A 144,179-nucleotide genomic window follows, 5' to 3' on the forward strand; every position below is an offset into this window, starting at 1 on the left:
ATCAGTTGTGTTTGCTAGGGACGGGGGAAAAATTCATCACTCTGGCCCCCGAGGACTGGAGTTGCCCATCCCATTGTTACTTAAAGAATTTAAACCAAAAAGAAATGCAGATGTCCGCAGAATATTGCGTCACAATTAAATTCAGATTGTTCAAAAAGTTGTTGAAGAAGCGATGACCATGGTGTCACAATATGGACACTGAAATCAAAAGGCAGGCATTAAGTCAGTCTAATCAACACTGTTCTTGTTTTCAGATGGTTTATGACAAGAAGAAATGAACAATGAGTCTAGAAGGTAGACACAAAACGGTCTCTAGACTGCTAGGACAAAAAGTCAAGTCTGATCAATAGAGAATAGTCAAAATTACTTAACAGGTAAAAGAGAAATTAACCAGGATTCAGAGGGGAAAGAGATGGGCCTTCAACAGAACCCTGAGGTGCTCCAGAATCTCCATCATGATATTACATTAAGCAAATAATGATCATTCTGCACAATTCCCCCCATTTAGACAGGCCCACTGGCTTGAGATGGACCAGCCCATTTGGCATTTACCCAAACTGTTAGGTTCTGACACATACCTATCAAATAATTTCATGACCTAATGTCTTAATATGTGTTCATTATTAGCCTGTCTGCAAGTCTGTCTCTGATTTGGCCAATATCTTGCCAAAAATGTCAATGATGCTGTGAAGCATTGCTGAATTCTAGAGACTATTTGTACCCATGCTTAATCATTGAAATGTTTTACTGAAAATAAACTTCACAGCAAGGTTATTATAGTTTTGTGATTTTCTATGAGTTTTATTTCTATTAGTTTTAAAAAATATATTAGAAATTCAGTTTCAGTTAGTTTTCAGACTTGGATTTATGAGTTTTTTATTTAGTTTGAGTTTAATAAAATAATTTCTATTTTGTTATTTATTATTTATTTTCAGTTTTAGTGTTAGGGACAGAAAATAACCTTATGTGTGGGAGGTTAGGAGCCATTCATGTGTTGTAGGCCTATAGTTTGTGTTTTCTGGGGATGTCACTTCTAGCCACTGGGGATCAATAATACATAAGGTCAAGGCATAGGTTTGATTATGTGTAAATTATGAATCAATCTTAATATGACGTGGAATTAAAATGATAATCGTCGGTTCCCCACTCAGATTCAAACATTTCTGTTGCGCAGTTCAAAGCTATTGCTAGCTCTGGTTGATGTTGGTCATGGGTATTCTCTTGCCTGTTCTGTAACAGCTTGATAGCCTTGACTATGTTTGCCACGTGATCTTCTCTTCTCGTATGTCCTATGCGTCCATTTGCAAAGCAATCAACCCATTTACTCTAGCAACGACAGGAGTTTTACATTTGGGATCAAGTGATTGGTTGAATTTTCTGAAGGCTGGTTCATCGCACAGTCTCGCGGACTTGCCAGACTGGATGAATAACTTAACCAGTGCTGCCTCTCTTTTTTTTTTACTCAATTAAATTAGGTTGCCATATTTCTGCTCTTTTCATGCAAACCGCTAAAGTTGGTTGTCCTAGCAATGCCGTTGACGTGCATCTACTAATAACTGGTGGCTGTCTCACCTTGTCTTTATCCTGAAATTGTTTGTATGATTCTTTGTGGGTGCTCTTCAGGTGAACTTTGAGGTTGGTTGGGTTTTCCAATTGATCTCTGTTCCACACATGCTGCTGACACTACAATACATTTGCTTTCGTCTTTTCCTGCAATGAACTCAAAACAATCTCATACAGGGATTTACCTTTTGCTACCGCCATTGTTCAGGCTCACAGTCAGCGATCGCCCTAGGATTTCTTCCCTGTTAGCTACTGATAGCTGGTGATAGTGATGCACAAGCTAGGCCTATTTGAAACATCGCCATATATTGGCAGCATTTATCAGCCAGATTCAGAAGCTTGAAAACCCCATCAGAAAAAAACTTGAAGACCCCATTTGAGAAGGAAAACAATTACAGCTAAACATAATTGATGATGGTTTGTACTTTATTTTTTATTTGTCTTGCAGTTAAAGATAAGTTTCACTAAAGTTTAAGTTTTTCAAATGTTTTTCTTAATTATTTTATTTCAGTTTACTAAATTGTTTTTCCAATTGTTGTTTTTATTTTAGTTTCAGTTTTCGTTTACTTTAACAACCTTGCTTCACAGGTTTTTCAAATATTAAACATAGAAAGTAAAACATGTGAGTTGGTTATTGCACTATAGATATAGTAGTTTATGTAACATAACAGTTTATGATACATTCGTTTCATAGTTATGCTAGGAAGATGTGAACTAGCTAGCTGGTGTGCTAGTAGTAGCCACTGTGCAATAACTTCACATCCCCTGAGACCTGAAGTGGTGTTGCTTCCAGTCTACCACAACCGTGGGTTGAGTGTACGAAACATTAGGAACACCTTCCTAATATTGAGTTGCACCCCCTTTTCCCCTCAAAAGAGCCTCAATTCATCGCAGCATGGACTACAAGGTGTCAAAAGAGTTCCACAAGGATGCTGACACATGTTGACTCCAATGCTTCCCACAGTTATGTCAAGTTGGCTGGATGTCATTTGGGTGGTGGACCATTCTTGATACACATGGATAACTGTCATGTGTGAAAACCCCAGCAGCGTTGCAGTTTTTGACACACTCAAACCGGTGCGCCTGGCACCTACTACCATACCCTGTTCAAAGGCACTTAAATATTTTGTCTTGCCCATTCACCCACTGAATGGCACACAAACAATCCATGTCTCAATTGTCTCAACGATTACAAATCGTTCTTTAACCTGTCTTCTCCCCTTTGTCTACACTGACAGAAGTGGAATTAACAGGTGACATCAATATGGGATCATAGCTTTCACCTGGAGACACCTGGTCAGTCTATGTTATGGAAAGAGGTTGTGTTCCTAATGTTTTATACAGTCACTGTAGATTTGAGAGTACAAATTGTAGTGTGGGCTTGGTCAAACAGAAAAGAACTCCAATACAGTTTCCTAAATATATAGTCTAATTTTCATGTAGAACACATAATTTGTATCAACAAAACAGAAACATTTCTATCAGTTTATTCACCGTGAGAATAGTTTTGACCCTGCTCTTTCCAAAGAGGGGATGTGCAAGTTCTGTGCCTAAATTATTAAAGCCACATGGCTTACAGAGCACGTTGGGTGTTTTCAAACTACAATGGCATGGCCACAGCTTCTGTCCCTCAGATAGCTCTACCCTGTGACTCTGATTGTTTTGCTATGAGGCCATTGAATATATATATATATATATCACATTGAGTACAATTCATTTTTCCCGATCTGTAACTCCTCACCTTAGATGCAGATTGAAGCAATCCTCCAGTGCAGTTTCAGCCCTTTCCTCAAACATACTATACTGTGGTGACCAAAGACAGCAAACCAAATAAATCAAGATCATTTAGTTTAACATAGTAATATCCATCTTTGTTTTTATTTGACAGTAATTTGTGTGATAAAAGTAAGGCATATTGATAGAGATACTAGCACAAAATAATTCCTTTTAGATCAGAGAAAACATCTTGAACATGTTATTCCCCTCATTATCTAAAGAAAACCACACAAACATGCTACTCTGTATGAAGAGATGATAGTGCCTTGTAGATGAATTATATTATCATTTGTGTTGTTTAGGGCTCAGATACTCATATGTTGACAAAGTAATATAGACATGGCTTAAAATTATGCAATAAGGCCCGAGGGGGTGCAGTATATGGCCAATATAACACGGCTAAGGGCTGTTTTTATGCATGATGCAAAGCGGAGTGCCTGGACACAGCCCCCATGGTATATTGGCCATATACCACCAACCCTTGAGGCGCCTTATTGCTATTATAAACTGGTTCTCAATGTAATTAGAGCAGTAAAGATGTATGTTTTGTCATACCCGTGGTATACTGTCCGATATGCTATAGCTGTCAGCCAATCAGCATTCAGGGCACAAACCACCCAGTTTATAATGTTGAATATGGAGTCCTTATTACTTAGTTTAAGGGGGTGCAATGAATTGTGTTCTTTTCATCCCCTTTAAAAGGGTTTAAGTTATTGCCAATGGCTAGTTTGTAATACGCAGGCCATAGACGTCAAACCACCACTTCATAATCATTCATTTATTGCATTTACAGTACCAGTCAAAACTGGTACTGTATATAGCCCCTTTCCAGATGCTCCAAGCGCTGTAAGGAGGGTGTGTGTGTGGGGGGGGACTCACCTCATCCATCACCAATGTGAAGCACCCATAAAAGTAGTAAAATCACTCAGAAAATAAAAGTTACAAACTACAGTGAATGCATGGAAAGTGGAATGGGTTAAACATTATGATACTAAATGTAAATACTTCATAGGGTTGTGGAACTATGGACTGAGTTGAGATGACCTGTGATACCAACATTTCTGTTGCACATCACAACAGGTAAAGATGTGACGAGCGTATCTATGCTAGGCATTCATGAGCACATCTTCACAGCAATAATATGTCTTAACATGCCTTTGTGGTGGGTTGATTGCAGTGTGTTCCAAAATAACAGAGACAGGAATAACAAAACACAATGTCAGTTGAGTTGTTGTCATATCACAGGAGGTTGGTGGCACCTTTAATTGGGGAAAACAGGCTTGTGGTAATGGCTGGAATGGAATATTCCGTTCTCGCCGTTCCAGCCCTTTCTATGAGACGGCATCCCCTCGGCAGCCTCTACTGTGTGATATGAATGTAAATTGCAGCAGCTGAAAATGAGTGAAAGGTGCTTTTTTTAATATATATTTTTTTACATATAAAAATATGTTTTTATATGCATTTCTAGTTATGCAAACTTGAGGGATTTCTTTTGACAAACATTAGGCTTTTATATTTACACACTTCATAAACATTATCTGATTTGGTCAATATAGAACACGTATCAAGACACAAAGATTAATTTAGATTCTCAGAGGCATAGATCATGACTATCACAGTTATTATGTGTGGTTTATTTGAAAATGTAAAGCAGATTTTATTTACACTATTTTAGTAGGGGGCATACATAAAAGAAAAACATTACAAAGAATAGATTAACAGGTAAAACAGTCTTTGGTAAGTATCATGCCTTATAAATGTTAGCCTATGTTCCTCCTCATTAGTATAGCTGGGGATCAGAACTCAACTGAGAAAGAGAGAAAGTACTTGGCAATGTCAGTCTTAGTGTAAAGATCAAAATTGGACTGAATATAACATTGGGAGCTAAGGCTAATTATTCATTTTTAAGTAAGAAAAAGTCAATTGTAGTGAACACAAACATAGAAGTTCTTGTGCTCCTCCCAGTAGTGTAGCTCTTCAGCAAAGCTCCAGACACAGGCCAGGTCTTTGCAAGTCTTGACCGTGTGGACTGCACATGGACCTGGCAACTGCCCAAACAGGAGCTCAGCTGTACCCACTACGGTGAGTTTCTTCTGACCCTGGATCAGCTGCTGGATGTGGGCCTTGTTCAGAGGCTCGGGCGAGGCACTGTAGGAGACCATGACATTCAGCTTCTCGTCTGTCGCTGGCACCTGAAAGCGATTTTTTCCTGTGGGGCACTGGATGTCTTTTTTGTTGGAGAACAGGCCCGAAGGGGAACTGAATATACGGACAGACCAGCACACCCAGTCATACTTTCTTTTCAGCTTCTCCAAAATGGTGTCTGCCAGCTGCTGGTTGCTCAGGTCAGAGTGGTCCCTAACCAACCTCCGGGAATCCAGTTCAGACTGCTTGGGGAAGCTGGTGATGCAGTCCTCAATGACAGCATTCATTTTCACCTGTACATCCTTCATCTTTTCACCCCAGTCTTGAAGAAGCTTCTCTTCGTCATCGCAGTCCTTTAGAGCGGTGTAGCCCATCAGAGCGATGAGGCCTATGCAAAAGAGTTTCTTCAACCTGGCACAGAAGTCTTCCATAGCGCGTCGACTTTTCTCTTCATAGTTAAGAGTAATTTCCAACACTGACTCTCCAGAGAAGTTGTCTCCCGTCACGGCACTATAGAGGGTGTGTAGGTTTTTGTCGCCACCTGTTTTGACAAAATGCTCCATGAAAAGCTTCTTCTTGACCTCACGAAACTTGGGTTTGGCATTGAGGATGTCCATGTACTTGCGGAACTGGTTGGAGATGTTCTCCTCTACAGAAAAGTAGGCAGCGTCCGCTCCGCTCTTCTTGATCTCCTCGTTAATACGCTGCATCTCCTCTGAAACCACCTCCAGGCGTTCACGAACTTTCTGGAACTGCTCCTTCATGAACGCAGCTTCCTTGCTCTCCACATTGTCCAGGGCCAATTTCACGATGGGAGCAGCGATGGCAAAAACAGGGAAGAGGTCACCTGCGATACTGGCCACCACCTCAGCTCCCTGTTCAAACACTTCCATTACAGTCTCTACCACGTTCTTCTTCTCTGCTACGATCTTCTGTAGCTGGCCGGCCATCTTTGCTGGTATTGTTATTATTCAGTGCACAACAAATAACAGTATAACATCTGAAAAAAAGAGCATAAGGACATGGTCAAAAGGATGTTTGAACTCTTTTATTTACATTAGACATGATAAAGTCTATGGTCTACAGAATGACTCGACTAAACTGACACTTAATAATAGCAGAGTTTACCAAAGTCAGTCCTGGGGCAGCACTGAGTTTGTGAAACGCTGGTCTATAGAATGACTCTTGACAAAGACAGAAACCTTTCTACTGACACTTAACTAAAGCATTATTGAAGATCCATTTAAAATATAGACAACCAATCATCCCCCAGTTCAATCCCTTAGTTAAAATGGAGGAAAGGTTCAACAGCAATACCAAAGTCTTAACAATTAGGCCCAAATAGTTGATTACCTACCTCCCTATAGAATATTAGTATTTGAACTTACGTAGAGCTGTTCAGGTATTGTTGGACTGTGGCCTGCTTCCTTGCTCAAACTCTCAACTAGAGTGAATCCCTGCTGGCCTCACAGTGAGAACTGATAAAGAAAGAGAGAGAGGGAGCAGTGTAAATTGCAGTACACAAGCAAAGCCTGCTGGGATTACAGCTGGACAATCAAAGTGAGCAATGAGGCAACAATGCAAAGAGAATTCACCAGTGAGGGAAGACACGTAGGGGTAGATACTCTATGGAGTTTGAAATGTGTACTTCAAGGCAGTGTTTTAATGGTTTTATGGTATAGAAATGTTTTAAGTATTTACCATTTACTGTCTGCATTATACACTCAATTCAAGTGTGTTGTATATCACATCAACAAAGTGCCAAATGAGGAAAAATCAACCAACCAATGAAGATCTGAAATACGGTTTGAAGTATGCACAGCAAGCAGGAAGCCAATTAGTAACTTCAAACACTCTGATGCACTAGAGCAGACTGTGACTGAAGGGGTGGTGGATTGTAAGTGTACATTTGAAGAAATCACATGCAGTATCTAGTATTGGAATAACATAATACAAGCAGGAATTAAGACTAATTTCAGCCTGGAGGCCATTGTAGATTAAATACTATCATTGTTTGTTACAGAAGTAGTGACGGAACATTTATTATAACGCATTTAAAAAAAAAGTAATATACAGTATAACGTGTACACCTCTGCTGCAATAAATCATTGCAAATTGTATTTGACAACTGGCATGAAATTACTTTCAGGTCAAAGTACAATGTTATAAGCTCACAGTTTATAAATAAAAACCTAATCCATTCTCCTTTGGCCCTTCAACTACCACCACCATCCCCACCACGGTTGCTCGCTCAGCCAGTCCAGTCAATGCCACGGAGAGTGTGGGAGTGATAAACTGTCTGTTGGAGATTAAACTTGCTGAGCAGGAGTGCATTTTCCACAAAAATGCAAGTAACCACAGCAACTAGACAACGGAAACTATTCTGTCAGCGTCTCAGTCTGCCTTTCTCTGCTGCTGAGGTCTGGCCCAAGGGTGTTTACACTGCAAAAGATCAGGGAAGATGTCACCCTCATTTCTCAACCTGATCTATCACCTACATCTACAGCTGTCAAGGGAGGCACAGTCTTTATGGCCGTAGAGAACAGTGACTACTAAAACAGATTGGTCTAAGAAAATCCAAGAACTCTAGAACAATCTCAATACAGCCAAAGCTGACAACTCTCACGCATTTGACCCTCTTCTCACACCACACCTCATATCTTGCATTGAAAAGTACAGATTTTATTTTTTTAATTAGTTAGTGCGTTAACATTTCAACTGTGCTCCAAATTGTTTTGAAATTGGAGAATCTGCGCCACTGAGGTATAATAAGAACTGAAGAATATGTCCAAGATGTCCGACCGTTGTTTTCAAGATAAACCTACTCAAGTTCATATACGTCGATTCATGGACCGTTAATATCCAGGTGGCATCCCGTTTATACGGACAAACATCACATGCGCACAGGGAGCAGTGTCGACGTCATACAAACCCATGGCAGACATTGGATGAATTTAAAAATGTTCATATCTTCGGGTGAGTAAAAAAAAAATTGGCTTCAGCAACAATTATTTGAATAATTTAATGGATGTTTTGTGCACAATGGTGATGACTAAAGTGTCTTATTAGGAATTTTCAAATCTAACTTCTCTATGTATTCGACCCCGAGTGGTACAGCTGTCTAAGGCACTGCATCGCAGTGTTTGAGGCATCACTACAGACCCTGGTTCGATAGCGGCGGTATCACAACCGGCCGTGATAGAGTCCCATAGGGCGACACACAATTGGCCCAGCGCCATCCGGATTAGGGGAGGGTTTAGCCGGGGTAGGCCGTCATTGTAAATAAGAATTTGTTCTTAACTGACTTGCCTGGTTAAATAAAATACAAAAAAAACAAAAAAATGTGTCAGTGTATGGAAAATTGTCTTTCTGGGCTGGGCATCAGCTAAACTACAGTACCGAAGCAAAACTGTAGGAGCAGTAGAAACCATGCTTCTAGACCCGAACCCTGGCCCCTTGATCTGCGTCTGCAATTTAACATCACAAGCGGAACCTCTACCATTGAGGGGATTCATCTCGCCTGGGTGCGCAGGTAGCCGTGTTTTGCATGGGCTGAAAGTTGATTGCATTTGGAATCAGGATGCCTTCCGGGCTTGAGACAGGTTCAAAGCCCAGGGTTAAGTCGGCTCAAAATTAATTAAGCACGTGTAGTAATTAGCAGGGTCCTGCGTTTTCCCATGCAAAAGTGATTGCTTTTGATAACAAAAAGGCTTTATCTGCCTTCCCAATGAAAAATATTTGAGAATTTTCTGACATTTATTTGATGGAAAAGAGATTTCTAGATGATGCACCATGCTGTCTTGTCGACAAAACGACAGAGCGCCACAGATTATTATTTGATTTGAGAATGGCGCTCCTTCTTCCCCACTTTCGCCCGATGGCGTGACGGCTCAGCATAATCGAATCCGTCCATTGTCTTGCCATAGCACTGTGAGCTGCGGCACAATGAAGCATTTGATCGGTCTTGTTATGTAAAGGATCAAGGGGACTGGATGCGCATTTTAAAGAAATGCTCCTCAAGATGAGAGCGGAGTTGAAAGGAGAGAGAGAAAGTTCTCAGCTGATTTTATAAAACTGTAAAAAGAGCAGCACGGTAGCACTGTTTTATGTACAATGTTGCCAATAAAATGAGGCTTTGTTTGGGCTCCCGAGTGGTGCAGCAGTCTAACGCACTGCATCCCAGTGCTAGAGGCGTCACTACAGACTCTGGTGCGATTCCAGGCTGTATCACAACCGGACGTGATTGGGAGTGCCATAGGGCGGCCCACAATTGACCCAGCATCGTCCGGGTTAGGCCGGGGTAGGTCGTAATTGTAAATAAGAATTTGTTCTTAACTGACATGCCTAGTTAAATTTAAAAAATATAAATAATAATAAAATGTTGCTGTTATTCCCGTCCCTATAGAGAGAAACAGTAATGCTGTATTTTTGTGGGCACTCCGCCATGGTTAGTTGGACAAAGCCTATGGAAAAGATAAATGAAGTTTTTGTAGGGTTTTTGTAGAAATGCCAAAAATAAGGTCTGTGGTAAACAAAGACTGAGGAGACCTTATACGTTTTGTTCTATGAGATAATGTTCCTCAGCTAACGTCACTTTTTGAGAATTTTTAACAAATGAATTCATAAAAAGGTAATGTTAACTGACTGCTATTATCTCATAAGACAAAACGTATAAGATCTCATCTCATAAGCCTGTGTTAACCTCAGACCTTATTTGGGGCGTTTATTCAAAACCAAAAAAAAAATCCCCCATAGCTGAACGAACTAGAGGTAACTAATTTACGGGTTTTAGGACTATAAACTGGCAAGCTCTATTGCAGAATGCAGCCTTTTGACAGCACACACTAAAGTAGATTTAATTCGCACTTGCAAGAGTCCCCTTGTTTTAGCAGGGAAGTTTGGTAGGGTGACCTTTTTGGTCAGATTGTGAACTCAAAAGTTTGATTTAAGAAGAGGGGGGGGGGACAATAAATATACCAATTATTTGATTAGGGAGGGTGTAGGGGCAGATTTATGTAATCTTGTCTTCAGGAGATTTTATCTATTTAATTTAGCCTGATCAGTGGAATAATTGTCATTCTTAACAATGGGGTAAAATATAGAGTAATTAGTGTGCTTGTCAACAATGACACTTATTCCCCATGGCTATGAGGATTCCCCATGGCTATGAGGATTCCCCATGGCTATGAGGATGTGCAAGTATAAATACTGGTATAAATACTGGTGTGCAAAAGAGCAGAAAAAAAATAAATAAATATGGGGATGAGGTAGGTAGTTGGTTGGATGGGCTATTTACAGATGGGCTGTGTACAGCTGCAGCGACCGGAAAGTTGCTCTGACAAGCCGATGCTTGTAGTTAGTGAGGGAGATAAGTCTACAACATCAGTGATTTTTGAAATTTGTTTCAGTCATTGGCAGCAGAGAACTGGAAGGAAAGAAGGCCACAGAGGTGTTGGCTTTGGGGATGACCAGTGAAATATACCTGCTGGGGCGTGTGCTACGGGTGAGTGTTGCTATGGTGACCAGTGAGCTAAGATAAAGCAGCGCTTTACCTAGCAAAGACTTATAGATGACCTGGAGCCTGTGGGTTTGGCAACGAATATGTAGCGAGGACCAACCAACGAGAGCATACAGGTCGCAATGGTGGGTAGTATATGGTGACAAATGGACTTTGGAAAAGAGAAAAGATATGGACTTTGGTGACAAAACAGATGGCACTGTGATAGCAAATTGGATGCAGTCTGAGTAGAGTGTTGGAGGCTATTTTGTAAATGACATCGCCGAAGTCAAGGATCGGCAGGATAGTCAGTTTTACGAGGGTATGTTTGGCAGCATGAGAGAAGGAGGCTTTGTTGCGAAATAGGAAGCCGCTTCTAGATTTAACTTTGGATTGGAGATGCTTAATGCAAGTCTTCAAGGAGAGGTAACAGTCTAGCCAGACACCTAGGTATTTATAGTTGTCCACATATTTTAAGTCAGAACCGTCCAGAGTAGTGATACTAGGCGGGCGGGCAGCGATCGGTTGAAGTGCATGCATTTAGTTTTACTAGCGTTTAAGAGCAGTTGGAGGCCACGGAATGAGTGTTGTATGGCATTGAAGCTCTTTTGCAGGTTTGTTAACACAGTGTCCAAAGAAGGGCCAGATGTTTACAAAATGGTGTCATCTGCATAGAGTTGGATCAGAGAATCACCCACAGCAAGAGTGACATCATTGATATATACAGAGAAAAGAGTCGCCCGAGAATTAAACCCTGTGGCATAGAGACTGCCAGAGGTCCGGACAACAGTTAGGTCACCTAACAGTACGAACTATGAAGATAAATGGGGGTCAATCAATTCACATATGGTGTCCAGGGCACAGCTGGGAGCTGAGGGGGGTCTATAACAAGCGGCAACAGTGAGAGACTTATTTCTGGAGAGATGGATTTTTAAAAGTAGTAGCTCAAACTGTTTGGGCATAGATCTGGATAGTAGGACAGAACTCTGCAGGCTAACTCCGCCCCCTTTAGCAGTTCTATCTTGACGGAAAATGTTGTAATTGGGGTTGGAAATTTCAGAATTTTTGGTGGCCTTCCTAAACCACGATTCAGACAAGGCTAGGACATCAGGGTTGGCGGAGTGATCTAAAGCAGTGAACAAAGCAAACTTGAGGAGGCTTCGGATGTTAACATGCATGAACCCAAGGCGTTTCAGAAATTTCAGAGTGAAAACTAAAAATACAACTTCGTAACATTAAACATTCTTGAAAATGCAAGTGTCTTACACTCTTCAAATGATTCGAATATTGGTAATCAAACTACGTTTTCCAATTTAAAATAGCTATTAGAGAACAAATCCCATGCTTTTGTTTGAGAAGAGCAATCAAGAACAGAAACATTTTCCACCATGACAGTTTTTACACATTCACATCTGAAGGTAAAATTATGACTTACATTCTGATATCTTGCTCTTATTTCTCTTCCTGAGTGTCCCATTGATCAAATGAAGTGCCGTTTTCTTTGATAAAATCCATTTTTATAGCCTAAATCGAAACATTTTGTAAACCGATTGTGCCGTGAATTCCATCTCTATCAATTTTTTACGGAGCATTCGGCGTGATTCGCCCCTGTAAACAATCGTTTATCTAGTCATAGTGCGTTTCAGTGCATTCCTCTGAATGTTTGCAACACAGCCAAACATCATTGGTTTTTTTGCGGGGAGAATTGACCGAAGTGAGCGGATTTGAAGACAACGATAAATGACTACCTTACGCACCAATAATTTTAGCGAAGCTTCATTGATTGACTATATTTCTGCCAAATGACCACTGATCTTATTGAAATCTAGCTGGGTAGATAGCCAATGAGCTGAGGTCAACGCCAGTATGTAATGGTTTGTGGTTTGACCACAATTCCTAGTTTGTAATCGCACGCGCAGGCAACTCCATTCTCGCCTTGACGATCAGAGGAGTTGCTGTAAGGCTTTTTACGCGCAGATGTATTTCGGAAAGTTGTAGTTTCAACGATTTCATTGAAGATATCATGGCGAATAAATCATGTAAAGCGAAGTCAAACTCTAAAGTGAAAGTGAAAAAGTGAAAGTGAGACTGATTTTTTGTTTGAGGAATCTTGGAGTGTTATGATTCAAACGAACTGAGGAGCTGTTTATGCAAAGACAGGACGTACTTCTGGACGGGTAAGTGCTAATGGCGTTTTATGAAATATAAAAATATATATTATATATAAAAAATAAAAATTTGCAATGAAATGTGTAGTTTGTTTGTGTGTGTAATATATATATATATATATATATATACACACAACAATGGAACACCTTAGTGACAGTTGAATGGAACACCTTAGTGACTGTTGAATGGAACACCTTAGTGACTGTTCCCTCTGCTCTATACAATACATATCTGTTTATTTTATGTGATGATAAAAGGCTCATACAATACAAATATTTTTTTAATGTTTTCTTTCACAGTGATAGCGACTCCAACTGGGGGCCCCCGGTGCCAAGCTGCCCGCTCTACCTGTGCCCCCAGTGGTGTTCATATGCCACAGTTCATTACTGCAGGCATGACTGTGCCTCAGGGCCAAAAGGGCACAGCATGGAGGCATCGTTGTGTTCTGTGTCGCATGAAATGCACCACTTGTTCAGTTTGCCTCTGCTTTACATCAGAAAGAGACTGCTATGGGACATGGCACAGGCAGCAAAATATTATGACGAGGACTTCCAAGGGGTGTACAGTTTTTTAAATCTTTTTTTCCCCCTAATATTTTTTTAAACATTTTTTTTTGTGTGTGTGTGTGTTAGAATTTGGAATGTTTTATATGTTGTATAGTTGTTTGCACTGCTGTACATAGTTATAGGTCATTTCACCAATTCGGCCACTTGGGTACATTTGGGCAACTTGTGTGGGACACCTGGGTGACTTCATGCTAAATGTCATGTAGCTCACCCATTCCTGAAGTTATCAGTCTGAAACTTTGCACACCTACAGTTGCCCTCTTGTGTTATCCATCAAAATTTTCTCCAGCATCCTATCTGACTGTGTGGCTATTCTAGTACATGTGAAAGATGATACTACAACAATAAAAAACAGAAAACGTATGCTCTTTCTTTCTCTTTTCTTCCACCAGATCTACTGTGTTATATTATCCTACATTCAATTAACATTTCCACAAACTTCAGAATGTTTCCATTCAAATGATACCAAGAATATGCATATCCTTGTCTCTGGGGCTGAGCTACAGGCAGTTAGATTTGGATATGTCTTCAGGCGGAAATTGAGAACAAAGGGATGCAGCCATAACAGGTTTGTTAACTATCTGCGGTCTCCGCATGTCTGGGGGGTGGGGCAAGGGAGCTAACCGAGGCATGTAGAGCGGAACTTGGGGCTCTGCAGTAAAACAAAACAATAAGAGCTACCCTAAACAACAGTATACAAGGCATATTTACATTGACATAGCTAGTAAGATTATGGCAATGATCGTCAGCTAGTAGGGTTAAACCACCTTAATATTGATATCTATTAGATTTTTCTTAAAGGTTGGTTGATTGAGAAATTAATTGTTATAACAAGAACATTCTCAAACACCCAACACTTGGGAAACATAGATCAGGAGTTGCCAACCCTCCTAGAGTGCCAGCAGGATTTTCTTCCAGCCCTATTTGAAAGAGTTCACCCAAATGACAAAATCCAAAATGGTTGTGTCTTCAACTAGACTGCAATCTATGATTTGGTTTCACACTGCCTTCAACCATTAATATTAGAATTTCTTGTGCAGAGCATTTGTGTTGTGGTAACACTCCCATCACGTGTCACATACAACTTTCCACCTGGGAACAGGTATCAATCCCTGCTTCCAACCTTCCCACTGTTTTTCCCAATGTGCCTGTCTCCCCATCTAATTTCATTACAGTCTGAATAAAGTGTCAAACTACCCCAAAAATCTAAAAGTAACAAATCGTTGAATTTTGAGTGTTCATTTAATGTTCAAAGATTCAAAATATGTAGAATTGCAAGAAATGGGCTTTAAAACTGTACCATTTTCATGGGGGAGGACCCCCAGACACCACGGCTAGGGCTTGTGTTAGGGGGCAATGAAATTCACATAGCAAAATGTCTTCAAAGGTTGGCAGCCCTGTCAATGTAATTGATTAGAATGTATAATCCAGCATACTAAATATAAACAGATGGTCTGATACTATTAGATCAGCAGCTATCGTAAAACAGATGGGGCAAATGGCTTTGAAAAAGACGCAGCTCTCATTGATACAACATTTGCATTAGAAGCCAGTTCAATGATGGAAGCGGAATGTCATGCATTAGGATAGAAAAAACATCCATCTACTTTGATGTAGCCATCCACATTGCCATGCTAAAAAAAAACGAGACATTTCAGCTCTCCATTAAAACCTTAACTCCCAGGGGTTGTCTCATTGTCTGAGTGTATATGAAGTATCTCTACTTCACTAAAGCAGACAAATTATCCAGGGTAAAGTGATGGTGCATTTTCAGATGTGCAAGAATTAGGCTTAGACACTAGCCAACACATAGGTTGAATCAAAGTCGTTTACACATCATTTCAATTAAATTACATTGAACCAACGTGGAATAGACGTTGAATTTACGGCTGTGCCCAGTGGGTACAGACTCAAAAGTGCTATAGCTTTAGTTCTACAAGGGAGGCATATCTCAGGCCAAATAATTCACCAAATAACAAGAAGGCCAGTCAACCTTAAAATGTACATTAACTGATGTCCACTGAGGAGCAGTTAGGCCTACTGAAGTAATAATTGTCAACATCATAACTGATCCATTTGTATATTAATATCTGGCCATCAAGATAGACATTTTATAGTGTCTTCTTTTCATGGTTCGAGTCCTAAATTAAATACAAATCATTGAAAGCTGCAAGAATAAATGGCAACATTTGAGTGGCCCAAACAATCAGTAAGCTACAGTATCTTTTGTCGATTGAGGACTAGTTGAGGGAGGCGGCCAAATCATCCTGTGAAGCTTGCCCACATAAACACTGACCAGACATGACTGGCTGCATTTAACAAATGGACATAGCTCTTTGCAAGCCGAGAAGAGAAAATCATATTACACTTGTTGTTGTTAAAAGCTGTTCATGTGGCCTCTTAATGGGAAATGCATCGATTAGCTCGTTCAACAAGGGCTCTAATTGCTTTATTTCAGTACCTTGTTTAACTCCCTATATAGTCTGCATACCTCGTGGATTAATATGATAAGGCCTTGCAACAATATGTCAATTGATTAAATTCAGCACTGTTGCCACCGCAGTAGTACTTGTATCGTGACTATAATTATGGCCAGGAGAAACACTTCCTGGAAAAGGCCTGCACATTATGTCACCGATTCAAGGCTACCAACGCCCAACCACTGTTTTGACAGAAGTTGTGCACATAGTTACATTGTGTGTTTTGCGCAACTTGCAGTAAAACATAGGCTATTATTTAAATGCGCACATTACATGATAAAGTAATGTTTTCAAAGATATCGTAGGATCTCAAAAAGTCATGACCAATTTGACCAGTCTCGTCGTTAAAGAACTGCGCAACTAATGAAAACACCCGCGATAACTTTTGGAAAATATAGACAGAACTGTGTAAGCCTATTGAAGCAACTTTTAAATGGTCGTATGCAATTACGTTTGGCTAAAAACTCACCTTTTCATTCGCTTTAGTTTGAGGAAGAAAAGCAAATGATTTATCCGATCTGTTTTTCTCTTCCTATTGGTCTCATATTACAGTTAAAGTGACACACCCATCGACACAAGCTACACTTGGGTGGTGGTTAGACAAGTTGTTGAACAAATGCTAGCATATTTTCCTGGTCAACATAGAAACTATAATAAATTACACTCCTTTGACAAATAACTGACACAAGTATTTTACCAAGACTATTATAACATTTGCTGAGGATAATTGTGTTTATATTGTGTGAGCTGATGATTGTTTAGGGAGTAATGTAAATAAATTGTCCTATATTATCAGTATCAATGTTTATGACTACATGTACCTCTGCTTAAACGTTTTAACATACAGTACCCTCATGTTTTTTACATTTCTTCAGCTGCAGATAGAAATAGAACATAAACGTCCTAATTTACTATTGCATCAAATTCCTAATGTACTCTTGCATAATGATGACCAGCGATAACAATGTCCTTTATATTGTGGTTTATTATGAATAAAGAAGACCATAAACATGAGAAATTATAAGGATATCAAATGTGTGAATATAGACAGAGATGTAATGTTGTAAGGATATAGATTTGGACAGTGTGATGCATCTATCAACAGCATTTTCCAACGGAGCTTGAGTAAGTCCTCAGTACATTGATGAGGAGAAATGGTTGTTTGCTGAAAGCTTACATAACACATTATTACGCTGGCTGGTGTGCTAATTTACAGTATGGTCATCATGAAATACTGGAATGCAGGTAAAATAAGGTATCTTACTATTCTATTTGGTAGGAGGAAGTACTAAATTCTCATATGTTGGCATTGTTGTTGAGTAGATAGCCACAGCCTGGCATAAAATGTCTCATATATGTCCATTAATACACATATACAAATCCTGATAGTTTTAAACCAGGTGTGCCAAACTCATTTTGCCCAGGGGGCCGCATTCAGACTTCAAAGAGATAGAGGCGCCGTACTAAAAATTGGTTATATTTATTTGCCGTGAAATTTTGCATAAGACAGTCCACTATCCATTGTTTCCCCCCCAAAATCTGGCCGCTGCAGGCCATGTGTTTGACACCCCTGGTTTAAATGATCACAAACTACACAAAAATCTATAAGGCCAATAAACAAATAAAAATGTTGCAGTCTGTAACAAGAGATTACATTTCACACAACCACTAGCTAAAGCATCAGCTAGGTGTGCGATATCAATAAAAACACCTCTAAACTCAGTTATAAACATTCATGAATTGTATTTGTAGTTTTCCCCATTATAACTACTCTTTTTTCCATTGCACTGTGTAACAAAAGGCTACTCAGGATGAACACATAGGTAAGCTTTTTTGTGTTTTCCATAGTAATAACAATCCTCTTGGAAGTTGTTGGACTCCACCACTTCCTTATAGTGGCTGACAGCATGCACCAAGCAGTTGGGGAGACTTCTGCTGAGGACCTGAGCCACATTCATCATGTTCCCCTTCAGTTTCTGCCCCTCAATCTCTTGCTGGATCTGACCCTTGTTGATAGGCTTAGGCTGAACACTGAAAGAGATCACCACTTTGATGTTGTTCTTGGTCAACACATCAAAGTAATTAGCTCCTCCTCTACTTCCATGGTACTTCTTTCCAGCTAGCCAGTTGAAAAAGAAAATGCGCTCCTTGTCATTGAAGACCCTGATAGACCAGCTCACCCAGTCAAATTTCTTAATAAGGGTGTCTAATAGGGATTTGGTGAAGTCAAGGTCAACACTGCCAGGTTTCTCCTGAAGATGATGTTCCATGTCCAGTTTGGCCTGATCAGCGAAGTTTTCAGTGCAATCGTCCACCGCTGCTTTCATGCGGGTCTCAACATCTTCCATACGCTCCTGCCACTTCTTCACCATCTCATCCCCCACAACCCCTTCCTTGAGGCTGGCGTAACCCATGACAGCAATGATGCCCACCACAAAGAGCTTCTTAAGCCTGGCGCAGAAATCTTCTACCGCCCTTCTACTCCTTTGTTCTGTGGAAACCACTGTCTCCAGCATGGGGTCACCTGAGGTATTGTCCCCGGTAACAGCATTATAGAGCGCGTCCAGGTTCAAGTCCGCGTCCGTGTTCTCATAATGGCTGAGGAACTTCTCCATCTTCTTCTCTTTGAACTTGGGCTTGGCGTTTACAAAGTCCTGGAACTTTTCGTACTGGCTGAGCATTTGTGCCTCACGGTCAAAGTTCTGCTTATTCAAGGAGGTCCTCTGCAGCTCCAGAGCGATTTGTTCGATCTCAGCCTGGATGCCTTCCAGTTTCTGGTTGACCATGCTGAACTGCTCAGTCAGGTAGCGGGCATCCTGCCCTTCAGGGTTGCTGAGGATCTCAGAGGAGGCTACGAACACAGCCTCAAGGACGGGATGGAGCTGGCCCACAGTGGCTGCCAGGACTGCGGAGGCCTGTCCCATGATCTCCACTCCCTTCTCGATCTTGCCTCTGTTCTGCACGAGCCATTCTGTCACACTGGTCATTTTGAGGGGTCTATCACAAAGTAACAATAGCCAACAAGGTCTTCAAAGATTCTCCAACTATGTTGATGTCTGAAAGAGAAACAAGAGGAACAAACCATAAAGCTCTTGTGGAGGTTTGTTGAGGTGAAATAATACATTTGTTAAGGCAGCAATATCCGATTTTGTGTATTTTTTTCTTCTTCTAAGGATTAGCTAGCTATTAGTTTGAAAAAGTTTGTGTTGGAGAAGACTCGATCATCATCATCATCTCCAGTGGTGTAAAGTACTTAAGTAAAAATACTTGATTGTACTACTTAAGTCATTTTGGGGGGTATTCGTACTCTACTATTTATATTTTTGACAACTTTTACTTTTGCTGTACTACATTCCTAAATAACATAATGTACTTTTTACTCCATACATTTTCCCTGACACCCAAAAGTATTCGTTATATTTTGAATGCAAGACAGGAAATTGGTCATAGAACATCCCTGGTCATCCCTACTGCCTCTGATCTGGCGGACTCACTAAACACACATGCTGCATTTGTAAATTATGTCTGATAAAAACAATTTAAATGGTGCCGTCTGGCTTGCTTAATACTAGGAATTTGAAATGATTTATACTTGAACTTTTGATACTTAAGTATATTTTAGCAATTACATTTACTTTTGATACTTATGTATTTTTTTTAAACCAAATACTGGGTGACTTTTACTCAAGTTGTATTTTACTGGGTGACTTTCACTTTTACTTGAGTTATTTTCTATTAAGGTATCTTTACTTTTACTCAAGTATGAAAATTGGGTACTTTTTCCACCACTGATCGTATCCAACACAGAAAACATGAGCAGCGTCTAACACAGATTACACCAGACAGTTGGAGTCAAATAGAACAAGCTACTCTCAGCAATAAAACAGATGGAGAACATGTTGGGACATGCAAGAGTCTAGTTTCATGCCACACCCAGAGTCTCAGGTATATGACAGGACTCGATCACAGCTTCGGTGGCACTGACTCACTTCAAAACATGATTTAAAATAAACATACTGAATGTTTATGGCAACTCAGAGCAAACATAAAAAGCAGTGTGTGTACTCTCGCTTTATGACGTGGAGAGTTGCGCAACATTGCAGGGCTGGCTTTTTGGAGTTGAATTGACAAGCCTAACAATAGCCAAGACCCATATCAAACACAGATGTCCACAACCTGGGAAAAAAGGGGATTTTTCTTTGTGAACATGTGATTTTCAATGTAAAATACACAAAAGAGATGAGCTCACACATATGTCATTCCCCTGAGACAATATCCACTACAGAAAAAAGGCACACCCAGAAGGAAAAAAATTCCCCACTGCACTTGTTCTGTAATGAAAAACACTTTTCTCCCACACACTAAAATATAAGTTAATTGAAATGCAATTGGGTCATTGAATTCACAGCATCTCCAAGTACAATGTAGCATCAGTCATTTACATTTTTATGAAAAACACGAAATACAGATTCATATGTACACCCATAGACCATGGGCTTACCAGTAATTGCTGGATGGCAAGATGAAAAGTGTCATTTTACATGCTTTCCCAAGGTCTACCACTGTACTAATTACGTCAGTCCTATTAAATAAGCTAACATCACCAGTTATTGCTATCCCATTTTAAAATTACACAATGTCCAAAAAATGGTGTTTAAGAGAATATTAAATAATCGGAATGTTGATGTCATTTGTAGAATTCACTTGTGACTCATCACCACATTGAACTGAAAGCATTTTAATAAAAAATAATAGTGAAGAAAAATACTTACTGAGAAATTGTCCTGGTTTAGGATATGTCAAGTCTTCACTTGTAAAACAAAAATAGTTGACTGTGAGAATGCTAATCCAAGGGTACAATTAAGAGGAAGAAAAAGGCGAGCCCCAAACTATTTTTGTAACCAACAGGAGGTATTTTGCCTTCTTTTCAATATCACTCAACTTCTCGCAAATCCTTTGAACATAGGAGTGCTGAATAAAATCTTATTTCTACCGATTATTTTCCATTCTACTGGGGGAAGAAACAAGCCTAAAGAACTCTTATTGAGACCACATCCTTGAGTGATGAGATACCAGCAAGACCACATCCGTTAACAATGGTATCCCAGCATCTCAAATTGCACTTGAATTTCACCTGTTTTCCTTGTCAGCGCACAAACAAAGTGGATCTTTCAAAACCAGTTCCTCACTTTTTCATGTCTCAGAGGTAGCCTATACTTCTCAAACAAGATCAGTTTGTCAAATGATAGAAAATCTGGGTCAATAAAAGATGACACCCTTGATGCTAATTCAAACTGCCCAGATAGTTAAACAAAATGGAGCACGATAAAGAAAAGAGGAAGAAACTCACCTCTGATAGTCCAATAAAGTATACAGGGGGGTGCAGTCCAGTTATCCAACAGTCCAACTGTGCCTCTGAGCACCAGCCTCCTAGTGTTGGGATGTATATGTAGTCTCTCTCTCTCTCTCTTCTCTGTCTCTCTCTCTGTCTCTCTCCCTCGTCACTCCCCCGTTGGAACTCCTCCATCCCCTCTCTGCATTCCAACAGGAACCCACTCTGAGGGATGAGGGGCAGGCACTGAGACAGATAACATCCTGTAAACATAGCCCATGCAAGGACACCACTGCCATTCACACAGGGTGTGAAGGATTGTGTGTGTGTCTGTGCATGTGTATGTCCAAGCATTCAAGTGAGCAAGAGAGCCACAAACAAAACCCTGCTTGTTGTGTCTCCATTGAGGTTGCTATGGCCACTGCTTCTTGCCTCTTTTAACAGTGTGCCTGCTAAATGCCACTGAGTTCTGTAAAGTAAGCATGATGTTTTACAGATAAGCAATTGCAGTTCCCTAAACAGAGGCAGTTCTCAGTATTTTCAAAATAGCGCACATAAGGGACATCAGAGCTAAAACATGTGTAATTGTGAACTCTTTTAACCTTGAAAATGCATTATCACTGAAGGCAAGCTATTGGACATTTGGATTGAGGCGTAGTAATTTGGAATACACCCTGTATAAGTTGGAATACACCCTGGAGCTGCAGTGCTCTCAGAGTCACTCCGTCACAGTGCTGAGCAGAGCAGTGAAAGGACCTTTGTGTCTCTGCATCCACACCATGGGAGACAGAGCTCACCCACTGTCTTTGTGCTTCAGCTCTGACCGTAACACAGACCGTCTGATATGACCAATCAGTCCAGTTAACACTGGAGAGAAGAAAGAGGCAGAGATAGAAGAAGAGGAGAAGGGGTTATGTGTCGTGAAGTCAGGACGGTCAGTCATATTGAAGAGGATTTGGTACCCCCCAGTGTTTTTTGGGTCTCCCTGTATCGTCCCGCTGTCAGATGTCGCACTATGCTAACTCATTACCATCGGAAAGGGGAGGATATGCTTCGCAGGGACTCAACGGTATGTGGCGTGATGGGTGGTATTGACTGACGCTGGGAAACATGCTGACTAGGAGGTGTCAGTGTGATGAAGCAACGCTTACTTCCTGAATCCTACTTCCCAAATATTCCACATTACGTAATTTGAGATGTCCCCTATCCTGTCAAAAATTACAGTTCACTATCCAGTGTGCTAAAATCCTAAATCATTCATCCATTACCCATTTACCAGCCGGTTTTGTGGTTCATTTTTGAAGAAAAGAGAACTGAAAACTACCGATTCAGAAAGATTCTATCTCACGTAAAATCTTTTCAATGGAAAATAGGGCCTCATTTAAATAAACATGGCATTTGAAGGGGATTTAAACATACAAGGTGGAACAATTGAAAAGTCATTAAAATAATGACAACTAGGTGAACAAGGTGTGCCAGATAGGTCAATATATTTTTAGCTGATGTTTTGTCTGGTTTTACTCAGCTAATAGCCATAACAGCTTAATAGTCCTGTTCAACAACTTTAATGTTAATAAACAGGTTGAATAAGCATTGTTTCTCTTATTATTTTATGTTCATAGTGAATCTGCAGACATTATGGCACACTTTGAACCTCTTTGTCTTCTCTTTTATGATCCTTGTATGCCGGTTTAGTTGGTTTAGGTTTATAACTAAAATCTCAACAGAATCTCATGATTGATGGTGAGGCACAGAGGCACATGTCCAAATGCTTATGCTGCTATCCCTAATAATTCCAGACTTGATTAGGATGTACAGTATATATCCTCAAATGAAAGTGTAAGGGAAATGTTAATATTTGTGCTATTTCTGTGTTCTATTCATGTGCTGTTCTAAATAACACATTTCTGTGTTCATGCAAGTGGCTGATTGTACAAATCCTCACTATTAGTAGCTGCAATTTGGCAGTACGCCCAGATCTTGTTTTGAGAACGAACAAGAAATCTCAGTTTCAAGGTCTCAGCTTAGAGAGAAAGAAGCCTAGTGAGGTATTGGTCTGTCACATGTAATGAACCAGTATTGTTCTGTCACATGGATGAAACAAAACGGTAATGATGAATTAATGATGTTAAATTATGCAAATATAACTTGTCTGTGTATAGCCGTATATAAGACAACTGCTGGGTCTGCCCAGGCAGAGCTCCTGATTGACATGTTTACTATGGTTCATTGAGTTGGTTGGAACCTCTCCAGCGCTCTGACAATAAACAATGATTCATTAAGAGTGCCCCTATGTAAGAATTTCCACGACAAAAGCTCATAGAAGAAGAGGGGGTAAAGATAATGGAAGGCTGTGTTTGGGCAATAAATATACATATTTTTGCATAATGGGGATAGGTCTATAATTGGTTAATGTTAAGAGAGGACTTAGCACCCGTCATTCCTGGATTTCAGCAACTCCCATGGGAAAACACATGTGGGTTGGAATGACAGTTTACTAGAAAAAGGGTTGAGCAACAAAAATGAAAGTGCTTCTCAGGCATAGTGGGTGCTATGAGACGTGAGATACAGCCAGAGGCTCCAAGGTTGGGTCACAGCCAGATACTGTAGGTGCATCAACATCATATGTCTGTATCATCAACATATGTGAGTGCTAATATGAGCATAAAATGTGATACCACAATATAATATCACTTCATGGCATGGTATACTGCTTAGTTATTAGGTCACATATGTCATGTACAGGTGTGGTATCTTAATTTGATCACTCTGTTGTTGCTAAGAATTTTCCGGGACTGCATTCAAATGAGCCTCGTGATTTACATAAATTCACTGAAAACCCACAGTTTTCCTTCTCTCTTGCTCGATCAAATGCTAAAGCACCAGACAGAATAAATGTCCTACTACTGTAGATCCTACGACTGCAACATTGAAAAGTACAAAAATGTATCCGAAATGCAGCCATACACAATAACAAACATCGTTTTATATAGCTTAATAAGACAAGATAGATATTGGTCTCCACTACATACAAGTATATCTGAAATGCAGGTGTAAGCTACACCTAAACTATAGCCTAATGTAGCATATTAAAACTCATTTCCTGTTACAAATCATCATTTCCTGCAGCAGGATTATTTTATACCTGGGATGGAACTGGACAAATTAAGATCCTACATCCCACTGGGCACAACTTGTTGAATCAACGTTGCTTGAAGGTAATTTGTCAAGGTATTGTGACATGAAATTTCAACCACAGGGTTATGTCATCATGGTAACCAAATTCCAACATAGACAAATATGTTGAATTTGTACCTTACTGTATCCGCTATCAGAAAAAAAAACACAATAAACTGGTCAGCAGCTACTGGAGAATTGATCTACTTACAGATATTCATTTGGTCTCCCATCCAAGATTATAACCAAGCCCTGCTTATGTTTGTCACTGACTATTACCAATGTGTTATCCGTGTGAATGATTATTGAGAGATCTCTTAATAACTAAATGGATTCCCTGTTGCTATCAGAGTCATTTCAAAGGGTAGGTTTAACAGAGCAAATGAAATGTAACCATATTTTTCTAAGTCACATATCATCAATATTTAGGCCTATATTGCATTTGCGAAGTCATCAACAGCTATTGTTTCAATTCAACCCAAGGTTCAACGAAAAATAGACAATAGGCTACATACACTGAGTATAACAAACATTTGGAACACCTTCCTAATATTGAGCGGTGTGTGGACTTGATTAGCATGTACAGTATATTTCCTTAAATGAACGGTTATCAAAGACGCTTGTGTCTTATCATGTTGAATGGCTGTGGAAATAGAAGATTACCTCAATGCTATTGACTTTACTTGATCTTTCTGACCTTGGCCTCTAGCTCTAGTGTTTCCTCTTTGCCACAAGATGTCACGTTAGTCCACTGGAAAGCCCCCAGTGTCTCATCCAAGACAGAATGTACCACTTTGCAGGAGAGGGGGTAAAATTGATGCAGGGTGGTTGTTTGGGCAATACATATACACTTTTTTTTGCATAATGTGGATAGACATGATGTACTTGTTCTATAAATAGTTTGTACTGAATATGGTTGGGTGAGGGAAAACTGGAAGAGTCTTTGACGTCATGATGAGAGGTGTGTGGATTTCACACTACCCCCTGATTGACACAATAGTCTAGTTTGTGGATTATTGTTGCCTCTGACTTCACTGGTATTTCATTTGCAGGCAGTTTAGAAAGATTATACAGTCATTTACTATGACTTATCAGCCTTTGACAAACACATGAAAATACTGTTACAGGTCAAAACCGTTTGCTGTTTATATAAAAAAGAAACCATCCTTTATTCCGCATGACCACAGGTGTGTTACTTGGAATGAGGGATTGCTATGCAAACAAAAAGTTGTTACTTTTAAGAGAGGATTTAGCTCCCGTCATCCCGGATTTGAGCAACTCCCATGGGAAAACAAATGTGGGTTGGAATGACAGTCCGTTAGAAAAATGGTTGAGCAACAGACATGAAAGTGCTTCTCAGGCATAGCGAGTGCTATGAGATGTGAGATACAGCCGGAGGCTCCAAGGTTGGGCCGCAGCCAAGTACTGTAGCTGCATCAACTGTGTCATCAACATACATTACCTTCAGGAAGTATTCACACCCCTTGACGTTGTCCACATTTTTGTTGTGTCACAGCCTGAATTTAAAATGGATTAAATGTAGATTATTTTGGTCACTGGCCTAAACATAATGTCAAAGTGAAATTATGTTTTTAGATTTTTTTTAAACTAATGAATACAAAATTAAAAAGCTGAAATGTCTTGAGTCAATAAGTATTCAACCACTCATTTATGGCAAGCCTAAATAAGTTCAGGAGTAAAAATTTGCTTAACAAGTCACACAATGGATTCTGTACCCCACACATACAATTATATATAAGGTCCCTCAGCCGAGCAGTGAATTTCAAACACAGATTCAACCACAAAGACCAGGGAGGTTTTCCAATGATTCACAAAGAAGGGCACCTATTGATAGATGGTAAAAAAAAAAGCAGCATCGAATATCCATTTAAGCATGGTGAAGTTATTCATTACATTTTGGATGGTGTATCAATACACACAGTCACTACAAAGATACAGGCATCCTTCCTAACTCAGTTGCTGGAGAGGAAGCAAAACGCTCAGGGATTTCACCATGATGCCAATCATGACTTTAAGAGTTTAATGACTGTGATAGGAGAGAACTGATAATGGGTCAACAACATTATAGTTAGATACAGTTACACTTGTACCAGTGTTGTGTTCCAGAATGTTATTTTGTTTTACAGACAGACAATCTTACACCATACAAGTTGCAAATGTGGAACTTGCAATGATATCATTCTCAAAGGACAAGGTAAGAAACTGAAACAATTTGATGGATCTGTATTGTATTTTATCACTGCTACAGTTCTGGAGTGACTGGTTGTACATACAGCACGTAAGAGAGTGAGAGATGAGTGTGTGTGGGGTGAGTGAGAGTAAATAGAGAGAGAGAGAGAGAGAGAGTGAGAGGTGAGTGTGTGTGGGGTGAGTGAGAGTAAATAGAGAGAGAGAGAGAGAGAGAGAGAGAGAGAGAGAGAGAGAGAGAGAGAGTGAGAGGTGAGTGTGTGTGGGGTGAGTGAGAGTAAATAGAGAGAGAGAGAGAGAGAGAGAGCTAAAGTGAGAAAAAAGAGAAAAAGAGAGAACAGAGAGAGCGAACTGAGAGAGCACATATCAATATACAGATTACAACTTTAATTCGCTAATGGTTTTATGGACAGACAAATAAAAGGAAGCCCGCGGGACTATTTATAGTCCTGCTACAGGGAACCACCCAGACTGAGGTTGAAGCTGGTTCGCTACTGTACATGTGACAATTTTCCTGAAAGTCTACCGTCTAATTAGGAAGCCACACAGCCAGTTATGACGTGGATTATTTAGATGGGGATTCTATGTAGATTCCAAACTATTACTTCCCGTGTGTTGATGATCATAGATCGCTGCTGTGTGGTTTCCTGATTTCCCTTCCTCCATTTCCGCTCTCTCATGCTTTCTCTCACACTCCCTATACTCCCCGGGGGGAAGGCCTCTTAGTACAAAAGTGGAACTACTCTGTGTGTAGTTTGGGGAGGAGGGTAAGTGTGGGGGAGGAGAGAAAACAAGAAGTTCTGGCTCTTATCTCCTAGAGAGAGAGAGATTGGGGAGGAGGGTAAGTGAGGAGAGCAAACAAGAGGTTCTGGCTAATATCTCCTAGAGAGAGAGAAAGAGAGAACTTTTGTGAGTGTAATGTTAATTGTTCTATTTAACTTGCTTTGGCAATGTAAACATGTGTTTACAATAAAGGCCATTGAATTGAATTGAGAGTGAGCGAGTGAACGTGAGAGAGAGAGAGAGAGAGAGAGAGAGAGAGAGAGAGAGAGAGCACACAAAATGAGGTGGAAACTGAGCACTTCCTAACCTCCTGCCAAATGTATGACCATATTAGAGACACATATTTCCCTCGGATTACACAGATCAACAAAGAATTCGAAAACAAACCCAATTTTGATAAACTCCCAAATCTACTGGGTGAAATACCACAGTGTGCCATCACAGCAGCAAGATTTGTGACCTGTTGCCACAAGAACCAACCAGGGAAGAACAAACACCATTGTAAATACAACCCATATTTATGTTTACTTATTTTCTCTTTTGAACTTTAACTATTTGAACATCGTTACAACACTGTATTATTAGACATTATATGACATTTGAAATGTGTTTATTCTTTTGGAACGTCTGTGAGTGTAATGTTTACTGTTAATTTGTATTGTTTATTTCACTTTTTTTTGTTTACTAAAGGTTAACACATGTTTCCCATGCCAATAAAGCCCTTGAATTGAATTGAAGAGAGAGAGAGAGAGAGAGAGAGAGAGAGAGAGAGAGAGAGAGAGAGGGCATATAGAGACAGCGATGACACAGACAAATCTGCTGAGATTCTTGGCTGCTAACGTGATGTATGAACCGCTATGAGGAGAGGAATTTGTCTGGGGGAAGTCGAGGCTATACTACTAACACACACTTCATGGGGCCTTGAGGGGAGAGCATTGAGGGCTCGAGGAGAGACCGGAAGTGTTGCCCAACATGAGGGAACTGTTTGAGGCAGTGCACATGGTGAAAACACATGTTTTGTATTCACTGGACGCACTTTCTCTATGGTATTTCACCATAAAGATGAGTTCTACAGACATTCCATTCACTATTTCATAGAGTCCCATATACCACTAGTCCTAGAGAAGTGTGTAGCTGAACACTCACAAGACTTCAGCCCCAACCTCTAAATGCAGATCCTCCAGCCAGGAGAGAGACATTTTAGAGAGTCGATCCTGAGTGCTGGGCTGGACCTGCTGCTGTGTGTCACTGAACAAATGTTTTAATGATTTTTATCAGACTAGCCCACTTAAAGAGCAGCGGGCTGGTCGATGGTCCACACCGATGGGTAATAACATTATCCTGGGCTGGGATTGGCAGAGACAGCCAGGCAGAGCCATTCTGCCATTGATCCAGACCCTCCAGGGCCACTCTGATGCTGCCCTCCATCAAATCATTCATTTGTTTATGAAATATTGATATTGGCTGCGATCTCTAAACAGGCATTTGGACCTACTAGATAGAGTTTATTAGAATGTCTAAGCAGGTTAAAATATTAAGTCTAACAAACCTGTTGCTGATTGTTCGTTAATGTCTCCTAACATTCGGGGGCTCAGCCATTTTGTGCAAACAACATGATGGATTTTGTTTCCTGTCTACTCAATGCTGATTGTCACAGAGTGGAAGTATATAGGCATAGATTCCAATGGAAATGTCAGCCGTCACTTATTTTCTATTTCATCCGTATCTAGGGGAAATTTGAAGATGGAAGACAGGGATCAATACTCTGATTTTCAATAGTGCCACTGCTTACATCAGCTACATGCGGTCCTGTTGAATTATGTGAATCTTCTAATTCTTTATGAAAGTGAAAATAAAAATCAAGCATTTTCAGGTTTGGAAAGGTTCAACATTTGACCACATATTGCAAATAATCTGGTATTAAAAGTCAAACATAGTCAAACATGCACAATATATGTTAAATAGCCTCAAATTGTAATCGCTAACTACTTTGAGACAGCTGTAGATTGTGGAGAATCACCATGCAAAACCTGTAACTCTGAGAGTCTTAGAGAAGACTGTTGATCTGTTTGTTGATAGCGCCCTCTGTCGTCAGAGTAGCACTTCTCATTCATGATGGAGAAATCCAGATAATCTTTTTAAACAGATGAACAAGGTAACCTTGGCTCCTTCACCACAACGCAGATTCCCTCAATAGAGCAGCCTAGCAAACAGAAGCTTTTGTCGTTCCATAGTGGCAGTTGGAATTCACGTGCTTTCAAAGGGAAAGCTCTTTATGCAGTAGTAGAGCTCCATGGATCAATGGATGTTACCCAGGAAAGCACACAGAACCACTAATGAAAACAAGAGGTACCATGGGCTTAAGCTGTATGGTTTTCTGCAATAACAGCTGAACTAACCACCAACCTACAGTAGAGATAAACAGACCATGGACAGTAACAACATGGCTCCAATTCTGTATTAAAAAACATCAACAAAAAAACACAAACTCAAATAACCTATGAATTGAGAAGTTGCAATTATTTCAATACTTGCCTTCGGAAAGTATTCAGACCTCTTGATTTTTTCCACATTTTGTTATGTTACAGCCATATTATAAACTGTATTACATTGTTTGTTTTCCTCATTAATCTACACACAATACCCCACAATGACAAAACAAAAACAGTGAAATACCACATTTACATAAGTATTCAGTCCCTTTAATCAGTACTTTGTTGAAGCACCTTTGGCAGCGATTACGGCCTTGAGTCTTCTTGGGTGTGACGCTACATGCTTGGCACACCTGTATTTGGGGAGTTTCTCCCATACTTCTCTGCAGATCCTCTTAACCTCTGTCAGGTTGGATGGGGAGCATTGCTGCAAAGCTATTTTCAGATCTCTCCAGGGTTGTTAGATCAGGTTCAAGTCAGGGCTCTGGCTGGCCTACTCACGGACATTCAGGGACTTGTCCTTAAGCCACTCATGCGTTATCTTGGCTGTGTGCTTAGGGTTCTCCCTAGTCAGAGGTCCTGAGCGCTCTGGAGCAGGTTTTCATCGAGGATCTCTGTGTACTTTGCTCTGTTCTTTGCCTTGATCCTGACTAGTCTCCCAGTCTCTGCCTCTGAAAAACATCCCACAGCATGATGCTGCCACCACCATGCTTCACCGTAAGGATGGTGCCTGGTTTCCTCCAGACGTGTCACTTGGAATTCAGGCCAAAGAGTCCAATCAAAGAGTCCAAACTCAAAGTGGACTGTCATCTGCCTTTTACTGAGGAGTGGCTTCCGTCTGGCCACTATACCATAAAAGCCTGATTGGTGGAGTGCTGCAGAGATGGTTGTCCTTTTGGAAGGTTCTCCCATCTCCACAGAGGAACTCTGGAGCTCTGTCAGGGTGACCATCTGGTTCTTGGTAACCTCCCTGACCAAGGCCCTTCTCCCCCGATTGCTCAGTTTGGCCGGACGTACAGCTCTAGCAAGAGTCTTGGTGGATCCAAACTTCTTCCATTTAAGAATGATGGAGGCCACTGTGTTCTTGGGGACCTTAAAAGATGCAGAAATGTTTTGGTACCCTTCCCCAGATCTGTGCCTCGGCACAATCCTGTCCCAGAACTCTACGGACAATTCCGTGAACTCGTGGCTTGGTGTTTGCTCTGACATGCAGTGTCAACTATGGGACCTTATATATATATATATACATACATACCTTCTTTACATTCAGCAATCAACTTGAATTCAATTTGTAGAAACAACTCAAGGATGATCAATGGAAACAGGATGCAACTGAGCTCAATTTCGAGTCCAGTAGGAAAGTGTCTGAATACTTATGTAAAGAAGGTATTTCTAAAAAACTGTTTTCACTGTGTCATTATGGGGTATTTTGAGTAGATTGCTGAGGATTTTTAAAATGTAATCCATTTTAGAATAAGGCTGTAATAACATAACAAAATGTGGAAAAAGTCAAGGGGTCGGAATACTTTCCGAAGGCACTGTATATATTATAGCAAGCTATGCTAGGCTGCATGAAGAGCACAATTACGTCCAGGGATGCCATGTTTACCCCAACTTCCCTGAGGAAAAGTTGGTAATGGAATTAAACTTTTTTGCATTGCATTTCACCAGTAGTCTGCAAGACAGGTTTGTGGTGTGTTTGAAGAGAAGTGCTCTTTCATGGTGACTATTTAACACACCCATTGGTCTGCAGCTTTTGATCTCTTTTCAACACCACCTGTTTTTCAATGGTGGTAAATGTATGATCAATGAGACCCTTCTTATGGAACTCAACCTTCAGAGAGTAGCAATGTTATCCCATAAAGCCACCCTAGTAAACAACAAGAAAGATCCTAACCCCTGTTGTCCTCACACATCCCATACACACATTAAGAGAGGCTGCATGGAAGATAAGGGGATGATTAAAATATATATATTTCCTACTGCACTGTATATTACAGATGGCACTCAATGAATTTTGACAGGCTTGATTAACGATAGTGTAGCACTGAGGCTAAAGCCCTGGCAGAACCCTATAGCTACTCCACCGACCCAGAACTGCTGGCCGTCTCCACCTCCAACACGGCTAATGAGTGATTCCATCATGCTGATCCAAGTACTTTGGAGCTCGTCTTCAGCATATTAGCGCAGCCAAAGGTTATTCATAGACTATAAAACCAAAGCTGTGGACAGGAAATGCTGACTTATGTGTAAATATCAATTCAATTAGTAAGGGCCCCGGTGAGTGCAGGTGCACTAGCTTGTGTTAATGGCAATAGACATCAACATGTATAAACAAGACAGGCAAGACACACTCATATATACATCCAATAACAGCTGATGTGTTGCCGTTTATTGTCATGAAGCATAATGACAGATGTAGAATTTAGATTATGTTTTTATTATGACTGAATTAGTACGAATTAGAAAGATTAGTCAATTCAACATCACTTCACATCCACGATCCATTGAGTTAAGCTATTGAACTATGAGAGAGTATTGAGTAACATCTGGTCATAAGCTATGGTAGGAGTTAGTCACTTATAATAAAATGCATATACAGGTAATTAAATACTCTGCAAACACTGGGCTATGTAACACTGCCTCAAATTAGCAATACATTCAGATTTCAATACAGTGAATCTAATTGCAACCAAAGTTTCTTGCTAGGCCAAACTGCATGGTGTATTCACAAAACCTCATCACCATTTACCATAATTCCCCACACATCCTCTTTAAGGTGGTCAATTCAGAATTTAGAATAACCCCTCAGGTTGATGACATAATGATCCCTATTTGTCTGACTTGTTGCACCTCTATCAGCGTCACTATGAGTGTACACACAGCGTCACATTCTTGTGCCTCTCCCAGTAGTGGCAGTCCTCCGGGAAGCTCCAGTTGGCCTAACTCTCTTTGTGGTTACTGACAGCATGCACCACAAACCTCACCATCTGTTCCCCAGGACCTCCATCATGGCCCGGGCACCGCCCTTCTTCTCTGGCCCCTCCATCAGTTGTCGGATGCAGTCGCGTGGGACCGGTGCTGTAGGAAACCACCAGGTAAGGTATCATTCACCTGCAGCCCCTCAAACAAGTTCTGACCGGCCATGTGTTGGAAGTGGTCCCTGGCACGCCAGTTCCAATAGCTGCTGCCAGAGTGGTTGACCAGTCGGACCGACCAGCTCACCCAGTCGTATTTCCTTGTGAGGAATTCCTGTACTTCCTGAGCAGTGTCCTGAAGATTGCGTTCCTCTTTTTCCTGGAGAAGATTCTGGGCGTCAAGGCAAGCCTGTTCAGGGAAGGCTGCTACGCAGGCCCCGATGCATGCCTTCATCTTTGATTCCACCTCCCTGATTTTGGTGCTCCAGTTATGGATGGTTTCCTGTTCCTCATCTGGTCTCCTTGTGAGGGCACAGAGGCCCGGCGGGGCAATTAGGCCCAGGCAGAGGAGCTCCTTCATCCTCACACAGAAGTCCTCCAGTAGGCGCCTGTTTCTCGCCTCATACCTGAGACAGATGGAGAACCAACCACTAAACTGTTGTTAATAACAATAAAAGTAATCATCCTATTTTCCATAATCACAAGTGAACAGTTCAAATTCATGCCAAGTGTTCTGAAACTAAAATACTCAACCAATGACATGCTCCACAGATGCATAAAGGCTCATTTAGCATGGTTAAGAACACTTTACCTGTCCACCACCTCCAAGATGGACTCCCCAAAGCTGTTGGTGCCCATCAGAGCATCATACAGGTTCATCTCCCTACCGGTGCTCCAGAAACAGCCTCTTCTTGACCTCCTGAAACTGTGGCTTGGCCTCCAGAATGTCCATGTAATTCCGGAACTGGTTCCTGATGCTCTCCTCCACTGAGAAGTAATGGGAATCCAGCCGGCCCTTCCTAATCTCACAGTCACTATCCTCCTGCTGGGTGGACAGTACATCCAGCTTGTTCCTCACCGCCAGGAACTGCTCTTTGACATAGCAGACCTCTTTGCTCAACACGTTGTCCAGGACTAGTCGTAGGACAGGTGCGGCTGCCTCATAGAGAGGGAAGAGCTCCCCTACTGCGCTAGCCAACACCTCAGCTCCTCACCTCAAAACTCTCCATCACAGCCTCGATGGCGTTTTTCTTCTGGGCCACCACCTTCTCCAGAGGACTTGCCATGCTCTGTAGAGAGAATCAATATGAAAGTTGAACTGTGTGCCGGTCTTCAGAAATCATGCTCAAAATCAGGACGGAAAAGCTGCACATTGCTTTCAAGTAAAGTGGTTGAATGCCCTATAATAACAGTTGACATTCAACCCCTTATGGGGGCGCAATGTGTGAGTTTTCCCTCCAGAGTAACACAGATAAAATTATCAATTTCGATATCACTATTGGACATTTACAAATAAGATTGAGAACCTTGTTTACAGACCAAAACATACATTTATGGGCCACATCACAAATAAATCTTAAAAGGGGCAATCAGCAGTTCCTACACACATTTTTGGAATTATAAAGTAATGATATGTACGCATTGATTCCAGAAGAATATAACTTATAAATGCCTGAGTTAGTTCAACTACCTTACCGTATCAGAACCCAAAACATGAGCTGGTTTAACTCCAATGCTTGTCAACAAACTAAATATAAACAAACACTATAAAGTCTCAAAACATGGTTAAAAGTAAAAATGTTATATAATGGATGGTCAGTCCTTATGACATTCTCCCAATCTTCTTCTGGATCATCCAAATGCTCTCTAGCAAACTTCCGACGGGCCTGGACATGTACTGGCTTAAGCAGGGCGACACGTCTGGCACTGCAGGATTTGAGTCCCTGGCGGCGTAGTGTGTTACTGATGGTAGGCTTTGTTACTTTGGTCCCAGCTCTCTGCAGGTCATTCACTAGGTCCCCCCATGTGGTTCTGGGATTTTTGCTCACCGTTCTTGTGATCATTTTGACCCCACGGGGTGAGATCTTGCGTGGAGCCCCAGATCGAGGGAGATTATCAGTGGTCTTGTAGGTCTTCCATTTCCTAATAATTGCTCCCACAGTTGATTTCTTCAAACCAAGCTGCTTACCTATTGCAGATTCAGTCTTCCCAGCCTGGTGCAGGTCTACAATTTTGTTTCTGGTGTCCTTTGACAGCTCTTTGGTCTTGGCCATAGTGGAGTGTGACTGTTTGAGGTTGTGGACAGGTGTCTTTTATACTGATAACAAGTTCAAGCAGGTGCCATTAATACAGGTAACGAGTGGAGGACAAAGGAGCCTCTTAAAGAAGAAGTTACAGGTCTGTGAGAGCCAGTAATCTTGCTTGTTTGTAGGTGACCAAATACTTATTTTCCACCATAATTTGCAAATAAATTCATAAAAAAATCCTACAATGTGATTTTCTGGATTTTTTTCTTCTCATTTTGTCTGTCATAGTTGAAGTGTACCTATGATGAAAATTACTGGCCTCTCATCTTTTTAAGTGGGAGAACTTGCACAATTGGTGGCTGACTAAATACTTTTTTGCCCCACTGTATAACCTTCTTTCACTTTGAACATTGAGTCGGTTGTGTAGGTAGATATGTAAGAAAAAAAATAGATTTTAATCACTTTTTAGTTTTAATTAAGGCAGGAAAATGTGGAAAAAAAAGTTCAAGATGGTTTAGACTATATTGCATGCTCAACATTTGGGGTAAATACATATTGATACCCCTGTTTTCAATACTCTAGCAGCCTCCCCTTGTGACTAAAACTACACTGATGTAAGGGGTGCGTACTGGCGGCAGAGAAGTCAGACGCAGGAGAGCAAACACCGTTTCCAACGGTGCAGTTTAATAATAAAAACCCACCGGAAAACAGAACGATCAATAAATGGGTACATAACCCAAGGCACACCAGAATAAACGTGCACAAGCACTTACAATAAACAATACAGGACAAGGACATGGGGGGAACAGAGGGCTAAATACACAACATGTTATTGATGGAATTGAAACCAGGTGTGTGGGAAGACAAAACAAAACAAAACGAAAGGTGGATTGGAGATGGCTAGAAGACCGGTGACGTCGACCACCGAACGTCGCCCAAACAATCCACCAGACCCAGATCTGAACGTCCGCGTGTAGCTAGCTGGTTATCCAGCCGTATGGACAGGTCCGCCAGCTGGTCGAACGTGAGGGTGGTGTCTCTGCAGGCCAACCTCACACAGACTGCAGCAATCCCCTGCAGTCCCCTGCCTCAGAAGGAATAGGCATTCACCCGCCGCTCTACCCTCGGGTGGGTGGTCGAAGACTGCCTGGAAGTCCTCAAACTGGTCATCTCCCTCTTTCCACATGGCATTAGCCCACTCCACTTTCCTGGTGAGGCACGAGACGAGGGCGGACACGCGCTCACGGCCCGAAGGAGCCGGGTGGACAGTTGCCAGGTACAAGTCCAGCTCGCAGTTCGCAGCCGTCCCATTGTTTTCCTGGGGAAGGGAGAGACGAATCCCACTGGAACCAGAAGGAGGGGCGCATAGTGGAGGCCCCGGCTGTGCTGGTGGAGGCACAGGGAGAACTCCCTGTCTCTCCCAGCGGTCCATTGTCTGGACAATGTGGTCCATGGCAGTGCCAAGATGGTGGAGAATTGCTGCATGCTCCCAGACGCGCTCCTGCTGACTCCATACGTTTGGTCCGGTATTCTGTAAGGGGTGCGTACTGGCGGTGGAGAAGTCAGACGCAGGAGAGCAAAAACTGTGTTTCCAACGGCACAGTTTAATAATAAAAACCCACCGGTAAAACAGAACAATCAATAAATGGGTACATAACCCAAGGCACACCAGAATAAACATGCACAAGCACTTACAATAAACAATACAGGACAAGGACATGGGGGGAACAGAGGGCTAAATACACAACATGTAATTGATGGAATTGAAACAAGGTGTGTGGGAAGACAAGAAAACAAAAGGAAAATGAAAGGTGGATCAGAGATGGCTAGAAGACCGCTGAACGTCGCCCGAACAAGGAGAGGGACTGACTTCAGAGGAAGTCGTGACAACGGATCCTTTTTCAAATTATATTATTTATTGTATAGTATTTATTTTAAATCAAGGGTGCCAAAAATCATGGAACTGACAGCATGTATTGCCCCTCATCATCATTTTGAGATAAACCAAGTTAAAATTATAATACTATTGCCTCAATATATTTTTATGCAAAAAATCTAATACAAGTGATATTTTACATTCAATCTTTATTGATAATGCTGCATAGTACAACCATGCAACAAAGAACATAACAAAAAAATAGACTATGACATTTAGATGAGCGTATATTTTCAGAAAGCCCTAGAGGTAAATATATTCCCATCTAATTAATTTTAATAATGCAGAATTATAACTATTTAACAGCCATACATCTCAGTTGTAACAATATGAGAGACAGGGACTGGTACCACAGAATAGCTATTCCATTGAATATAGGGTTATGAATCACAGATATGGATCGGTGAGCATAGAAATGGCATCATTAACACTGGAAATCTGAATAGTGGGGTTAATAGCACAGAAGAGATCAAATCAAACTGCAGTGCTTTAGAGCACAAGAACAAATGAAGTAGAGAACGTAACTTTGTGAACCGTTTCTTAGGCAAAGACACAGTTAAGGGGACACGGAACATGAACCACAGCGTAAGAGGAGACATTGGTCAGTTATGAGAGGATACTGATCAAAATCAAAACTGCTATGGCAAATTAAGATATATAAAATCCCCAAAATATCTAGAAAACATCCCCATAAATGTCTTAGAGTGATTTTTGATATCTTACGCTACTTTTGGTGTAAATGGCTTCAAAATATGAAAATAATACAATATAAGTGAAAAGAAAGAGGGTCACAGAGCAAAGACAATTCCCCAGAAATGTAATTATTTAGGGTGTGTTCGTAATTTGTGCGCTCTGGACATTCATATATTTAGAGCTTTGTCAGATTCTCTGTTTGTATATTCAGAGCGTTTCGCTCTCGGAGCATTTAGAGGGCACGGTGGACGCTCTGGCCGAGGAGTAGGGTTGATCTCACAAGTCATGCACCCAAACTAACTGGCTAACGTTGACTAGCTTGCTAGCTACTTCAAGACACAAATAGGAGAAAACCTCACTCTGACCATTTTACTCACCCTAGAATAGCTGGTTAGGCTGTTTTCATGTTGTTTATAGTGTTGGTGACTAACTGCTGATGGCAACAATCTAATTATGTTTTTTTTTTGCCGACGTTTACTGACACAGGTCATATTCAACAGGTGTGTTCGTAGATGAATCAGTTATTCTACGCTCTGGCACACTCAGACGAGAGTGCTCTGAAATCGGAGTAGATGGCCAGAGTGAATTTACTAAAGCACACTTAGAAAAACAAACAAAGATTTGTTCTAATACTTCATTTCTCTGAGATACAAGAGAACACATAAGAGAGGAAGCACTTAAAGCTAATGTTTACTTTGACCTTTTGTATTGCTGTGTGGTTAGTTTGGTGTTGTCACTGCACTTGGTTGGTTTACAATCACAACCATCATAATGTAGTGTGTTCATGAAAACAAACTGATACACCTTACAATATGGTTGAAGAGGAAAAAGTAGTGTTTTTGGACAGTATAGTAGCCCAGTTTTGGTGTTACATTGAACAGGCTACAAGTGTTTAGTGTTAGTTACAGTATGACTTTCATCCCACTGACTTCATTATCTGAGTGTAAACTTTTGTTTTTAACTTTTATTTAACTAGGCAAGTCAGTTAAAAAACAAATTCTTATTTTCAATGGCAGCCTAGGAACAGGGGGTTAACTGCCTGTTCAGGGGCAGAATGGCAGATTTGTACATTGTCAGCTCAGGGATTTGAACTTGCAACCTTTCAGTTGCTAGTCCACCACTAACCACTAGGCTACCCTGTTGTTGAATAATTATGGAAGATACATGATGCTAGTGTTGTGTGTGTGTGGCATTAATTATTGGATTCCCTCCATAAATACATTCTTAGATAACTTTGGATATTTTAAGTTAGATTTTACAGTGCATTATTTATCAATACTTTTTCATGCTATTTCCAATTGAATGCTAAATAATAGTTAATTTAGGCGCTGATAATAAGTAAAGTAATACTAATTAACCCACAGTAAAGTAAAAAAAAATGTATTTAGATAATTAGCATGCTCTGTTAATAGTGTCCACAGTATAGATAATGTTTATTTATTTATTTGATACTGAAAGTGCTAGGTTGCATCAGTGGCACTATTAGATTTCCATGGAGTGTATGTCTGTTGAAATAGATACCCATTATGGTGAATCTTACATTCATGGCCTAGTATGGTTCTCAATCAGAGGCAGTTGTCGTTCGTTGTCTCTAATTGAGAATCATACTTAGGTAGACTTTTCCTATCTGTGTTTTGTGGGTGATTATTTTTCTGTGTCAGTGTTTGTTCCACACGGGACTGTGTTGGTTTTCATTTATTTCTCTTGTTCCTTTTGTTTTCTGTGTCCAGTGATATTTCATTAAAATATATTATGGACACTTACCACGCTGTGCATTGGTCCGATCTGTCATACTCCTCGTCAGAGGAAGACGAGAAACGCTACAACCCCCATAGACTTCCAGTCATTGCGCTAATGCTAGTTAGCATAGACTCGCATAACTACATCTAACTTCCTTCATACTGGACACAGACATAAAAATGGTCTGACTCTGGTGAAGTAGATAAAGGGCCTCGTTGCCAAAATCCTAAAATATCCCTTTAAAGCCCTCATATGCCACCCAACCCTGGGAGTGGATGAGGATCAGTTCCCCTCACTCTGGGCCAGCACCTCATCCATCTTGGCCTGAATCTTCTCCACCCTGGGGGCCCATTTATCCCGGACTTCAACATTCACCCTCCCCTCTGACCCACGTATATGCCATTAGTGTCATCAGGCCCATGCGAAAGATATTAGCCAATTGGGAACACTTTTTCTCCATGACGTCTCAGTTCTTCTTGTAGTGCTCTAGGTACACCTCCAGCAAACCTCTTTGTTCAGAAGTGTTATGTGTCTAGAGAAAGGGTAAGCTTGTCTCTCTCATAGACCCTCTGGAACTCTGAACTCATTTTCGATCTGTTCCACCATGGTGTTGCGGGCGGTGTACTGATGCTTGATATATTCTTCATACTTTCTGTACTTCTCATTGACCTCGTTCAGGGGAATCTGCTTCAGAATCTGCTGGTTTGTCTTGGAGATGCTTTCCAGCTTGGTGTGGATTTGGCCGAATTGTTGGACGTCCAGGTCTTGGATGAGGTGTTTGGCTCATGTCTGCAAGTAGTGCCAACTTTATTGAATGTGAATTATGTGGGGTGATTTACTTTAACTTGTATTCAGAATATCCTTGATAACTTTTTATTGTGTACGCACATTTCGGCAAATGCATCTGGAATTTAGCTGAATAATAATAGAATATTGTCATACAGCTGAACAGATTAGTCTGCTCTTTGAACACCGACTGACTCTTTACAACATTGAGACAACATTATACCCCTTATTTTTAACAAACAGAACAAGTATTCTGCTGCAGCCAATGGCAGATGGTTGCTGTCCAGTTCTGAAACTGGAGTTTAAAATACCATATATGCCCCACATTAGATGGAAATGTTAGTAAATAAATACTCTTCTCAGAGTATTGATGAATGTACCAATTTGTATGCAATCATTGGAGGGGATTACGTCTTTTGATATCAGTGAGATCTACAACTAGCACTATTCCATCTGAAATTGTGGACAAAAACATGTGACTGTGCTCGATACATTCAATGTCCATTGATTTAATCTAAAATTAGGATTAGTAATCGGCTCTTACCAGAGTCAAGTCGGTAGCTGTTTCCATCCTTCTGGTTCTGTTGTAGTACTCTTGGTAGTTGTGGTTCTGTAGTAATAGTAGTAGAAGCAATAGTACTACTAGTCTTGGTATTGTGGTTCTGTAGTAGTAGTAGTAGAAGTAATAGTACTTGTAGTCTTGATACTTTGGTTCTGTATTCTCTGAACTAGCAGCCTTTACATCCATGCAGTTTTTGTTTTTTTTACGTGTTATTTCTTACATTGGTACCCCAGGTCATCTTAGGTTTCATTACATACAGTCGAGAAGAACTACTGAACATAAGAGCAGCGTCAACTCACCATCAGTACGACCAAGAATATGACTTCGAAGCGGATCCTGTGTTCTGCCTTTCACCCAGGACAACTGAATGGATCCCAGCCGGCGACCCAAAAAAACGACTTCGTAAAAGGGGGAAACGAAGCGGTCTTCTGGTCAGACTCCGGAGACGGGCACATCGTGCACCACTTCCTAGCATTCTTCTCACCAATGTCCAGTCTCTTGACAACAAGGTTGATGAAATCCGAGCAAGGGTAGCATTCCAGAGGGACATCAGAGACTAACGTTCTTTGCTTCACGGAAACATGGCTCACTGGAGAGACGCTATCAGAGTCGGTGCAGCCAGCTGGTTTCTCCACGCATCGCGCCGACAGAAACAAACATCTTTCTGGTAAGAAGAGGGGCGGGGGCGTATGAGTCATGGTTAACGTGACGTGGTGTGGCCACAACAACATACAGGAACTCAGTCCTTCTGTTCACCTGATTTAGAATTCCTCACAATCAAATGTCGATCGCATTATCTACCAAGGGAATTATCTTAGATTATAATCAGAGCCGTATATATTCCCCCCCAAGCAGACACATCGATGGCTCTGAACGAACTTTATTTGACTCTTTGCAAACTGGAATCCATATATCCGGAGGCTGCATTCATTGTAGCTGGGGATTTTAACAAGGCTAATCTGAAAACAAGACTCCCTAAATTGTATCAGCATATCGATTGCGCAACCAGGGCTGGAAAAACCTTGGATCATTGCTATTCTAACTTCCTCGACGCATATAAGGCCCTGCCCCGCTCTCCTTTCGGAAAAGCTGACCACGACTCCATTTTGTTGATCCCTGCCTACAGACAGAAACTAAAACAAGAAGCTCCCGCGCTGAGGTCTGTTCAACGCTGGTCCGACCAATCTGATTCCACACTCCAAGACTGCTTCCATCACGTGGACTGGGATATGTTTCGTATTGAGTCAGACAACATTGACGAATACGTTGATTCGGTGAGCGAGTTCATTAGAACGTGCGTTGAAGATGTCGTTCCCATAGCAACGATTAAAACATTCCCAAACCAGAAACCGTGGATTGATGGCAGCATTCGCGTGAAACTGAACGCGCGAAACACTGCTTTTAATCAGGGCAAGGTGACCGGAAACATGACCGAATACAAACAGTTTAACTATTCCCTCCGCAAGGCAATGAAACAAGCTAAGCGTCAGTATAGAGACAAAGTAGAATCTCAATTCAACGGCTCAGACACAAGAGGTATGTGGCAGGGTCTACAGTCAATCACGGATTACAAAAAGAAAACCAGCATCGTCACGGACCAGGATGTCTTGCTCCCAGGCAGACTAAATAACTTTTTTGCCCGCTTTGAGGACAATACAGTGCCACTGACACGGCCCGCAACTAAAACATGCGGACTCTCCTTCACTGCAGCCGACGTGAGGAAAACCCTCGCAAGGCTGCAGGCCCAGACGGCATCCCCAGCCGAGCCCTCAGAGCATGCGCAGACCAGCTGGCTGGTGTGTTTACGGACATATTCAATCAATCCCTATACCAGTCTGCTGTTCCCACATGCTTCAAGAGGGCCACCATTGTTCCTGTTCCCAAGAAAGCTAAGGTAACTGAGCTAAACGACTACCGCCCCGTAGCACTCACTTCCGTCATCATGAAGTGCTTTGAGAGACTAATCAAGGACCATATCACCTCCACCCTACCTGACACCCTAGACCCACTCCAATTTGCTTACCGCCCAAATAGGTCCACAGACGATGCAATCTCAACCACACTGCACACTGCCCTAACCCATCTGGACAAGAGGAATACCTATGTGAGAATGCTGTTCATCGACTACAGCTCGGCATTTAACACCATAGTGCTGATGGCCTTATACATCTCATATGTATACGTATATACTGTAGTCTATATCATCTACTGCATCTTTATGTAATACATGTATCACTAGCCACTTTAACTATGCCACTTTGTTTACATACTCATCTCATATGTATATACTGCACTCAATACCATCTACTGTATCTTGCCTATGCCGCTCTGTACCATCACTCATTCATATATCTTTATGTACATATTCTTTATCCCCGTACACTTGTGTCTATAAGGTAGTAGTTTTGGAATTGGTAGCTAGATTACTTGTTGGTTATTACTGCATTGTCGGAACTAGAAGCACAAGCATTTCGCTACACTCGCATTAACATCTGCTAACCATGTGTATGTGACAAATACAATTTGATTTGATTTGATTCAGTAGACCTTGGCCAGTCCTCCGTGCCATGTAAGGTCAAGGTGTGGGAGTGGCTCATGCATACACAATGCTGATTGGGTTACGGGGTAAAGGCTACTCTTCAATCCACTTTTTATTGGTTCACTTTCCAACGGCTGCAGTGTCGGATGATGCCAACTTCCATGGAAAGCTTTCAGTAATGTGAATGGAACTAGAGGAATGAGGAGTGACAATGACAAAGTGCAAAAAGATTTGAAATATTTTGTGCTTTTTGGGGCTGTGTCTTCAGAAGGTTTAGATGGAAATGATCTTGAAAGTTATGATGCCAGATGACACAACTGCACACTCAAAGCTACTGAGATGAGGATGTCCATGGATGCTGTTTCAAGACAGCTGCTAATGTAGCACATGGGGATATGTAAATCTTACTCCTCAACCTCTTGCGCCACCAAATAGCTAGCTATTTGTGTGGCGTGACTGGTAAGACGTTTTGGGAGTGCGGTCACGTGCTAGCAAACAAGAGATCCTGGGTTTGAGCCTCTGTGTAAGCCGAATGAGGAGGAAGTGGTACTCGCTAAGCAGGAAGCGTGACGTCCATTATACTAACACCAGTACCACAGCTGTCATGTAACTGATACCCATTGTCGGCTAAGGCGTGCACAGAGGTGTAGCAACAGCCAAAATAAAACTCTACACAGCACAGTAAGTTTGCAGTAAGTGTACGTAAAACCCGAAATGTAGGTAAAATAGTGAAAGATTGAATCAAAGTGGAGGTGATATGTAGGCTACATTAAGAAGTGTCAGAGCCTTTGAATCATTGCTGGGAGTAAAATTCTGAGTAAAATTTTGAAAAAAGTATTTGTATCTGTTGACAAGTGAGTGGAGGAATTGTAATGGCTTTACACTGAGTCACAGCTCCTGGTCTGGGACTGTGATTGATGTAAATAAATAACATGCACATATTACTACTAATCACAGCTTATAGTGTCCATTCCATTTCCAGTTGAAGGTGTTAACAGCCGTCTCTGTCAGTGAAACCTAAATCCGTGTGCTGCTAAGAGCTTTGCTTCCTCCACTGTCCCTGCGTCCCCTTACTGAGCTAAAACCAGTGGTGCTTGTAAAGAATTGCTATTTCTTATGCAGGTGACCAACCTACTGCTAAATACATGGCTACAACTCACAGTAAAGCCTGTGGGGTCCCCTACAGGATAGCTCCCACATTACACACATAATCTCCCTTTTAACCGAACACTGTGCCCGAAGAGGATTCTACGATGACGGACAGACAACTGAGCCAATGGCGGAAGACTACACCCAGCTGAACCAATCCGGAGATCCGATCTTCCGGAGTCAACCTACTTTCTGTGCCGTATATTAGGGCTGTACTGATTGTTGGCGGCCTCTTTTCCTGCTGTTCTGTGCGAGCGAACGGAAGAGCCGTAATTACGCTGTACTAGATATCTTCACTCTGAAATAAACTGTCGCTTGTCATTACAATTTACCACTTTGTCTGAATCGATCCTTGACCGGCTCACCCAACTACATATCCAATTACTAACAGAACTTGGTAGCAGAGGATGGTTAACTAACGGTCCAGTCGAAGTGAACTGATTGGGTGTGCGAGAGCGGGTGAGAGGGTGTAAGGACGATTCGAGGAGGACGGGTGATGATTTTTCGGTGGGTGGACAACAATTCTGCTCAACTCGGGAAACTGATCTAAAGGTGCACCATAAATAAGGTAAGCAAAACCTGTTAAATCAAATTTTGATCAGTATTTCCGAGTAAGTATGAATTCTTGTGTAAATTTATAATTTGCTGACGAGTCGAAAAGAAAAGTGTAGTGAAGATATGTAGAAACAAGCCGGAGACGGCCGGTGTGATATAAATCATTGATGAGATATCAGTAAGGGGATAGTTAATTACTATTCATTAAATCTGGCGCCGAGGGGATAAATTGTAATTTTGTCCCGCGACCCGGTACGGCTCAGTCTGATAGAGATTCACCGATAGGGGTCGGACATGTGTAATAATTCTGATAGGGGTCAGCTCGATAGGGATCAGGAATAGAGATCAGTAAGGGGATAGTTAATTACTATTCATTAAATCTGGCGCCGAGGGGATAAATTGTCATTTTGTCCCGCGACCCGGTACGGCTCAGTCTGATAGAGGTTCACTGATAAGGATCGGCTTTCAGGGGTCAGAGATATAATGTGTTGTTTTGTCTTGTTTTGTCTATTTGTAACTGTTTATATTAAAATGCAATGTGGTTGTAATTGTTTCCATTAAGATTGTTGGTGGTTAGATAGAGAGAGAGAGATAGAATTATAATAAGGGATATTGGATAAATCCGAAACTTCTATATTGTATGTACCTATGACTTCTGTGTTAAATGTATAATCAGGAACGAAATGACTGATGTATAATTGAAATAATATTTAAATATTGAGACTAAATAGTCGAATAGATCCCTTGGTTGTGCGCTCCACAAATGCTATACCAACCCATGCGTTTTTCTCGAACTAAAACATACTAAGGAGAAGCTCAGAGATAAGACAGAGCACGTGCAACAGTGTCTCTTCGAGTACATCGTGGGTATTAATCAACGTCGGGCGAAGTATATGCTAACTATATTCAGATAGAAGGAGAGAATTCCGATTAAAACTACGATTAAATTCCGATTGAATTAAATTAAATTACGATTAACCTGTTGCTTCTACTCGGGACGCTTGCGTCCCAACTAGAGCTCTGGAAATGCAAATGCGCTACGCTAAATGCTAATAGTATTAGTTAAAACTCAAAAGTTCATTAAAATACACATGCAGGGTATCGAATTAAAGCTACACTCGTTGTGAATCCAGGCAACAAGTCAGATTTTTAAAATGCTTTTCGGCGAAAGCATGAGAAGCTATTATCTGATAGCATGTAACACCCCAAAAGACCCACAGGGGACGTAAACAAAATAATTAGCATTTCGGCGTTACACAAACCGCACAATAAAATAGAAAACATTCATTACCTTTCACCATCTTCTTTGTTGGCACTCCTAGATGTCCCATAAACACTATTTGGGTCTTTATTTCGATTAAATCGGTCCATATAAAGCCTAGATATCGTTATATGTAGACTGTGTGATAAACGAAAAAAACATTGTTTCAAAACGTAACTTCATTTTTTAAAATTCAAAAAGTCGACGATAAACTTTCACAAAACACTTGAAATACGTTTGTAATGCAACTTTAGGTATTAGTAAACGTTAATAAGCGATAAAATTCATCAGGAGGCGATGTAAAGATCATTAGCTGTCCGTCTGGAAAAATGTCCGGCTAGAAACTCAACGAAAATATCCGGTCCTAGACCGGAGGAGATACGGTGTCCTGCATGTGTTTGACCAAGAAAAAACTCGAAGGGAAATGACAAGACTCTAGACACCGTGTGGAAGCTGTAGGTACTGCAACCTCAGTCAATTAATTGTGGTTCACCTTTATCAATGGGTTCAAGTAGCGCATGGATATATTTTCCCATTTTCAGTGATCAGTTTTTCCTGTGCTTTTCGATGTAAATGCCGTTCTGGTAAAGCCACAGCAGTGATTTAACCAGTTTTATAAACGTCTGAGTGTTTTCTATCCACACAGACTAAGCAAATGCATATACTATATTCCTGGCATGAGTAGCAGGGCGCTGAAATGTTGCGCGATTTTTAACAGAATGTTCAAAAAAGTAGAGGGTCGACTTAAGAGGTTAAAGCAAATTCACAATGGCGACCCCCAATACTCCAAAGCTGAGGTTTAATGAGTTCCTAGAACAAAAAATAGAATATAGATCAGGGGGAAAGGAACAATGGAAGCACATGAAGAAAGTTTGGGAGGGATTAAAGCTAAAATGGACACAAGAAGGTTATTTAGGAGGGGAACCGCCATCCGCAGTTCAGCTGAAAACAATGGAATGTGGGTTAAGAGAGACGTGCAGGAAGCTAGAGAGAAAGAGACAGAAAATAACAAAAATCACGTATTTAAGAAAGAAGGGTCAGATACAAAGGGAGCGAGATTAATGAGAATCCTAATTGAGGGAAAACTTTGGGCGTTTAAATTAGTGCTATTTTCTGTTGTTCAGATGCCGGAGTAACAAATACAGACAACTGTAAATTGGGTCTATTTGCGGAGAATCTCAGTTCCATAAGCATTGGTGGTTCAGTGGTAGAATTCTCGCCTGCCACGCGGGAGGCCAGGGTTCGGTTCCCAGCTGAGGTGTAAAGAATAGTTATATATGTCTGAGTTTTTGGTTGTAATTAATCTAATTGTTTTGCAGAGAAAGTTATAGTCACTAGTATTGGTATAAGATATAAACTGAACGTTTTAAATAGTTTGTTTGGTTCAAAATTAAAAAGACTAATTCATTCAACTCAATATAATAACGGAGATTTTGATGCAAGGCTATGTCTGTTCACTAAATGATTTGGTGGGGAAAAGAGTCGTAATTAAAATGCTAATTCAAAGACGAGACAGTAACTTAAATCAAATTATTTCTGAATAATAACGGGGGAACAATTACGATAGATTTGTGTCCATCGAAATGTTTTTATAAGATTAGCGAATTGAGAGATGTTGATTGATGTTGTAAACTCTAATTCAGGATTCAACAGATGTGATAAATTAGGTTTGGTTTATCGAACCCGAAATACTGTTGTTGCAGACAGCCAACCATTATTTACAATGAGTTGAAAATCGTTGCGAAATGAGTCAAGATTGAGCGCTTGTTGATGACATCACTCGCGAGGTTTCCGTCGCCACGGAAATTATGTCTTGACTGGGGGTGACAGAGAAAATGGTTAGTGTCTTTTAGAAGGAAATGCGTGCATTATTGTTGAGTCACTTTTCAGAAGTTGATAAACATTTCGAAATACATTTTTAAAAGGAGTATGTAAATCGTCAGGAAAGATGCTAAAAACTAGCAGCTGATTCGCTGGGTGGGTATCATTGATTTGTGGCGTTTATTTGGACTGTAATTAGGCCATGAGAAAGATAGATTGAATGTCTGAATCATAAAACATCGTGATAATGGATTCTGATGGTTATTGATTCTTGGTTTGATCGTTTAAATAACACCAGTAAATTTGAGCACTGTTTCCATTATGTGGAACGGTGTCAGGGTATTAATGGTGAAAAGCAACCTCTATAGTAAAACATAATTGTACATGTTTTGGTAAACTAGCTAGGTTGAATTTGATTATTTGAGCATTTCCCTTGATACGTAGACATACGTAACAGGGGCAAGTTGTTTTTCCTTGAGGAACACGCAGATGGTGTTTTGTTTTATTGAGATGTAAATGTGAGTTGGAGGAGCCAAGGGAAAATACGTTATTTTTATTAAATATCAGGGGTTATAATCTTGGGGAGAATGAGGCCATAAACGACCAAATTGGAAAGGCCTGGAAGTTTTGATTAATCATTAAGGTTTGCAAATATATACACATAAAACATTTGTTAGGACCATTTGTTTTGGTGCAAAGGTATTTTAAAGAGACACGCTCAAATATGGAACTTTATGAGTTTTTATTTTATGAGTTTTAAATTACACAAGTGAATTTGGATTTTAAGGATAAAGGGTTCTTTAATATGTCTAATGTAGTATAGAACTTGACTATAAATGGGTGGGTTGACTTATTGACCCTATCATGACTGTCTTCTAAGGTCTGATCAGCCTTAGGGGAGAGTCATTGGTATAATGAATGTGGTCATATTGAGTTACTAGTTTTAAGGTAAATTCATTATAAAGGAGTTTAGGTTAGAAGGTTGGGATAGGAGATATATTAAGCCAATATGGCAGGGAATTACATAGAAAATAAGTTTCAGTTCTTAGGGGTGATAAATTACTGTAGATAAGGAATTCTGCACTTTGCAACATATATTAAATTCATGTTATTGTCAGATAGAATACTGAGGGTCCTTGAAGGAAAGATTTTGATATGATAAGCATTTGTTTTGAATTTTTTTTGACTATTAGGAGTTTTTTTTAAATAGTATTAAATTTAACAGGTATATAGGACATCTGTGATGATTTAGGATTATAGTTAGGTTGATTAAGGAAATGTAAGGACTTTAGAGATTGACACTCATAGACATGATTTTAGATAAAGTCAAACAGTTAGAAGCTTAGTGGTATTTGAGAAATATGAGAGAAAAGGTTTAAATTGGTAAATATATATTTAAGAAAATATATAAGTAGCGCAGATAGTTCTTAAGTAGATAAGAAACTTGACAGGGAATTGGTACTGGATTGACGCCCAAGGGAGAATTAGACATGTGGAAAACTAAAAGGGGCTCCTTCATGATGATGTCAGACATAAGGATAATATACTAATCTTACCTAAGTCATTATTTAGAGTAGGTAAGGTTGATACCTGGGCAGAGTCAGGTATCAAAAGGGGGATGGGTAAATTGTGGTCTAGGATAGGATGGGGCCTATTGGATAAGAAACTAATAAATTGTGGTCTAGGATAGGATGGGGCCTATTGGATAAGAAACTAACAATTTAAAAAATGTAGCTAACAATTGGGCATAGAAGTTAAAGATATAATCAGATAAAACATATGAGAAATTGTTTGTTAACCAAGCCTGTATGTCCAGGATTTTATGCATTACAGGTGAACTACAGGTGAAGTCACTCAATCCAGTCCCAGAGGCTTGGGGACCATAGAAGACCCCTGGTGACAGCTAGCTGAAAGAGCTACCCAGATTCATATCGCACGGCGGAAGGGTAAGACACTTTTTCACTGTCGGACAATAAACAGAGTTCGGGAGAAGAACTGGAATTAACAGAATTCCGGGGGCCACCTCTCGAATGAAGTAACCCTCCCTGTCCTATCACCCCTGTTTTTGTTCATAGAAGTGAGGATGTGTCTGGCTCTGGCTATGTGATGTGTATTTTGTTCCAAAATAAGCATAAGAGATCCCTAGATCTGGGTAGACAGGAAGTTAGAGTAGAGATTACATGATAACCGACTTCGGACAGTTCTAGGATTGGAGAAGAGGGTATCCTTATAGCATAGGGAATCCCACAAGGGTGGATAGGTTTTCCATGATATGGGGAAACCTGGGAGCAATGTTGAACTTTGTAAAGGTGATGAAATCCTACTAACCATCAAAACTATTAAGCTCTCTGATGCAGGCACTCACCCCCTCGGACTACAAAGGACGAGGACAGACATGATGGGTGTGTTTTCTATTAAGGTACTGCCAAGACCAGAGGTAACCGGACACACTCCTCTACCACCACTGTGTTAAAAATACCATTCAGGTAATTAATGTTAGAGACTATTCGGCTATGGATCAATTAGGCACTGAGACTGGTTTTGATGGTAGGGACAATTTGTGGCTGTCTTATATGAGGTACACAGCTAAAACCCTGAGAAGAAAGGACTGTATTATTTGTAGTCATGCTAGACCTGTTCTGGCTACACACCCATTTGCTGTAGGAGAAGGAGAGGGGTGGTTGTGTATTCTGAGAAGTTTTTACCAGGTTAAGCCCAATTCAACCCTCTGTTCCTCTTTGAGCCTTGTGTTTCCTGCAGTACCTCCTCATCGGGCCTCTTGGGGTGTTGAGGCATATGGGGGCAATTACGAGTGCATCACGGGTACAGGTAATGGCATTGATTATGGGAGATTGCCTGAAGCTGATTGCAGTAGTAACATAACCATTAATTCCACTTGGCCAGTTACAGGCCTAAACCAAACTAGTGGTCTGGCTGATGTGTGTTGGATGTGTGGAGCCAAAAGAGTGCCGAGACCCATTCTTAGAGGAGAATGGCAAGGTACGTGTGGTCTGACCAGTTTGATAATTCCACTGACCATTGTTGATGTTGTTGCTGAACAGCCGCTGAGTTCTGTAACCAGGGGACCTGAAAACATTCCATCCCATGGGAGACATAGATGTAGTGCTCCTGGACTGTGACTTCAGGCTCTGATCGATGTGACGCCTAAAGAAAAGAGAACATCCCATCAAGATTGGGGGAAAATATGAACTGCATCTGTGCACAGCTAATAGTGTTCTTTCAATTTCTAGATGCGATTAGACAGCATCTCTCTACAGCCTTTCATATGTGTATGTATTTGTCAGTGAAGCAGTTAACAGCTATCTCTGTTAGCATAGCAGCCCACGGTTCAACACGTCAGCACCACGCTGCTTTGAATGTGCCTCTATGGAAAAGACTGATCACTCCAGTGTAGCCGTGATATCAGCGCTAGCAGGTGAAATGTGGAAGTCGTGCCCCTCAAGTGGTGGTTAGAAGCTAAAAGACACTGGACAGGACTGAGCCATACAGAGAAGCAGAGACGAAAACAGACTGAGCTTAATCTCGGTGGATGAGAAACCTGTACTATGCAACACAGTTGCTTAAACTGTTACATCAAAGACACTACTGTACATGAAGTGAAATAATTGCATGGTGCTAATTTAACCTGCATGAGTTGAGTGAGATTGGACGTTTTCAAAGATCGGCAGTTGTTGCCAAAGGTGTACCTAGATCACTGCGACCGAAACCGAGGTGGCTTAGCTGGCAAAATGCTGGGTCATCTCTTCCACATGTTTGAAATACAAAATGTTTTTTTTAGCTGTGTTTGTCTTTACATGGACATGATCTTGGAAGTATTTATGATGCACACAAAGAGCTACTGAGATGAGGGTGTTCGTGGTTGCGTGTTTTTGTTTTACAGCTGCTAACAGTCACACAGCTGCTAACAGTCACACAGCTGTCGTGCAGCTGACTTACATTATCAGCTGTTTCTAAGGAGTGCACAGAAGTGATGTAGCCAAAATAATAATATGGGGGACTACTCTTCAATCCACTTTTTGTTGGCTCACATGGCCACTATTGCTGTAGAACATACAGTAGCTACAAACCAAAACAGAAGTCTAAAATCTGGAGTATCAGTGGCATTTGGCAGTGAATGAGTTAACAATTCTCTTTAAGCATAGCAGCGCTCTGTTTAGCACTTCAGCACCATGCCGATTTGAATGTGCCTCTATGGAAGAGACTGATAGCTCCAGTGTAGCTGCGATAACAACGCTAGCAGGCTAATTGAGGAAATCATGCCCTTCAAGTGGTAGTTAGAAGCAATGTGCTCTAACAGCCACTGGGCGGGACACTGAGTCATACAGAGAAGTAGAGACGACAGACTGAGCTCAATATTGGTGGAAGAGAAACCTGTTGTAGGGCAGCACGGTTGGCATAACTATAGTACTACATCAAAGACACTACTGTACATGAAGTTAAATCATTTCACTGTGTTCTAGTGGAGGAATTCAGAGGCTAATTTAACTTGTATGAGTTGAGGTGTATTGTCTGAGAAGTGCTTTCTCAGTCTACACAGTGGGACTTATCCTCATGTTTAAATATGTTGCAAAAACACGTAATTGTAGACCAAGGTGTTTTTGAAAAAAGCACAGCCTTAAATTACCACAGTCACGAGTTGAATTTGACAGATATCAGACAGAGCAGTGGAGATGTTGAGAGCGGTGTCAAAGTGAGAGCCTGCTCATAATCTCTTTTAGTCGCTCACCTCACTGAGTGCAAATGACAGGATAGGATTGATCCCACTCACTCTTTTGTGCCTGAATCTACCAGAGGAGGCAGTAAATGTACATATTTTTATGGGGAGGGGGGAAACTCAGTCAGATTTCAGCACCAATGATATGGACTGAGTAACAGTGTCACTCCAAAGCACATTTTAACCCTTTACATTCCGGCAAATATTGGTTAGTGGGTTTGGATAGGATGTTGTTGAAATTAATATGGGGGAAAGAAGGCAATTGAAAAGAAGCAAATGGGGAGACAGTAGCTTAAAGTAATCTGATTAAAAGCCCAGTATTCATGAGAATATGATCCCTTTCATGACATTTTCTGCCTTCCGGTGCTCAATTAACCCTTAACACACCAGTGAGACAATTTTTCTATTTCTGAGATCAGAAGTATACCTATGGATACAATTTCTAATTTGGATAATTACTTAGATTTTTGTGTCTTCCCTTTCCAGATAACACTGCATCCGAGAGAGAACTCGCTTTGAAATGTAGGTAATGAAAGTTAATTGTGTTATTTAACCTGGGGGGGGGGGTGTACCTCTAAAACAGCAAAGAGTGAAGAAAATTAACATAAAGCACTATTAACAGACATTTTCACATTAGTACTCTGTCTATCATCATCACAGAAATGCAAGCAAGCGGCAGTGTAATTGAACCCTTTGTACAAATGAGGCCTGTGTTTAACTGTTCCTTCCAATTGAATGCTTTATAATTGGTGGTTTCAATAATACCCATCCCATAGTAAACTGTGTTCGTACACAGTAGAAAAGTGTATGCATGGAAAAGTTGATGTATATGGGCTGTCAACCCAATATGTTATTTCAGGGAAACAGCTGACCAGGCCCCACGGCCCGTTAAACTAACGTCTCCCTTTCAGGTTAACCGATCACCACTGTGCTACGGTATAGCTGAGCCTTCAGAGACTCAGGACACTGCAGCACTCCCTGTTTGAAGCAGTTGGTCTAGGCCCATGTCCTGAAACCTCAAATACAACCATTATTTCCCAAATAATTAACTTAATTCTAAGTTAAAGATGGTAATTCGTATTCAAACAACATATTTTGCCTCATGAGTACAAATAAAGCAGCTGCGATGGTGCTTCAATCAGGAAGTGGGCAGTTACTCTCACCACTCTCCCTAAGTGGAGCGGCCATCTTTACAGTCTCTAGATATGCACATAACATGTAGAATGTATTTAGCTTGCTCTGCTATCTCACACTAAAATCTTTACAAAGTTTACCATTTGCATGTTTGCTCTTTATTTGAATAATTTTGTGTCTCTTACTGTTCAATCATCACAGCTTCCCATCTTTCTTTACAGAGCACAGCCTGTGAAACAGTTTGGGCACTTCCCTTTGGACAACAGCCCTGAGACCAGCTGGCAATAGCTGACTAATTAACACAATAGACAACAATACAGTTTCTTCCGGAGTTTTACTGACTTTGTGCGTACTAAATCCAACCCACATCTCCTCTGCAGTAGCACAGAGCCACAAGCTCCATTCCCTTCCCAGCTATGGCTCCCCCTAGCCGTGCTTCCATATTTCCTTAAATATGCACAGCATAATGGCCTGTCCCGCCCTTCTCTATAACATTATAGAGAAGAACCTGAAAATCTAAATTTTTCTGGATACATTGAGATTAGAGTCTCTATATACCCCATTTCCATCCAACGGCACCCTATCCATAGTGGAACATAGCTTTTCTTACCTTTACAAAGTGCCTCTCTCTATACTTCTCTCTCCCCAAAGTCCCAACCTCGATAGCCTCGTTCTTCTTCCCAGAAATCCCTCCAAAAGAGGCACTTCCATGTAAGATTTATGTGTAGGAGTGCTCATATTGGACTCAACCATTATTGTAAAATATAGAAGGCCCCAGATGCTCAGTAAGGGTACATAGTCCCACAAGTGCCAACATGTCCCTTTCAAATGGTATGACACTGGCCCTATAGTAAATAACACTCCCCTAACTCACTCTGTCCTCCCCCAAATGGCTTTCACATCATATGGTCCATCCACCAGTCATACAGCCAATACTGAGAAGAAATTGTCACTTGCTGCACAGATTAGCTCTCAGAGAGTTTCCACTGGGGTTTTGTAGATTCACCAAGCCTTGGAGCCTCTGCTCCAAGGCTTGGTGAATCTACAAAACCCCAGTGGAAACTCTCTGAGAGCTAAGAGTAGAGAGGCTCAAAATCATTGCTACGGGATATTTTGGACACACAGAGACCCCTTTTTATTGAAACTGACCATTTGAATGCAGAGGAAAATATGCTGGTGGGAATATGATGCAATCAAGCAAAAAGAGAGCACCGTCTCCAAGTGTCCATCTCCAAATGAATCCAGTGGGACACTGAGAAGGTAATTAAGCTCCTGAAGTTTAACATGTAATTTTTAAGAAGGTTTTTCTTCATATATTACTGAACAAATCATCAATTTAAGGGGTGGTGGATGACAAATGACAATTTTGGGGTCCGCGCTTTGAAAGCCCAACAGGTAAGCTCACTAACTGACATGACACACTGTAGGTGCACAAGGTAAGGACTTCATTCTTGTTCAAAACTATATGTATATACATAAATAAACAATTTCTTTAAATAATTTGAAGGTGTCATAATATCAATGGTGTATCATCTTAAACTTAAATTATACATATTTACCATATAGTCTACAATATACACCTACCACTTTTTTATAATATTTTATTCAGCACTAGCCTTCAGTTGACTACATGGTCCTTAAACTAGATAACATGCTAATGTTTTTAAAATAAACGTTAAGTCTTTAATATCAGGAAATGAACAATATAGCCTAGCAGTTTAAGACTTGACTAAACTAAATTTGATACAGCCTACCCTGAATAAGCAACTATATTTCAGGATCTGACAGTAGGCATCAAGACATGAAATGGGTATGCTTTAGAAATGTCCAGTGTTTTAAAAAGAAACACCAAAACCTTGTAGTCTTATTTCACAGTATTTCCAAAGTAGAAGTGGTGGTAAAACAAATGCCAGTATTTTCCTGCGAGTCCAGACTTGAGCTGATACTTGTCCTAAAACAATAAGACCCCCAAACCAGTCGTCAACTGCCCAAAGCAACAGCAGATCAATCCAAACCTTCAGGGTCGAAATAGGGCGTAAAATGTGGTCTTCATTTTTTAAACCGTAAATAACAAACTCCTAAACACCTGCCCAGAACGAATCTCAACACTACAGCACAGATATGCTATTTATATTAAATTATGTATTCGTAAACAATGATAAATGTTAGTCAATCAAATAAAAATAAGACACTAGGTACATTTACCTAGTGTTGTCAGAATATGGAGACAGGCTTCAGCGCAGGACTGGAGATGTCAGCTGCTGGCACGCACTGAAATGCATCCACAGGTACACCTCAAATTGACTCAAATTATGTCAATCAGCCTATCAGAAGCTTCTACAGCCATCATTTTCTGGAATTTTCCAAGATATTTAAAGGCACAGTCAACTTAGTGTATGTAAACTATAAGTGAGATAATCTGTCTGTTAACAATTGTTGGAAAAATGACTCGTGTCATGCACAAAGTAGATGTCCTAACCGACTTGCCAAAACTATAGTTTGTTAACAAGACATTTGTGGAATGGTAGAAAAACGAGTGTTAATGACTCCAACCTAAGTGTATGTAAACTTCCGACTTCAACTGTACCTTTTGAGCTGTCTGAATCCTCCTGACTAGTGGTTATTTTTTAAATAAACTAATTATGCTTCTCTGCATCTCTGCTAAAATATGGGTAAAATATTGAAAGGAATGTGAGTCTTAGTCAGTACATTTCAATATTGCTTGCATTTCTAAAGTCTACCAATCTTGCCAGCAGGCATGCCAGCGAAGATGATAATTAGACAACCTAGCTACTCTAACTTGATTGATTGCCTCAACCTATCTGGTATAGCTAAAGCCAACTTCATATAATTGCTAGGTGGCTAGTAGTATTACTAATTTTATTAAATTCAGATGTTGTGTCACTAATCTACACAGAATACCCCATAACCTCAAAGTGGAATTGTGTTTTTAGAAATGTTAACAAATTCATAAAAAATTCAAAGCTGTCTTGAGTAAATAAGTATGTTTTTGTTATGGCCTAAATAAGTTCAGAAGTAAAAATGTGCTTAACAAGTCACATAATAAGTTGCATGGACTCACTCTGTATACAATAATACTGTTTAACATTCCCACCCCATCTCTGTACCTCACACATACAGTTATCTGTAAGGTCCCTCAGTTGAATAGTGATTTTCAGGCACAGATTCAACTACAAAGACCAGGAAGCTTTTCCTATGTTTTGCAAAGAAGGGCACCTATTGGTAGAAGGGTATAAAAATCAGACATTGAATATCCCTTTGAGCATGGTGCAGTTATTAATTGTACACTGTATCAATACACCCAGTCACTACAAAGTTACAGGTGCCCTTACTAAATCAGTTGCCGGAGAGGAAAGACACCCCTCTTGGATTTCACCATGAGGCCAATGTAACAGATTTTAATGGTTGTGATAGGATGGAGGATGGATCAACAACATCGTTACTCCGCAATAGTAAAATAAATGACATGAGTGAAAAGAAGGAAGCCTGTACAGAATAAGAAATATTCCAAAACATGCATCCTGTTTGCACTGAAGTAATACTGCAAATAAATTGGCAAATACATAAACTTTTTGTCCTGAATTAAAAGCGTTATGTTTGGGCAAATCCAACCCATCACTGAGTACCACTCTTCATATTTTCAAGAATGGTAATAGCTGCATCATGTTATGGGTTGGCATGAACTAGGGAGTTTTTTAGGATAAAAAGAAACGGAATAGAGCTAAGCACAGGCAAAATTCTAGAGGAAAACCTGATTCAGTCTGCTTTCCAACAGACACTGGGAAACAAATTCACATTTCTACAGGACAATAATCGAAAACACAAGACCATTTATGCACTGGAGTTGCTTACCAAGACATCATTAAATGTTCCTGAGTGGCTTAGTTACAGTTTGGACTTAAATCGGCTTTAAAATCTATGGCAAGACTTGAAAATGGCTGTCTAGCAATGACCAATAACCAACTTGATAGAGCTTGACACATTTTTTAAAGAATAATGGGCAAATATTGTACAATCCAGGTGTGCAAAGCTCTTAGAGGCCTACCCAGAAAAACACACAGGTGTAATCGCTGCTAAAGGTGATTGTAACATGTATTGACTCAGGAAGTTTAATACTTATCCAATCAAGATATATTAGTGTTTTATTTTCCATTAATACAAAATGTATATACTTTCTCTTCCACTGACATTACAGGGTATTTTGTGAAGATCATTGAATATTAAATCAATTTGAATCCCACTTTGTAACAAAACAAAATGTTTAAAAAGTAAAGGTGTGAATACTTTCTGAAGGCTCTGTAAATACTGTATATAATGTAAACTCAGCAAAAAAAAGAAACATCATCTCACTGTTAACTGTGTTTATTTTCAGCAAACTTAACATGTGTAAATACTTGTATGAACATAACAAGATTCAACAACTGAGACATAAACTGAACAAGTTCCACAGACATGTGACTAACAGAAATGCAATAATGTGTCCCTGAACAAAGGGGGGATAACAGTTACAAAAGTAACAGTCATTATCTGGTGTGGCCACCAGCTACATTAAGTACTGCAGTACAGCTCCTCCTCATGGACTGCAGCAGATTTGCCAGTTCTTGCTGTGAGATGTTACCCCACTCTTCCACCAAGGCACCTGCAAGTTCCCGGACATTTCTGAGGGGAATGGCCCTAGGCCTCACCATCTGATCCAACAGGTCCCAGACGTACAATGGGATTGAGATCCGGGCTCTTCACCATGGCAGAACACTGACATTCCTGTCTTGCAGGAAATCACGCACAGAACGAGCAGTATGGCTGGTGGCATTGTCATGCTGGAGGGTCATGTCAGGATGAGCCTGCAGGAAGGGTACCACATGAGGGAGGAGGATGTCTTCCCTGTAACACACAGTGTTGAAATTGCCTGCAATGACAACAAGCTCAGTCCGATGATGCTGTGACAGAATCAGTAGAAAGGCCTCTTTAGTGTTCTAAGTTTTCATAACTGTGACCTTAATTGCCTACCGTCTGTAAGCTGTTAGTGTCTTAACGACCGTTCCACAGGTGCATGTTCATTAATTGTTTATGGTTCATTGAACAAGTGTAGGAAACAGTTTTTAACCCTTTACAAAGTTATTTTGATTTTTACAAATTATCTTTGAAAGACAGGGTCCTGAAAAAGGGACGTTTCTTTTTTTGCTGACTTTATTTATCTTTAAACAGGACAAATCTGAGTGGGCACGTGCCCCTGTGGGCATGATACCTCTGCTATTTATGATTGTGTTATTATTATAATAAACAAGGGGAAAATAAATACATCAGAGCAATATTTCAGGGTAAGGTTCTTCTGTCCATGATATTTTTTATGCCATGCATTTTGATGTTTTCTATAAGCACTAGGGCTAGGCAATAGAAGATGGAGCCTACATGCAATAGATTATTACACATAACATAGACTGTCTATACTGTATGCTGCTTTAGTGACGATATTCAATGCAAAATTGTACAGAGATTATTTTTTTGTCAATAAAAGGTCATTTTTCAAGACTTTAAAGTGTCAAGTGTTATATTGTTACTATAACCTCTTCTCATATACATTGTTTATAATTCAGAGACCATACAGTAAGTGATATATAGTTCCCTTTTGAGTCTGTAGAATACTGTCTAATCAACCTATCATAATCAACATCTCATATCTCACAACCTGCCTTATTTCTGCTTGTGGTCCAAAAGGAGTTACTGTAATGCCTGTCAGACTACAATGGTACAACCTCTGAGTTACTCTGCATGCACATTTCCCATCTACAGTTACAATCACTCCATTCATAAGGTTTGTCAAGATAGTTCATCTTCACAATGTTGTATCAAGCTGCATTTAGTCATGGTAAAGGATTCATAATTAAGTAATTTGTGCTTGTTATTTTTGTGACGAGTAGAGTAGAGTAGTACTTGATTGATCCCCACTTGGAATATTGTTTTAGCACTCAGCATCATCAATAAATGACAAGGACAAGAGAAGACATGTAACAAACACATGATAAAAAAAATCAGATAGACACATACAGTATGAAGGCACCTGCACCTTAGAGGCCTTAAAGTTCAATTCACTACAGTGCTGTGGAGTGGGTTCTGCATTAGAGTGCTGTGTGTGTGTGTGTGTGTGTGTGTGTGTGTGTGTGTGTGTGTGTGTGTGTGTGTGTGTGTGTGTGTGTCATTGTCCATGATCATGTGTGTCTTAGCTTGCAGCCTTTTTATGAATATATCCTGCATTGATTCTAGATTGCAGTTGATTGTAGCACTGGCTTTCTTGATGATTTTGTCAAGCTGGTTTAAGTCCTCCTTGGCCATTCCAGCACACCACACTGCTGTAGAACATGCAAAGCATTTTGTCAACGACAATATCTAAGCTTCCCTAAAAAATACAGTCTGGATTGGACTTTTTAGTACACTGTGTGAATTCTCCTTCCAGTTCAGCTTGTTGTCCACTATTATACCCACGTTCTTGTAAAAGTCAAGAGTACTAAGGTCTTTACCATTAATACAAATTTGATTGGAAAATAAAATCCCCCCAAATCTACCACCTGCTCTTTGGTCTTTAGTAGATTCAGGTTCAGGTAGTTAGCCTCACACCATTTCACAAAGGTCCCTGTGGTGAGTATTGTCTCATCTCGTGACACAGCTTACTATAGCAGTCATCAGTTCAGTGTTGTGTGTAAAGACATTTGTGTAAAGGATAAACAGGAAAGGTGACAGGACCGTCCCTTGCGGGGGCCCCCATGTTTGTATGTATCCGATCCAATACTGCATGGTTCAGTCTTATGTACCGTGTTCTATTGGTCAGATCACAATCCATTTGATTATGTGTGGGTTGACATGAATGTCCTTTAGCTTTTGGGCCAGAAGTTGGGGTTGTATGGTATGGAAAGCACTGGAGAAGTCAAAGAACATTGTTGTCACCACACAGCCAGGCTTCTCCAGGTGCTCTGTGGAGGAGATCGAGCAGAACATCTTCAACACCAGTTTTAGGGTGGTATGCAAATAGCAAAGGATCCGGGTATGCTGCCACCTCGGCTCTTAATAAGGGCATTCAAATTTGTTCAATCATAATGTAATAAAGATATAAATAAGTCATATTCTTCCAAAATCAGGGTGTTTATTTTGGTCATAATTCTATAACACCTATCCAATTGTTTCAGATCAGGAGCATTTGAAATTCAGAAAAATACTTCAGTAAGTTAAATGTTATTAATGTGCAAAAGATGGACAGTATGTTTAAATGAAAAAGGAAAAACATTTGTTTTGCTTTATTGCTATTACAAACTGTACAATATTTTATGCTAAATTGAACACCTGATAGAATAACGCTGCAAGTATGGATGACAAGGTACACCTGTAAGTTCAACCTGTCAGGAAACTCCTGAACATGCACAAACAGTGCCTCCTGTTGATAGGCTCAATGACATCAATTTCAGAGATGAACCAGGTATCTATTCAGTCCTGAAACCGTTTGTTACCGGCCATGCTCAACATCTCATTTTAAGTAAGTGGTCAGTATGGAATGTCAAAAGAAGACTGTCCAGTAGCTATCCAAACTTGCCACCCTACTGCCTGCCCCTGCGTCGTCCCCTAGTTCCCCCAGGTGTCTGTGTTCTGGGGGGGGTGGCAGAGCTGTGTGGGGTTCGTCTGAAGGGAGGACATTTTGCGGGCACGACGGCGTCTGGATGCTTCTCTCCAAGCCTCCCTTTGCTGTCTCTGGGTCTCTTCAGGTAGATCTGATATCAGCACCCTCTTCTGATAATACCTGAAGAGAGAATGAGTATGAACACAGGCTCCACAACACAGATACAACCTCTTCTGATAATACCTGAAGAGAGAATGAGTATGAACACAGGCTCCACAACACAGATACACACACTAGGGCTGTCATAGTAGAACCGCCCAACCTTTGCTTTTGGAGAATGTGCTTATTGTTTTCTAGGTATTATCACTGCACTGTTGGAGATAGAAACACAAGCAATTCCCTGCACCTGCGATAACATCTGCAAATAAACTTTGATTTGATAACCCGTCATAAATACAGATCGTACACAAATTAAAGCCTAAACCTTGGTGGACAGTCATTGTTTAACATTTCAGTAAATGTATTTATTTTGTTTGGAGTGGTAACCTTCCACATGGAGATTAAAAGAACGAATGACGCTGTTTTGCTGCTTTAAGTCATTTATTTATCAGGCCTCTATAACCGGCAGATGCTTGATAGAAAACATGAACATGCATGCAGCTGTTGCGCAACATTTAAAAAATACTATTATGGCTAAACAGAGTTTGGAGAGCACGCCTCTGTGGTGTAGTGCAGCTCAATCTACTTTGTCTTCTTGGCAGGTGGCTGTTAGTCAGGTTCCATGTCCTCTTCATCTCCCTCAGTTCTATCTCCATCGTCTTCTCCCACTTCCACATCTGCAGCCCTTTCGTCCACTCCTTCCCCAGTGCTAACGTCACCCTCTTCTCCCTCTTATCCTTCCAGGAGACTACCACTGGTGGCTACTGTGGAGTTGGTGGGGGGCTGGTTAACAGGGATATCTGTTTGAAGAAAAATGCAGGGTATTTTTTATGCAAGGTATATCTTCAATAAAATAAAGTTGCATACATTCTGCAATCTTCACTTTGTGTTGCTACACAGAGGGGAGTTGTTGGTATATGCTGTTGTATGTATGCTGTTGAACGTATACTGACTGTACAAAACATTAAGGATACCTACTACCATACCCTGTTGAAAGGCACTTATTTTATCTGTCCCATTAACCCTCTGAACGGCACACATGCGACAATTGAGAAATGGATTGTGTAAGGCTTACAAATCCTTCTTTAACCTGCCTCCTCCCCTTCATCTACACTGATTGAAGTGGATTTAACAAGTGACATCAATAAGGGATCATAGCTTTCACCTGGATTCACCTGGTCAGTCTATGTAAAGAGCAGGTGTCCTTAATGATTTGTACACTCAGGGTATTTTGTCTATGCTGTTGAGAGTGGAGAGTAACTTACGCTTCAGTAAAGATTCATAGTATTTGAGCAGCTCCTGGAGGCAGTCCTCCTCCAGACGTGGCCGAGGGTTGGTGGGCATCATGATTTCTACTCCCTAGCAGCCTCCACGGGACTGCTTCTCTATGAGGACGGACCTAAAGCCCAGAGCATGCACTTTCCGGAGCTGCAGAAGACAAAAGGGTTTACAGAATTATAATTTCAATCAGGTGGCTGCTAATCATAAATACAATAGGAATTAGTTAAATTCAAATGGAATAAAGTTAAGAATGTGTCCAGAAATATGGAGGGTTACCATTCGGAAAAGTGAGTCCAGGAAACTGGCAATGTTGTTTTAAAGGATGGTCGGTCTTGTCCACTCTATCAGTGTCTTGTCCATTGCCTTATTTTGTCATTTGCGGTTTTTCTTGAAAGGCTGCACGGTTTTGCAGGTCTCACATATTTTAGAAGCATAATTTAACAACCTTTTGCAGTTGTCACACACCTTCGTTGAGCCATGAGTTGGTTAAATTTGATAAAGAATGAACAAAGAAACAAACAGAAAGGCGTCAAGGAGAGCACATGGTTAGCACATTTGATTTGACAATAAACAGAAGTTGCAGTCAATATTACCTCTTGAACAGGGACCCTGAGTGTGGCTTATTACAATCAGCTAGATTGGGTGGGTTTTGATAATATGATAGCCTTAAGCATAGCCTCCCCACTCCCTATTAATCCCATTCAAGGGGGAAAAATGGAAATAACCTACTCAGCAGCAGAGCACACACATCAAGTACAGGTTGAAGGAATGGGGGATTAATGGAGATTTGATTTATTGTATTTAAACTTGTTTAACATTTGACTGTACTTTAAGGTGTGAAATTGATTAGCTACCAGTCAGAGAAATACACTGCACTGCCAGTAGACAAATTCCAATCCTCAAGCTAGATCGGCAATGGCAAAATGCAGTTTAATCCAAAACAGGATGTTTTATCACAAATAAATAATATTGAAAAAGATAACAGCTTAAGCCCCCATGCAGTCTTTGTAATTCTATTTTTAAATCACCACTGTATGTCTAATAAATTACTGTGTTTATTTAATGAAAATTACACCAACATATACTGTATGTTTAACCATTTATGTCCCTGAGCCTCCTTTGGCCCTTAAAATGCTCAGTCTGTTTAGGGGGCGTTAGGAAACACATTTGAAGATACAGTATTTACATACACAGACCCGATTGGCTGATAGGATGGTCTAGAACCCACTCCCTTACCCAGATGAACAATCATTGGGCTATTATAATCAGATCATAATTTGGCCCACATCATGTGGGCCAAAAGTTCCATCCTACCTGAACAGGCTTAAATTCCAGGCAATTTTCAAACAGCTCTTACACAAAACAGGCATCCTTTTTACCATTTCTGAGTTTTATTTCAACCTCATTGTGTGGAAATATAACAAAAAGCAGGAAAATCAAGTTTACCTTCACTGCCCCTTTAACACTGTAGTGAAATGGGAACTCGTTCTGAACAAAACTGAATTTAATCACACTGATTTTGTTTACAGTAAGTCAACAAAACGTCTTAAAGAAATCTGTCAAAAACAAAAAAACACTTCCGGTAATCATTCAGAACATCATTATCACATAAAAGTTATAAAATCACATTTCCCCATCACAGACAGGGCCAGCCAACAGAAACATATAACAATTATTCCAAGATGCATATCATGATAGATCTCAATTGCAATCTGTAGTGTTGATTGATTGATATTAAACAAGAGCAACATTATAACATTTGAAGCTATGCATCATGTATGTGCATCCTTGTTTGTGTGTTTGCATCTCCTATGAAACTGGTTCACCATTCAAATTCAGTCAGGTCTTTGAGAAAGGTGGCAACTGCATCGGTCTTCCTTTGCACAACTCTTCCAGTCCTGCGGCTCACCCCGGCTTCTGAATCAAGGTATGAAGAGCATTTGGTTCCTTCATTTGGGTTGATCCCTACTAGAAACCTAAACAGTCAACATGGAAGCATTAGTCAATCCAGGCAATCAGGCATTGCTTTCACAACTCTTTCAATTCAGGTTGCAAAGCTATGGGTAATTTAGAAATCTAACGGAATCTTCAGTAATTTCGGTAATTAAGAGAAAATGTATGGCAATCTATTGTAACTTTGGTCATTTATACTTGAATAAAAATATATAGTATTCATTTTTTTTATATCTGTGTCCATATTGTACATGAGTTTCTAGTAGATATGGTTCAAGAGAAAAGAGCCTAATTAATGAAAAAAGCATCAACGATTTACTTTATTACAACTGTCACCAGTTTGACGCCAAAACATTGACAACAAATACATACGGGGCGGCAGGTAGCCTAGTGGTTAGAGCGTTGGACTAGTAATCGAAAGGTTGTAAATCTAATCCCTGAGCTGACAAGGTAAAAATCTGTCGTTCTGCCCCTGAACAAGGCATTTAACCCACTGTTCCAAGGCCGTCATTGAAAATAAGAATTTGTTCATAACTGACTTGCCTAGTTAAATAAAGGTTAAAAAAATGACAAAAAAATAAAATAAAAAATACTGACATAGTAAAATAAATAAGTGTGTAAAAATATATAAAGGCTACTTCATGCTGAAACCCTCATATGAAACACCAATGGTATTCACTAAGTTAATGGTTTATATTTAGGATGTTTTACAGCTTTGTTTTTCTGTTTTAAAATATTCTTCTTTAATTATTTCATATATTTAAATGTGATAAGGCCACACAGAGGGCCAGAGATAATTACAGACACCTGTGATAATCTGAGGTACCCAAAAGGGCCACTATATGTATTGTAATAGATTAAATAAAATCCTTGAAGATAGCAAAAAGCTGGCAGTTTACTGGTAAACAAAAGCTTCCAGTAATATACCCTCCCTTTGCAACACTAGGCAAGTCTCAACACTGAGATGCACAAAGATGAAATGTAACTGCAAGGCATGCAAGACAAATGTAAGTGCTGGATCAATAAATGTTCAATACTTGCCTCTGAATAAGCTCCAGTGTTGCTGAGGCTGTCTCCTGGTACTCTGTATTGAACACGTAGAAACAGCCGAAGAGCACAGAGAGGGCAGCGGCAAAGTTGGACTGATTATCCAAAACACAGACCACTCTCCCCTCGATCGACACCATCCACTTAGATGAAGACAGCAGGGAACTCCCTGAAGTACACAGTAATAATGAACGTGTTAAACAATATATTTTTTTAATATAGGCCTACACAATATATTTCTGTTCCACCACAATTAAAGATTACAGTATTAGACTAGAATGAATCTTATTGTTCTATTCTTCTGTGCAGTATTAACATTATGAAGTTAAGTACCAGTATGTATCTCTGGTGGTTTATCTAGCCCCACCGTGGACATAATCTGATTTATGAATATGATCATCTCCAGTCCATACACAAAATGCTGTCATTACCAAGCATGATAAGTCTTGGAGTGGCCGGCAAATGCAACTGAGCCTCTACATCCATCTGGGTGTCATTCACCTACATTAAACACAAAAAGAAGAAGGTTGTTGAATCCTGATATGATCAATCATGTGTGTAAAAGCACAGTATAATGTATATAGTCCCAGTATAAAACAATCAGATTATGTTTTTTATTTGAATAAAATCACACACAATAACTTACATCAGCCAAGAGGAAGAGAGTGTCCTCTTTCTCTCTGAAGTGGGACAGCACCAGAAGAATGGCAGCACAGGCTGTGAGGTTTTCACTGACGTCACCTTCAATGTCATTGAGGAGACTTTGGATGCCTCTCCTCCAGTTGGGTTTCTGACTTCGGAAGAAATTGACAATGGTCTTTCCTTTGCTCTGGAGAGCGTCACTGAGACAGCGGTCAATCTCAACTCCAGTGAGCATGTGGAAGTGGGCGCAGAGCCATCTCTTGGTAAAAAGAAAAGGCCATTGTTCCTTGACGTCACCAATGCTTGGGGCTGGCCATGCATTTATCATGTGGCGTTGGTTAATGTACGTAAGCCTCATGAATTCATCCACGTCTCCCCTGTCCACACCTCTGGGGCTTGCACTGTTGAAAAAGGTGGCCATAATCTGTCTCTTATTTTCCAGGGAGTCAGGAGTTTCTCCTTCTGGAAGGTCCTGTGGGTGCCAGTTTATGCACCCATAACTGTCCACTTTTGTTCTTGCTGTTTTGACTTGTCTGTTGCCGTTTTCCCCTTTTTTGCTCGTCTTGGGTCTGCGTATTCTATTTTCAGTGTTCCGGTTCACATGCTCCACTCTGGTCTTTATTTGGGTGAGCAAGGAGGAGTACCTTCTGCTAAGCAGTTCCCCTTCTTTTGACAGGTCTGCAAAGCTCTCTGGATATTCTGAAACTATAGCTTTGGCAATTTCTGAACATACTTTCTTGTTGGGGTTGAGGCAGTGTACACGCATTGCATCAACGGTGATCCTCACCATCAGCCGCCTATCTGCCGCCTCGACTCTTCGTCCCTCTGCAATGGCTCGCCTGAGGCTTTCAGGCGTCTGCTGCCAAGGGACATGAAAGTTGCTGATCCAATCCTCATCATAATCATCATCCTCCCTAAAAAGCAATACCAATTGCATGGGATAAATTGATGGTTGCTTGTGTGGCAAGTGTTCACAGTGCTATACAAAGCCAATATGTTATTATATGTTTATTTTTGCCTGAGCCAAGAGGATTTGGTACCTCCAATGCATCCTGGTAGAGAATAATTGACAATGATGATGGGAGGCTCTTGTAAAAAGTCAATTTTCTTTCAAATTTGACCATTCGTCATGTCCTCATTAGCAACAAAGTGGATCATTTTGTACTGGTCTTTCACCGTTGACAGTCCAAGAATAGGTGTCAGTCTCTTTGATAGGGATCTACTGACAGAAGCGTATCCTGCCTGTTGCATCGGAACCAAGACATCTGAGCTGAATTGGCTCAACATAGTGTCCAGTTAGACCATACACCTTTTCCACTTATACTGTATGCAGATCTTTCGTGACAATCAATGCTTTTTTAAATATCTATTAAAATATTTGAATAAAAATATCTGAGTGTCTCCCGACAGTGAAGCACGGTTGATTTTAACACAATTGTAATTTATCAGACGCTCTTATCCAGAGCGACTTAAAGGATCAATTAGGGTTAAGTCCCTTGCGCAAGGATACAGACACATTTTTCACCTAGTCAGCTCGAGGATTTGAACCAGTGACCTTTCGTTTACTGGCCCAACGCTCTTAACAGTAAATATGTTTTTATGTGAAGTACAGTAATGTTACAGTAATATAACAGCAAGCTTTATATAATGGAAGATTACAGTATTGTTTTCCCGCCTTGAAAAAATGTCCTATACTGTAATCAGGGATGCACGATATATCGGTGAACATATCGGAATCGGACGATATTAGCTAAAAATGCCAACATGGTATCGGCCGATGTCTAGTTTAATGCTGATGTGCAAAACCGATGTCAAAGCTAACGTGGATAACTATATAACGTAATGACGCCACGTAAAATTCTGCACTATGCATGCAACACAGCATTCCTAACCTAGCCCACAATGTCTGCTGTGTGTATCGAGCAGTCAACAAGTCAGGCAGTCAACAAGTCGAGAAGTCCTTTCAAAGAGTAAGAACATTTCTGCGAGACAACTCGAAGGCAAAATCTATTGACGCCAAGATAATTGAATTCATTACCCCTGATAATCAACCGTTCTCTCTCGTGGGTGATGTTGGCTTTCGCCTCCTGGTCGAGCACCAGTACACACGTTGCTCTACCAGAGTTACACAGTAATAGCGTCACTGGTATTAGCTTCACAACATACTATGGAATGTCGTTTGGGTCTTTGCGTGTCAAAAAATATATAAAAATAACACTATTTGACGTGTTAAATAAGCTTTTAATTTGACACGTCAAATAACAGTTCTATTGTAGAATGTTGTGTGTTCTGAATTTGCACATGCAAGCCAAGCGCCACCACTACTATCAGTAGCACTGTCAAAGCTGTACAGAAAAAGTCTGCAAACAAGCAAACACAGGCCACGAACGATGTGTTTACAATAGCGCGTTGGTAATAAAGCATTATGTGTTCAACCATAACTTCTGGGGTAGCTAGGTACCTTTAGCTCGGTACCAAGCTAACAGCAATACAACCAGCCTGAAAACAATGACCAGTACAAATTTCAGTCATTTTCATTATTCTTAGAAATGATTTAAGAATACTTGTGAGTAAGTATTAGCTAGGTAGCCACTTCTTGTTTGCCTATTGAAATTGAACTTCAGTTCATGAAAATAAATAGCTAGCCAGCTACTTAACCCTGTTGCCCAAAGCTAACGTTATAAGCAGCCAGCTAGCTTCATCTGGCTAGTGACGTTCGACCGGACTGTGGACCCGGGTTATGTGTAGTGAAGCTAGCCACAATAACGATTAAGCACAATAGTGGAATTTGTTGTTTGCCTTCAAAATAAAAGTACATATTTGAAAGTGATTCAGAAGTTGGAATCATGCCATATTTAGACTAAATAATGTTAAACAAGGTTGGAATGTGAATCAATGAGATTGGGGTATCAGTCTACTCGGTGACACCCACAGAACACAAATGTGAAAATGTTACGCAAATATTAGCATTGTAGCTCTTATCCTTGGACTGTGTGAAAACACCTCCGCAGTCAACCTATTGTGTGTATTGACATTCATATTGCACTGTACAGCTTTACCTAAGGATTGGGGATCAATGAAATGGGGTATCAGTCTACTCAATACCCAATATAGTTTTCTACAACATCATCCTCAGAGTTATCACACTCAAACATCCATGCAGTATTGTTTTTCCTAATGAATAGTGTTCACATAGACTGACAATAAATGTGGTTAAATTCACAGTTGTTTCAGAGTACCGCAATAAGAGCTACGACGCTAATGTTCTCTGGGTGTCACTGAGTAGACTGATACCCCATGTCATTGATCCACAATCCATAGGTAAGGCTGTACAGTGAAATAAGTATGCCCCCAATGCAATTCTAAAGTTTAATACATCTAGTGTGATTTCAACAGATTTGTCAAATTAACAAATTATTGTCTTCTGTTGATTTTATATAACATTCCAACCTCGTTTAGCATGATCTATTCAATTATAATTCTACTATTTGTATTAATTTGCATCACTGTTAATTATACTTTTATTTTGAAGGCTAACCGCAAAGTAGACTATTGTGGCTAATCCTTATTGTTTGCAGCCATGAGCTAGCTAGCTTTTATGACCAGCACTGTAGGTGCACGAGACAACTTTACCAGCATCATAGCATACGTATCAATGAATCGTTGTGACATATGAAATACGAGTGATAGTTATTATACATTGATTACACTATGTAAAAAATGTATGAACGCGTTAAATTATTATGTGACGTGCAATCATGTTCAGGTCCTGATTGGTCAACAAGTTTATTTGACACTTCAAATAGTGTTATTTAACACACAAAGACCCAAATGGTGTTTCATAGTATGAGAAATCCTGGTTGAGAAAGACACGACTGAACAAATAAACAACGAAACGGCACAGCAAGTAAGTGAAAGAAATAGGTTTTGATGTTTTACTGGTAATGGGAACATGCGTAAATTCCAACAAAATCAGTTAAGAACCATTTCTTATTTACAATGACGGCCTACCCCGAACGACGCTGGGCCAATTGTGTGCCGCCCTATGGACTCCCAATCACGGCCGGATGTAATACAGGCTGGATTCGAACCAAAGACTGAGATGCAGTGCCCACTACCAGAATGGTTAAAAGGCCGCAAAAAATTGTAATATTGGTATGGGGGCTTTTTTTGTCAAGGAAAATATTGGATATCGGTATCGGCCAAAAATGTCATATCGGTGCATCACTAATTGTAATGTAATCTACTGTGTTACACTGCAAAACACACTGAAGGTATTTTACTGTGGATTTGTGACAGTCTTTCACAGCACTGATAAAAATAATTGACAACCCAGAATCCAGGCCTGTCAAAACACTAAAATATGCTAAACATGTCAGAAATATTACATGCTCCATGTTTTGCAAGACAACTTAACTAAATTGAATCACAATTTAAGTGTAATTGTGGACAGCCAGACTGTGTGGATGAAAGGTCATACCTGCATTTTGCCCTTTCCTTGTAGGCCCGCAACTTCTCAGGGTCAGCACGGATTCTCTCTCTGTACTGCCGCTGTGTCTCTGCGCTTGACAGCCTCCCTGATGTCAAGAGACAATAGAACCGTATTGTTATTGGCATGATCCTCTTAAACCTGAATTTAACTTGGAGTTTACCATGAACTGCATAGCAGACAGTTGTTTTTAAATCCATAAGACCCCTTACAACTTTACAATAACCCTCACCACTACACTATAAAAAACAACAACAAACAGAAAAGGACAGAGACAAGACACACAAGCATACTTTTCACACGCTCTGTCGATGTCTCCTCAGACAGTTCTGAACGTCTATCGCCTGGACTCTGGCTACCAGCAACAGAAGACGTTCCATCAGACTCTTTCCCCAAGACGTGCATCGGGCCTAAGCCCTCCTGTTGTTGTTCTGCAATACTCTCCTCACTCATCTCCCATTTGATGTAGAAGGACCCAGTGTCAGCAGGCTCCTCTTTTATCACTGGGCTGGTGACTGGAGTGGCTGATGGGGACTGGCCTCTGGTTCTCTCTGCTGAAAGCCCAGGAGTCCCTGCATTGAGACCTGGGATTGAAACAAATACATTATATCTAAAGCTGGGGTTGGTCTCAAACTGGCCAGGTTTGAGCATAGACATGTTCAAGTAGCCTTTACCAGCAGATCAGTTACCATGAACAAGAAGATGTCTCATCATAGGCGTTGCAATGCTAAATGGGGCAGTAACTAGTACACAATGATAATCTGCAGAACATATACTGAGGCAAGTAGGGTAGTGACATGACCTCATGAGAAAACATTTTCTGTCATGTACCAGATTTGTCCCAGTATTGGCAATGGCATAACTTTAGCATATGGGGAATATCAACTATGAATGCATTCATCATATAATAGTGTCTATAATGATGTACACACTGACATTTATGCACCGGTGACCTGAGTGGGAATGTACAGTATTATGAACTGCTGATAACCAAGCAATTAGGACAGAGCTACTCACTGGGGAAATCCATTCTCCAATTAGTTTCGCTTCCCACCTCGTTCTCATTGCACATCGGTTTCCCAAAATCTCTTCCTGGTGAAAGTGCAGAAAATTCAAAAGATAGGCCTACTCGAAATGCTGTTAATTCCTCTTCAGCTTTTTTAAGCTTACATTTAAGCGTTTCATTTTCTTTGTCCCTCTCGGCCACCTTCCTTTCATATTCTAGTATTTTGGTACTGTTCATATTGTAAATAACATCCATGACAGTATTTACCGCTGTTCTGATAGCATTTTCCACTGCACGAGCGTTTTCTTCGTTTTGTAAACAGGAATTCATTGCTCTACTAGGGAGATTTAAAAAGAAATCACCCACACAGCCTAACGCTACCAAGTTTGCAAAGTTGGCCAAGTCACTGAGAGTGAAGCAGCAATACCAGATACTGATAACTAGCTAGCTAACCCTTTTGTCTGTGGCACTGTAACGTTACTAGCTAGCTCAGCTGGCTAAACAGCAGCCAACAACTTTACCGATGTGTGGGTCAGTTTGTAACACGTCAGTGACAATATTGTCGAAGAGAGAACGCGAACTAAAGTGTGGTATTTCAAAGGCACTTTCATAAAATATTCGGAAAAAAAGAATTTGACATGTTTTAGAGAGCAACTGTATTACAGCTAAATGTTTACCTCGCAGTTCACTTCCGCCGCGTTGAACGCGCGCGTCACGTGTCAAATGTGTTTGTGGTAGCTCAATCACAGCACCATCTAGTGGTAAATCAGTGAATAATCAAATAGCAATAGGTGTACAATGAACTAATTTATTGACATTTCAAAAAAAATAAAAATAACATACAACATTAACAAGCCCCAACCAATTCATTGAATAACTGGATTGTTAGAATATGATACCGAAATCATTCCCTCAACAAAGGAGATATCAACAATTAACAATTTCCACCTCTGGCCTGCTCGCCTCCCTACCACTGAGGAAGTACAGTTCCCGCGCAGCCCAGTCAAAACTGTTCGCTGCTCTGGCCCCCCAATGGTGGAACAAACTCCCTCACGACGCCAGGACAGCGGAGTCAATCACCACCTTCCGGAGACACCTGAAACCCCACCTCTTTCAGGAATACCTAGGATAGGATAAAGTAATCCTTCTCACCCCCCTTAAAAGATTTAGATGCACTATTGTAAAGTGGCTGTTCCACTGGATGTCTTAAGGTGAACGCACCAATTTGTAAGTCGCTCTGGATAAGAGCATCTGCTAAATGACTTAAATGTAAAATGTAAATGTAAAATTATGATCCCCAAATCCCCATCTTTGTTCAGTAGCCTAAACTCATCTGTACAGGCCTAATCCCCCACCGAATTCTACCCTACTGCCTGCCCCTGCAGTGCCCCCTAGTCCACCCAGGTGTCTCTGTGTTCTGGGGGAGGTGGCAGGGCTGTGTGAGGTTCGTCTGGAGGGAGGACATTTTGCGGGCACGACATCGTCTGGATGCTTCTCTCCAGGCCTCTCTCTTCAATCTGCGGGTCTCTTCAGGTAAATCTGATATCGACACCTTCCTCTGCTGATTCCTGGGAAAAAAGGGAGTGAGTATGAACACAGATATTATAACAAATACACATGATCACAACGTTAAACATGTTGCATGCTCTGTTTTCAAATGTCTATGAAATTAACGTCTCCATGCAGGACAATGGAATTAAGATTAATTGTATTCACGTTAATGTCAATATTCTCCTCAAGACTGTAGGTGGACATCCAGACTGTGGTAGTGAAAGGTACTGTAATCTATTTACCTGCGTCGTTCCTTCTCCTTGTAGGCCCGGAACTTCTCAGGGTCAGCACGGACTCGCTCTCTGAACCTCCGCTGTGTCTCTGCGCTTGACAGCCTATCTGAGACAATAGAACCATATTGTCGTTGGCATGATCCTGTTAAACCTGAATTTAAAAAATATATGTATATAATTTCACATGCATACTTTTCAGATGCCTGGTTGGTCTCTCCCCATACTCATGTCCACTCTGGCTACCAGCAACAGGGTGAGTTCCATCTCTTTGCATGGTTGGCGTTCCACCCCTCTGCTGGGCTTCGTACTCTTTTCCCAGGACGTGTGTCGAGCATAGGCCTTCCCGTTGCTCCCCAATGCCCTCCTCACTCATCTCCCATTTAATGTAGAATGTCTCAATGTCAGAGGGCTCCTCTTTTATCACTGGTCTGGTGACTGGACTGGGTGATGGGGACTGGCCTCTGGTTCGCTCTGCTAAAAGCCCAGACTCTTCTGCAGAATGGGAGGAAGGGTTCTGGTGATGGGACATATAAATAGTTGATGCCCCAGTGGGAACAGCTGTGACTTTGCACGGGGAAAAAACCTGTGGAGGAGTCCTTCCACCAAGACCTGTGATCAAAACAAATATATTTGGACAAAAACAGGGGTTGGTAAGTGTATGTCAAAGAGTTAAATATTGGGATAAAATCAATCAGGACAATACTCACTGGGGAAATCTATTCTCCAATCAGCTCTGCTTGACACCTCGTTTTCATGGCAAATTGGTTTCCCTCTTTGCATTTCTGGTGAAAGTGTATAAGTGCTTGACCTGACTTGATGACATTCATTTCCAGAAAATTCAAAGGAGCCTCGCAATGCTGTGATCTCTCGTTCTGCTGTTTTAACTTTGCGTTTCAGCGTTTCGTTTTCTTTGTCCTTCTCGGCCAACTTACTTTGATATTCTTGTATTTTGGCACTGTTGATACTAGAAATAACACTCACAACAGTATGTATCGCTGTTCTAACTGCATGTTCGACTGCACGAGCGTCGTCTTCATTTTGCAAAAAGGAGAACGTTGCTCTACTATGGAAATAATTCATTTTTTTTCAACATGAAAGCCGGCCACTAAAGACTGCATGTGCACCCAGCAGTGCTATCGGACCGTTTCTAACGCAGGTGATGAGATAATAACAAATTGGTAAGAGAACGAACCGGCGGTATTTCAAAAGAACACGTTAATAGCAGCGAAAATAAGACAACAGACCCAGTTCATGTTGATTATCTCCAAACAACATTCACTTCCGCATGTATTTTAAAGGTGGTGGCGAAGTCACAGCGTCGTCTAGTGGTAGCTAACTCAATACTGATTTTGTTTCAAGTTTCACGTTTTAATGTCACAGTGAAATGCCTTTCTTGCAAACTCAAAACCCAACAATGCAATAATCAATAACAATGTATCACTAGAAAGGAACACACGAGAAATACTAATAAGAAATATGAAATACACCGTAATGCAAGTAAGTAGGCATACTATATACAGGACATATTTAAAAAGTCAGTTCCAATACTATGCATGTGCAGGGATACTGCAGTGATGGAGGTAGACAGGTATAAGGGGACTAGGCAACGGGATATAAGATAGACAGAGTAGCAGCAGCTTGCATGTGAGTTGGCGTGCGGGTGTGTAGAGTCAGTATAAATGTATGTGTTTGTTTGTGTGAGTGTGGTGCCCTGTTAGTGTGCATAGACATTGCAAATATTGAAATAAAAGGGCCAACTTGGAGTAGCAGCTTTTCTCCACATGATGGTAGTATACAGCAAATAATATGGACATAAGGGAAGAAAGTTGCCCATTGCTCCAATGCTGTAGGTACCAGCCTTTGACCGACGGTCCATCATATATGCACAGGTGGATTATATCATCAAAATAAAGCCAGAAAGTTTTATGGGAATATCTTTACAAATTGATGTGGATATATGCATATAATGTGGTTTGCTGGCTCATAGCATTTCAGGTTATGGATATGCATGGAAATCTAAATCAATTGTTGTGAGCAGAAAGTATGGGATAGATTGGGGTGGAATTACAAGTCTAACCATAGACAACCAAAAATATAACGTGAAAAATGATAGCTTTGGACATTTCTTGATCATTAAAAGGATGGACCAATATGGGGTAAAGTCAGGTATGCTGTATACATATCCTGCTTAGGTCTTACTGTCTGACTGAAATAGAAAAGAAACATGGAGTCATCACAAGTGCAAACACAGTCACATCATGTTCTTTTTTAGCCTTTTTGTGACCTGGGTGTTAGGGGAAGCGTTCTTTTCATTAGAAGTGGCTGAAATGACTCTCCCAGGTCTAGGGGCTTTAACGCTCTTGAGGCTGCTTCACCAAGTTGTTCTGTGACCCGGATACTAATGCAAAGTGGTGGAGGTGTCTTATCGTGGGGGGTGGAGGACTTGTATGTTGAGAGTAGATGGAGGTGGTAGGGGGGAGATATGCAGTCTTGCAGCTGTGCGTGTGCTTGTGTGTCCGTGTGTTTGAATAAGGGGGCAGAAAAGATTCAGAAGTGTTGGAGCAGAAAATCTCTCTCTCCCTCTTTTCTCTCACTCCTTTTCTCTTTCTCTCCCTCTGTCGCTGGGCCAGACATAAAGCAACAGCAATTTGCGCGATTTCACAGCTCACTGGGTCCCTAAAACTCTGACTGCCCTGCAATGACAGAGGGAGAGGAGGAGGAGAAGGGAGAGGAGGGAATGAGGAAGAGGGCAGAAATAAAGGGATGGAGAGGCAGGGTGGTGGCGAGGGTAAATAGAGGAGGATTAATAAAAGCAAATGAAAAAAGAACAGAGAACATTGTATAGAGATGGAGGAAGATGTATTATAATATATACATATGTTTGGCTAAATGTGAGGGCAGGGCAAGATGTGTACTGTATTGTGACGGAAACAAGAATACATGCATGTGTAGCACTGATCCAACACTGAAACTGTCAAACCTTGATGAAGATATGGGGCTATTATATTCCCATGTGTAAGAGACTCCATCTTAGTTAAACAGTGTAAACAGTTTGGTATCTCAGGTCTATAAGGAAATACTTGGACATTTCATAAAAATACTATGGACCTTTCTGGTAATATGTGTAAGAAATAATAAGAGCCATTTTGGATGCTAATCCCAGCATCTGACCCGGAGTCCTAATCCGGTCATCTCTCCATGCCCTCTTAGACATCAATAGGGTTCCCTTTGGGTGGTCATTACCCTGCCAAGTGTCTGTCCTTTGGAGCAGGGTCACCCTCGAGACCCCTCAAGGACCACCATCAACTTCTGAAGACCTGCACCGCACGAGGTTAGCGCGGTCACAGACACATTCTTGAACAGAGTCACAGACCAGTATATATACAGACCAACTTTTCCTTTCTTCATTTAACTTCATACAGATAGAGGTTGTCTTTGTCAGTGGCTCATGACCTTGGTCAGCTATTCTTAAACACCTTGCAGCAGGCATGCAGCGGAGGATTGAAACCAAGAGACTCATTTCCATCCTTAAATCTTTCAGAACCCCAGACCGCGAGTCCAGTCGAGGGATTGTCGACACTCCGAACACCCTCTCTCATGACTCGAGGGCAGGGAAAGCCGTTAAGAGGCTGAGCAAGAGAGAGAGAAAAGAGGGAGCCATTGAGATAAGAGGTGTCACCTGAATGCTTTGTCTTGAGAGAGTTAAGAGTGGGTTCAGGGGTGGTTCAGGACATCTGGGCAGGGTTTGAAGGGTCAGCCAAGGGACAGGAAACCCTCCTAATCCCCCAGCTGGGCCTGGAGGAGAGGATTTGGCCCCACTCGCCCCCCGGCCCCATTCCCAACACCCACAACAGTAGCTAATTGAGCCCCACTCTGATCACAGCACTCCCATGCTTTCACAGGCTTTTGGAGCGCAGCCTGGAAATCTGTGCTACTGTATCTGTTATGGTAGATTGATAACATCTATGTGCACAGCATATAGGAAGCCTGCGAATTGAATTCTAAGCACTTCACACATATGTACAGATGGCTGCAAAGGCTTTGAATATGTTCTGCCTGCCTGTATGCATACAGTTAGACACTGTTGGCAGGCATGTTAATAATATTGACAACAAGATAGGCGGATGGATGGACTTAGAGTTCAATGAAGGAATAGAGGGCAGTAGTTTGTATACAAAGATGCGCAAACATAGCTAAGGCAGGCTGGTACATAGTTAGAGGACACTGGCCTTGAGCTCGTGTTGTGTGGCCTCTCTCCTCTCAAATAACTGCACCTCCCCCTACATGGCATTACCATACAGGCCAAGGGGTCAAGTGAAGGTGCTGTCCTCCACCAGCCAACTGGAAAACTAAAGAGTTCAGAGGTCATGGATAAGCAGCCCAGTTGGCTGGATGGTCAGACAAATCAAATTTACATCATATTGTGTTCCCTCTTAAATCACGGTACATATGGAATTAGGTTGGAAGACTACACATTTAATTTAGTTTATCCTGGTACTTGACCAAAATATTGATAAGAAATTACATTAGATCAATTGAAAATGCTGAATTATGTTTTTAAAATTTTATCTAGTTTATCTGATAATATCATGCAAAATTATTTCAACTTTAGTTTGCTGGTTCTCATCAAATCAAATTTATTTATATAGCCCTTCGTGCATCAGCTGATATCTCAAAGTGCTGTACAGAAACCCAGCCTAAAACCCCAAACAGCAAGCAATGCAGGTGTAGAAGCACGGTGGCTAGGAAAAACTCCCTAGAAAGGTCCAAACCTAGGAAGAAACATAGAGAGGAACCAGGCTATGTGGGGTGGCCAGTCCTCTTCTGGCTGTGCTGGGTGGAGATTATAACAGAACATGGCCAAGATGTTCAAATGTTCATAAATGACCAGCATGGTCAAATAATAATAATCACAGGCAGAACAGTTGAAACTGGAGCAGCAGCACGGCCAGGTGGACTGGGGACTGCAAGGAATCATCATTTCAGGTAGTCCTGAGGCATGGTCCTAGGGCTCAGGTCCTCCGAGAGAGAGAAAGAAAGAGAGAAAGAGAGAATTAGAGAGAGCATACTTAAATTCACACGGGACACTGGATAGGACAGGAGAAGTACTCCAGATATAACAAACTGACCCTAGCCCCCGACACAAACTACTGCAGCATAAATACTGGAGACTGAGACAGGTGGGGTCAGGAGACACTGTGGCCCCATCCGATGACACCTCCAGACAGGGCCAAACAGGAAGGATATAACCCCACCCACTTTGCCAAAGCACAGCCCCCACACCACTAGAGGGATATCTTCAACCACCAACTTACCATCCTGAGACAAGGCCGAGTATAGCTCACAAAGATCTCCGACACGGCACAACCCAAGGGGGGGCTCCAACCCAGACAGGAAGATCACATCAGTGACTCAACCCACTGAAGTGACGCACCCCTCCTAGGGGCGGCATGAAATAGCACCAGTAAGCCAGTGACTCAGCCCCTGTAATACGGTTAGAGGCAGAGAATCCCAGTGGAAAGAGGGGAACCGGCCAGGCAGAGACAGCAAGGGCGGTTCGTTGCTCCAGAGCCTTTCCGTTCACCTTCACACTCCTGGGCCAGACTACACTCAATCATATGACCCACTGAAGAGATGAGTCTTCAGTAAAGACTTAAAGGTTGAGACCGAGTTTGCATCTCTCACATGGGTAGGCAGACCATTCCATAAACATGGAGCTCAATAGGAGAAAGCCCTGCCTCCAGCTGTTTGCTTGGAAATTCTAGAGACAATTAGGAGGCCCGCGTCTTGTGACCGTAGCGTACGTGTAGGTATGTATGGCTGGACCAAATCAGAGAGATAGGTAGGAGCAAGCCCATGTAATGCTTTCTAGGTTATCAGTAAAACCTTGAAATCAGCCAGTGTAGGGAGGCTAGCACTGGAGTAATATGATCAAATTTGTGGGTTCTAGTCAGGATTCTAGCAGCCGCATTTAGCACTAACTGAAGTTTATTTAGTGCTTTATCCGGGTAGCCGGAAAGTAGAGCATTGCAGTAGTCTAACGTAGAAGTAACAAAAGCAAATCAAATCAAATTTTATTTGTCACATACACATGGTTAGCAGATGTTAATGCGAGTGTAGCGAAATGCTTGTGCTTCTAGTTCCGACAATGCAGTGATAACCAACAAGTAATCTAACTAACAATTCCAAAACTACTGTCTTATACACAGTGTAAGGGGATAAGGAATATGTACATAAGGATATATGAATGAGTGATGGTACAGAGCAGCATACAGTAGATGGTATCGAGTACAGTATATACATATGAGATGAGTATGTAGACAAAGTAAACAAAGTGGCATAGTTAAAGTGGCTAGTGACATAAGAATGCAGTCGATGATCTAGAGTACAGTATATACATATGCATATGAGATGAATAATGTAGGGTAAGTAACATTATATAAGGTAGCATTGTTTAAAGTGGCTAGTGATATATTTACATCATTTCCCATCAATTCCCATTATTAAAGTGGCTGGAGTTGGGTCAGTGTCAATGACAGTGTGTTGGCAGCAGCCACTCAGTGTTAGTGGTGGCTGTTTAACAGTCTGATGGCCTTGAGATAGAAGCTGTTTTTCAGTCTCTCGGTCCCAGCTTTGATGCACCTGTACTGACCTCGCCTTCTGGATGATAGCGGGGTGAACAGGCAGTGGTTCGGGTGGTTGATGTCCTTGATGATCTTTATGGCCTTCCTGTAACATCGGGTGGTGTAGGTGTCCTGGAGGGCAGGTAGTTTTCCCCCGGTGATGCGTTGTGCAGACCTCACTACCCTCTGGAGTGCCTTACGGTTGAGGGCGGAGCAGTTGCCGTACCAGGCGGTGATACAGCCCGCCAGGATGCTTTCGATTGTGCATCTGTAGAAGTTTGTGAGTGCTTTTGGTGACAAGCCGAATTTCTTCAGCCTCCTGAGGTTGAAGAGGCGCTGCTGCGCCTTCTTCACGACGCTGTCAGTGTGAGTGGACCAATTCAGTTTGTCTGTGATGTGTATGCCGAGGAACTTAAAACTTGCTACCCTCTCCACTACTGATCCATCAATGTGGATAGGGGGGTGTTCCCTCTGCTGTTTCCTGAAGTCCACAATCATCTCCTTAGTTTTGTTGACGTTGAGTGTGAGGTTATTTTCCTGACACCACACTCCGAGGGCCCTCACCTCCTCCCTGTAGGCCGTCTCGTCGTTGTTGGTAATCAAGCCAACCACTGTTGTGTCGTCCGCAAACTTGATTATTGAGTTGGAGGCGTGCATGGCCACGCAGTCGTGGGTGAACAGGGAGTACAGGAGAGGGCTCAGAACGCACCCTTGTGGGGCCCCCGTGTTGAGGATCAGCGGGGAGGAGATGTTGTTGCCTACCCTCACCACCTGGGGGCGGCCCGTCAGGAAGTCCAGTACCCAGTTGCACAGGGCGGGGTCGAGACCCAGGGTCTCGAGCTTGATGACGAGCTTGGAGGGTACTATGGTGTTGAATGCCGAGCTGTAGTCGATGAACAGCATTCTCACATAGGTATTCCTCTTGTCCAGGTGGGTTAGGGCAGTGTGCAGTGTGGTTGAGATTGCATCGTCTGTGGACCTATTTGGGCGGTAAGCAAATTGGAGTGGGTCTAGGGTGTCAGGTAGGGTGGAGGTGATATGGTCCTTGACTAGTCTCTCAAAGCACTTCATGATGACGGAAGTGAGTGCTACGGGGGCGGTAGTCGTTTAGCTCAGTTACCTTAGCTTTCTTGGGAACAGGAACAATGGTGGCCCTCTTGAAGCATGTGGGAACAGCAGACTGGTATAGGGATTGATTGAATATGTCCGTAAACACACCGGCCAGCTGGTCTGCGCATGCTCTGAGGGCGCGGCTGGGATGCCGTCTGGGCCTGCAGCCTTGCGAGGGTTAACACGTTTAAATGTCTTACTCACCTCGGCTGCAGTGAAGGAGAGACCGCATGTTTTCGTTGCAGGCCGTGTCAGTGGCACTGTATTGTCCTCAAAGCGGGCAAAAAAGTTATTTAGTCTGCCTGGGAGCAAGACATCCTGGTCCGTGACTGGGCTGGGTTTCTTCTTGTAGTCCGTGATTGACTGTAGACCCTGCCACATGCCTCTTGTGTCTGAGCCATTGAATTGAGATTCCACTTTGTCTCTGTACTGACGCTTAGCTTGTTTAATAGCCTTGCGGAGGGAATAGCTGCATTGTTTATATTCGGACATATTACCAGACACCTTGCCCTGATTAAAAGCAGTGGTTCGCGCTTTCAGTTTCACACGAATGCTGCCATCAATCCACGGTTTCTGGTTTGGGAATGTTTTTATCGTTGCTATGGGAACGACATCTTCGACGCACGTTCTAATGAACTCGCACACCGAATCAGCGTATTCGTCAATATTTCCATCTGACGCAATACGAAACATGTCCCAGTCCACGTGATGGAAGCAGTCTTGAGTGTGGAGTCAGCTTGGTCTGACCAGCGTTGGACAGACCTCAGCGTGGGAGCCTCTTGTTTTAGTTTCTGCCTGTAGGCAGGGATCAGCAAAATGGAGTCGTGGTCAGCTTTTCCGAAAGGGGGCGGGGCAGGGCCTTATATGCGTCGCGGAAGTTAGAGTAACAATGATCCAAGGTTTTACCACCCCTGGTTGCGCAATCGATATGCTGGTAAAATTTAGGGAGTCTTGTTTTCAGATTAGCTTTGTTAAAATCCCCAGCTACAATGAATGCAGCCTCCGGATAAATGGTTTCCAGTTTGCAAAGAGTTAAATAAAGTTCGTTCAGAGCCATCGATGTGTCTGCTTTGGGGGGGATATATACGGCTGTGATTATAATCGAGGAGAATTCTCTTGGAAGATAATGCGGTCTACATTTGATTGTGAGGAATTCTAAATCAGGTGAACAGAAGGATTTGAGTTCCTGTATGTTTCCTTCATCACACCATGTCTCGTTAGTCATGAGGCATACGCCCCCGCCACTCTTCTTACCAGAAAGATGTTTGTTTCTGTCGGCGCGATGCGTGGAGAAACCCGTTGGCTGCACCGCATCGGATAGCGTCTTCCCAGTAAGCCATGTTTCTGTGAAGCAGAGAACGTTGCAGTCTCTGATGTCCCTCTGGAATGCTACCCTTGCTCGGATTTCGTCAACCTTGTTGTCAAGAGACTGGACATTGGCAAGAAGAATGCTGGGGAGTGGTGCGCGATGTGCCCTTTTTCGGAGTCTGACCAGAACACCGCCTCGTTTCCCTCTTTTTCGGAGTCGTTTCCTTGGGTCGCTGCATGCGATCCATTCCGTTGTCCTGTTTGTAAGGCAGAACACCGGATCCGCGTCGCGGAAAACATATTCTTGGTCGTACTGATGGTGAGTTGGCGCTGATCTTATATTCAGTAGTTCTTCTCGACTGTATGTAATGAAACCTAAGATGACCTGGGGTACTAATGTAAGAAATAACACGTAAAAAAACAAAAAACTGCATAGTTTCCTAGGAACGCGAAGCGAGGCGGCCATCTCAGTCGGCGCCGGAAGTAGAGTCGAGTAGAGTTCTGCATCATTTTTGGACAGAAAGTTTCTGATTTTTGCAATGTTACGTAGATGGAAAAAAGCTGTCCTTGAAACAGTCTTGATATGTTCGTCAAAAGAGAGATCAGGGTCCAAAGTTTTATTTGAGACGACTGTACAAACATTAAGATTAATTGTAAGATTCAACAGAAGATTTCTTTGTTTCTTGGGACCTAGAACAAGCATCTCTGTTTTGTCCGAGTTTAAAAGTAGAAAGTTTGCAGCCATCCACTTCCTTATGTCTGAAACACAGGCTTCTAGCGAGGGCAATTTTGGGGCTTCACCATGTTTCATTGAAATGTACAGCTGTGTGTCATCCGCATAGCAGTGAAAGTTAACATTATGTTTTCGAATGACATCCCCAAGAGGTAAAATATATAGTGAAAACAATAGTGGTCCTAAAACGGAGCCTTGAGGAACACCGAAATTTACAGTTGATTTGTCAGAGGACAAACCGTTCACAGAGACAAACTGATATCTTTCCGACAGATAAGATCTAAACCAGGCCAGAACTTGTCCGTGTAGACCAATTTGGGTTTCCAATCTCTCCAAAAGAATGTGGTGATCGATGGTATCAAAAACAGCACTGAGGTCTAGGAGCACAAGGACAGTTGCAGAGCCTCGGTCTGATGCCATTGAAAGGTTATTTACCACCTTCACAAGTGCAGTCTCAGTGCTATGATGGGGTCTAAAACCATACTGAAGCATTTCGTATACAATGTTTGTCTTCAGGAAGGCAGTGAGTTGCTGTGCAACAGCCTTTTCTAAAATGTTTGATAGGAATGGAAGATTCGATATAGGCCGATAGTTTTTTATATTTTCTGGGTCAAGGTTTGGCTTTTTCAAGAGAGGCTTTATTACATGAAGCAATGTGTGTGCTTATACAGTGCATTCTGAAAATATTCAGACCCCTTCACTTTTTCACCTTTTCCACATTTCGTTACAGCCTTATTCTAAAATGGATTAACTTATGTTTCCCCTTCATCAATCTACACACAATACCCCATAATGACAAAGCGAAAACAGGTTTATTGGAGTCCACCTGTGGTAAATTCAATTGATTGGACTTTTTTTAGACATATAAAAAAAAATCACCTTTATTTAACCAGGTAGGCTAGTTGAGAACAAGTTCTCATTTACTACTGCGACCTGGCCAAGATAAAGCATAGCAGTGTGAACAGACAACAACACAGAATTATACATGGAGTAAACAATAAACAAGTCAATAACACAGCAGAAAAAAAGAGTCTATACATTGTTTGCAAAAGGCAAGAGGTGGTAGGCGAATAATTACAATTTAGCAGATTAACACTGGAGTGATAAATGATCAGATGGTCATGTGCAGGTAGAGACACTGGTGTCCAAAAGAGCAGAAAAGTAAATAAATAAAAACAGTATGGGGATGAGGTAGGTAAATTGGGTGGGCTATTTACCGATGGACTATGTACAGCTGCAGCGATCGGTTAGCTGCTCAGATAGCAGAGGTTTAAAGTTGGTGAGGGAGATAAAAGTCTCCAACTTCAGCAATTTTTGCAATTCGTTCCAGTCACAGGCAGCAGAGAACTGGAAGGAAAGGCGGCCAAATGAGGTGTTGGCTTTAGGGATGATCAGTTAGATACACCTGCTGGAGCGCGTTGTAACGGTTTTGACTTGAGGTTATTATTTATAGGGGTGCCAGGTAGGTTGTGCCTACCAGAGAAAACATTGGTTTCTCCTTTTGGTTTGGGAGGGAACGTGTCCCATCTGGTCCGTCAAGTCTACACCAATACAAAGGACTTATGTAAAAGTCAGGATGGAAATAAACTTTTCATAAACCCTTAAAACATTGGAAAGAACTTCCAAAACAACTATATTCTTTTGCGTGGGTTGTATTAACAACATCAATGATTACACACACATATAATAATATAACACAATGAGTTCTGGTTCCTCCAGAAATGTCCTGTACCTCGGGCCTAAAAAGAGTCCAGCCCGGTAAAGGAGTTCACTGAACTCACGTGACTTTTGTCACACAATGTTTGTCCGTTCATTCAGTGTAGCGTAAACCCAGTATTAAACATACCATCAATATAACAATTATTTTACCACAGAACTTTAAAGCGTATCAACTCTTACTAAGTCCTCAACTACAACTAACTACATAAATCATTACAGTATACCTCACATCAAAACAAATGAAATACCGTATACAAAAAGGTTGTAGTCAGTCGGTCAGTCAGACAATCCAATCCGCCAATAGATCTCCAGCTGAGAAAGGCCACAAAGAACGGAGAGGTGTAAGTCCACGGACGCAAAGAGTGGATCCGATCCTGGGTAAACTCTATTAGGCAACAAAACACACGTTTAACGGCAACAAAACAAACGGAATAGAGAAGCTTCGGAACTGAGGGTTGAACACATCCTCATGCACGTCTCCATCACAACCCCACTTTTGCGCAGCTGATGCTGGCTATTTAATTGGGAATTAAAGGGAAAGCGCCCTATTGGAAGGAGCTGCACTGAGACGGTTCAGAAAAATTCAGGGCCGTCACAGCGTGCTACGGGTGGGTGTTGCCATCGTGACCAGTGAACTGAGATAAGGCGGAGCTTTACCTAGCATGGACTTGTAGATGACCTGGAGCCAGTGGGTCTGGCGACGAATATGTAGCGTGGACCAGCCGACTAGAGCATACAGTTCGCAGTGGTGGGTGGTATAAGGTGCTTTAGTAACAAAACGGATGGCACTGTGATAAACTGCATCCAGTTTGCTGAGTAGAGTATTGGAAGCTATTTTGTAGATGACATCGCCGAAGTCGAGGATCGGTAGGATAGTCAGATTTACTAGGGTAAGTTTGGCGGCGTGAGTGAAGGGGGCTTTGTTGCGGAATAGAAAGCCGACTCTAGATTTGATTTTAGATTGGAGATGTTTGATATGAGTCTGGAAGGAGAGTTTACAGTCTAGCCAGACACCTAGGTACTTATAGATGTCCACATATTCTAGGTCGGAACCATCCAGGGTGGTGATGCTAGTCGGGCGTGCGTGTGCAGGCAGCGAACGGTTGAAAAGCATGCATTTGGTTTTACTAGCGTTTAAGAGCAGTTGGAGGCCACGGAAACAGTGTTGTATGGCATTGAAGCTCGTTTGGAGGTTAGATAGCACAGTGTCCAAGGAAGGGCCAGAAGTATACAGAATGGTGTCGTCTGCGTAGAGGTGGATCAGGGAATCGTCCGCAGCAAGAGCAACATCATTGATATATACAGAGAAAAGAGTCGGCCCGAGAATTGAACCCTGTGGTACCCCCATAGAGACTGCCAGAGGACCGGACAACATGCCCTCCGATTTGACACACTGAACTCTGTCTGCAAAGTAGTTGGTGAACCAGGCAAGGCAGTCATTAGAAAAAACGAAAGGCACATACCGGTCTACATAAGGACCCACAGTTGACAATGCATGTCAGAGCAAAAACCAAGCCATGAGGTCGAAGTCATTGCCCGTAGAGCTCCTAGACAGGATTGTGTTGAGACACAGATCTGGAGAAGGGTACCAAAAAATAAATCTGCAGAAGGTCCCCATACACAGTGTCGTCCATCATTCTTAAATGGAAGAAGTTTGGAACCACCAATCTGGCCTTTATGGTAGAGTGTCCAGACGGAAGCCACTCTTCAGTAAAAGGCACATGACAGCCCGCTTGGAGTTTGCCAAATGGCATCTAAAGGACTCTCAGACCATGAGAAACAAGATTGTCTGGTCTGATGAATCCAAGATTGAACTATTTGTCCTGAATGGCAAGCGTCACGTTTAGAGGAAACCAGGCACCGCTCATCACCTGGCTAATAACATCCCTACGGCGAAGCATAGCGGTGGTGGCAGCATCATGCTGTGGGGATATTTTTCAGCTGAGGAACTGGGACACTAGTCAGGATCAAGACAAAGATGAACAGAGCAAAGTACAGCGAGGTCCTTGATGAAAACCTGCTCCAGAAACTGATATTTCAGTTTTTTATTTCTAAAAACCTGTTTTTGCTTTATCATTATGGGGTAGATTGATGAGGAGAAAAAATAATTGAATCTATTTTAGAATGAGGCTGTAACGTAACACAATTGTTGGTCAGGTCATGTCATAGTTCTTTGTCCCTGCTCTTTTGAACAGTGCTGAATAGACTGTTGAACAGCCATCACTAGCCGTCTACCGGGTGATGCACACTCACTCACACAAAACACATACACAAGCTATCACACACACACACACACACACACACACACACACACACACACACACACACACACACACACACACACACACACACACACACACACACACACACACACACCTCATACTCACAAACACATGCACATACACACATACACACACAGCCAACGCTGCTGTCCCATGTTAGAGACATTGAACCACTGGTCACTTCCCGTTTCACACTGTGTATTTAAATACTCTATCCCCAATGTAGCTCATCATTAATATTTATACTACTGTACATTGTATTTTAGTTACACTGATTATACACACAATATATGTATTTACAGAATACACTGTATTCTTGACAGAGCTTACTCTAATATATCCCCTGCTATACATATATTCTATTTGGGTTGTTAATCAGATATGTCCCAGATTTCTTGATTTCTTGTCCTTTTTTGTATTTTATTTCCTTACATTTTAATTGTTTGACATTTTACTGCATTGTTAGGCACTTGTAACATAAGCATTTCACTCCACCAGCTATAACACCTGCTAAACTGTACGCAACCAATAAACTTTGAATCGATTTTTCTTTGAATAAGTTATTCAGTCCGTTTCATGTACAGAGGACAAGCTAAAAGTGAAGGGGGTCCAGTATTCCACCACCACCCACAGGGAGATGTGCATTACATGCTACATTGGTGTTGGCACCTCTCATCTGAACTCACTATCTCTGTAATTTCCTTTTTATCCCTTCCATGACTTTGACCTTCTCTGCGCTGCGAGCATTTGGTAAGCAGTGATTTATCTGCCAAATAAATGTGTTGGCTCCATTGAAATGTGTTTAAGGTGGGGGTCATTCTCCAGGCCAAAGATGGCAGCTAATAAATCCAAGTTGGGGTGAGGGGCGAGAGGAGAGATAGATGGACCAGAAGATAAAAGGGGGGAGTTTACAACTCTGTGAAAAATGGGGAGGGCATTCTAAGGAGATATAGATTGTTTTATAGAGGCTTGAATGCTAAATGTCTCGGTACAGTGCAGCATGGGAGACCTCACCTTGAGTGAGATCCGGCAATAAGATGGAGCATCATTCATGTTGACAGTTTGAGCTTGAGCCAGCAGGTTAGAGAGCTCATCTAAAGAGTAAAGGACGGTGTCCCTCCCTCCCAGCTCTTTGGGTTTAGAATGCTTTAGTTACATCACCTGCCTGAAAAATGACTGGCCTCATTCACATTATTACCCACAAACACTTCTCTACTCCTAGCCTGTATCACTGGCGTTATACATTACTTTGATGATCTGACTCTTTTAATGAGCATTTATGACAGTGTATATGATTTTATGAAGAAGGTGAAGGTTCAAATCTAGTTTGAATACTGTACTACTATCCCATATACACTCTTAGAAAAAAGGTGCTACCTAGAACCTAAAAGGGTTCTTCTGCTGTCCCCATCGGAGAACTCTTTGAATAACATTTTAGTTCCAGGTAGAATGTTGTTATGGGAAATCAACAAAAAACAATTAGTTAATTTGACAAATTTGTTGAAATCACACAATATGTTTTATACTTTAGAATTGCATTGGGGGCATACTTATTTCACTGTACAGTCTTACCTATAGATTGTGGATCAATGACATGGGGTATCGGTCTACTCAGTGACACCCAGAGAACATTAGCTCTTATTGTGGGAAACAACCGCGAATTAAGCCACATTTATTGTCAACCTATGTGGATTGAACACTATTCCCGAGGAAAAACATTACTGCGTGGATGTTTTGGAGTCTAACTCTAAGGAGGACGTTGGGAGAAAAAAATATTGGGTATTGAGTAGACTGATACCCCATTTCGTTGATCCCAAATCCTTAGATAAAGCTGTACAGTGCAATATGAATGTCGAAACATAATAAGCTGACTAGGGAGGTGATTTCACACAGTCACAGTCTCGCGATAAGAGCTACAACGCTAATATTTGCGTAAACTCTTCACATTTGTGTTCTGTGGGTGTCACCGAGTAGACTGATACCCCATTTCATTGCTTCACATTCCAACTATGTGTAACAGTATATAGTCTGATTCCACCAATTATAACCTTATGCATCACTTTCAAAGAGGTACTTTTATTTTGAAGGCAAACTGCAAATTCCACTATTGTGCCTAATCCTTACTGTGGCTAGCTTCACAACACATAACCCAGTCCGGTCGAGCCTCCCTAGTCAGATGAAGCTAGCTGGCTGTATATAACGTTAGCTTTGGGCAACAGGGTTAAGTAGCTGGTTAGCTATTTATTTTCATGAACTGAAGTTCAATTTCAATAGGCGAACAAGTGGCTACCTAGCTAATACTTACTCACAAGGATTCCTAAATCATTGCTAAGAATAATGAAAATAACTGCAGTTTCTACAGGTCATTGTTTTCAGGCTGGTTGTATTGGTGCTAGCTAGGTACCAAGCTAAAGGTAGCTAGCTACCCCAGAAGTTGCGGTCGAACAAATAATGCTTTATTACCAACGCGCTATTGTAAACACATCGTTCGTGGCCTGTGTTTGCTTGTTTACAGACTTTTTCTGTACAGCTTTGACAGTGCTACTGATAGTAGTGGTGGCGCTTGGCTTGCATGTGCAAATTCAGAACACACAACATTCTACAATAGAACTGTTATTTGACGTGTCAAATCAAAAGCTTATTTAACACGTTAAATAGTGTTATTTGACGTATCTTTTTTGACATGCAAAGACCCAAACTGCGTTCCATATTATGTCGTGAAGCTAATAGCAGTGACGTTATTACTGTGTAACTCTGGTAGGGCAACGTGTGTACCGGTGCTCGACCAGTCGGCGAAAGCCAACATCACCCACGACAGAGAACGGTTGATTGTCAAGGGCAATGAATTCCATTATCTTGGCGTTCATGGAATAGACCGTTTGAGTTGTCTCACTGACATTTTCTTACTCTTTCAAATGACTGCTTGACTTGTTGACTGCTCGATACACACAGCAGACATTGTGGGCTAGGTTAGGAATGCTGTGTTGCACGTGTAGCGCAAAATATTACACGTCAGCTTTAACATCGGTTTTGCACATCAGTGTTAAACTAGACACCAGGCCGATACCGACGTTGGCATTTTTAGCTAATATCGTCCGATTCCGATATGTTCACCGATATATTGTGCATCCCTAGTATATACATATGAAGTGGGTTAAACAGTATATTATTAGTAGAAAGAGGAGGAAGGGAAGTGCTACTAAGGTATACAATAGTACATTTTGGTAGATAGAAGGTGCTCTTTGGTAAAAGGGGTAAATTGGTCATCAAAAAGAAAAAGAGGACCAAGGCACTCTTCATATAATTGATTAAAATGCCTTTATTAGTATGGCATGTTCAATAGAAACAAAGTTTTTTTAAAACCAACGCGTTTCGGCTGCATGGCCTTCATCAGGGAGTACAAAAACAGGAATACAATGTCCTCTTTTTAACAGCTTTTCAATTAGCCCTAATTGGAAGAGGGCGTGGTTACACTATTGATTGGACACACCTAGTAAGCAATACTATACACATTGATGTTACTAGGTGTGTCCAATCAATTGTGTAACCACTCCCTCATCCAATTAGGGCTAATTGAAAAGCTGTTAAAAAGAGGACATTGCATTCCTTTTTTTGTACTCTGTGACGGGACTGGACTCTTACCAATGCCAAGTCGCTCACCCACCTTGTATGAACTGGTGGGCTGGACCTCACTTTACATGCGCGGACAGCTACATTTGTATGTGTTCATCTACTAAATGTTTCTGGGTAAACTCCCCCTCTATATAGGTACCCTGCTCTCCTATCAGATGCTTTCTGCTAGGTGGTTGATACTGAAAGTCCCCAGGGCCGTTACAGAGTTAGGCAAGTCTGCCTTTTCCTATTGTGCACGGGAGGAATGGAACAGTCTGCAAAATACGCTTCACCTATATGTACTAGTGCCCCTTAGTGAGTTTAAAACTCTGTGTAAATGTTTCCTGTAGGCCGGATCATCTCTTAATGAATGTGCTGTTCGTATTGCATGTTTTAAATGTTGTAATGTTGTATTGACTGCTGCTGCTTTCTTGGCTAGATCTCCCTTGCAAAGCTGTGACTCAGTGGGTATATTCCTGGTTAAAGAAAGATTAAATAAAACAAGATGGTGCTACATATCCCAAAAACATCGATCAAGAAACATCAAACATTCTGCAATCTTAAACTAAACCCAGGCCAATACAGCACATGACTGTACAAGCAACTTGTTGGCGAGCGTTGCTCAGTGTCAGTCTATCCATGATTGCCCTTTTGTTTACCTTAATTCACCACCAGCAGTTTCGCCACAAATGAGGTGGCCAGCGCTGGTACCAGGGGTCGTTTGGTTGGTTCACGCTGCTCTGAATTGCGTCACCGTGGGAGGAGAGGGGAGTGCAAGTGGCCAGAACCCCGAGCAGATGTCAGCAGCTCACCATTAATGAGGCCTAATCACTAATTAGGGAGGGGTGGCTAATGAAGGTTACTACTGAGAGGGAGCCAGGGAGCAGCCTGGAAAAGGGAGGATAGGACAGTCACTAGCGTCTTATCAAAACAGGGCTGTTATGGAAGGTTCACGGTAAACCGTAGACATATCCAAGCTAAATGTGCTCCATTGTTGTCCTTGGACCAGATGCGGTGTCTGTGAACGTTTGAGTTCTGAACTGTACACGGCCGTCGACCGGGGGTCAAGCACACGCTTGTTTGTCTTGGAATGGGAATAACTTTGTACTGGGGATTGCATTTGCTCGTGAAGGCAGCACAATGAGGAAATCAAAAGCGGTAGTAGCAGATGGATACAGAGATGGATGGAGGGTCCTAAAAGGCAGATGTTTATGGGCCATTATTTACAAGCTCTTTAATCTGGACTATTTCCTCGCCCTTGGCAATGGACAGGTCTATGGGTCACGCTAGCTGAACCCTTCCACTCCTGGTCATCCATCTCCCACTGGCTATGAGATACATAGGGATGAAGGGATAGAGAGAGGGAGGGAAAGAGGGGGGAGAGAGAGAGGACTAGTGGAGGGAGGGAGAGAGGGGAGATTGATAGATGGAGATAGAGAGACATGGAGCCACTCCACTGAAAAGCTGTCACAGCCATTATTCATTCAGCTTTCTGTCATTCTTTCACTCTTTTTCTCCCTCTGCATACATTAAATTAGTGGAGCCCTTACAGTGCTGTTGCAATGCCAACAGCACTCCTCTGGCCCAACTCTCGCCTAATTTTCCCATCTGCAAGATGAATATTAGCCGAATTGCTGTCCATATTGATTTGAGCTAAGGTTAAACGTTTTGAAGACCTTGGCTTGAATATGAGTTGCCTAGCAACCGGCCCGTTGACTGTGGTCCCGGCCTACCCAGACAGCTTAAGCCTGGACCTTGATTTCCTCTCCCATTTGTGATTAAATGCAGCCCCTTCCGCCTGACACGGCGACCTTAACCCCGGACCTCCCTGCTCCAGGGTCACTTAACCTTGAACCCAATTACAAGATAAGGTTACTTAAGTGTAACCCATGCCTTGCTTCACTCAGTTAATAGGACAGTCAGGAAAATGGGCCAGCGCAGCTGATTCGCTTCTAGCTAATTCGCTGGTTTGACAAAGGTCGGGTGGCTTCCATAAAGAACGGGCAGCTTCGATTTCTCATGCAAAATGAGACTCAGCAATACAATATTGAGGTGGACTAAACAGCAGCGCTAGCAAACCTGGTATTCAGATAGGGCGGTTTCATCACTTCAGACACCTCTGCTGAGCCTTGTCTTCTGTGTTGCATATCAAGTAGGAACTGTCTTGTAGACATAGAGCTATGCTCTACGAAACAAATATATTATCTATTGTCAGTCCAACATTGTTCTAACAGAGCCAGTTTGCTTTGCTATGATGCTTGGGACCCGTTATGGATGAATTAACTAGTCATTCTTTTGTTCTGCCATTCACCCCTCCAATCTGGCTCTACTCCTGTTGGAACCTGGCCAATGGGCTGGTTTAACAAGCTGTGCTACATCCATAGCAGACCAGAGGGAGGGAGATCAAAGTCTACAACTGACGAGCTAGCATTAGCAGCTAATCCTGCTAGCTTGCTAGTTTTAATGCTGCTACTGGTGTTGCTGCTACAATGTACAAATGTGACACAAATGTATTCAAAGACTAGAATAATTCAAATATATTAATATGGACTGCAACTGTCAAACACTACAACTACCAAGCTAGCAATACATCATTACAGTGTGCTAGTTCGAGTGCCGCTACTGCTTGTTAATGTATCATTATGGGCTGCGTTACTGTTAATGGTGTTACACTTTGTATTATTCTCCTGATCAATTTAAGATAGACTTAAGCTAAGACTTAATAGTATGTGTATTTTATGCACTTGCCGTCATAGCAAAATATCTTCAAACTCCAGTTCAAATACAAATAGCCATGTATATGAAACAATGATCTTTGACCACAATGAGCAATGCGGCAAGGGAATGACAATAATGTGAGCACATCGGCATTCGTAATGGCAACGACTGGCATATGTTCAGCCACTGTATTATATTTTTTCTATTTTACCAGGCAAGTCAGTTAGGAACAAATTCTTATTTTCAATGACGGCCTAGGAACAGTGGGTTAACTGCCTGTTCGGGCGCAGAACGACAGAGCTGACAAGCACCTTGTCAGCTCAGGGGTTTGAACTCGCAACCTTCCGGTTACTAGTCCAACGCTCTAACCACTAGGCTACCCTGCCGCCCCGGTCTGGTTTAGCCTATGGGGGCTTTGGGCTTGTTTTTCCCTGGGTTGTTGTGTCACAGTGGTCCTGAACTCTCTGGAACTGCCCACAGATCAACACATGGTTAACCTTATCAACACATCGCAACTCCCAAATAGGTCACACATTTTACCCATAGTGAAAGACAAAGGGTTTCTGATCAAATTTTGCAACCATGTTTGCCGACATATGGATTTAACCAGATCACAGCATGTCAGGTCATACACACGTACTGTACAACCTCATCACAATCTCCCTCGTGAAATAAATACTTTCAAATGGCGGACCACAATGTACCATAACACAAATTATGTTCAATTGGATAAAATCTCAACTACAACCACTTTACTTTGGGTATAGTTAAACGGGCAAACAGGCAAAAACATTTACACACAGACAAGCATGCACTTAAACACTTAGCCAAACGCACAGCGTATATCTCCCTCGATCGAGCATGCATAGAGGGAACAATAAGGCCGTTGTGTTGGCTACGGCAGTAAAAATAACACTCATTTTTAATACACTCCTTTGGAGAGAGTGCTGGCTGATTGCTTAACGCAGTCAAAAAAGAGGCGGAGAAAGGAGAGTGAGAATGAGAATGAGAAAAACAGAGAGGGGGGGGGCGAGCAAGCGAGAGAGTGCCCTGGTAGTGGCTTGCTGACCGCCAGTTGAACCTGTCACTGAACTGAGGATGAACCCTCAACTTGAGTAGCATCCGTCACGGATCTCCCTGGGAGCTACAAGCGAGGGCAGCCACCACTGGGACACACACACATTGGTACGTCATACACGCATAATCCTCATTCATCCGGTACTGGGTGTGCAAACATACGCACAGACACATCCCCATTCATGCACGCGTGCGCACACACACACACACAGCAATGTAATAATGACACACTCACATGCACACTTTCGATCCCTGACACACAGGTCGACCCTGTGTGCCATTTTCACAGGCACATGCCCTCTGGCCCGCAGAGGTGTGCGTGTACAAGCAGACATGCAAAAGCATCACGCACAGCGTTTGTGTGTCACACACACACGCAAGCACGCACATACACTTGTGCACGCTAACAACAGCTAACACTTTACCAGACACATTCGCGGCAGCTAGCCCTTTAACCATCCCACTGTGAGACGCCCATGGGGACATGGCAGAATGCACCGCGGGGTCATGGACAGGTCAGCACAGAGCATACCAACCCTGTCCCGGTTTGGCATTCATCTCCAAATGTCAGGGGAGGGAAAGAGAGAGATGGAGACCGAGAGAGATGCACAGGAAAACGGTTAAAGGTTGCAGAAGGGGTGCTGTTTTTCATGTTATCTGACTTTTCTGAGGGGTATTTGGTGTTACCATGAGATCCCAATGGAAATCCCCACTGTACGAAGTGGGGCAAGAGGGAGCTTCGGGGTGAGGAAGGACGGTATAAACAGGAGGATTTCGGATCACAAACCCCCCCCTAACCCCCCTTGTCTGGTCTGGCGGTGCACTGTCGACATGTCAGACACAAAAGCATACGAGTTCCACGTACTGGACCCCCCGTCGCGTAGCCCGCCCCCCCCAAATGTGACTTTTCCTTTTGTTTATTTTGATTCAATCACATTATGGTGACCTTGAATCTAAACGCCACCAGGATGCACCGTGTTGGAAATTGAGTCTGTTGTTGAATGTTTTGACAAGGCCACAGCCTCATAGGATTACAGTTTGCGTGGTATGTACTGTGCGTTGAGTTATTGTCACAGATGCTTGCAGCAAATATACAATATTCCAAATCCATTTAGTCTACAACAGATTGTCTATCCTGAAATACCCAACAATATATTATGCAACCATTTATGTCGTAATTTAAATGCAGGGATATATGTATGGTATTAATAACATATTTATCAACATATATATTATTCATTGCCCAAACAAAAATCCTAAATACTAGTGTAAATTGATTTTTGTGAATTAAGGTAAGCACTATTGTCCACATATGGAATTGACTCTGGCTTGGACACAGTCAAGCTTCTTGTAGAACTTGCAATATCCCATTGATTGAGAATAGCTGAGTATTTAATTGAACGGGTGGATGAAATAAAGACATTTCCTACGTTTCCTCTGATAATTTATTCATATCCCAGAGGATGGATGTGGGAAGGAAAATGACAGAGGCTTGGTGTACTTGTGTTACCCCAGGGACAATCATCACACAATCATTTCCTCTTTTATTGGTGTTATGTTCTGTCTTTTTTCTTCTAACGTTTTTTAGCCACTTCAGTGGATCCCAATTCAACTGTAGTTGTTGTGTCAACCTCCTTACACTACATGTGTAATGGATGAGGCACTGCATAATTGGATAACCTATTACAGGGTAACGACACCTAGGTCATTCCACTGGCTGTATTTGGTGTAGGGCTTATTCATTTTAAAGTGTGACCTCTTTATTTTATATAATAAAATGATCTTGAACCTCTTTGCAGAACATGCATCTGTCAAAATGATAAAGACATAGGTCTGTGTAAATGATAAAGACATAGGTCTGTGTAAATGATAAAGACATAGGTTTGTGTAAATGATAAAGACATAGGTCTGTGTAAATGATAAAGACATAGGTCTGTGTAAATGATAAAGACATAGGTCTGTGTAAATGATAAAGACATAGGTCTGTGTAAATGATAAAGACATAGGTCTGTGTAAATGATAAAGACATAGGTTTGTGTAAATGATAAAGACATAGGTCTGTGTAAATGATAAAGACATAGGTCTGTGGAAATGATAAAGACATAGGTCTGTGTAAATGATAAAGACATAGGTCTGTGTAAATGTTAAAGACATAGGTCTGTGTAAATGATAAAGACATAGGTCTGTGTAAATGATAAAGACATAGGTCTGTGTAAATGATAAAGACATAGGTCTGTGTAAATGATAAAGACATAGGTCTGTGTAAATGATAAAGACATAGGTCTGTGTAAATGATAAAGACATAGGTCTGTGTAAATGATAAAGACATAGGTCTATGTAAATGATAAAGACATAGGTTTGTGTAAATGATAAAGACATAGGTCTGTGTAAATGATAAAGACATAGGTCTGTGTAAATGATAAAGACATAGGTCTGTGTAAATGATAAAGACATAGGTCTGTGTAAATGATAAAGACATAGGTCTGTGTAAATGATAAAGACATAGGTCTGTGTAAATGATAAAGACATAGGTCTGTGTAAATGATAAAGACATAGGTCTGTGTAAATGATAAAGACATAGGTCTGTGTAAATGATAAAGACATAGGTCTGTGTAAATGATAAAGACATAGGTCTGTGTAAATGATAAAGACATAGGTCTGTGTAAATGATAAACGGTTTGAAAGAGAAAACGCACACAAGTGATTTTTAAGATTGACACGAGGTAAGAGGATTTCCAGTTGATCCTCTGTTGTTTACTAACTGTAAGATGGATATGAGTGTCATCTCAGGTCAATAAGTTATGTCAGACATAGGTCACGGAAGCATGTCTTACCCTTGTTGTTGTCCAGGCCAGCAGGCATCACATTGAGAGTCCTCACAGAACACTTTAGGTTTACTTGTGATATCACACACTGTGAGTGAAAAAGTGACTGTGTGACCCCTGGAGGGGCAGGTGGGGGGGCCCCCGCTGTGTTGTTCTGTCCCCTGTACAGGGACACTGAGGTCTTTATTGGGTACTGTGGAGGTTTGAACATTGGCTCATGAGGTCTATCATGTTGGGAAGCGTGTTTGCGAGTGTATAATTAAAATGATGTGGATGTGATATAAAAGATCTACAGTATGATTGCGTATCAGAACGTCCACATCTAATCCTGAATTAAGTTCTAAAACCAAGACAAGATTTACAGTCTATTGACCTGCAGTGTCTAAGTTTTTGTCCTCATTGTTTCAATACTGAATGAGACCTCTCAAACCAATGACTCTCACCATTAATTCAATACAAAGGAATAAATATCAACCAGCAGACATTTGAGCCTTCATGGAAACATGGACATTTTCTGGACTTTATAAAAACAACAGCTGGGAGTCTGGCTGTCCCTGAGGTAATGACAGGTGTTGGTATCTCCGGGTAACATGCCTATCGACAGCTGCCATGGAGACCTGGCTGGGCGTTGGCCACACAGACACAGTGCAGGGGAGGCTGACAGGTGGTGGAGAGGGAACCGCTGTCAACATCCCTGTCATGGGTCATGACCTTAGATGGGGTTTCCCCTCCAGGCAACTGGTAGGTCATTGATACACATACGCAATTCCCTTTGATAGACCAGTGGTGGTTGCTTTGTTATCGTTCCTCACAAATACCGGAACAGTGTCCATACTGGTTATTCGAGGGTGACTCTCACACTCACTTTCTAACTTTCTCACTTTGAGTTTATGTGTGTGTGTGTGTGTGTGTGTGTGTGTGTGTGTGTGTCCAAGCCAAATAACACATCATTTACAGCATTGATGGAATTTCTTTCATTCTGACCCCTGTGGAGAATTCATACACTCATAAAAGACTAATTTCACCAACACACACGTGCACACCAACATACACACACACACACACACACACACACACACACACACGCGTGCCCAAAAGTCTCACTCTTTAATCACACTCGATGAAGTACTCAGGAACATACAGCTGCATCACCCAGCACCAATTAGCACGGCGGTGACCTCACACATCCGGGTCAGTGATTCCCACAACAGGAACAAAAAGAAAGCTCGTCCTGGAATCCCTGTTCCCAATTACTCTACAGTGAGCTGCCCGGTGGACAATGCTGCAGGTGAGAAGTTGGATGGGGCCTCTGTTAGAGCCTGGCAGAGACACAATGGAACACTGTGGCTTCGGCTGGAACAGCTAGGCTACATGCTCGCTGGCAACTTGGCCCTCGCCCTGCTCTTGTATCATCTGATTTTTCATATAAAGTATGACAAGTCACAATTCTGGAAATGGATATGCTTGTTTAACTACCTGTCCTGATCTGGCGTCTCTATAACTTTTATTTAAATGGAAGTGCATTGTCTTTATTCAATTTCAGATAACATAATGATCCATAAGGACATCAAATGTTAAATATCCGATTTTAAACTATTTCAAATCTGTCCTCAACTTCAGTAATACATTCTGTAGGGTTACATGGAAACAAAGAAGATGAATGTATGGATTGCAATGCACAGACCATCTGAGGGCAAAAACAACAGAGCTCTCCATTGATCCCACATATGTGGCATGGGTCAAACTACAGTATGGGACATGTACTCCTGGGCCCATTGTAATTGTTTATGTTTCTGGGAAAACTTGCACCATGTTTTCAGTCCAATGGCCGCTCATCTCCGCAACAATGACCCCGCCCTCTCTGCATCCTGTGCGCTCAATGCAACATGCATGTGATCTAATATTCCTAATCTATGGCCACTGGTTTGAGGACAATGGAACCAGAGGACCATAATTAGTCTACTGTACAATAGAACGGAATGTTTCCTTTCCACAAAGAGTGGTTACAAAATCTATATTGTATAAAGTGTTCTCTCCAAACATAAAAAACAATGTTGATCTGCGAAACGAAACGGACTGACTGGCACTATTCACTCCAAAGACCAATCCTGAAATGTATCTGATAGGGGCATAGTGAATGATGGTTCGCATTGACCCCAGCAGCCAAGGCTTCAATGTCCCAACCTCTGTGGGTCTTCTGTGGTTGGATGTTTACGCTCAGTTCACAACCAATTACAGAGGGACCCTTCTGCACACAATGCGCGATTGATATGCCTCGGGGCCATGTGAAGATGACTTAGTGGGTCAAATGGAGCCTGCAGACATGGCAGTGAATGAGAGAGAAACAGGGAAAGAGAGAGGGAAAGACGGAGGAAGCAAAAAATAAAAATTGAAAAAGAGAGGGGAACAAGAAAGAAAGATAGAGGGGGAGAGAGACCGAGGGAGAGAGCAAGTGAGAGAGTAATGGAAAGAGACAGGGAACAAGAGAGGGAATGATAGAAAGAGAGAGAGAGAGGGAACAAGAGAGAGAGAGATACACTAGTGAACACAGGAGGGGAACGTACAGAAAGTGGAAACAGACGGGCTAAAAATAAATCATCTGAAATATTTAACTTACTGACCCAGAAACAGCCCCAGTGTAATCATATCTGTGCTCCAACAGAAGAGACTGCAATGGCACGGCCATGATATCATTTGGGCCAATGGAAACGGTAATGAAATGCCAGGAGTACATGGCTCGTCGCAGGAGAACACACTAGAAAACCTACGCAAATGAACCACATAATGTCAGTGTGTCTGTCGGGTATAATGTTGGCAGCGAAAATCTGCATGACTGAGACCAGAGTACCATTGAGTAAAATGAAGACGACACTCACTCAGAACGTTTGATGCGGTAGTAATTTATCAATGAACTCATAACACTTTTCACTCTGGTCCGGTTTTGAAACTCTCACGTGACCTTTCTCTGCAATGAACAGCAATAGGGTATTACCTTTTCAGATATCTCAATCAGGTATGGAAAATACAACTTTTGCATGGCAATACTGAAAGAAAACATAAGAACAATAGTCCTTCTCCTTATGATAGAATGGTCGAATGAAAATAATTGAAATGTATTTGTTTATTTGGATCCAAGTCAGCTTTTTGCAGAAGCAGCAGCTCCTCTTCCTGGGGTCCACAAGAAACAGTGACTAAACAACTGTCGACAGACACGTATTGTGATGGTGAAGATGTTGGAGAAGACCTGGTGATTGGCATGTACCTTTGTCCCTTTCTACCTCAATCTCAATGCTCTCCATGTCCATATTCAGCAGTGAGATTGGCCTATAACCCCAGCCCTGTTGCCATTACCATTTTAGAGTTCCGACTGAGCAGCGAGGATGCTGCACAACACCATCAATATTAATGTTCTGTGGCTAAACCGGCTTTGGAAGAACTTTCTCCCACATTAATATTGATGCTGTTGCCAGATATTGGAGTTGGGCTCTCTTTAAGGATTTATAACAGGAACCGGGGAGGCGCACTCCTCGCGAGGGGCAATGCCATTTTGGATCCATACCTCGATGATGCAGACGATGTCTCTCTGTTCGTAGCAATTTCCGTGGGAGAGGGGTGACTTCTGTGCACCCTTGATGAGATCTGAGGAGAGAGGGTTGCCTTGACGCAGATCCAATTCCCTTCTGATGCTGCACGGCCGGGATGATTGTTATGAGCTTTCCCCTTTCAAGGGATCTGGGAATGCCAAATGGGGTTTGTTGATTCTGGAATATGGGTTATTGCTTCTGGAACATCTTCACAAACAGTCCACTGTTTAGCCACACACACTGACTCCCATATCAAATTCATTATTCGTTTCTAAGATGCATTGCTTTACATATCAAGTGTCAAGTGGGCTTACTTATGAAGCGTCCCAGGCCTGGAGATTTTGTCATGGATTCTGTGAGAAATTGACTTTGTAGAAAACCCAGTATAAATAAAAACGGATGTGAATGACCTTGACATCGCTGCCTGACATACAATCATTCTATCGAGACTTAATAAGGACTCGGCAGTCCCGTTCTTTGAGCTTGTGTGGCCTACCACTTCACGGCTGAGCCGTTGTTGCTCCTAAACATAAGGAATCCAGAAGCATTGGTCATCTTCTTGACTATTACATTTAGTGACAGAGACATTATTGGTCATGATTTTGGGGGTCTCCTTCTGAATCTTATGTCCCTACTAGCACTTTATGAATCTGTCTTTCCATCATGGACAAACATTTCTAACTAGGCAACACAAATTGCTTATCATACACTACATGTCCAAAAGTGCTGTACACCTGCTCGTAGAACATCTCATTCCAAAACCATGGGCATTAATATGGAGTTGGTCCCCCCTCTTCTAGGAAGGCTTTCCACTGGATGTTGGAACATTGCTGCGGGGACTTCCATTCAGCCGCAAGAGCATTTGTGAGGTCGGGCGCTGATGTTGGGCGATTAGGCCTGACTTGAAGTCGCCGTTCCATCCCAAAGGTTCGATGGAGTTGAGGTCAAGGCTCTGTGCAGACCAGTAAAGTTCTTCCACACCAATCTCAAAAAAAAGTTTCTGTGTGGACCACGCTTTGTGCATGAGGGCATTGTCAGGCTGAAACATGAAAGGGCCTTCCCCAAACTGTTGCCACAAAGTTGGAAGCATAGAATTGTTTAGAATGTCATTGTGTGCTGTAGCATTAAGATTTCCCTTCACTGGAGCTAAGGGGCCTAGCCTGAACCATGAAAAACTGCCCCATGCCATTATTCCCCCACCAAACTTTACAGTCGGCACTATACATTCAGGCAGGTAGTGTTCTCCTGGCATCCGCCAAACACAGATTTGTTTGTCGGATAGCCAGATGGTGAATTGTGATTCATCACCCCAGAGAACGCGTTTCCACTGCTCCAGAGTCCAATGGTGTCAAGCTTTACACCACTCCAGCCGACACTTGGCATTGCGCATGGTGATCTTAGGCTTGTGTGCGGCTTTTTTGTCATGGAACCCCCTTTCATGAAGCTCCCAACAAACAGTTATTGTGCTGATATTGCTTCCAGTGTCAGTTTGGAACTCGGTAGTGAGTGTTGCAACCGAGGACAGACAATTTTTTACATGATATGCGCTTCAGCACTCGGCAATCCCGTTCTTTGAGCTTGTGTGGCCTACCACTTCACGGCTGAGCCGTTGTTGCTCCTAAACATTTCCACTTCACAATAACGACACTTAAAGTTGACCGGGGCTGCTCTAGCAGGACAGAAATTTTACGAACTGACTTGTTGGAAAGTTGGCATCCTATGACGGTGCCACTTTGAAAGTCACTGAGCTCTACGTTAAGGCCATTCTACTGCCAATGTTTGTCTATGGAGATTGCATGACTGTGTGCTCGATTTTATACACCTGTCAGCAATGGGTGTGGCTGAAATAGCCGAATCCACTAATAGTGTATATTAAACTTTTCAATTTGCATGGACTATATAGAACAAAACGTGTCAACAATGAAAACCATGTCTTGGATCAGACTCCCAATGAACATGTTACTGACAAAACCCATATATCTCTGACATGGGTTGCCAAATACAGCTGTCCAGCTAAAATCCCCCTCTCTCCATCCCCCTCTCGCTCCATCCCCTTCCCTCCCTCCATCCCTCTCTCCCTCCATCCCCCTCCCTCCATCCCTCTCTCCATCCCTTCAGCCCATCTAGTTTTTGCGTGCGAGCCAGTAAGTGGGACCTCTTAGGGGACAAAGAGTGACCTCAATTCGATCTGACGTCTCGCCTATCGATCTCCTTCGATGGCGGCCTGGGCTGCCGTATCCCCCGGAGACAGACAGCTTGGCCGTCCTTGTATGACTGACGTTCACGTTTAAAAACCTCTGGCCTGTTTATCAAGCACAACCCCCCATCTCCCTCTACCATCCCCCTCTCCGAAATAGAAATTACACAGGCTCAATCAGAATACCCCCCCAACCCTTTTCCTCATACGCATTGCTCATCTGCGGAACCATTTGCCAAATGTGAAGTGTTTGTCATAACAGATTGAGGAGGTGTCTGGGTTAAATGCATGTGACTGGTGCCTGTGTGTGTCATCTCCAGAGGCACCTGCGTGTTTTAGGGGGTGATGGGACCTGGAACAATTACTGTCAGGCTACGGGTGACGTATCGGCAGAGTTAATGTATTTATCATCCCAACCTCTGACTTGAGCCTTGATTGGTGAGAACTAACCTCCTCTTACATGCATGCAGGTCTTTTGCAATGCTGTTCAAATATTGGTTTATTCAATGAAATACTTCTATGTTCACACATGGGGAGGTACTATACAACCTTGAATTTGGTGTTTGACTCCACCTACAGATTCATATGTCTATGTAGTCATGTTTTGATGGTATGTGTAGGTGGAAATGTTTGCCGTAAAAAGGCAGGTGTGCAAAACGGAAGGCAAGAGTAATTATTCTCAAGCCATTCAAAGCAGCCATGTCAGGGTTTGATTTACCCTTACCCCCAGTAGTGCACACACACAGATACTCACACACACACACCTTTGGGCCACATGTGTTTTTTATATTCATAGCAAGGGAGGGAAAAAAAGTGTGCCTTCAAAATGGGGGTTGAGGGGTCATGGTGTTTGGCCAGGAGTGACAGCTCTGAAATGAAGGCATAAGTCACTCTCCTACTCACCACACACACCATTCTGGGATAGGGGGAGAGGGGAGGGGAACAGAACAAGGCTATGAAGGGTAGGGGACTGTGGAGGGAGAAGGCTTTAAGGCAGTTGGTGGGAGGGAGGTGGGGTGTAAAGGGCACAAGGTTACAGTGTGGGGTAGTGGTGTGTGATGGGAGGAGGGGGGCGGGGGAAGAATGACTGAATATAAAGCATGTCTTTGGGGAGGCGGAGGACCTGTGAGCTCTTCTCTCTTACCTTTATCAGGCTGCCACAGAGCTGCCAATCTGAGTGAAGGACCACAGATGTTGTTTACACATATAGTACCTACCCACCAAGCCTCTCTCTCTCTCTCTCTCTCTTATACACACACACCACCTTGAACTGAAGGGTCGAAGACCATGTGTGCACTTTCTCTTGATTCTCTCTCTCTCTCTTTTTCTCTCTATTTTTCTCCCTGACTCAAACACACACATACATCATTAAGTGAGAGGTCAGAGTGTTTGTTTACACTCTCTCTCTCTCACACTAACAGCAGGGGAGTATCAACATTTGGGCTACACCCTGCCGTGAGAGTTGGTTGAGTCCCCCCACTTTGTCTCTCACTGATTAGTTTAGAGCATTGATTTGTTTCATGCCTCTGTACCCCATCATATCCAAACAGCTTGAGATAAACACACTGTCCACACTGAGTGACTACTACTCATGGCCAATGGACTGCACTACATGGAATTATCCATATGACTTGAGCCACCTGTCATAAGCTCCGTCTAAAATGGCCACTTGAATTCATATCGACTTGGTGAATCACCTGATTTCAGCCTGTTCTTTGGTAAGAGAATTTAGTTGTATTATGTTGTAGTCATAATGACAGAATATGCCATGGTGTTTGAAGTGAATAAACCTTTGATAGTATAGTTAAACATCTAAAATGTTAGTCATGGTTATGACTGGTTATGACATCTGTAAGTCATGTGTTAACAGCATTAGGCAATACATTCATAGAGTAGGATGTTAGCTGGTTCGGATCATAGCAACACAAGTTGGAGAAATAACTGTGAACAACACATTTTTATTTCAATTAATGGATCCGTTTTTCCCAAACAAAAATAGAGAAAAGAAAACATACTCTTATAGAAATATTCTGTGAACAAATTTATCAACAGACAGTCCTGCTCTCCAAGGTCCCAATGGCTTTCAAATCCCAATAATTGTTGCTGATACCCCAGTGCCACGTTAAAAAACAGACTGGTCGTCCAACAATCAATGTTGCCTTACAGCCCGTCATCAATTGATGGTAACAAAAACACAATAATATCTATGCTAAATCACAGTAATGACCATTGTAACTTTAATTGAGGTTTGGAGGTTAGTAATACAATTTCCTAGTATGCTGCTTGAATGACAATTGAATTGAGGTGGCCTCATATGGAGGATATATTGCCTGTCATAACAGGTAACTTCAGATTATGGCACAGTCATAAAATAAATGCTCAGTGACAAAATCTTGTTCTAAGGCAAGTACAACTATAGTTTTCAAATGCTTATTGGTTCAGGCTCCATAACAATTTTCATTTTTTTGTGATTGTGACATGAAACTAACAGGGATTAACTGGCATGTGTTATGTCATTCCTTTGACAGCATTATATAGATGTTATGAAGGGATACTTGTATGATATTCTGCTTTGAAACAGTGGCGGAAGTACACTGACCATTACCAGTTAGTGGCCCTGTAGTTTTGACCTCAAAATGGCGGCTGAGGAAAAATCTACCAGTGCTGTGTTTATGATGGGAGTGGGTCAAGTGTGGGTTCTGGATAGTCTCACATTGCAAGTGCCTATTTTGTATATATATATTTGTTTTGCAAATTCCCACACCCTCTGACGTCTAAATACAAGTAAAAGGTCAAATTATAGACAAACCAAAAGGTGTTTTTGTCACCACTACCACAAAGATAATCCAAACAATTAATATCCATGTTCCACTTTGGTACAGGCTGTTGATAGGTGTTTTGCCCTGGGTGAGGAGTGATTCTCTGTTTCCTACTGATAGTGGCATGTCTGTCCTGTCTGTCCTGTCTCCCCAACCTGAACCTGAGCTAGTCCCAACATACCCCTTAATGTGGATGTCTATGAGTCAATGACATACATATGGACACAATCATGAATTTCTCTCATTATAAACAGTGCTAATACACACACACACACACACACACACACACACACACACACACACAATAAATGTCTTCTGAAAATTCCAAGGAAATTTGGCATTTGTTTTTTAATGGCTTCGGGTTAATTAAAAAATGATTGGTTGATGAAGAACCTTTGGCCTGGCTCTCTCGGTCAAGCAGTTATATCGGCAAAGGCCTTGCTCTAAATCGCCATACAGTGGAGATTCTTGGACACGTCTCCTTTAGATGCAAGCACAGTGCCGATAGAGTGACTGCGTCGCCAGTAGCCAACACCGCGTCGAGTCCGAGACTGACAAAGTCGTCTTTACCGGCGTAAGTCCGACAGAGCTGCAGGAGAACGGCGCAAAAACCCTTCTGCCAGCCGGCCCGTCTAGTGTCACCTCTCAAATGTGGCAATGGTGAAGTAGGAGGGGCCATGGCAGCCTCCTTGTCTCTCTATTGGCCGTGGTCCCCTGGAGAAGAGGCATGTGAATGGCTGGATTGGTGAATGGGGTAGGGATGTGGTGAGGTGGTCAGTCTGCTTTTTGGCAGAACAGTGGTGGTCTTCCAGGGGATGGAGGGAGGAGATAAACAGAGGGAGGGATTGAGGGATGGTCGATGAAGGATGGATGAAGAGCTGAATACGCGACGACTCATCCTCCTCAGGGCCCGTTTTCATTGTAGTGGAGGGAGATGGGGCGGTCGCGCTGCACGGGCATGTAGGGCCAGTTGTAGCTGGAGCCAGAGAGGAGCATGTCGCGCAGCAGCGTCTCGATGGGCGTCTTGCCCACCAGGCGCACGAAGAAGAGCTGCTCGATGACGGGCGAGGAGACGATGCGGAGGGAGGGCAGCCGCAGGAGCAGGCGGCCGAAGCGGTTGGGCTGGCTGGGGTACTGGTTCCTCACATACTCCTCCAGGGCACACTGGGACTTCTCCTGGATGCTCTCCACGTGGGCCACATCCGACAGGCCCATGGCATCTGAGAAAGGGATAGGAAGGTTAGGTGTTGATGAGTTTCTGGTTCATTATGGTTCTGATGAGTCGACCTCACACTGACATGCAATGTGAAATTGTGTCCAGCTACGTACATACATTAGAGCTGAAATGTCTGCATCCCTAAGTAAATATGTCATTTATGTGGTGGAATACAATTCCCTTTGCCTTCAGTTGTGGGTCGAGGTTTTGTCCCTGCTCTCACACCTCCCCTAGCACCAGTCCCTGGTGTGAGTCTCACATCACATAGCGAGCGTGTCGACTGTGTGAGATACTTTTCACATCCTTCGAGCTCCGTGGTTATGGGGTCAGAGATGGGTGAACTCAAAACAAAGTCCCATTTAGTGTACTGCATGATGCTGTCCTGTACTGCACGGTACTGTAGTGCACGTTCAGTACTACTGTGCCAGTGTTTCTGTCCCCAGTATGAACCTTGTTTAAAGGCTGCATCGAACAGCGAGGGTCATTTTCTCCCAAGTGCTTTACTCTAGTGTGCAGCAGAAGCACTGGGCCAGGATCTTTTACCCACCACCCAGCACGCTAGTCCCTTTGTTACAGTACCCTTTAATCGCCCCCACCTGCGCAAACTTGGTCCAGCTGAGCTTCAGTTCCGCGTAACAAAAGATTCATGTGCCTCATAATTTTGTCGCATAATTTTATACCCCCCCCCCCCAGGTGGGTATAACTGCAAATTCTGCCACATTTCCCACTTTGAGGGCAGACATTAAGTTAAGCTATCCACCATTTTAGGGTCCGTGTGAAGCATCAGTGGCTGAGAAAGCTAGTTCTGTCTGTGTGATTGAGAAAGCTCGTTCTGTCTGTGTGATTGAGAAAGCTAGTTCTGTCTGTGTGATTGAGAAAGCTCGTTCTGTCTGTGTGATTGAGAAAGCTCGTTCTGTCTGTGTGATTGAGAAAGCTCGTTTTGTCTGTGTGATTGAGAAAGCTCGTTCTGTCTGTGTGATTGAGAAAGCTTGTTCTGTCTGTGTGATTGAGAAAGCTAGTTCTGTCTGTGTGATTGAGAAAGCTCGTTCTGTCTGTGTGATTGAGAAAGCTCGTTCTGTCTGTGTGATTGAGGTCGCGCGTGCTACCACGACCCCTCCGCAGGCATCCTTTACAGGCACCTCCTCCCTTTGTCTGGCTCCCTGGGCACACACAGCCACACTCTGGGGATGAGGATGGTGGCGGTGGTAAGATGGCCGCTCTTTGATTTGGGTGATGGGACTGGGATATAGGGTGGAATGTCTGAGGGCGGAGGTGGGGGGGGGTATTGAGATTTTGTCTGTCCTTGTTAGCTCATGCAGGCAGGTCTCGATGGGGGGCCTGGTCTACGAATGGTCTGTCTATCTCATTGTGTGTACATGCATGTGTGTGTGTGTGCGTGTGTCTCATTGTGTGTACATGTGTGTGTGTGTGTGTGTGTGTGTGTGTGTGTGTGTGTGTGTGTGTGTGTGTGTGTGTGTGTCTCATTGTGTGTACATGCATGTGTGTGTGTGCGTGTGTCTCATTGTGTGTACATCCATGTGTGTGTGTGTGTGTGTGTGTCTCATTGTGTGTACATGCATGTGTGTTGGCTGGAGCTGTGGGACGGATCACATGGATGCTCAGGGCTACAGGGGTTGTGTAGGTCAGGGCCTGGGCTGTGGCGAATCCCCCTTGTCGCTGCAACCCACCATGAATAATTCAAGCACGGTGGTGGAGGCAGGGGTGAGAGGGCTGGGGTTTGGAGAGGAGGAAAGGGGAGGGGCTGCCTGACTGCTTTCAATAATAGATGGAAGCGTGAAGGAGAAGAGGGTGATGAAATAAATGAGAAGAGCGAAGGGGTTCTTCAGCCATCCAAATGGAAGAGTGCGAGCCAGAACAGATCCTGACAAGCTGTGCGATGGAGACGAGGAAAAGGGCGATCGACAGGAAACAAAAAGCAAGAGCTCAGAGTTGGGTTCTCTCACACTCATACCCCCTGGGTCATAAACAATGAGTCCTCCACACATCCCAATCCCAGATCTGACAGCATTCTGGGTGGCGTAGAATAACCAAAATGATGTACTGTGCCTCATACAGTGGCAAAAGTGGTGTATCAAAGCAATAAGCAAAGTATTGTTTTTATATTGCTATTTCACCAATATTTACGCTTCTTTAGCTCATATAAGTAGTCCATCCATGATAATATTGATATGGTATCCATACATTATTGATACATTGTTTACAAAGATATTGTTAACCACTTGGTTGTTAACCACACGCTGTACTGCAGACTCTATACGTCTGCTAACTTATCTGGAGTGACCACTACGACCGAAATGTGTAGTTCCACACAAAATACAATGCAAACTATCCTACAGGTGGACATAAACAAAGACATATAGGAACAGAAACCACTAAAGTCAACGCCACTCACCGGAGGTGAAGAGCACGATGGATTTGAGGCAGGAGTACTCAGCCGTGTCCACCTGCAGAACCTTCAGTTTCTCCACCTGCTCCTGGAACACCCGGATGTGGTCCATGAACGCCACCACGCGCTCCGCAGACATGGGCGATGCGTGCAGACCGGCCGCCGCCAACAGGGGCGCCACGTGCAGCGGCATGGAGCACTGGGCCGCGTTCAGCACAAACAGCTCACTCCATGACATGCGCAGGAGCGCCACCTAGGGCACGGGAGGAATGATGGCAGAATTGGTTAGTTCAGAGTGGACGAGGGTGGTTCTGGGAAACAAGGATAATAGTGTTTATCTTCCTTATGCAAATGATTGAGTAAGGCAAATGTTAGTGATATGCTCAAACTTTTAAAGGCTGCTGACCCCACAATTGAACCTTTACATGACATACCAATATACATATATTTGTTCTGGGCAATATCTGTGTTGAGCATCTACAGCTCATCCATAAGGGACTACACAAATAAAGTGACCACACCACATCTCTAAGCATTCATCATTTCTATTTTCTAGTCAGGCATAACAAAAAAGATCTAGTCAGGCAGAGTTTCTAGTCAGGAATCAGGGTGGTCGTCCTCACCTGGTCCATGAGCTGCAGGTCAGGGAAGAAGGGGATGTTCTTGGCCCACTCCACAGCGCTGAAGAGCAGCCGTGCGGCCAGCTCGCAGATGTTCTCGATGCCCATCAGGTTGTTTCCCTGCATGCACTGGGACCCGTAGCGGGACGTGGGATAAGGCTCGGCGCGCAGCAGCAAAGAGATGAATCCTGATAGGTAGGGCTGCCCGTTGTAAGGGTCGCTGCCATTGGTCAGGTACTGACCCGGGCTAGACTGGGAGTTGGACATGCGGCCTCTCTGGACAGCTGAGGGAGAGAGAAAGAAAGGGTTAAGAAAATTAGGAGATAAAGCATTTGAATTTTATGAGCAAAATAAATTTTCCCTCTTGACATTTCATAAGCAAATACTCAAGTGCTAGAAGCTAATTGTTTGGCATGGGGCTAACTTGGTTATACTACTGCATCTTTCATTCATTCATGGGGCTGTACTCTATCCATCTATCCTAAGAGGCTTTATTTCAATCCAGGCTGGCACAGTTACAGTAATATTTAAGACCTGAAGCTTCTCTGCATTCACATCGTCATGACTGCGTCCAACACTAACTGCCTTGATTTAGTAGGCTGCAATTACCACTGTGTCATAAAGCAGTATCTAGAGGCACTCAGACGAGTCTACTCTTTCTCAATGGGAATATATAGGGCCAAATCACACTGGGGCTAGCAGCTAAAAGCCATGTCTGGGGAGAGGAGGAAGGTGGGTGGAGGTTGGAGGTGGGGGGTGCAAAGTGTGGAGAAACGGGGGGAAATTTCTGCGGCTCTAAATGTGTCGGCACTCTGTCTCCTGACCGGCAGACACCGGTGCCGTGCATCAGTGAGTAATGGCAACCAGCAGCCAGTAAAGACACTACAGTTCTTCACACCTCTGCCCCCCACTGCCAAATGGCTCAGCCGAAGGGGAAGGGGGCACGCAGAGGCTAAGCACACATCCCCACCCCCGCTGAGCTAAGAAGCGGCGGCTCAAAGCCCATTTGGAAAACACCTGTTCAGTCATCCCCGCTGTCTGACTAATAACTCCCTCTACAGTTACAGAACAAGGGAGAGAGAGTACGAGGGAGGGAGGGAGGGGGAGAGAGAGAGTACGCGGGAGGCAGGCAGGGAGGGAGGGAGGGAGTACGCGGGAGGCAGGCAGGGAGGGAGGGAGGGAGTACGCGGGAGGCAGGCAGGGAGGGAGGGAGGGAGGGAGAGAGTACGCGGGAGGCAGGAGGGAGGGAGGGAGGGAGGGGGAGAGAGAGAGAGAGTACGCGGGAGGCAGGCAGGGAGGGAGGGAGGGGGAGAGAGAGAGAGAGAGAGAGTACGCGGGAGGCAGGCAGGCAGGGAGGGAGGGAGGGAGTACGCGGGAGGCAGGCAGGGAGGGAGGGAGAGAGTACGCGGGAGGGAGGGAGGGAGGGAGGGAGGGAGGACAGGCTAGGGTTTGGAAAATACTTTGAAACTCAGCATCACCTGTCCTTCGACACAACAGCTGTGAAAATTGAATACACTACAGTGTACCAAAGAGTACAGGTCAAATCACTCAAGAACATAGTAAGTCAATAGATATGTCCATCGAATTTCAAGACCGTTGAATGATTAGAAAAACATTTGAGTTTGTGACCAAAAAATACTGGTCTCCCTTGAACACAAGCAACTCCTGTCCCAGGGAAAGAATGTTGCCTCAACGACAATGTAGCGTACAGAGACAGCATTGCACAATGGGCCGTACCATGTCACTCACAAAAAAAAAACTCCTGGTTGTACCCAAACCTGAACTTTTTCTAGAGCACGGTTGCCCTTCATTAGAGGTTAGTATGTTATAACTATCTGAATTAAAATAATAATAATTAATGCATCATAATGATTAATGACGTAATGCACCAGATGCCAAATCCACCCCATCCACTTGTCTTCTGAAAAGCCTCTTTGAGGAGGTTGTGTGTGAGTGCATGAGTGCTTGAGTCGAAATGACGCTTGAAAAGCATCTCTATGTGAATGAGCAAGGGAAATGAATGAGACAGGGAGAGAAGGGCATAGACAGGATAAAAGGGAGAGGGAGAAAGATAGTGAGTGGCATGGGATGAGAGAGAGTGAGAGTGAGGATGTAGAGACAGATTTGAATGCCTGCCATAATCGATTTCCCGATTTCTAATTGGTCAGCAGTGGCTTAGTGTGATTGGAAAGACCAAATCCCGATCTCTTGACAGTAGAGGTACTGGCAAACAGTGGGACCAAACAACCAAAGAGCCTAAAACCCCAAACAGAAAGACCACGGCACTACATATAACCTCCTCTCCCCTGTAACTATTCCCCAACGGATAAAATATGGTACATAAATAAGGCAGAGGGGAGAAAAGGGCACCAAACAGGTATCATGGGCGATTTCAGCCATGACTTTTAAAAAACACCACCACAGCGAGTCACAGAGAGTGTGTGGCCGTGGAGTTAAGCATGTCTCATCCCACCAAGGCTGTCCTTATTTGGCCTTTAGTCACTGTACTAGAAGTACAAGACAGTTGAGCAAACTATTGTAGATAAATACAATGAAGGACTATCTGCTCCTGTAAAAGGTCATAGTCAGGGGCTATGTACTAGAAGCATGACAGATTTGGCACAGCCTCATTGTCAACGGCGATAAGTAGTATAATGGTTTTCGTGTAGTCCCTTAAAAGTCTGCGAACAAAAAACACAAGATACTGTAACATTCAAACACAGATACACAAAAAAATGGCTTATTTTGGACAGTAAAGCAGTGTGTATTGTGTAAGCCCGCTCAGAGAGGAGTGTGTGATGTGACATTCATGTGTTATTCCTGTGCTTCTGACAGACTCCTTTGGCTTGGGTTGAACTCTGAACTCTGGGGTCACTGCTCTCACTCTGCATGCAAGGGTTACAATGCAAGCACCAATCCCCCGGAAAAAAGTCAAACCATTTACCCTTTGTCAACTCCATATTCACAGAGGAAAGGGGGCCAAGGCTGTGAGAAAGATGTGGAGAGAAAGAGAGGAAGAAAGGGTGAGAGGAAAGGAGAGAAAAAAAAGAGGTTGAGAATGAAGATGAAGGTGAGTATAAGAGTAGAGAATTGAGAAATAGAGGGATGAAGTGAAATAAACCAGTGGTTCCCAAACTGTGGGGCACGCCCCCAAAGGGTCAGAAGGGGTGGCCCCCCCACAAAAAAATAAATAAATAAAGGAACTCAGTCTGGCTTTAAACGTACTCTTGAAAGTTGTAATAGTAGAATGCACAAGGTGCAATCCCCGAAATTGGGGAGTGCATCATCAGTTTCTCTTGTCATGTTAGTCACTGCATACCTTAGAGACCTATAAATATCACATGAATACACATTAGACATGACAAAATGCGTAGAATTGCAGGAAAGAAGCTTTAAACCTGCAAAATTCTCTCCACCAACAAGAGGGCTGTGAACAGTGTGCCATAAACAGTGCTTGTGCCCATAGAAATAGACGTGGTGTGTGGCAGCGGGATGTTCCTCAATGCTGGAGGGGGATCCCTGAAAGAGGCAACGAGATCAAGGAAGATCAAGGAAGAGGGAGGGAGGGAGGGAGAGGGGAGGGAGTTAAGTATGACATTGTATGGAAAGGGAGAGGGAACGGGTAAAGAGACAGGGAAAAAGAGAGACACAGACAGACGGAGATGGAGAGAGCTCCCGGTGAGGATGCTCAGACGCGTTAGCTGCAAACGTAGGCCCTTTAATATCCACCCAGTCACGTTGGCGCTGCTTTGATGAAGCAGATATGAATTAATAACAGAAATGCACCCTGCACGGAGGAGTGCTCTGGCTTTCTATCCATCTCTCTACTCACTCATATCCATTTCTACAATGGAAGAGATCACACAACAAGCTATGCTATACAAGCGATTCAATCATTTTCATTACATTGAGTTAAAAACTCAATGGCTGTATCTCAAGAAAATTGGTGTAAAGTGGCCTGGAATCAAAAACAACACGATACTTCAAAATGTAACAATGAATATGGATGACGCTGGACTTACTGTAAATGCTAGCCTTTCATATTGTGGCAATAGGCTAACCTGGCTATTGTACAGACAACAGAGAAAATGAGAGACTCAGAGAAATATGACAATATGACACGCAATGTATCGTGAACTGGAGTCTATTCACCTTGAGGTGTCAAAGGAAGCCCATCTCTGCAGAGTGAGCTCTATTCCTCCACTCACATCCCTCCTCCTCTAAAATATTAAATGCTAGCCTTGGGGATATCAGAATGGGAAACGACTAGTGCCTCAGCTCTATGGTCTCTTTGTGGCCTATCACTTCAATGGAGGCTGCTTTCTGACAGTGAATAATGGCAAGGCCTCTGTCAATATGGAAGCCATGGTGCTGGAACCTTACAGCCAGCTTGGACTTAAAGAGACCTATTCTAACATGTCAATAAACTATGACAGTATTGTAATAGGGGAATGTTTTGGCAGGCCAGAGTTTAGGGGTCAAACTAGTCTCGGTTTGTGATTGCCTGCTCATACAAACTGGACAACGTGTATGGATTAGTCAATAAAGGCAGTCAGTTAGCGAGCCCTGGTACTTTCTCAATAGAGTCAACCTCACATTTGGACCTTGAACATCGCCATTATTAATGTTTAGTTTCTGGTTCCTGTTGACCTACAGTATATCCGTCTCTGTGTTTGGTCGGTGTGAACCAAGGGTCACCAGCTGTAGCAGCGAGTCTCGTCAAGAGTGATGTGTTTCATAATCCTATGTATGAGTAACTGAATATCAATATACAAGTCTTTCCCTGTGTTATTTACCATTGAAGGATACACACACTAGGAGTCATAATGAAGATATTCTGTCTATGAACAGTCGTAACTATGTACTTACTATGAACAATCTAGAGCAGGGTTCTCCAACAGGTTGATAGCAAGCTACCAGTAGCTCGCAGCCCACCTATGAGTAACTCGCCAAACAATTCTGAAAGTACGTGCAATTTTCATGTATTCCACGGCAAACTGTCATAAACAAATCTCAGAAGTATCAGACACCACAAGCTCCCAGCTACTATTTATTGATATTATCCCACCCCTAGTTAGCCACTATTGGCTTAAAAAGCCAAACCTAACACCATCTGCCAATAAATTTCCATCAATATTGCCCCTGTCTGTCTGTGTGGTGCGTGTTTTTGTCACTCCGTGTGTAGCCAGTTGATGTGATAACTGTCTTGTGGGTTGACAGAAATACTTTCTCCCAATCCTTCTCAATTCAATTTTAACTGCAAAGTAGGCATACCTGGCAGAAGTATATCATGAGTAAGTATATCATTTGTATCTATTATTTGAAAACGTTGCCATGAAATGAGCATTAGTAGTACAGAACCATTAGTAGACCAGCACATTAGATGACACAATCCTCACTTGCTAGATGTGCAATTAAAAGGCCAGATGCACAACTAAAGGGGAATAACACACAAACATAATAATTTGCTAGTTTTATTTCCAGACCTACAAAAAGAGTCTTCTGATTTAATTTGAGCTTTGACATGGACTCAGACCATCAAATTCTGTTGTTTCTCTATGAATCATTGCAATTTTGAGAGTGAAAAAAAATCTGAAAATCTAAAACCAGGAAAAATAAACCTAAGAAAAAAACATCAAGTTGGGAAAATCAAAAAATAAATAATCAAAAATCTAAAAAAATTCTATAGGACCCCGCTTGTTTATTAACCATTATTTTAGCAGGTATATTGACAGAAAACATAGCTAGAAAAAAATGAGTAGCTCGCGACCCGTTTCATTTTTTAAAAGTAGCTCCCATACGAGAAGTAGCTCCCATACTAGTGGACAGTGTGCCTGTCCATGCCAATCTCTGTGACCATGTCACTATGTGCGGTAGCTGGTAGGGAATGTATTGTATGCATGAGAAGGCTGCTAGTTGTGAATGTAAAATTGTCAATGTGTCAAGTATACAGTGTGTTCTTTGAACGTGTGAATTTGACAAACATCACAGTCTATATTGGTCTTTTTTTGGTCTCACTAAGGTCAGAGGAGCACATACGGAACATTCCGACAGCAGAACATGATATGCACTTCACTCCCAACTAGCCCAAGGAACTGTCAGCCAGTTGCACAGGTTCACTGTCTCTCTCTTCCTCACTCCCTCCTCATCCCTTAAACCAGTGTTCTACTCTAAGCAGGAATGTCATTGAGAAACATGTAGAGTAGAGATGCCAGAGGTGCCAAACAGGTAGAGCAGTGAAGAGGTAAACATGACCTTTTACATGACTGTTTAGTATAAATCAACCTTTAACACGAGATATTCGATATCTATGTGGGCTGAAATAGAGTGACCTCTCAGTCAAGTTACACACGAAGGGTCACCCTAAAGATCAACTGAACTGTCCAAATAACACTCCTGAATTAGCCAGCGAATGTGACACTGATCTTAAATAATGAAGATGTGTCTGCAGTACATTTTGGAGCAAGTTATAGCATAGATAGGATCAATTACTCTTTTTTTTGTACCTTACTAAAACGTTGCCATGTTTAACAGAATTTCGCCACTAGGGAGTGGTGCATTTTTGGAGAGGGAGGGGAGATGAGGGGCAGCGACTTGGTCGACAAGAAAGGCCCGCCTAACCACAAACATAACCTGTCAGGTTTGTTTTTATATGCTTTGTTGCTGATATTCTGCTATATTTGTTTATTTTCACTGGCAGAGACCATCAATACGTTACTTTTACACATGTTACCAACAGTAGAAGGGCGTGGGTAGAATCACTAGGGAAGCCAGGAAAAATGCCATATTACAACCTACTGTATGTGTTGTGATAATTACATGGTTTGCTCTGTAACCTGTTAGTTCATATGCTTTGACACCGTGATATATAGGCCTAAAGGCAGAGACGGTAAGAAGACACAGTGGCAGAATAAATTCAACCACACCTTTGTTTCATCAAACCAACAGAGAACAACTTCTGTCCGGTGAAGTCCACAAAGCATTCAGCCTGTAACAAACAGCTACATGACCTACAGCATGGTCAAGCAGTTCATGTTTCTGACATTTCTGGACCTTTTAAATAACTATTGACTTAGAACCATGGAGAGTTACCGCAAGTCGAAAAGGAAACAGGAGCTGCCTCCACTATATTCCAGCACCATTTCAACTTCAACATTTCAACAGAATCAAATCGCCTATGTTTTGTCTAATACAGTGACAACTAAAAGATACCAAAAACTATTTAGTCCAATTATCAAGCTAAATATGATGTGGCTGTCCATGGTTGATTTCTGTGTGTGTGTGTGTGTGTGTGTGTGTGTGTGTGGTTGTGTGTGTGCAACATTAGCTTGTTACATTAGCCTTCTAAAACTTGCTACATACTGAACTTCCATCCTTTCAGGCCAGTGGCACAACAATGTATGAATTAATGGTTGGATCAGAATCGCCATTATAATTATTGCCAGTATGGAGAATTAAGTAAAACCACAAGTCCAAAGCCACCGGATGACAACAACACAACAACGCAACAATTCAAGTTGTTTCTGTCAATGACGTATGCTCTCAATTCAATTTGATAGGAGTGACGCCAAATCCAAGCTGCTTACCCTTAACACTTTTGTACTTTTGGTGCACCAGGACCATTCACAGTTGAGCTCAATGCTGATTGGCTATTATTTGATAATTTTTTATCAATAGAGGCCAAATGCTCGCTGGCTTCCCTTGCGTTCAATGCAACAATGTCATACTCTTTTAACCAGACAGCATCAGATACATGGCCTACACATACAGAGACAGAGGGGCAATTCATATAAGGTAATCAGTCAGTTGAAATAAATGAATTAGACCCTAATCTATGGATTTCAGCCTGGCTCCCCTGTTGGCCCACCCACAGGGGAGCCAGGCCCCGCCAATCAGACTCAGTTTTTCCCCACAAAAGGGCTTTATTACAGACAAAAATACTCCTCAGTTTCATCAGCTGTCCAGGTGGCTCGTCTCAGATGATCCCTTAGGTGAAGAAGCCAGATGTGGAGGTCCTGGGCTGGCGTGGTTACACTTGGTCTGCGGTTGTAAAGCAGGTTGGACGTACTGCCAAATTCTCTAAAACGACGTTGGAGGCGGCGTATGGTAGAGAAATTAATATTAAATTCTCTAGCAACAGCTCTGATGGACATTCCTGTAGTCAGCATGCCAATTGCACACTCCTTCAAAACTTGCCATTGTGTTGTGTGACAAAAGGCACATTTTAGAGTGACCTTTTAGTGTCCCCAGCACAAGGTGCACCTGCGTAATGATCATGCTGTTTAATCAGCTTCTTGATATGCCACACCTGTCAGGTGGATGGATTATCTTGGCAAAGGGGGATTTGCTCATTAACATGTGTGTAAACCAATTTTTGCCATTTTGTTTGAGAAATAAGCTTTTTGTGTGTATGGAATATTTCTGTGATATTTTATTTCAGCTCATGAAACACTTTACATGTTGCATTTATATTTTTGTTCAGTATATATTTTTTTATTGGTCAATTTTTTGGGGCTGCCTAGCTTCCCTTGGCAGCCATGAATTAACGTCACTGGTTACCAATCCATGTGCCGAGAATAGCAAGATATTTAATTTAGATGATTATTTTGTGCATGGCTTGCATAACACAAGTAAGCAATACCTTGTAGTGGTAATAACTATTACAAGTCAATTATTGATAGTTTCAACAATCAATTTGAGATGATTTCCAATCCATATTCAGGGCAGGAATATATTCAGGGCAAAATTCACACGGATTATAACTCAGAAAGCCCAATAGCCTTCTCTCATCAGCCGACCCAGGTGCATTATGTAGAAGAAACATGACTTATGTATGACCTCTGGGGAAGACGAAAAGTAGCTTTGGGTGTGTAGTCTTGCTGCTTTCTCACTGCTACCAGTAAGCCTTTAATGTGATTGCAATGCTGCATTTAAATGTGACCAATTGGTGCTTTTATTATTAATTATCCCCACCATTAGGCTACCTCTGAACGTTTCAGGGCAAATAGTTAGCAGGACTTTATCTTATGCCCTATTGCTGAGTTAGAAACATATATGTAGACTATTTCACACCAAATTATGCCTCTAATATTTTGTTAATAATAATCTGACTAAGAAGATAATTTGATTTTCTTTCAGGGTTTGAAAATGATTGGTAGGCCTAAAGAAAACAATTTTCTTTTAAATATGTTGTATCTACTACCTCACAAAGATTGCCGTTTAAAAGCATTGTTAACACTTGGTTGTAGTACAACACAACTCTGCATAGCATTTCAATTATAATTATTGTATTGAATGTCAATTAGAAAATTAGGCATACACAAAATAGTTATGCCTAGGCCTGCATTAACCACGTCATCATCTTCAATTTAAAACCAACACTTTTAATATTTTAAAGAAGTGCGATTTCAAAATGTTCCTCAAAGGCACTGGCACTTACGAGGACATGTCTCTAGGCCTGTAATCCACGATGAGGATGAGTCTGTTTTGCGTATGACAGACCTGTATCAATTTAATCAACACTTGAAAGAATTGAGATTTTTGAATCGTGTTTTTGGTGAATATTATTCTAGACCATATAATAGTAACATAGCAAATCAAATCCCTTTTAAAATGTTATCTGCAGTAGTTAATATATAATGTAGCCAAATAATGGTCTGATAACATATTGAGCATGTTTATGTAGATGAAAGGTCAACAGACTGCACTGTGTCAGGAGATTTCCTCGGGTTCATTCAGTCAGAAAGGGGCATGGCTGACTAAATTTACCCTGCAGTGCTTTACATGAACTGTGTACAGTTTACACACTAGCACACTAACGAGATCCCTTGAATGATAATAGTAGGCGATAGGACGGGTATTTCCACCTAAAATGTACTGTATAGTTAGTTCATTTTGACAGAGGCTACTGTATTCAAGACCTCGTTTGTAATAGGCCTGCCTGCTAGATACACTCACACACTGGAAGTTAAACACAGCGTGCTTCCTGCACAGAGCGCACGTCTTCTGTTGACTACGGTTTGTGTCACTATTTGCACTGTTTATGGTCATAGGAACCTTTTGGGGGTATCCACAACAGCCTGCGTGGCCAGGTTTAGCAAGAATTACAGTACATAATATAATTGTTTATCATTTGCGATAAAAATCTATTACAATAAACTAACAAGGTTGACTCCAGAGTAGGCTACACTGCACAGCGATAAACATATTTATGATTAGAGAAATGTATTATTGTTGGTGGGTAACGCATAAAAACACAGAGTACAACGACGTCCAGCATGGAGACATGCATGTGCAAAGCTTTTATGAGGATTTCAAGTGTCTGGTTCGCGTGTTGTAATTAACACAACTCCTTTGATTGAACATGACGCAGCAAGGTCCAAGCTGACTGATTAAAAGTGAAACGCAGTGCTTTGCGAACACGTTGCCACTGTTCATCTTTCGCACTAATTGACCCGTTCATAATCATGCACAATACAATACATGTAGCGTGCCCTCTTGTAGCGGATAGGGTGTAGAGGAGCAAACACCAGAATTAATTGGGGAGACAAAGGGAGCCCTTTTCCGAGGGGAGAAAAATAATTGCATACTATGGACTGAATAGGAAGTACAAGGGTAGACAATCTGAAACAACAAACATTGCGTTACAGCAGACTACAAATGCCTTTTAGGAGAACTATGACTGATAGAAGCAGGACATCTATAAGACACGGATATCCATCGTTAAAGCACTAACGTTATATGGTTTCAACTTTACGCACCAATATTCTTGACACCAAACGTCCGCCAAAACCCAATTTGAATCTCAAATCCTGTCTTACCTTCTCTTCTCATGCCGACTTTGAGGCACTTCTTCAGTCGGCAGTACTGGCACTGGTTCCGATGATGTTGGTCGATGGGACAGTCGCGGTTCCCCCGGCATGTGTAACTGAGGTTCCGTCGCACCGAACGTTTGAAGAAGCTTTTACAGCCCTCGCATGTGAATTGACCGTAATGCTTGCCACTGGACTTATCCCCGCACACCATGCAGTCCACGTTGGGAATCTTGTCCCCGGAAAGTGCATCGTTCCCCGGGGTGGAACCAGAGGGGGTTCCCGGTGTCCCGCCAGGCTCCTGGCTGCAAATCTGGAGCTGGGACCCGGGATCCGCCGAAATGTTCTCTTGCCACTGGTTTACTACCATTGCCATGCTATCCTAAAACAATTTGGTTAGACAACAGATACGAGTCCAACTCCGTAGCGCGGGGAGGAGATAAGAATCCGTTCTGACGTCTTGGGAAACAAGGCAGGGCGAAAAGGCGCTTCCCACTTCCTCCAAAAAGTATTTAATATATTATCAAATTGATTTTCTCTAGTTAATCAAATGTCCCTGTCGTAAACGTATCTTCTGTAAACTTCTATCAAAGTTTACGAAGACAGCACGGTATCAACATGACTATTGCGTAAGAATGGAGGCTACTGCCAGTGTTCTGCTCTGCGCAGAAATCCATAAACACGCTCTCTCAAAAACGTTGATTGTATTTGAAAAGTCGACTAACAATACAGCATGTACAGAATGGAGAAGTGGTCGTTAAAGTGTCATTTTCATGAATATCGACTGCCTAGAATCTTATTCTGCTTAATATTCGAACTGAACTAAATCAAAATATTCTCTCAATCACAAAAACACAATACTGACCACAATTCTACGCAATTATGTTATCGAAGTTATCTAGTGAACTCATACGGACGTGCAATCCCAAAAGAAACGTTACTTTCGTTCCTCTAAAGTTGTGCGCCACGATGAGGTCTGCATAGAAATTTCGATAAACCATGGATGGAGTGCTCTGTGGTAGATGCAGTATGTTCACAAGCAGATATATTTGCCAAACATGTACTTCACCCGTCGGCTGTCTGTCCCATCTCTGAGAATCATAGTTAGAATTTGGTGAAAGTGACACGAAACAGCCGTGCCCATATAAGGCCAAAACTACCATATAAGGCATGACCCCTCCTCTCATCGAGAACGGTTATACGCATGTGCGGGCAGTTTCAATTGGCCAGAGGAGAATAAAGCAGTAAGGCACTCTCCAATTGGCGCAGCCGCTGATTAGCTATACAGTATGTTCTGGTTGATAGAGTGGCTGTGTTATTACTGTATAGCAGAGTGTAGCTGGATACACAAATCACTGTAGACATAGATCTTGATTTCTTTTAAATATAATAACACAAAACTGTTAGGCCTCAGTCAAAGGGTAAAATGCCTTTATCAAAAGTAATAGGCATTTATATGTCAAATACGTCCCCAAACATCAGTCTTTATAAACTTTTCCACTCTAATTTAGCTTTTATTTTCATTTTTTATTTGATGGCTATTGAACTCAATCATACCCACTTTAAAAAAAAAACGTTTTAATTACTTGTATATCATACTGATACCACAATGCACTCTTTCTGAATGTTTAATGTTATGCCCACGTGCTGAAAGCTATGCAGTTTTCACAGTAAGATTATCGATTGTGCCAAACCAAGTTGACAAACTTCTCACCAAGACAAACATATGGAGTGTTCATTTTGTCAGTTTGTTGTGCAGCTAAACTTGCCATCTGGATATCAATGCACAAAAGGCCATAGCAGTAATTAACGATGGCTACTGTGTTTTTCTCTAATGGGGTTGTCAAGCTGAAAACAGCAGGGACCTCATTATTTTTCCAGACAGGTCCTGATCTGTCATTTGAGGAGTAATACGACCATTGTACATGACATCAGCAGAATCCCATGTGAAGACTAGAAGCAAATTCAACTAAAATAGTACATGTATAGTACTGCAGCCATTTATTTGTCATTTATTTGTTTGTGACTTGAACATAGGCCTATAGCTTACCTTCGATATTGACTAACTCAAATACAAATTAATATTTTCTAACTCCGGCCTGAAACGTCAGATGTTGATAACAGCATTAAAGCTTAGCAACTTTGACAACACCAACAATGTATGTTTTCTCGCAACAGATCTGTGTGTAGATTTTTTCCCCAGACGTGTCATAACATGCAGAGGGAAATACTCCCTAAATGTCCCAAACCTTTGTGCGCCAAAAGTTAGCTCTCATAAGGCCAATAAATTGTCACAAATGGAAATGCCATTAACCCGTTGAAACTATTCTGACTTGAACTCATTCACACAATTTTAAGCTGTGCTATGTAGAAGGCATTTTCTATTTAGCTTTTGTACAGTTGTACCAGAACAGACCGAACAGTGTGTCGTGAAGGCTTTGCGCTTTCAGAAATGCAAAGCTACACACATTTTGCTTTTATGATTTTTACTTTTTCAATGAGGATAACTCATCTTTAAAATATCTTAATTACAATGTCATTAGCGAACCTATTGCCGGTGCAGGTTGGTTTGAAAACCATGCGTAAAACCAAATATTCAGTAGGCCTAAAGTATAAACAGAGTACAACCTGGGTTAATCACATTCACAGAAATAAGCTACGGGAACGGAAAAACTTCATTAACGTTGAAGTGATTTACCCAAAGGAAAAAAGCGCGAAGAGGACGGGACCCCACTTAGCTTTTAGACAGGTTGAGTGCAGTGCTTCAAGTGCCCCGGGCGAAAACGTTGGCCTCGCGCTCGGCATAATTGTTGTCACATGTAACCTTACCTGTCTTCCAATTAGCCCCTTGACTCGCTATTAGAGCATTCCACTGGCTATAGGCTAGTGACCAAGGGCACTTTTTGGTTTGGGGGCCTAATAATTAGGGTGTAATTCTATACGTTGAAGGCTTATGAGGAAGGCTGGAGGAGTTTTCAAGTCAATTTAATTGAGCAAAGCGACATTTAATGAGGTTCAACCAGAATGGTTCATTTTTTAATGCATACTATATGTACTCCTCCATTCTTCAACATAAGTAGATGGACCAATACTAGTTGTATATTATGTTTTCATTGACTTAAGTGAACTGTTGAGATTTGGAACTAGTGAAATTGGATCAGTTTCCATGGCAGATTAATTAGAATGCATAAAAACGATCCATCAAATTCTAATTGTATTTATTTGTCACATGGTTCGTATACAATAGGCATATACTAACAGTCAAACGCTTAATTATGAGTCATTTTCTATCAATGCAGAGTTATAGATATAAAATATAACATAAATACTGACAGGAGTGGGAAAACATTACACAGTGAATAACGAATACCAATGAGTTAAAATAACATGGCTGTATACAGTACAATGAGTACCAGTACCAAGTCAAAGGTAATTGAGGTAACTATGGACATATAGGTAGGGATAAAGTGACTAGGCAACATGATATATAATAGATAGTAGCAGCAGCATATGTAGTGAGTGTGAAAGTGTATAGGCTGTGTGTGTGTGTGTGTGTGTGGGGGGGGGGGGGGGTTGTGAATGTGTGTGTGGAGTCAGTATGCATGTGTGTGGGCATATGTAGTGTGCATGGGTGTGTGTATGTGTGAGTGTGTGAGTAGGGTCCAATGGATGTGCATAACCAGTTCAGGAGAGTCATTGCAAAAAAGGGTCAATGCAGGTACAGATGTGCCATAAAGAGACCTGATTTGATGGACCTTTGTTAATTGCTTATTAAGATGACAATACAACTTCTGATTGTATTTCTGAATATACATGAGGGTAATTGTTGTTGTTATTTAGCTGTAACTTGGTTATTGAAATTGATATTACAGCTCATGCCAACTTAACCCATGTCAAAACTAGATAGTCCTAAATTAATGAACCAATACCGTTGCGTGTTTAAGTGATAAATGACCCCAGCAACTGGTGGTCAGGTTTGGGTTTAAGGGGTAAGAGGGGTTGGAGGGTAAACATGACCGCAAAGGATTGCCTAGCAAAATGCAAAGGCAACAGGTTTACTGGGTAATTTATGGAGGCCCTGACAACGCCAGAGGCCCACAATGCAATGCTTCTTCTGGCTATGCTAAATATGACCCATTTTCAGAAAGGTGTCCATAAACTGATCAGGTATGTGAGCTGAGTGTGGGGCGAAAATAGAAGTGGGACTTGAATGACCTGTTGGACAGGGCCTCGCTAAGGCCCTTAGAGAGACAAGAAGTGGTGTTTGGACTCTCTATGTATGTGATCAAGTCCAACTAGTTACATGGAGTGTAGTTTTCAAGAACTAGGCTAGCACAGAGACAGACATAAATTAAAATCCAAGGAAATGTGTGTTTGTGTCAAAGTGAATGTGTGAGCATGTTTACTTTTTATAGTGGTCTGAGCCGACAGTTTTTTTGGCCTTGCTGTTTCCTTTGGCCGATTGGGGTTGATTAAGAGGTTAACCACGGAGAAGCATGGCGTCTTTAAGGGAGATTTATCTGTTCCTGCACTGACCCCGTACGGGTTGCTTCCCTCACCCCTGTGTCCTTAGGATTTATTTAGTTATTTGTTTGTATGTTGGAAGGGGTCACATGTTTCCCCACTCCATTTTCCCTGTTTGTCCATCCCAAGCTCATTCCTCATCCTTTTTTTTGCACTGGTTATGAAGTTGTTGCCATTTTGCTGAGCAAGCTATGTTATGACATGAATGAAGTCCCTGCTAAGTCTCATGACCTTTACAAAACCAGTAAGACACTCCCTAAAATTGCTATTATTATTATCGGTTCAACTTTGACCCTTGGATAAATGACTGTGTTTGTTTTACAGTATTCAATGTTTATTTTAATTCAGTACCATCTTATTGTTTTCAGTTTTCAGTTTCCCATTTGATGTATTTCTACATTAATTCATTGTTTACATTTTTAACAAACAAGCTCACTAACTTCCTGTACATTTAGTCCAAAGGGGAAGCTATGACATGTGATCAAGCTTGTTATAGTTATATAGATAAAGAGTTAATAGTTGTTAAACAATCTATTATAATTAATGTCTTCTAACTACTGATATTAGGACTTGGGTTGGAAAAACTACACATAAAAAATTCTAAACACATGGACACTTTCTCCCAAAAGTCTCTTTCAACTGACTGTCTTAAAAACACACACACTTACTCACACCTTTTGTGTAGGGTCCTGCCACAACCTAGAGTCAGTGGGCCTTTTCCAGTGGGGCTATACAGGGAATGCTATGTGCTAGCATGACCTGACATGTCTCTGAAGTTGGAGGGGTTCTCGACCTCTGAACTCAGGCTCCAAAACTAGGAAGATGAAAAAAGGGATTGGGTGGGAGGGTTGCTCCTAAACAAGGGCTTCTGTTTCGACCACTCCAGGAATGTCAGTTCCATAAAAAGATGCCTACAGAGAGAGAGAGAGAGAGAGAGAGAGAGAGAGAGAGAGAGAGAGAGAGAAATTTAGAAAGAAAGAGGGGAAAGTGGAAGATACCGCACTTTACCCATAGTCCTTTACTTATTCACCAAAAAAGATACCCTATCACACTTCCACACTTTTTATGATACCATACATTTTCCACAGTTTAAGTTAGTTCACATTTATGTAACAAACAAATAATCAGCAGAACTCTTGTGAAATATGAAGTGCATTTCAGATCTTCAGTAGTGTGTTACTGTTTCCTCTATACCGTCTATTGGCTGTGCCACATGAGGACCATGTAAGTCTATGACTACCGAAAACCATACATAAGACTGTATAAGGAGGCCTTGTGGCAGGCAGCCTTGAGTCCTAATAGACACAATTATAAATGATCAGGCGTTAAGACTGTGACCAATGGGCTTAACAAGATAGTGTACTTGGGGCTGAAACAGATACTTTTCCACCTAACCTCCTCAACCTTCATAATGCAATGTTTACAGGCATTTCTACACTGATCTGCGGTCATGTGATCGGCCAATAAATGAACCCCTGGCCCCTGCGGAGGGAAGGGAAGCCCTTGTGACTTGCTAGCCCGTGCGCACTAGGCTAGCCTGAACAGTTCTGACGTTGCATGGCCGGGGCCTAGTCAGGAGATAACCTTGTATGACACTGTTTTCCATAGAAACAACCATGAAGAAGACAGACATCTGGAGAAGAACACCCAGCACCGCCCAGCAAGTTTCCTAATGCATTCCCAGTGGAACCTCGCTGACACAGGCCTGCCAACCGTACGTCTCCTGGAAGCGGCTAGCGTTTTAGCCAAATGTCATCATTGTGCTCTTGTGGTGATAAGAATGCCAAAAACAGGAAATGAGGCAGCATACGAGCACAATGCGGAAAGATCGGGGATCCTGATGCCATTTAAAAAATATATATTAATCTCTAATAACTCCAGCATGAGATTAAGGAGGTTTGTCTGTGTGGGTGATGATTTAGTCTATTCAATTTAGTCTGTCTAGGTGTCATGCTTTTGGACAGCATGCTGTTAGATTCACCTCATCAGACCGTATAGATTATTTTGTGATCATGATTCACCAATGGCCATGTCAAGGGCCACCCAGACTTCTGACTGATCCCAGACCTGCTCTAGTGTCTGATTGCATCAGATGTCCTCTATGTGACGTCCTTATGATGGAATCTCAACTAGCCAGGCTATAACCCATGGTCCAATATCTAGTCACAGAAGACAAGAACAACCAGCAAACGTTTGGAGAAATCCTCTGTTCTCAGAAACAAACATTTGGAGAATACTCCTCTTTTCTTAGTAACGTAACATTAGGCCAGCAGGCCAGGTCAGTCCAGTCATGTCTGCGTAGTTAACGTGTGCAGGGGTGGAAAAAGGCCAAATTCTCTCCCCACTGTTAAAATCTCAGACGGTGGTCTTTAACACATTCTCCCTCTCCCTCTCCCTCCCCCTCTCCCTCCCTCCTCCTCTCCCTCTCCCTCCCTCCTCCTCTCCCTCTCCCTCCCTCCTCCTCTCCCTCTCCCTCCTCCTCCTCTCCCTCCCTCCTCCTCTCCCTCTCCCTCCCTCCTCCTCTCCCTCTCCCTCCCCCTCCTCCTCCTCTCCCTCTTCCTCCCTCCTCCTCTCCCTCTCCCTCCCTCCTCCCTCTCCCTCCCTCCTCCTCCTCCTCTCCATCTCCCTCCCTCCTCCTCTCCCTCTCCCTCCCTCCTCCTCTCCCAATAAAAATCTCTGACCAACAGTTGACCTTTCGCCATGGCCCCCTCCATTTCCTCCTCCTCCTCTCCTTCCATTCCCTTCTTCTCTCCCTCTAACCTCCACCACTGAGGCTCCACTGCCGGCCAATAGGAACCAGCAGCTGTGGGGAGGTGGGGAGGGAGGAATGGTGGGCAAGAGAGAGGGGAGGTGTGGGGGGGTCGAGGTCACGAGGGTCATGGCACTGGTAAAGTCATCGCTGGGACTCCGATGCGGGGCATCACTTCCCCCTTCAAAGGCAGTGTGGGGACGTCCATATCCCCCCCGCCCCCGCTGTTCCTGGGCTCTCAGGGTCGAGACAGCCAAGGGTTAATAAAGTGATACCAGGTGTTGGCCAGGGAGGCATTTTCCTTCTTCTGTTTTTTGTTTTACTCCGCCACCAAACTTGGGGCCCCCCTATTTCACACTGCTGAATCCTGCTGGGGATCAAGCATGAGAGCAAGTTAGTCAGGAGGGGTGGCCACGTATGTCAACATGAAAACACCCCTCAGGTAGCAGTGAGTCACAGAGACATGGTGGACCTGTGTGTGTGTGTGTGTGTGTGTGTGTGTGTGTGTGGACATCCTAAGCAGAGGGGAGAACACATGTCATGTGATGGCAAGCTGAGTAGCATCAGAGTTCCAATGGGCCTCTATAACAATATGGGTTAACTGAGCCAACAAAGTGTCCGATTATGTACCACGGAGGAGGATTTTAGCCAAAAAGATCCCCATCCCAAATCCCACCAGCCACTTTCCCGGCTCAGTGGATACAAAAGCACAGATCAGAGGTTTATAAGGTGGCATACTGGGGTTAGAGTTGTGTGGGGTGGCTTGAGCCCAGGAACAGTAGAAAAGAGGACCCCCTGAATAGTTGTGAAGATAAAACCCAGCGAGTGAAGAGCAACAGAGGGAAGCCATCAGCGGACAAGTGCTAGTGGCTGCAGCCGCCATGCTAACAGAGAGTCCCTGGCTTGTGTGTGTATATGTGTGTAAAGCTCAAATTACAGTATATACAGCAGACAACCACCAGATTTGGTTCCAACACCCCGTGAACCAACTCATTGTAAAGCCCCCACCCTATGGCCCAACCAGCAATTCATATCAGTCCGATGTGGTCCTGATGGCATGCGAAAAAAAGGGTCAGGGCCCGGGGTCTGTTCCATCAGTCTTGTTGTGTTTATAGACTGCAGCAAATGTACCTGTCACAGCAGGACAAAAGTTACCAGATGATACATGCATTGTCTGCTCTGTGCTCCATCCATATTGAGATGCACTGTTTTTCCCCACGTGGGACCAATGCCATGCTTTGGGAACACCCCCTCTGTGGTGATTGGCTCGTGATTTGCTAATGTCACAGGATGTCGAACCGACAAGACCGGACAAGACGATCAGATTCTCCGGGAGAATTTCTACCAATGCACTCCCGACATGTTCCCATCATGCTCCGAAATTCATTCACATAAAAGCGACGGTACTTAACTCTTCCGAGTCGCTCAGGTCTAAATGGACCCCTATGGGCTCTGAAAGAAAGCCTCCAGCGTACACACACAGGTTCCATGGCCGTACCCCCATCACGTTTAATGAGGGGCTCCTAATTAACGCTAATTAACGTCAATGACAGGCAAGGGGCCATTAGTCGATCTAATCCGTAGTTTACATTTTCCCCTCTCTTGGAACCCTGCTGGCGATATCTCACCCCAATCACAGAAAGGACACATTGTTAAGAAACCCAGCCGGCATCAAAGCTACGGCCCCCTCAACGAGTTGCCCCATTAGGACCTGAGAGAGAGAGCCGGGCCTGATCAGAACACACCACTCACACAGCCCTAGGACTGGAAGGGCTGATTGGGGGTGAGGCGGGGTTTGTGCCCCCGACCCCCCGAGTTTAGACCCCCGTCCGATCCATCAATGACTCGTTTGCTCTCTTTCATGATCCCTGGTCGTGTAAAAAATGTTGAGCGTGAAAGAGGGTAGTAAGGGATCTGAAACTGTAAACAGGCCTCAGTGTATGGGCTCTGTTGGGATGGGATGGGATGGGGGCCTGAGAGTGGAGGGAAGTGTGTGTGGCTGAGGGGCAAGGGAGGGAGAGTCTCTGGTTTTGGAAAGGGGAACAGGGGGTGGTGGGAGTAGGTTCTGACCTTTGTGTGTTCCTCTGTGTGACTGCACTGTTCTCTGGGCCAAGGTTGTGCAGTGGAAGCTGTGAATGGGACAGTGAGTGGAGCACTTGTTCACTGTTAATGTATAATAAAGCCGACACGTCTATTGGCATCCACACAAAACCCCGAAACCGCATGATCTGCAACACACATTTTGTGCATGAATCAAAAGGGATAATTAAAGTAACTGTCCAGTATTTCAGATTTCTATGAAATATGACCTATAATTAATTACAATATGAGTCAAATAGTTTTCCTTCCCAAAGGGATGATTTGGGATCCCTTTATCTACTTCCCTGGAGTCAGATGAAATTGTGGACACCATGTTTATGTCTCTGCATCCAGTATGAAGGAAGATAGAGGTAGTTTTGTGAGCCAATGCTAACTAGCGTTAGCACAATGACTGGATGTCTATGGTAACAGCTAGCATTCTATATGGTTACATAGACATCCAGTCATTACGCTAACGCTAGTTAGCAATTGCGCTAACATTAGTTAGCAACTTTCTTCAAACTGCACGCAGGGCATTGCCAAAATATCTAAGTATCCCTTTAAGTACTTTAAAAAGCATATTTTCAGTGTTGGAATGGTGTCAGCATACACCAACAACAGAATGGTGTGGGCATATACCGGTCATTAAAAATATTAAATATATGACATCATCCTCTATAAGGAAATAGCAAAAAAAAATTAACAGTCTGATGTGGTGTTTTTAAAGTCTTTTTTCCCCTCCAATTTATACTTTGGCAACAAATACGAGTATAGAATGAGTCAACAACATTATTTGGTTATGAGTTAACAGAATATGAAGTTTTAAAAGTGAGATTTACTTCAACATTATGTTGTTGGAGTGTCACCCAAGCTTCTGGAGACATTTCTGAATAAGTTGCTATGGGCTGCTCTACAGTATGCAACATTCACAAATTGTACTATTCCTCAATGAAGAAAATATTGCCTGATGGCTCAATGAACATAAAATCAACACTTCCTTTATATAGTATGTTAATATTACCCACACGATTAAATAGCTATTACATCCACTCATTGGTATTATAACAAACATGGCTTGAGGAAGAGCAGTCGTAGTTGAATGACTCTCCCCATGTTTGCACCGTGCAATAATAACACACTATCCAGCTAATTCTCCATGGGTTTGACCTGACATGTCCCTTTAAACTCTCTTTAGTTCTCTGTGTAACTTTATCGGCCACAAACCACCTGTACGTCCATAAATCAGTCATTCTTTTTGAAATCATAAAAGTGAGCCCCTCACATTTACTCTAGTGCTTCCTACACACGTCAACCACCCAACACCTTTTTCACTCATCTCCTGCAAGTCTTGGAAAGTAAACGTTAGAAATTCCAGCACATAGCCAGGGCAGTAGGCTTCAGAGCGTTGTGTTATTTTGTGGCTCCATGGATAAGTACAATGGAAAGACAGCTGTGCTCTCTATTTGGGGTCTTGGAGCCACTGGAGACTTGGGAGCACATGTTCGTTAATGATCAATTACAAAGGCTATAATGGTGGAAGTAGTCGCTGAGGGCTGTAGTGCTTTGCATCTCAAATCATTTGAATGACCGAACCTTCTGCTAAATGTATAACCGAGGATGTCGTCTTAAATTGATCGTGGATGAGGCGACGGTTTAAGCCCATTGGGGCTGGGTGTAAAAACAGTTACTGAAGAAACAAATCAGCAAGTTACCTGCTTCCCCTCAACTCTCCTCTAATTTTAATGAAATGCTGTCATTAATAATGTTTGGAGAAACTTCTATATTTTTATTTGACCTTTATTTAACTAGGCAAGTCAGTTAAGAACAAATTCTTATTTTCAATGACAGCCTTGGAACAGTGGGTTAACTGCCTTGTTCAGGGGCAGAACAACAGATTTGTACCTTGTCAGCTCAGGGGTTTGAACTTGCAACCTTCTGGTTACTAGTCCACCGCTCTAACCACTAGGCTACCCTGCTGCTCCAAACATCTGAAAACACCTCAGATTGTTTAAATGCTTTTCAAGTTTTCCTTAAAACCAGTCAGTTTTCCTTATCAAATATAACAAATATCCAGCAACTTCACACAGTCAATGAAGAGGAGTGGAACAACTTTCCACAGGCCACAATCAACACCCTGAACAAATCTATGCACAGGAGATGCGTCGTTCTGCATGAGGTGGTCACAACAGATACTGACTGACCTACACACCCGTGACCTAAATGGTAACTGAACTATTTTAACAAGTTAGCAAGTCAGTTAAGAACAAATTCTTATTTACAATGACAGCCTACTGGGGAACAGTGGGTTAACTGCCTTGTTCAGAAACACTGATTTTTACCTTGTCAGCTCTGTGATTCGATCCAGCAACCTCTCGGTTACTGGCCCAATGCTCGAACCACTAGGCTACCTGCTGCCCCAAATTAGAAGGGAACTGGAACATCATCCACGTCGATCCAGAGCATCCCAATAGTGCTCTATGGGTGACATGTCTGGTGAGTAGGCAGGCCACAGAAGAACTGGGACAATTTCATCTTCTAGGAATTCCTTGCGACATTGTCATGCTGAAACATGAGGTGATGGTGGCGGATGAATGGCACAACAATGGACCTCAGGATCTCGTCACGGTATCTCTGTGCATCTCAAGACATTGGAGAAATGAACATTGAATTCTCTGGCAACAGCTCTGGTGGACATTCCTGCAGTCAGCATGCCAATCGCACAAAACTTGCGACATCTGTGGCGTTGTGTGACAAAACTGCACATTTTAGAGTGGCCTTTTATTGTCCCAAGCGCAAGGTGAATCCACCATATATCGAGCCTATGTTCCAAGTTATTTTGAAAAGTGCTTAAATCATTTATGTTTGGATGAAAAGGTTTAGCTTTGGTTCTCAAGTCCTGTCTTAAAATCTCTTCACACCATAATCACTTTATCAGTAAATGCTTACTCTACAAAATGCAGTGTGATGGGGTGTTCTAATCTAGACACCAAGTTAGGAGTGTTAGTTTTGCAACATGTTGGGCAAGTTTTTCCCAAAAGGCTTTTGCAGAGCAGTAAACTTCAAGAGAAAGTTTCAAATGCTGTGAGCACTAAAGCTGTAAGGAGAAGTTTTAAATAAAGAGCTGTCCGGACAAGCTCACACACACAAACGCACACACACACGTATCCCTCTAGGGCAGTCCACGTCCCTCCCCCACCCCTGAAACCCGATCTGTAGGCATGCAGCACGGAATTCTCCAATCGCCCTGACTTTTGACCTCTGCCCTTTTTGGCAGCACAGAGAAGAGAAGATGAAGTGTCCAAGCCTCTCTTTCCCCCAACACAAAAAATCCCCTGTTCTAGCAATCCTCCCTCTCTCACACACACACACACACACACACACACACACACACACACACACACACACTTGGGACACCTCTAGGCCAAACCCTCCCCTCAGGCACATGGCATAATGAGTCTTAATATCTTGGTCTCTAACCAAGGTTTGAATGCGTGTGTTTGTGTGTGTGCCGGTGTGTGTGTGTGTTCATGCTTGCATTTATGCGGGCTTGCAGACGTGCATGTGTGTGCATGCACGTTGTTGTGTTAGTGTGCGTGCGCAAGTGTGTGCATGTTTGCGAGATGTTGTGAGTCCTCCGTACCCATGCCGCTGCCCCAACAGCCCCAGTACGACTCTAAAACCTTGTGGTGCACCACCTCTCTTTCCACCATCTGACCAGTGCCATTTGTGCATTGTGTGTGTCCGGCATGACTGCTCCCGTCATTTTCCTCTTTGATTGGCCCTCTCACAATGTAATCAGTGTTGCAGCTGTCTGAAAAGGCCTCTTGTGCAGTATCTGAGCAATGTCGATCTGAACGATGTGTCCGCACTTCTCGTTTAGTTCCATTCACGTCCATGACAAACGGCAAACTGTCTGGTGAGTGTTTGTCAAACCACTTGATTTACTTCTGTGTTGGACTGTGGTGGCCTTTTAATGCCTTCTCATTTCTGTATTTCTAAGAAATGCCATGGCCATAAGCTTGAAATTCTAATGTACAGACGGATAGACTGGAGAATAGAACCACAGACTGAGAAGAGAAAGAAGGTCACATGATCCTGCTAAAAAACAAGGCTTACTTTTTCCCCTTTTGCTAATTCTTTGAAGATTGCCTTATTTTGAAATGATTTGATGGACTCATCAATTGAAAACATGGCTGACCAATATCCTTATTAACTAACCCAGTCTAGCTTCTCCAATGATTAAACAACACAGCTTTTTATGTTCGAAGCCTAAAAATTCCAGGAAACACCATGTGGTTTGAGTTAGTTTGTTACCGAGTGGCATGCCTTCATCTAAGGTAACTTGGTGTGGTGGATCCCTAAACTGTAGCCAATCCATTAAGACAAAGGTCTCTTGATCCCTTTCTTTAAACTCTGCACCGTGTCTGATTAAATGTAGCCGATTTTTACGCCTGGGCTATGGAGGCCAAGAGGCTGAATGGGTCCTCACAGTCAAACCACCATGTGCTGTCACTTCAATAGCCTGAGGAGAATAAGCCAAATAACTGCCAGACTGGTTAGAACTGCCAGCTTGCGATATGAAGATTTCATCAAGAGCCGTATGAAAGGTCTGTTTGTAGTTTCTCTCAAAGAGCTGCAACATAAAGACATACTGGGGCAAAAAAACTACAGTAATATGGATATTAACAAGAACAAATGTGATTAGGGGAATGGTAACTGGAACTACTTTTTAAAAACGTGTCGGTCCAAAAATCATAGTTGAATTAACCCTATGAAGGTGCATAATTAAATAACTATATCCAATTGCAACTGCATTCAACTGTCAATTTGTGTTGCCCAAACTAACCATGTAAAATACTAGGCCTGTAAAATACTTGTCTTTACAGGATACTTTAATGGAGAACGACCCAATTAAAAGCCAAATCAGTAAAAGCACCCGAAATTACACCAAACAATGCATTCATTATGCATCACTTGACGCCAAATACATGACCCCTGGACAACAACAACCCCCCCATCCCTCCATCCCCAAAAGGGCGTTAAGACCTGTATACTCTCTCCCTTGGGAATGCTGGGAAAGGGAGGCCTCTGCATCTGTCCTCAGCCCCAGGGGGAGAGAAAGGGAGAGAGACAGAAACAGAGAGAGAGAGAGAGAGAGGGAGAGAAAAAGAGAGCAAAAAAGAGAAGAAGAGAGCGCAAGGGAGGGAGAGAGAGAGGCCAAAATTCCTTCACCACCTCGAGCCCCTTCTACCACCCCAGAAAAGGAGAGAGATAGAGAGAGAGGCTGAACCACAACTCAGTGTCCCAAAGCTGAGGGAGTGCAAATTATTGAGAGTGTAGGGGCTAATTAGACCCTCCAATAGCCACTTCAACCGAGCCAGCTATGCTGCCGGCTTCACAGCGAAGTTGTAACCCGACACGCACCGCGATATGTTTGGAGTTTGCATAATTTCATACAGAAGAATGGAGAGGCGTGACTAATTATATGACATTGATTTCCAGGTGTGACACATGTAACAAATGAAACCATTTAGGTCACGGGTTTGTCCCAAAGTTGATGGGTTTAGTTGATCCCCCTCGCCACTCTGGAAGTCACCGTTTAAGTTCCGTCAGCAACACATGACAACGAAGGTCCTTCCAAGCAAGTTGGTAGGGGCAAGGGGCTGGTTTGGGATTCAACAAAAGTCTCTTTATGAAGCCATCCATCACATCCTCAATAGCCCAGTGGGCAGAACTAGAGAACCAGGCACCCCGGGCGTCCTCTCAATAGGATGGGGAGGATAGAGGGAGGAGAAAGGATTACAGGAGAGGGAGGAGTATGGGACTGCTGCATTGTGCTTGTGGGGCTGTGATCTGTCACTCCTTCCCCTCTGAGAAGTCAGTGGGGAAAGTGATTAGGCAAAGCAGCCGCTCCTCCTCCTCCTCTTCTGCCTTCTAATACAAGTTGTGACAGTTTGCACTGTTAGAGAGCCTTGTTGCTATTTGCCTCACCTCTCAATGGATTGGAAATGCAGAATCGTCCTATCTCCACCTCCCAATACACATCCTTGCTTTCCCTCAATACACATTCAAGCACACACTCTTTCGCTCTCTCTCGCTTTCTCCCTCCCTCCCCTTCTCCTATGTTTCTCTAGCAGCAGGTTACCACTGATCATCATTCTATTTCAGATGTGTCATTGACATTGGTCATTGAGCTAGCCATCTACCACAGGTTCCCAATGAAGAGACGTGCAGACCAAGCCAGCACAGAGCAACACTCAGTCAGCACTCTTCATTCTCACCATTGTGTTTGACCTGCTTACTCTGTACTTGTTGTCAGAAGTATGTGACATTGTTGACCTTAGCTTGTCCTCTTCTCTCTCAGGTTTCCTAAACATTCAGCAGGTTTTATTGGCCCTCTAAAGTCATCAGCGCTTTGGGATTGGGTGAAAGCCTTCTGATGGAGTTGGTAATTAGTCCAATCAGTTTATTAGGTGCTCTGGTGGTGGGAATAGCTTTAGAGAAAAGTATACATAATTAGCAGAATACTCATTTATTCAGTCAAGGTAAATGAAATTCAGAAGTTGAAATTGCTTTGATAGAAGTATCTGTATTGTAAGGGAAAAACATACAACACTGAAATGAGAGGAAAAGGGAGAGGTGGTCTAGAATGAGAGGAAAAGGGAGAGGTGGTCTAGAATGAGAGGAAAATGGAGAGGTGGTCTAGAATGAGAGGAAAGGGAGGAAAAGGGAGAGGGGGTCTAGAATGAGAGGAAAAGGGAGAGGTGGTCTAGAATGAGAGGAAAAGGGAGAGGTGGTCTAGAATGAGAGGAAATGGGAGAGGTGGTCTAGAATGAGAGGAAAAGAGAGAGGTGGTCTAGAATGAGAGGAAATGGGAGAGATGGTCTAGAATGAGAGGAAATGGGAGAGGTGGTCTAGAATGAGAGGAAATGGGAGAGATGGTCTAGAATGAGAGGAAAAGAGAGAGATGGTCTAGAATGAGAGGAAAAGAGAGAGGTGGTCTAGAATGAGAGGAAAAGAGAGAGATGGTCTAGAATGAGAGGAAAAGAGAGAGGTGGTCTAGAATGAGAGGAAAAGAGAGAGGTGGTCTAGAACGGTGCACATTTTGTACAACATCATAACTGCTTCATCCACTTTTTAAAGGGATTCCCTAATACAAACAGGGCTGCTAACTTGTCGTGAAAGTGTATTTGGGTGCTCAGAGAATTGACAGAGTTGTAAAGAATCTTTCCACTGTGCCACTGAAAAAAAGGAAAGCTTTGGTCTTTGGTTTGACCCGTCCTCTTAAAACACAGGGATGAGTGAAAGGTCCTGACTCTGCATTGAGCCTCAGCTTAGATGTCAAACTATGGCATTCAATCTGCAACACCCCATTCTCTAAGACAAGGAAGCTGCACCCCCCCTACTTCACTCGCACGCACACCCCTCGATAAAACCACTGCCGATCTTCTCACACCAAGGGTTCTGGATGAGCTGACGAGAAAGAAAAAGAAACCAAGAGTGGGAAAAGCCCCCGCAACCCCCTTAACCCATGGGGGCTTTCTCCTCTGACCACTGTTTAGGAGCCCCCCCCCCCCCGGCCCTTTCACTCTGGCACAATGGCGGCCTGGCCGTGTTATTTGAGGCACTAAAGAGGTGGACCTCCTCGCCGTCCCCGGGACAATAGCTCCCCCGTTGAGGCCTTTCTTCCCTTCACCTTTCTAATGACAGGTTTCATCCTCTCTCCCCTGACCTGAGGGAGGGGCCTAGTCCACCATCACCGCCTTCCTCCTGCTGACTGACCCTCCAGCCCTACCACCTACCACTCCTAATACACACACATGAACACATACACACACAATCACAAACAAAATGGAGACCGAAAGAGATGCATACTATCTGTGAGTGGACTTTTTTGGGGTTGTTTTATGGTTACCGTACTTGAAGATTGATCAAATATGCTAATATTTCTGGAATAATGTATGATTGCTCATGGTCTTTTATTTCCTTTTGCAAAGCTGTTAAAATACATTTTTCCCGTCCAACACACACCACCTGGTCCTCGCACACGCACAAACACACTCCCTGGTCCTCTGACTGGCCTTTACAGTAAATTCCTCAGTCATCAATTCCAAGCTGTGACCGTGGCTACCATAGGTTAATGCTTGTTCATTATGTGGACATTCAGCATGGCAGCGGTTAAACTATGCTCACTCGGGAAATCACTCTCCATGCTCTTACATAAGCTTAAATAAGGCCACTCTCACTGATGATCGATTATGGTTTGGATTCTTCTGAAAGAAGCAAGCTCTGTCCAGTTTAGTAGTTTACATGAGTTTTGGACTGAAATGACCTTAAGTCATTATGAACATAACACCACTGTCTTTGGTTTTGAATTAGTTGACGTCCCAAATCTTAAGACGTGTGTGCATTACTCACGTTGTCATGTAAATCTTGGTTTGACATCAGTGCATGACTGTCTTACGCAATAGTCAGAGTTAAGCGTGTTCAACTCAAGTTTATGGATGGGATTTGGGCGAGAAAAGGAACAATGAGTCCAGGACTCCCTGTGACTCTCTAGGACTAGGATGGCTACTACTTGAATGAGTCAATGTGATGTTCATTTAACACACATTTCAAAAGGAACAGTGGTCACTGGTCAGTCTGCGTTTTTGAGGGACGTACTATCTGTGTTGATTGCAATTTGTTTGGCTACGGTGTCTTACTGGAAAAAAAATACCCTTCTTAATTAAGAAGTGTCCTTTTTAAGAATTAAAATAACAGTTTTAAGTACTAACAATGTGTATCTACACTGTAATTACACTTTACCTGTCTATGTTACTACAACCATAAATGTAAAAGTCTCAGCATTTAATAATGCACATTGGGACTAAATAAGGATTTACAGGAGAAGCCAATCCCCTAGTAAACAATAGGTAAGTAACCGTAGCGGTAGCTATATAGGTGGGTTCTGACATGGAGAGAGTGCAAAAAGAAACCTGCCAAGTGGTGCGGCATGAGGCGACAGGGTATGACAAGGATGATTTGTTTGACTGCAGGGCAGATAACCAGGATTCCCCGACCTAGATATGTGCACACACATACACGCACTCGGAAGCACACACACACACACACGCACACACGAACATACATGCACACACACCACAAAACATTCACAGAAATATTAGACACACACACTCAACATGAATAGACATACTATTCTAACTCGCGCGCACACACACACACTCCTATCCAGTCCTCATGGCTCCTCCCTGGGGGGTCACAGTGGCAAAGAGGGGGGATTTCACGGTTGACCTTCTCCTCACGCCTTCGTGAGCCCCTTCACCCCCGTGTTGATTCTCTTGACCTAGTTGGCCATCCAGGAGCAAGCCACTTATATTACCCACATCTCTCCTCTCAGCACCATCTCATATCTCTCTGTCTTCTGCTGTCGGCCTCATCACATAATTGTGATTCTGGGTGTCGATTCTTTTCAGATGAAGAGTTAATCCATTTTCAGCAACCCTTGCCATGTTGGTGATCCTGTCTTGGTTTGGTGCATTTACAAAACCTCTATCAAGTATCTCACATTATTCAGCAATTAACGGGTCACATCTTCTTTGAACGACCTTTGCTGTTGTGTTCTGTGCCAGGCTGTTGTGTTCTGTGCTAGGCTGTTGTGTTCTGTGCCAGGCTGTTGTGTTCTGTGCCCGGCTGTTGTGTTCTGTGCCAGGCTGTTGTGTTCTGTGCTAGGCTGTTGTGTTCTGTGCCAGGCTGTTGTGTTCTGTGCTAGGCTGTTGTGTTCTGTGCCAGGCTGTTGTGTTCTGTGCTAGGCTGTTATGTTCTGTGCTAGGCTGTTGTGTTCTGTGCCAGGCTGTTGTGTTCTGTGCTAGGCTGTTGTGTTCTGTGCTAGGCTGTTATGTTCTGTGCTAGGCTGTTGTGTTCTGTGCCAGGCTGTTGTGTTCTGTGCCCGGCTGTTGTGTTCTGTGCTAGGCTGTTATGTTCTGTGCTACACTGTTGTGTTCTGTGTTAGACGGGTGTGTTCTGTGCTAGGCTGTTATGTTCTGTGCTACACTGTTGTGTTCTGTGCTAGGCTGTTGTGTTCTGTGATAGACGGGTGTGTTCTGTGCCAGGCTGTTGTGTTCTGTGATAGACAGGTGTGTTCTGTGCTAGACGGGTGTGTTCTGTGCCAGGCTGTTGTGTTCTGTGCTAGACGGGTGTGTTCTGTGCCAGGCTGTTGTGTTCTGTGCTAGACGGGTGTGTTCTATGCCAGGCTGTTGTGTTCTGTGATAGACAGGTGTGTTCTGTGCTAGACGGGTGTGTTCTGTGCCAGGCTGTTGTGTTCTGTGCTAGACGGGTGTGTTCTGTGCCAGGCTGTTGTGTTCTGTGCTAGACAGGTGTGTTCTGTGCCAGGCTGTTGTGTTCTGTGATAGACAGGTGTGTTCTGTGCTAGACGGGTGTGTTCTGTGCCAGGCTGTTGTGTTCTGTGATAGACAGGTGTGTTCTGTGCTAGACGGGTGTGTTCTGTGCCAGGCTGTTGTGTTCTGTGCTAGACGGGTGTGTTCTGTGCCAGGCTGTTGTGTTCTGTGATAGACAGGTGTGTTCTGTGCTAGACGGGTGTGTTCTGTGATAGACAGGTGTGTTCTGTGATAGACAGGTGTGTTCTGCACTGTTGTGTATAGCTGCTGTGCTTCCCCTGTGCTCTGGGGTTTTCCCCCTCAGGGAAGGAGACTGGCACTGTCAGATTTCCCCCTCCCAGAATGAGCGCCTAAGTACTCCTGTCTCGCACTGCAATTTAACGCCAGGCCTGCTGCTGGAATACAGTGAGTGCACAAAACATTAGGAACACCGGCTCGTTCCATGACATAGACTGACCAGGGGAATCCAGGTGAAAGCTATGATCCCTTATTGATGTCACTTGTTAAATCCACTTCAATCAGTGTAGATGAAGGGGAGGAGGCGGGTTAAATAAGGATTTTTAAGTCTAGAGACAATTGAGACATGGATTGTGTATGTGTGCCATGCAGAGGGTAAATGGGCAAGACAAAAGATTTAAGCACCTTTGAACGGGGTATGGAAAAGTAGGTGTGAAGCGCACCTATTTGAGTGTGTCCAGAACTGCAACACTGCTGGGTTTTTCATCCTCAACAGTTTCCTGTAGGAATCAAGAATGGTCCAGCACCCAAAGGACATCCAGCCAACTTGACACAACTGTGGGAAGCATTGGAGTCAACATGGGCCAGTATCCCTGTGGAACACTTTCAACACCTTGTAGTCCATACCCTGACGAATTGAGGCTGTTCTGAGGGCAAACGGGGGTGCAACTCAACTCATCAGTTAATGTAAACCATTTTCTGCTCAGATGATCCCAAACAAAGACATGCATGTGAGGAAAGAGGGGGAGGGCTGCAAGAGAGTCTGTTGTCTGTTTAGTAAACAGTGGAAAAGATGATGGGAGCACCAACTGTAAAGTAGAGGAACAGGGGAAGAGGAGGAGAGGGAACAAGAGAAGTGGGCAAGACACAGGGTCAGCAGAGCGGAGACCTATGTGGAAAGTGTTTACTGTAAATTGGATTCAGGAAGGGACATGGGCTGCCTACCTGTCACCACTACTCACTAGGTCAAATCACAGAGTTAGACAAGGGGACAACAGTCACCTGGCAATGAACAAACACCACACCAGGACTGGACTGGTTATGTGTGTGTGTGTGTGATTTATTTAATTTAATATTTGATCCCTATTAGTTGTTGAAGAAAAGTGTGTGTGTGTGGGGGGGGAGGGGGGGGGGAGAGAAATAACCCCTGCATTGGTCCTTGGTCCTCAGTGTGAGCCCATATGGTCACCAACCCCCCTCACTCACTGACGTCAACATATGATCTGGGGTCTCCAAGTCTGCGTTTTTCACCATTTCAGAGCTCCAAGGTCAAAGACAAAAACGGAGGGGTTCCTAAAATCAAACACGGTGACACCCCCATCTGACCCAGAACTTCACCTGAGCCCCGTTGTTTTATTTGAACCCTAATAAATCCTATTATTATTTTTCTCTCCTCCCCTTTAAAAGGCCTGGGTTTCAAAGTGCTAATAAAATAAACTGGAGGGCCCCATTTCTTTATTTGTTTGTGTGAAGGGTGTGTGGGAGAGTGAGGGCGGGGACTGAGGTTTTAGGTTCAGAGGGGGGGGGGTAAAGGGACAGAGGTCACTGGGAACAAAAGAGCAGAGGACTCGAGAGGTCAAACACCCTGGTGTCCAAACTCCCTGAGCTGGCGTTGTTACAGGCCAGCGGCCCCGCTTGTATAATCGCCGGGTACGTTTTGTCCGAGAGTGTAGGATAGAATATATCACGGGCGCCCGACAGATGAACAATAGATCACATTTTGTCGGAGCCCCGAGTCAAGCGTTCTGGCTCTTTTCAGCTTGACCGTACATCTGAAGCGATGAAGATTAACCCTCTATTCACTGGCCTTGCGTTGGGATGACCTTTATGCCCTACGCCCGGCCAAACAATCTCTATAGGACACTACTACCACAACCAACGCACACCAGGTGCCTTTCCTCAGCATTTCAGCAGGTTGGGATAGAATGGAGGGCATTCATGAGAGTTTACTGCAACGTTAGGTTTGGGTGACCCAACCGTGACCACTTGTTTTTCCAATAGGAAAAAGGGACCCCATAGCACTGTGTGGAATAACTACTGTTTGCTCTTAAATACTTCCTCAACATCCTGAGAATTAAGCATTCGTCTATTCAGTATCTGAGCATTTTCTGATCATTTCTTATAGACAGGGAATGAATTATGAGTTGAAGTTACATTTGTGAGTAACCATCCACGTCAGTGCATTTTGGGTCCAACAAACTAAACCAGAAAGAGACCATAAGGAAGAGAGAGTTGATGCCAAAGCAGGCGCCGCACCCTACAGCCATAGGCTCATGTACCTCTGTCGGCTGTCACTCAAAATACTAAAAGATTCCCAACATTTATGTTTGAATAACTTACAACC

General features: G+C 42.4%; 5 protein-coding genes, 1 long non-coding RNA gene and 1 pseudogene across 8 annotated transcripts; 1 reads left to right on the forward strand and 6 right to left on the reverse strand.

Annotated features, from left to right (window-relative positions):
* Window positions 1-4,943: 4,943 nt before the first annotated feature.
* Window positions 4,944-21,729, reverse strand: LOC115104173 (protein rapunzel-like). 2 transcript variants are annotated; one of them, XM_029625439.2, is made up of 3 exons: window positions 21,547-21,729; window positions 6,873-6,962; window positions 4,944-6,484 (listed from the first exon to the last, which is right to left on the reverse strand). In XM_029625439.2, exon 3 carries the CDS (start codon window positions 6,432-6,434, stop codon window positions 5,259-5,261), a length of 1,176 nt encoding a protein of 391 aa, XP_029481299.2. In that variant the 5' UTR covers window positions 6,435-6,484; window positions 6,873-6,962; window positions 21,547-21,729; the 3' UTR covers window positions 4,944-5,258. The 2 variants fall into 2 exon arrangements, with proteins under 2 accessions (XP_029481299.2, XP_029481289.2); XM_029625429.2 differs by lacking the exon at window positions 21,547-21,729 and adding an exon at window positions 16,666-16,772.
* On the forward strand, window positions 12,671-14,079 carry LOC135564509 (uncharacterized). The gene is made up of 2 exons (XR_010461092.1): window positions 12,671-13,158; window positions 13,450-14,079. It is a non-coding gene; the product is annotated as an uncharacterized LOC135564509 (long non-coding RNA).
* On the reverse strand, window positions 17,164-21,436 carry LOC115104165 (uncharacterized). The gene is made up of 2 exons (XM_029625418.2): window positions 20,969-21,436; window positions 17,164-19,252 (listed from the first exon to the last, which is right to left on the reverse strand). Exon 2 carries the CDS (start codon window positions 19,181-19,183, stop codon window positions 17,999-18,001), a length of 1,185 nt encoding a protein of 394 aa, XP_029481278.1. The 5' UTR covers window positions 19,184-19,252; window positions 20,969-21,436; the 3' UTR covers window positions 17,164-17,998.
* Window positions 21,730-32,995: 11,266 nt separating the features above from the next.
* On the reverse strand, window positions 32,996-56,493 carry LOC115104180 (uncharacterized; annotated as a pseudogene).
* Window positions 56,494-64,036: 7,543 nt separating this feature from the next.
* LOC115104189 (uncharacterized) lies at window positions 64,037-73,147 on the reverse strand. Its single transcript, XM_029625463.2, has 8 exons — window positions 73,082-73,147; window positions 72,416-72,490; window positions 71,692-71,982; window positions 71,390-71,486; window positions 66,914-67,823; window positions 66,699-66,768; window positions 66,262-66,436; window positions 64,037-65,243 (listed from the first exon to the last, which is right to left on the reverse strand). The coding sequence occupies exons 2-8, from the start codon at window positions 72,468-72,470 to the stop codon at window positions 65,090-65,092; spliced, it is 1,752 nt and encodes a 583-aa protein (XP_029481323.2). The 5' UTR covers window positions 72,471-72,490; window positions 73,082-73,147; the 3' UTR covers window positions 64,037-65,089.
* A 414-nt stretch (window positions 73,148-73,561) lies between these two features.
* LOC115104197 (uncharacterized) lies at window positions 73,562-75,484 on the reverse strand. 2 transcript variants are annotated; one of them, XM_029625484.2, is made up of 4 exons: window positions 74,896-75,484; window positions 74,381-74,797; window positions 74,198-74,290; window positions 73,562-73,972 (listed from the first exon to the last, which is right to left on the reverse strand). In XM_029625484.2, exons 1-4 carry the CDS (start codon window positions 75,266-75,268, stop codon window positions 73,917-73,919), a joined length of 939 nt encoding a protein of 312 aa, XP_029481344.1. In that variant the 5' UTR covers window positions 75,269-75,484; the 3' UTR covers window positions 73,562-73,916. The 2 variants fall into 2 exon arrangements, with proteins under 2 accessions (XP_029481344.1, XP_029481334.1); XM_029625474.2 differs by having other exon boundaries at window positions 74,198-74,294; window positions 74,896-75,482.
* Window positions 75,485-105,918: 30,434 nt separating this feature from the next.
* On the reverse strand, window positions 105,919-122,945 carry LOC115104208 (nuclear receptor subfamily 2 group F member 5). The gene is made up of 4 exons (XM_029625497.2): window positions 121,859-122,945; window positions 111,042-111,322; window positions 110,425-110,671; window positions 105,919-108,015 (listed from the first exon to the last, which is right to left on the reverse strand). The coding sequence occupies exons 1-4, from the start codon at window positions 122,223-122,225 to the stop codon at window positions 107,699-107,701; spliced, it is 1,212 nt and encodes a 403-aa protein (XP_029481357.1). The 5' UTR covers window positions 122,226-122,945; the 3' UTR covers window positions 105,919-107,698.
* Between the last annotated feature and the right edge of the window lie 21,234 nt (window positions 122,946-144,179).

This window comes from Oncorhynchus nerka, linkage group LG3 (assembly GCF_034236695.1).
Source record: "Oncorhynchus nerka isolate Pitt River linkage group LG3, Oner_Uvic_2.0, whole genome shotgun sequence".
In the NCBI taxonomy this organism is placed as follows: Eukaryota; Metazoa; Chordata; class Actinopteri; order Salmoniformes; family Salmonidae; genus Oncorhynchus; species Oncorhynchus nerka.

Excerpts from the sequence above, each read along its gene's own strand:
- LOC115104173 (XM_029625439.2), bottom strand. The coding sequence starts at position 6,434 with ATGGCCGGCCAGCTACAGAAGATCGTAGCAGAGAAGAAGAACGTGGTA.
- LOC115104165 (XM_029625418.2), bottom strand. The coding sequence starts at position 19,183 with ATGACCAGTGTGACAGAATGGCTCGTGCAGAACAGAGGCAAGATCGAG.
- LOC115104189 (XM_029625463.2), bottom strand. The coding sequence starts at position 72,470 with ATGTGCAATGAGAACGAGGTGGGAAGCGAAACTAATTGGAGAATGGAT. Across the intron at positions 67,824-71,389 it reads AAGGAAAGGGCAAAATGCAG|GGAGGATGATGATTATGATG; the intron begins GTATGACCTTTC and ends ATTGCTTTTTAG. Across the intron at positions 65,244-66,261 it reads ACACTGGAGCTTATTCAGAG|GTTTCTAGTAGGGATCAACC; the intron begins GCAAGTATTGAA and ends TTGACTGTTTAG.
- LOC115104197 (XM_029625474.2), bottom strand. The coding sequence starts at position 75,268 with ATGAATTATTTCCATAGTAGAGCAACGTTCTCCTTTTTGCAAAATGAA. Across the intron at positions 74,798-74,895 it reads TTGGAGAATAGATTTCCCCA|GTCTTGGTGGAAGGACTCCT; the intron begins GTGAGTATTGTC and ends TTTTGATCACAG. Across the intron at positions 74,295-74,380 it reads ACCAACCAGGCATCTGAAAA|ATAGGCTGTCAAGCGCAGAG; the intron begins GTATGCATGTGA and ends CTATTGTCTCAG.
- LOC115104208 (XM_029625497.2), bottom strand. The coding sequence starts at position 122,225 with ATGGCAATGGTAGTAAACCAGTGGCAAGAGAACATTTCGGCGGATCCC. Across the intron at positions 111,323-121,858 it reads AGTCGGCATGAGAAGAGAAG|CTGTCCAGAGAGGCCGCATG; the intron begins GTAAGACAGGAT and ends TCTCTCCCTCAG. Across the intron at positions 110,672-111,041 it reads ACCTGCAGCTCATGGACCAG|GTGGCGCTCCTGCGCATGTC; the intron begins GTGAGGACGACC and ends CCCGTGCCCTAG.